Source organism: Perna viridis, chromosome 15 (genome assembly GCF_037379345.1).
Source record: "Perna viridis isolate PV_CMFRI_1.1 ecotype Kerala chromosome 15, ASM3737934v1, whole genome shotgun sequence".
Lineage (NCBI taxonomy): Eukaryota > Metazoa > Mollusca > Bivalvia > Mytilida > Mytilidae > Perna > Perna viridis.
The window spans coordinates 3,291,395-3,402,247 of NC_142459.1; the positions used below are offsets into that span (position 1 = coordinate 3,291,395).

Sequence of the window (110,853 nt, forward strand, 5' to 3'; positions counted from 1 at the left end):
GAGCGGCCCATAATTGAAAAAAAATGCTTTCTTTTTACTGTATAAAAAAAACTTGAAAATGCGAAAAAAATGAAGACGTCATACATCATTGCATTTTTTAAAAACAATTGAACAAATGAAATATATTTTTTGCTGCTTGTGAGATATACTAATGTTAACCTAAATAGAAATTTTCTGTTGCCTGAAATTGATATGAAAATTTTATTTAAGCAATTCTTTCACAGGAAATAATTATTGTGTAGTCCGGATTTTTTACCTACTCCGATTTTTATTTAGAAAGGACTGTTTACTTCCTTTGTTGCTTCCCTTTGTCAGAGTCGGAGAGAAAAGCGTCGACAAGATTTTAAAATGCAAAATGCATCTAAAATACCATTAACAATGTGATCTGGTATGTGTATTCCAAATATTCATGATATATAGACTTGTCCTGCACCAATGACATTCAATTATCGAACTTTTACAGATGCATATGGGCGGGACTAAGTCCTAGAGTCGGTTTCAGGAGCATTTTGATACAAACATTAACAATTACCATCAAAATAACTTGTTCTGAAGCATTTGTCTTAATGATTTAAACGAAAAATATTGAAATCTCTCAATATTAGTCTTTATTGAGTCAATATTTTGAACAGATAAACATTTAGTTATTTCCTTAACCCACTTTAACATGAATAGAAAGTGCACTTTAATTTTATCTCACGATGATGATATTGTTGCCTATCAACAAGTATTTTTTGTTTATCTCTACTGCAACTGTTTTTGTATATGTGTATTTATTAGAAATCATGCACCCAAAGCATCCATAGTCAATGTATTAAATTGAACAAGAAAATTCACCTGCCATGAAAACAAAATTTTTTATATCCTTATTATAACAAAATATGTTTCTTTTCATTGCATGTAAGGTTATTGCATTGATATGATGATACGTTATTGAAATTCTCATGATCAAATATGATTTTACAGCATCTTGTGTGTGATCAAACATTTAATTTGATCTTACATGTGATGCATTCTGATTTCTGCTTCCCTATTATAATAGACACAATACATTGTACATATGTACCTTGCTGTCATAATGTTTTGAGGAATATAGCTTATCAGTTATAAGCAAACAACAAACCATTCTCCACCTTCCATGCTTGCTAACACAAGTTTGACTCTCCATTATTTCTCATATTAATGCACCCCACAGTTTTCACAGTACAAATGAGTTTATACAAGAAAAAACCTGGTAGCTTATATAGGAAAAACCTGATACTAAGATCTGTCTTTCTTTCAGGAAATGATAAAAATGTTTCTTCAAGTGAAAAAATTTTAGTTGTATTCAGAATTGTTAAAAGAAATTAAATACAACAAATGTATTCTTCCAGTCGCTAGTCTTTAAAATGTATTGATGATATAGACAGCCGTTTCAATCTGTTTCAATTCTAAAACAATCTGAAGTGGAATCCTTAATAAAAATATATATACCCTGCCTGCCTGGTCGATTCCAAAATTAAGGGCAAGGGGGGGGAGGGGAAACAAAAATTTTTTTAATGGTAGCCCAATTAAAAAAAAAAAAAACTTTCTTAAACATTTTTTCCATTTAGTGACACTGTTTAATGTTACATTACAGAAAGAGACACACTGTGACTCATCACTGACCGATTTTATTTCTTGTTGGGCATAACCTACCATTAAAAATACAAAATAAGGTTGGGAATATCTCTTAACGTCTTTTGATAAAAAAAAAGGGTGTTACCACTCACTGAGTGGTGTACCACTACATTGTACATGTCCATGTACAATATTTTTCTGTGATCAGTTATGGTATTCTCTTTCTGTACTGTAAATTCTGACGTCGTGATATGAATCAAAAGCTACATGTAAATTTCAAATCTGACATTAGAAAATTTTGAAATTTAAAATCCCCTACATGTGTATTTAATTTCATACCGGTAACCCCTGGTGATACATAATGAAAGGTCCAACTTACACACCCACTGGCACCATAATTTATAAAAATTGCTGATACTTTTCTGTGCCATTAGAATTTGCTTCCAACTTGAATTCAGGTCTGTACAGGGTAACTTTGTTTCAAAATTTTAATAGTATTTTCCAATAAACTAAGCTTCCTCATACATTAAGTTTGAGACATGAAAGTTTTAAATGTGTTCTGCATTGTAATTTTAGTGGGGAAAAAAAATCGTGTGTCACTTCAAGTAATGTCCAGACTAGATACATGTATCAAAATTAAAATTAGCCATTATTCTGTTTATAGCAGCATTTTTGGTCATTTTTATGTACAGTTAGTAGTAGTACACTGTAGGCACTGTTGGTTGGTACATTATGTACAGTTAGTAGTAGGGCCAGTAGGCACTGTTGGTTGGTACATTATGTCTTTATTACTTGACAGAAGATTGGATGACAGGGAGAGGTTTTTGTAATAGATTACATAGACATAAAATATCAATACTGTTATTATTCAAGCAAAATTCACGAAAACTTCTCCTTGTCATCAATGTCTAGATTAGGCCCTGATGACATCATAACCTTTGATAGATAATTTCAAATATCTTCTCTGGTATCAGAGACTGAAAAAAATATCAGTCCACAAGATCAAAGGAAAAAAAGTAAAGATTACAGATTAAAATGGATGGGTACCCCTTTCAATGATATTGTCCCATTTGAACTGTGCTGTGTCCATAATACAATGTATCAAGCAACATTTCTTTCTACTTTCTGACCTTTTACCTTTGGGTTTTTACCTATGATTAATGCTATCAAAGTCATGACAGATTAATTCTGATTGGCTGATCAGGAAGGTCGTCTGAACAGAAAGATGAATGGAATGTTGTTATATCCTACTTGCTGTGACTGAATGGAACAATTGATAGGTCTAATTTTAATTAGATTGAATTGATTTGCAGTTATTTTGAAATACATACCAATATTGTTATTTTAGCTGTAATTGATATATTTTTGTTTTATGTTACAGAAAGATTTCAATAGCATCACAGTATGAGTGTAAACTAAAGACTATCGACTGTGTTCAGTAAGTTTTGGATTAAAAAGGGAACAACGTTTGCAGGGGACCAGTAGCCATTGGTACCATAAATTTTATTGGGTCCCTAACTTTTTTACAGAAAAGTCCTGTATTAAATGCAAAAAAATCAATTTTTGGAAGTTGGGCCTCTGAACTGAGAATAAAAAATGTTCCCTGTAATTTCTGAATAGCAGGTGATACAAAACAAATTCCTACAGTGTAGTGCACATGATGAGCAGAAATAGAGAAAAGTATTTATCAAGTCACTGTAGTTGTTGTTTGTACTTAAATACCAATTTTTTTTGAGTCATATAATGGTATTTTGCTGCTGTTGTCTTCAGACAGTTTGGTTTCTGGAAAATAACTTCAGTATAAGTGTATGAATCTTAATAAAATTCTGTCTGATGAAAATCAGCTGTTATGATACACTACACTGCCTTACGTTACGTTGCATATCATAACAGCTGATTTTAATCAGATTGAACGAAATTATACCACAAGGTGCCATACCACAAAGGATGGCTTGGATTAATTTTAGGGGTTTTCACTGGAACTATGTAGGAATAATGGGCCGAAAAGAGGTCAGAAACTGGGATATTCATGCTGTGTGAATAATACATGTACTTGACTATCTATAAGAGAATGGATCTCTGTACCACAGAGTGCCATATCTCCAAAGGATTTTAGGTGTTGTAACTGTAACCATTTATGAATAAGGGACCAGAAAGGGGCCACTTTGATTCTGGTCAAATTCTTGTCCTCTATCAAAATTCAGAGCTGTATCAAGCTTCAATGGTGTGTCCAGACTTGCCCCATTTGTTCAGGGTTTGACCTCTAGGGTAGTATCAAGCTGCACTAATGAATGTATGCCTGCTAAATACATTTTAATATATTCTTTTTTATTTTCAGAATTTCATGGTAGATGGATGCAGTCCAACAGTCAATTATGACTCAGTAAAATGGATTAAATGTTTACAATGGATATGTAACTTATAAACAAATATTTATCACCATGACAACCACTATAGATTCTCTACAGTGTCAGATCTGTAGTAACTTTTTCCAGGATATTCAGCAGCTGAATGATCACATTGAAACACACACGAAAAAGGAACTCTATCAGTTTGGCGTGTCGCTGAAGAACTATCTGGAGATATTGATTCGTGAAAATACTGTTTTAAAGGCACAGTTCAACCACTTAAAACAGTCTCAGATTCAAACATCTGAGGAACAAGCCTATCTTTATGCTAACACATTCAATGTTCCATCTTCTTCAAAGGATGAACAAGGAGATGTTCCAATTGAAAACAGTGATAAAGTTCCAGTTTACAATAACCCCGACGAGCAAGTCAGTCAGGAAGATAACCAGTACAGGCAACCAGATTATGTACAGGAAGTAACTGTTCAGTCAGCGGAGCCAGCAGCAGAGAATGTTTCCATGATAGATCTTAGTCAGGAGGATATTAATAAAAATGGTCCAACCTCGCCAAAAGTGGCAGAGTCGGAGGATGAGGTTATAAGCTGCTGTATTTGTAAGATGACTTTTCCTACGTACAATCTTCTGAACAACCATATACAGTCACACATAGATAGCAACAGTTTTGCTTGTCCTGTCTGTCAGAAAGTTCTGAATTCTCGAAACAATCTCCTTGTCCATATCAGAATTCATACTGGTGAAAAACCTTACAAATGTCAGATCTGCCAGAAACCATTCACCCAGTATGGCACATTGTATCGTCATAGAAAGAAACATGAAGCAAATGGAGAATATGAGAAAGCAGGCCTGTCCCCGAGAGGGGGAGACATGAGTGATGCTAAATCAAATCATTCAACAAAGAGCACAGAGACAGCAGATTCTCCAGTTGTTGATGATGATCCATCACGGAGACAGGCAACAATACAGCAGCAACAACAGTTATCATACCCACCTAATGTCATGCTGTCTCCAAACACATCACTGGAAAGCATTTTACCCCAACAGCTTCTGGCTCAGGAAGGTATTACTCCAGAACTTTTGGAGCGCTACAATCAGCTTCTGTTCCAAAAAGTACCAGGACAAACATATGGACAGGGAACCAGCAAAGAAGGATCATGGCCAAAGACCAGTGAAACTGAGGAACCTAAAACTTCTGCAATACCAGTACCCCAGCCCCGTCCTGAACATATATCTGTCAATTCGCTGGAAACACTGCCTTGGGCAATAAAAAAAGAGCATGAGAAAGCTGAAAAAGAAATAGATCTGAGCTCGATGACAGAACGGGAGACAATAGACCAGCACCAGCAACAGGGTCACTATCCTTATATGTATAGTGGTGAAAATCACACAGAAACTACCACATCTGAAACATCAAAGACAGAAACCAATACCGAAAAAACAGAAACGACAATACATAGTCCTTTAAACATACCTCAGATTCCGCCTCGGGTACCACCAAGTCTTGATGTTACTCACCCGGAATATTCTTTGAACCTTCTGACATCACAGGCTGTCTTAGCTAACCCTAACTATATTTACCCTGGACATGATGGAGGAACTGTACAAAATAATGAAGCTGCCCTGGAAGAGCAGCTTAAAAAGGAAAAGCAATTGGTTGAAGAATGGAATGCAGCCATGCAAGCTCATGCCCAGGCCAATGCTTTAGCAGCTCAACAGTTCCAGCAAAGTCTACCTCAAACTACAGAAAATCAAAAGGAAGCTAAACCTAACCTGTGCAATAATCAGTTAGAGTCCTTCACTAGCTTGACAAAAAATCTGCTGCAGAAACTAAACACCAAGAAGGAAGAACCAGATGCAGAAGCAATAGATAAAGGGGATTTGAAATGTTCTGTCTGTCACACAGTTGTCTCAACATATGAAGAAATGAAAGCACACATAAAAACCCACAACAAACACACCTGTGATGTCTGTCAGAAAAGTTTCTCTACACCATTCGTACTCCGTCGGCATAAAATGATACACACTGGTGAAAGACCTCATGTCTGCACAGTCTGTGGGAAAAGTTTCATTGAAAAGCAACATCTTACTTGTCATATGAGAACCCATACAGGAGATAAACCGTACAAATGTAAATATTGCCCGAAGAAGTTTGCCCAGAGAAGTAGTGTCCAAATACATCAAAAGGTACACCAGAGGGGAGATGGTAAACGGTCATCTACTGAAGAGGGAGAACTCAATGATCTGAATACATCAAATGAAATGGAATCATCACCTGATGCTAAATTGAACATGACTGAAGCCAACATGCTAGAACTTAGAAGAAGACTTAGTTTTAATGAAGCTGATTTAATCAGATTTAACCAGAACCTAGCAGCACAAAGTTTGGAAATGCTTCGACCAAGGACTAAAAGTGTAGAATATCCTTCAGCAGAACAGAAAGCATATTGGGATCCAAGCGTCCACAATGTTTATCCCACTGCTAGTTCTGGTAATGATGAGAATAAAGATGCTTTAGACCTGACATTTCACAGAAGAGAACGATCAGTCTCCATGAATTCTGAACCACAATCAGCACAAACCATAGATTTGACCAAAACTACAGAACATAGTCAACCTCTTGTAGTTCCAAACCCTGCAAGCGTTAAATCACCAATTCTGGAAACTGCAAAATCAGCTGATGCAGAATATGAAGCCAGGATAAGACAGCACCTTTTGGAAGCACAACAAGCACAGGCCCTTCAACAAGCACAGTTAGCACATGCTCAACAGCAAGCACAGGCACATGCCCAACAACAAGCACATGCTCAGCATCTAGCACAGCAAGCACATTCTCAACAAGCACATCAGCAGAATGTACCAAATGGGCAAGATGAACATACACAGGGTCAAAATTCAGAACAAGCCTCATCAACATCTACAAGTGAGGCTAGCCAGATGTTCTTACAAATGGCAAAAGCTGGTGAATCACCCTACACATGTCATGTTTGTGGGAAGACTCTTAGTACGCTTTATACACTCCGCAATCATATACAAAATCACTATGGCCATAAGCCATTCAGCTGTGATGAATGTGGGAAAACCTTTAGCATCAAAACTCATCTGATTACACATCTCCGTGTTCATACTGGCGAAAAACCATACATCTGCCAATGCTGCGGCAAACATTTTCAACGCTACAGCGCTGTGCAGCGCCATCTCATGTTCGTTCACAAGGTAGAAAAGGGGGTAAAAGGAAGAGACTATGTTATTGTCCATTCAGACTCAGCTAAAGATGATATTCTTCAGGAAATCAAGGATCATGAAGACGGCAATGGAAGTGATCATGAACCCCATGAATCTGAGAATGAAGCAGATGTACCAATGCCTACACCTTCAAGTCAAGTGTCGATCAAAAATGACCCCCAACTGGCAATACCAAAAAATGGTCTAAACTCATCCTTAGATGAAAGTGGGACAGAATCATCTAGTAGTAAGGAGGAACAGATAGAATGTCAGTGTACACTGTGTAATATCTTGTTCCAGGTAAGATTGATGTTTAGGCAAGAAGACAAAATAGGCAACCATAACATATGTGTAATAGTAACAAGATGTTGCCTGTGGATAATAGTTACATGTACAAGATACAACTTTAAGAACATTGCATTAAGGTAGATCATACATATTACTTGGAGCATTCTTTTCTGTCAGCTTTCAAAATCATACAGACATGTATATTTTAAATTATCTGATGGCATTTGTAGTAATGTAAAAATAATTACTTTAAATTTTTCAAAAAGAATTTTGGACATAAAAATTGAATTGGTAAAATAAAATGTACTTACATTAATTATTCAAAAAAGCCTTGTTCAAGGGCAGATAATTAACAAAAAAAATGTTCCAGAGAAATGTTATGGGAATATTTGGTTTTTTTTATGACATTTCCGGGAAAAAAGGAAGGTCACATCAAATTTTCTATTTAAAGTATGAAAATGTGCCAGATAAGTGTTCTGTATATAAATGTCAAAAGATTTTAAATATTTTACAAGGTAGTGAAGTACCCCTCCAGAATTCATATAAAAGCTTACATTATTAATGCTCCATAATTCAAAATCAGATTTGATTACCTTTGTTTTTTACTTTATAATACTTCAGTATGTTCATTCAGTCTTCTTCCGGAGAAAGTGGGAAAATATATTTACAAAAAAATATTGCTTTTTATCTACCTTAAGTGCAATTAACATTTAAGGAAAGTTTAGTAAAAAATCTATACTGGTTATGAAACAAGGAAACATGTATTTAATTAGGCTGGAAGCACTTCTGTGTGATCATTTCAAGTATTGAAGTATGGGAGGTTGAGTGTTCAATCCATGTCTGGGTCACATCAAGGACTTTAAAATTGGTAGTCACAGCTTTTCCAACTCTATATGTAGGGGATAAACAGCTTCTCCAACACTATATGTAGGGGATACTCAGCTTCCCCAACACTATATGTAGGGGATACTCAGCTTCCCCAACAATATATGTAGGGGATACTCAGCTTCTCCAACTAGCACACTGTATGTAGGGGTTAAGAGTACTAACTGGTTGGCTTGGTGTCAGAATAATGTATATGCTGTTTCTGAAAATAGAACAAAGGAGTCGGTCAAAAGTTTTTCTCATACACCTTAAAAACCATTAGGTTTAGCCAAATTCTTTCCATTAGCAAAATGATCCTCATCATAAAAAAGTCTGAATTGGGTCAAAGTTGTTAGAGTTATTTCTCTTGAAATGTGATAAATGACGTTTTTTTTTTGTACAGTTTGAAAACTGATAGAAAGAAACTTTCAGTTGCTGTAATTAATCTTTATGATAAGGACTATGAAAGTCTGCATTTGATACAAGTTGTCAGACGACTCTAACTCATTGTTAGAGTTATTGCCCTTGATAGGCAAAAAAAGATGTTTTGAGCTGTTTTCAGCCAATATTTTGAAAACTTTAATAGATAGAAGGAATCTTTCAATGGATGATATGATCCTTATAATTCCTACCAAAATCTTCTTTTGAGTCAAAATTGTTGAAAACACTGTCTTAGAAATAATGCCCTTAAGCGAAAAATTTAACCAGTTGAGCAATTCAGTCTCTTTGGAGGCTCTTATTTGTAATGAAGCCTCATGAAGAGAAAAAAATGTTCATGTGGAGCCAAAATAGGGTATGTAAGTCTTGTCACCTGTTTACTTAGCTTTGAGTTCAGCATTAAGTACCAGTCCATGTATAATTCAGACATTGCCTACAGTAGAGGTGATTCATGGTGTAGAAACACCCACAAAACAAATATTTTTTTTTCAGTCGACATATATTCTATATTTTTGTACTCAGATCAGCACTTTTGAGAAAATCATACATTTATCTCCCACTAAAATCAACCAAATCAAACAAAATCAAGAACAATAACTCTTGCAAAGTGACAATTTTATGTGCAATCTGTAGAATTTTTATCTCAAAAGTGCAACAACCAAATAAAAAACTAAGACTGGTTATGTAATCAGTAACTGTTTCAGAACAAGAAATAAAAGTTAATTTGGTGGGTTTTTGACATGAATCACCTCCTGTTTGATTTTTATAAAGAATGTTAAATGTAAAGCATCTTTTTGTGATACAAAACAGGCAAAGTCAATATTTTGTTTTTTAAGATAAAAATGTTCATAAAAAGCATAAAACAAGGTTTTTCATTGTAATGCAGCATTTCGAGATGCAGGAAGTAAACAATAAGATACAGATGCAGTCTTCTGATTTCAATATGTTCTAGATTTGAAATTCCAGATAGGAAAATAAAACTGGAACAAACCTTAAAAACCCTATATAAAAATAAATGGCAGAAAGGAGCCTGGGTAATACTGTTATATTTTTTTTTTCTCATTTTGATAAAATGGGTAGGTTCCTTAATTCTGTAGTTTATTTGGCACTAAAGAACCAAGTTGGTAGTGTTTGTTCACAAAACAATACAAATAGGGTGATGTTCATATGGTTTTGGCAAATTAAATAAAGTGGATTCTGTGGGGAAAAAAATTACATCGGAAGCTTTGGAACATTAAATATGTAGTTTCTAAGTTTTATTCAACACATGACATCACTCAAAGGAAATGTAGAACATTTAAGATATTTGCAAAGGAAATACATACAGGGAAATATCCTCATAAATAATAACTAGCTACTTGTACATGTAATTGGACAAATTTCTATTGAGAAGATAAGCTATTTAATTCAAATTGAAATACACCAAGTCTTTGAAGGCACCTTCAGCCTTAAGAATAGGACTTGAATTTGGAATTGATCAAAGCATTTCAGCGATTTCAGAAAGGCAATTAAATTAAAAGAAGTTTTAGTTTTTAATAGCTGTGATGGCTTGAGTTATTATACAAACATGTCATATAACAATTCAACATTGTCATAGTTTCCAATGCAGTGACATTGTCCTAGTTTCTAATGTCAATCATATTGTCATAGTTTCCAATGCCAATCACATTATCCTAGTTTCCAATGCCAATCACATTGTCCTAGTTACCAATGCCAATAACATTGCCCTAGTTACCAAAGCCAATGACGTCCTAGTTTCCTATGCCAATAACATTGTCCTAGTTTCCAGTGCCAATCACATTATCCTAGTTTCCAATGCCAATCACATTGTCCTAGTTACCAATGCCAATAACATTGCCCTAGTTACCAAAGCCAATGACGTCCTAGTTTCCAATGCCAATAACATTGTCCTAGTTTCCAGTGCCAATCACATTATCCTAGTTTCCAATGCCAATCACATTGTCCTAGTTACCAATGCCAATAACATTGCCCTAGTTACCAAAGCCAATGACGTCCTAGTTTCCAATGCCAATAACATTGTCCTAGTTTCCAATGCCAATCACATTGTCCTAGTTACCAATGCCAATAACATTGCCCTAGTTACCAAAGCCAATGATGTCCTAGTTTCCAATGCCAATAACATTGTCCTAGTTTCCAATGCCAATCACATTGTCCTAGTTACCAATGCCAATAACATTGCCCTAGTTACCAAAGCCAATGACGTCCTAGTTTCCAATGCCAATAACATTGTCCTAGTTTCCAATGCCAATCACATTGTCCTAGTTACCAATGCCAATAACATTGCCCTAGTTACCAAAGCCAATGACGTCCTAGTTTCCAGTGCCAATAACATTGTCCTAGTTGCCATCATTAGTCAGTCATTAGTCAGTTGGTTTCCTTATGAAAACTTTGTTCTGATATGTTATCTAAGGGACTGTATTAAGTTTTAATGTAAGTTTTCTACCACGATCAAATGTCTCTGTGGTTGTGTGCTCTCCTCCTATGTGATAGATTGTGGGTTTGATCCTTGGCCATTTTATAATTGTTAGTCATTGTTCCCCCCCCCCCACCACAAGCATGCAGTAACTAAGAGGAAAGAGTGATGACTGGTTGTCTCTAAGTCATTAAAATGAGTCTTAGTGGGGAAACATACATAGGCTGTTGCTTCAGTTAGCTAACACAGTAATCATCAGGCTCAGCATGTCAGTCTGTATGTTGGTCGATCATTCTCATCTAGACATGCATCTAAGGCATTGACCTATATTGTATTATCAATCAGTCAATCCTTACAATGATTGATTTTTTGTGGTTGTAAATTTGATTGTGATTTTCCCAATGCTTATATAGAGTATGTCCTACTTTTCTCAATGTCAAATTTGTTTTATTTTAGGACCATGAAGCACTTACAAAGCACCTGGGTATAGTACATACTGGTGGGAACAATAGAACATGTGAGATCTGTGGCAAGAGTTTTACCGTGCCTTTTTCTCTCAAGAGACATCTCATGATCCACATGGGTATCAAACCACACAAGTGTGCAGAGTGTGGAAAACGTTTCACAGAGAAACAACATTTAGAATCACATCAACGTGTGCACACTGGAGAACGTCCATTCAAATGTCATGTCTGTCGTAAAGTTTTTTCTCAATCAGGAACTTTACAGAATCATCTTAAAAAGCACTTTGAAGATGCCCAGGTTACACCAGACGCTAGACAGGCAGCCAGTCATGAACAATTTATTAATAACATTCAATATCAAATGATGCTGGCAAGAGCCCAAATGGCTCAAGGTGGTCTTGAAAGTTCTTTAGTCCTACCACAAGTGCTGCCACCTGGTGGTGATGTATCAGCTGGAGCAATACAGATGAGATCTTTAAGTGTAGATAGCTCTTTAGGGGTACCTCAACCAGCAAAGTCACCTGGACTTGATACTAATGTAGCCGCTGCTCTTGCTTCACGGTCAGTCAGTGTAGATAGTGCAATAGCATTACAACAGCTACAGGAACAGATGCAGGTTGCTGCACAAATGGAGCGTCAAATGCAGGAACAGTTAGCGGCAGTGGCTAATGCTGAACGTGCAATGCAGGAACAAATTCAGGCAACAGCAAGTGCAGAACAGGCAATGAGGGAACAACTTCAACAGGCAGTTCAGGAGCAAATTCAGCGTGCACAACAGGCACAGCTTGCAGCAGCTGCTCACGAGCAGTTACATCGGGCACAGAATGCAGAGGCAACTGGTCATGAACAGGTACAACAAGCACATAATATAGAGTCCTCAGGCCAGGATCAAGTCCAACAGGTTGAGAGTGCTGAGCAGGCTGCTCAAGAACAGGATCATACAGCACCTGGTGTTGAGCAAACTGTTCAGGAAGATGTACTCAAGGTACCAAGTATGGGGCCCAACACAGGAGCTCAGTCACAGATGTTGGAGGAGGGTACTCCTAATTCAGGGCAGAAGTTTGAGCACAACTCAGCAAGTACATGTAATGATAGCGAGATGAAGGACCAAAGTGATGGGCAGGGTGGACAAGAATCTCATGTGACAATGGAACAGGACAGTAAAATAGAAAAAGACAATGATGTGGAAATGACAGAAGTTTCACAAAGCTAAATATCATAGTTATATCTTGTACACACCTGACCATGTACTGTACATTAAGAAATTATTTTATGCTTAATTGCCAAAATAAGTTCTCCTGGGTTAAAATTGCAAAAATGAAAACTAGCATTATAAGTTACTGACCCTTTTTTTTTTATCTGCAAATATAAAAAAATTTTAGGTTTTATTCTAAAATGATGAATTCACAACAAGTAAAAGCACATTATAATTTCTGAATTGACTGTACAAAAGCAAAATAAGTCCAAATTTAATTCTGTAAATTATGTTTTAAGCATAAATAAAATGTTGGAGATATAATGTTGTAGGTAACACATCTCAATATTATCTGGAGAAATTTTATGGTGTCAATTTTTTTATTCAATCCAGGAGATTTTCTGGTTCTTTTTATTATTTTTTTGTTTCGTTTCTTCGTTATTTTAGATCTAACAAAATATAAGTGTTAATAAAATCAAAAGCTTAAATTAATGACTGTTTAACTTCGGGTGGTAAAATGAAGTAGAAATTCTGTTATATTTTCAGATATATAGTACTTATTTGTGTGTAAGTAAATGGTTGTAAATTAGATCGAATCGTGTGCCATGATATATTTTGAAGGAAAATAGTAATTTCCATTTCCAGTACCCTTTTAATTGGAAATATTTGTCACATTTGTGCTAAAATGAATAAATGATAGACTTGACCACCCATTTTTCAGAGTTACCAATTTTCTAAATTTCTGTATCTGCCCAAATTTCTTTGAAATACAAGAATGTAAATGATATTGCATGTAAAAAAATCAAATGAAAAGATGTCTATTTTTTGTTGCAAAATTTCACTGATTTGATTGATGGTTACATTACTGGTAGAGCTTTGTAAACCTTAAGTGAATTTAAGGCAATAAAAAATTGCAAAATTGTTGACTAATAACAACAGATTATATAGAAAATACGTGGAAAGTATTGGAGCTTTTCCCCTCCCAATGGCCAGTCTTTTTGTTTGGAGTTCTGGATCTATCATCAAATTTACCGGTAGTTAAGATTTTCATTACTGAAAGTTCTTTCAAAAAGAACAGGACACAAAAATAACTAAAAATATCTTTTAAAATGAAAGGGTCCTTTAGTTGTCTACGTATTAAATGAAGATATTATTTTTTTTTAATGTTTGGGTTTGTTAGATGACTGAAGTAAGTGGTTGTGTGGTAGTGCCAGTTTGATGGCAGTAAATAAAACCCTGATGTACTGTTCTGTTGTAAAATATTTTTAAAGATAAGGTCAGTTAAAGTCAATTGGTAGATACTCATCTACAACTGCTAAAGAGTCAGGTACCAAGCCAGTGATGGGATTGAGGGTTATGACAATACCACTTTTATGGAAGTTAAAAGAATGTTCAAAACTGTTCAAAAAACTTGAAAATTGGTTAGAACTTTAAGGTTAACATGGTTAAGAGATTTTGTCAAAATAAACATCTGTTTACAGTCCAAGACTAACTATTCTTTTTTACATGAGATATTAAAGCAATAGGATGTTAATGATGGGTTTTAGAATGTTCATGATTTCTTTTATTCAGGATTGAAGTTATAAGTTATATTTCAAGTTAAACTTCCCTCAGTATCAAGGGGAGATAATTGGCAGGGTAAACTCCAGCTTGCAGTCAGTGATGATTATTTTCTAATTTAATTTAATTGGCCTTGATTATAATATTCATCTGCTTTTACTTATCATGCAATGTTGTATTTTACAAATGTATAAAATAGTTTTTCAGCATTTATTTTTTGAAAATGTACAATGTATATTGTAAAGTGTTGATTCAATTTTTCATCTGTTATTTTGTGCACATTATAATGAAGATTTCATCATGTCATATATATGCTGATTATACTGAATAATCACACAAAACCAACAAAAAATGTCATCAGTTCATTTTACATCATGATATTTTTGTGTATATTAAATATTATACAAAATCTGAGTAATAATTTGATGTATTTTTTGTGTGTATTCACTAAACATGCTAGAGGTCTATGATAAAATTGTACATATATTTTACTGATGTAATTACGATATATATTTTGCTTGTTAGTTGAGTAGATGAATAAATGTTATAAGCAGATACAGCTTTGGTTCCTATTTGTTGTGTATATAGCTTATTGTATGTAAATCAACAGAGCAGAGCTCCATGGACTCCTTTGTTGCAGATGAAAATTATTAAACTCCCATTTTGAGAATTTTGAGAAAACAATCGACTCCGCTCAGTTGTGTTATTTCAAGTCTTTATTCCAGTCTTTTTTTTTGCATTTTGTGTTTTTTAACATTGATTGTTATAAAAAGTGCAGGTAGTATAAACAAAACATTAAATTTAGCTATGTATGTGTTTTAGAAAAGTTTGCAACATGTATTTAAATACTTTAGAAAAAAAAACGAGTTCTTCTCTCATTTGTTTAAACTTTTTTACATGTACTAGTATGTACTTTTGAAGAAACCTATAAAATTATATTTCTTTTATGAGCTAGTTTGTAATGTAGACAATAACCAGTTGATTCTAACAAATAGAATATTGTTTTTTCTGTCATAGTTCTATGAAATGTCAGCACTATTTTTGAAGAAATATTGATTTATCAAATTTTGATCATCAAAATTTTAGGTTAGATAATTTTTTTACATGGAACTTAACCAAATAGTCAATACTTGTAATGTTCCATCTCCAAAGTTTTAAACTTGATTAGTCAACATGTTCACAAGTAACTTTCTCAAACTTAAAAAAAAAAAAAAACACTGTAAAAAAGCACTGCTTCATGATATTTTATTTTGTTAAATTATTGTATTAACAAGTAAAGAATAGTTTGTCATTATTTCCCGAGGACTCTGATTATGACTTATTTGGCAGTATTTATCTTGTCGGTGAATTTGTATGCTATAGGGAGATACTGTTGCTATGATACTAAAACTCAGATTATTGTGCATGATCCCTCGGTATGAGGTTCATGTACAGCTGTATATTTTTATGAAACTAATATTAGTATATAAAATAAAATTCAATTAGCTTGCTTTATTTTAATTCTTGTTTACAGCTTTGAATATTTTTGTCTACAATGAACTTAAAGTAAGGTTAGGAGAAAATTTGTCATTTTGTGTAGGTAAATTATTTTATATGATTCTAAATTTTAAATTAAGTAAATGCATTTCTTATTTACATTTTTGTAGATTTTTTAGGATGGAACAATGTGATAGCTTTGATATAGTGCTGTTTGACTTTCTCTGTGTTTCTAAGTAGTAAAAATAGTGGCAGCTTCTCAACCATATATCTGCTGTCATATTATGCTGCACCTTTTACTGTTTTCTGTATCACATTAATTTCAGTTCATTATTTGTACATAATCTCCTCTTTCGTTCTCATTTCCGTATTTTTTTGTTATACATACCACCTGTTACTACGGATACTGTTTTATTTAGATGTTTCCATAGAGATTGTACATTTCCATGGAGACAGATTTGTTTATTTTTGATCAGTATTGTTGTTATGACATTACCCTAACTTTCAGTTTTATGTTTTGGGTAGAATCATTTATGTATTATATAACCAGGTGACTCATTACACATTTCTACAATAATATTGTACCACTTATATTAACCTATCAGTTAAGGTCAAAGGTCAAACACAGGTTCATTATGTAAGACCTTTGTCAAGCAACCTTCATATTTTAGTTAAGATTAAGCACAGGTTTATTTTGCATTAAGGTAATTCAATATGTAGGGGCTTGTGACCATAATAGTAATAAATATATTTCACTGTGGCTCAGTGCCTCTGGGTCTATAAACAGAAAGAATGTCAGACACTTTTCTCCTATCCCCCCTTCCATTTTGATAAATCTGAGTGAAATGCTATTTAATTATTACAAAGGAGCCATTTTCCTTATTGAATTCAGCACATACCTTTAATATTCAAAGATATACATTCAATACAGTTTGTAAAGTACGAATTTATATATTTTGCAGAAATGAAAATAATATATTTTGGATCCTGGATTCTTTAGTTTAAAGTTTAAGAAAAATGGTTTTGATACTTACATAGTTCAACACTTTTAAATGAAGTATACCATTTAATGTTAAGTCTGACATGAAATGATCAGTCTTCGTATGAATCAAGCAAAATTTATGAAATCGTAAACAGAAAAACCCTTAATAGTACATTTAATGTGACCTTTCATTTGTAAAAGGTCACAGAGTGCAAAATAGGTTCTTTCTTTTACTCTCCCTTTTTTAGTGATAATGGTAGGATTTGATTATCATATGTCAATATATGATGTAAATTATCATACAATTATCTATTGAATCAAGCACTGCACATTTGGCTGTGTAGTTCTGATTGTACAAAACATGAAATTACAGGGGTGTTATCTTATACAGATTTTCTGTTTTTTTCTACAAATTTTTACTGCAAATTACACTCAACTGTTTGTGAATATCTCCATAGTACCTTTGTTAAAATTTCAGAAAATTCAGGATTTTGCAGATCATTTTCATAGAATACTGTCAAAAATACAGATTGTCATCGAGTAGTTTGAACAGGTCTGCTCTCAAAGTATTCTTTTTTTCATCCTCTACCTAATTTTTACATAACTTGGTACTTAAAAAATGTATCCCTTTACCTGTAGGAATGTCACAATCTTTTGAAGGCTTGTACTTACATAATGAATTACAATTTTCTTCCTTCTCATTTCTGATGTCCATTTTTCTTTTTTTTACTGAATGAACTCTCAACACTAAAAGTTTTTTAGATGTGACTTTAAATTGTTAATTAGTGTCTGATTTTACATTTTCTGATCCACCTAAACTTATAGTAGTAAGTTGCATGTCTGATGCAGGGATGTGATTTTTCCACAGATTTGCAGATTTCTGCTTTTACAAATCTTGATTTTACTGTAAAAACTTCTTATTTTAATGTATATTCACGTCAGATTTTACCAATTTATGTGTCCCTGTTACTCATTGTATCTCATTTCTGATAACGGAAGCATATCCCTGGGTCATGAAATGAAATTTTTTTTCATAATATCAGCTCATATTTTTTTTGAACATTTGTCAAAACTTTTTGGTAAAACTTAAGTCATCAATATCTTAGACACTTAATATCAAGGGAAGAAATTGTAATCTTGTGGAAAAAAATTAAGATATAAACTTGAAGTTATCTTTCTTGCAAAAGATATTGTACTGCTGATTGTTTCACTTTACGTTAGAAGATGAGTTACCTCCCTTTGTAGTGTACACTTTGTACACTTTTTTTCACTTCCTGTAAAGGGAGATAATTATTTTTGCTTTTTTTTCTGCAGCATTGTAAAAATGTGTTATATTAATCACTGTCTATGTTGTTTGTTATATCTTTGTTAGAATTGTGTAGTGCCAAAATAGTCACCTAGGCAACAATATATAACATTAGGACAATATTTGTGTTTGTTTCTATGTATAGCCCTTCAAGGATTCTGTCAACAAAACAATAACCATGTGGTTACCTTCTACAATGACTGTGTCTTTATTATGTCTTCTCAAACTTTTAAGGAGTCATTTCTCTTTTGCCCTGTCTGTCTGTCTATATATCCATCATTCTTTTGTAAGCGCAACTCCACTGAAATTATGGCACCAAATTTCATGAAACTTTGTAGGTAGTTAGGACATGATATGTAGTTGCATGTATTACCAGGAATTTATGATCCATTGAATTTTGTGGGAGTTATTCATGTACCTCATTGAACTTTGAACAGGTGAGACATGTTTTGATGGAAAAACAGACTTTAATGTATAAGATACCCTTTTGATAGGTATTTTGCTCTAAAAATTTTCACAAGAACATTCATCACAACCATCTCCAGAAAAAAAAAAAAACAAACAAACAAACTTTAAAGTTCCTGGGCCACTATTTTCCTGCATTTCTCCCCTGAAGTTAGAGATTTAATATGACTGAAATAGTTTCCATAGGCAGATCTAAAGGACCTACCTTCATGCAAAACAAATTTGGTTGATTATGAAGAAATAATGAATCAGTGTAGCGCCCTGCACCCTTTCTGATGCCGAAACCAAGTTAAACCATAATAACCAAGGTTAGAGCTTACAATTGAGCAACCCCGACTTCACAAAAGAACAGGTACACTACATGTACTAAGAAAATTGGCTATACGGAATGAAAAGTCGTCGATCGCCTTTGTCAGATATTTTGGTCATGAGTTTTCCATCGATCTCTATGAGAAAGTTACAATATGAGACTGACTTAATTGTGTCTGTTGTGTCTTTTATCTCTAGTTCTTTGGGGCAGATGCAATGTTAATGATTTTTCCCAAAACAAGGATTGTGTAAAAGCATTTTAAGATTTAAAAACATGGCTATAAACATTGTTCCTTGTTTTGGATAAGATCATCTATGAAAGCCTCATAAGAAGTCAAGGAATAGGTTAGAAAGTAGCGGAGAACAAATGGTTCTTATTGGAATGCTGATCATCTGTCCAAAAACACACTCACCCCACTGGGCAGATATGTTGTCGTTAAAACAAATTCCTGCATTTTGACGTTTTCGGGATATTTAGAAGCTGATTTTTTTTTCAAAGTATGGAGAATCTCTACCAAGTACTGAAGTACTGCATATTTGTATGGCAGTGTTTCATCTTTATTTTTTGAGTAAAAAAAGGATGTATAATGCTTTTGAATTTAGGATTAAAAACAGAGTGTGGGGAATAGTAGTACAAATCATTAAAAATCAATAAATTAAGAAAATACATCATTAGCAATGTATATATCGGCAAAAAAAAACAAAAACATCAACAACAAAAAACCGAAGCAACAACAAAGGATAATTCAATGATATTTACAGAAACCAAAGATATGCATGGCCAAAATATGAAAAACCAGCCGAGTTGAAATATTGAAGTAAGGGACATGGACACATTGACATGTATAACATTACAATGGTAATATATGGTCATTGACACAACCAAAGATAGGGGCCTAGAACTGTGCATCATTTACTGTGCAAAGGGGCATATCAAGACACTTTCTATTGAAAAGGGAGGTGGTGCCAACCCCCTGCACCCTTTCTTGATCTGCCACTGGTGACCAATATTTTTCTCTGCAGCAAAAGTCCCTGTGTCTTTTTGTTGTGATCAGCGAGTTTGCTTAATGAATATTAATGACAACCAGTGGCAGGTCCAGAAAGTTGGGAAAAAATATTTGTGACAACCTGGACAAAAATGTCAAATGTGCCTGGAACCCCCTTTTTACACATTTGTTGTATTGTATATACATATAAAAATTTTTAGAGTATGGAGTTAAACTATGATAAAAAGTAACTCTTAATTGGTGCGTGTGTGTGTGTGTGTGCGCTTCCTTTTGATATGACTATATAATTCTCAATCAACAATTCAAATTTAGTTTTTAATCAGTTTTGAATTACATGTGAAACCTGGTACCAACAAATTCATTAAATTTTAATTTGCTAAGTGGGTTCCCTTCAATTTTGGCTGGACGAAATTTTTTGGTAAGTACATCATGTATTTGTACTCACTGGCAGATCCAGGGCTCTCCCTTAGAAAATGGCAATTTTTAAAAAAATTGTTGAAGATACCCTCAGAATGCAGGGTTTGTGCTTTAATATTTCAAAATTTTCTTTGGGGAATGCTCCCAAACGCCCTAACTTTGTGATCCTAACCAGTGATCCTGTAAAGAAATTTTTTGTTGCCCCCCCCCCCCACCCCTTTTACCTAAAACACTGGATCCGCAACTGGTACTCCTCAATTTTTGTACATGTATGTCAAAAGACATTTTTGTTTATTGCATATTTTTTTATGTTCTAAAATTTACTTATATCTAAAACTAAGTATGTTATAGGCTCGTGCAACTTGAAATATGAATATAGAAATTTCAGTGTTGTATATACTAGTCTTATATGTAGTCAAAGAGTTAAATACATATATAAATCCTTGATGTGGTATATATTTGAAATTTGTGGAGGGGGTCAAAATTGCAAAAAAAATGCCAAATTCTCGTCAGAACTTGTTAAAATGGTTAAAAAAAAACGATGGATTTTCGATTAATTTTTGTAAAGAAATATGAAATTTAAAAAAAATATCCTGAACCCAAGTGACTGTGAGCTAGGTAGCTAGTCTGTTCGGGGCTGTGTGATGAAGTTAGCACTAGCAGAACAAAGTTCCGGTGTATACTGAGATGCATTGTGGGAATTGTTTGTGTATGGCGGCTGTTTTGAAAAATGAAAATATATCTAGTTAGTTCAAGTCAAATGTCTCCCTTAAACAATGTAAAAACTGCTTTAAATACTTAAGTCATATACGCCATTTAATCTTCACAACTTTCAAAACCTTTAATCTCCATTAAAGCATTTGAAATTTTAGTTAAGTTCGATAAAGCACGTCTTCTTCCATATCAACAAGTCACAACATGAACACGACCAAATGGAGACTGGTAGTTTAATTCTAGTCACACGTTGAATCATGAAGTTGACGTAGCACGTTGTTGTCCTAGCTTGATCAATACTTTTAAAAAACTTGTTTTGTTGGATGTGTAAATTTGTAGCAAAGAATATTTGTATTTTAATCTTGATTTGACAGCATGGATCTTCTTCTTAATATTTCTACATGTATATTATTGTTATTTAGGGATTAAATTTATAGTGACTGGTTTATACCCTAAGTTTTTATTTGAGGTAAGAAGATATTTTTAATCGACAAGTCATTGCACACATTTATAATTTATAATTTTTTTTTATTTTTTATATTTTTTTCAACCATGAAGTCAGTGCAGATTTGAACAATAACAAAACACATTTTATTTTCCTGCACTCACAAAAAAATAAAAACAACTAAATAAAACAAATGTTTTAGTCTAAAACTGCTGTACCATGCATGTATACAAAAAATATACATGTATGTGCATATATTGTTTTCATGGTAAAGTACAGAGAGACACACTGAACTGTGACTGAGCACAGACATAGTGGTTTACCACTTTTAGTGTTGTTCTCAATAAAAAATTTTTCTATAGGAGAATTTTTGCTACTTTTTGTTATTTTGAGAGTGGTAAGCTCTACCACTTTAAATGCAAAAAAACATTCAGCTATAAACACACATCTTCAAAGATGAAAAACAAATTTACTGCCACTCAAAATGTGGTACACCACCGTGTCAGTTATTAGTCATTTTACCATACTGTATATGTACTTTACTTATATATAGTTTATTTCTTCAGTGGTTGGGATTACATGTACAATGGTAGAGGGTGTGCTACACACGAGAAGGTCCATTTACTGACATGAAATGTACATGGAAGAATTTTTTTGTACAGAGTTTTCATAATCCTTTTTTTTCTGTCTGACAATAGGTCTTGAAGGTTTGAACAAATGATTTAAGTTTTGCTTGACCCACTGTGTTATATTCTTGGTACAGTAACTTTCAGTTAGTCACATTCAATCAACAAACAATTACTCATTTTTTCATCTTTTTTTTTTATTAAATATTTTCTCCTTTTGTATAATTTTCTTATCTCAGGCAATGAGTGCAGCAACTGTTCTTTATTTTTAAGATAGTGGTTGTACACTTTAACTGTCTAGAAATTCATATTGAAAAAAGATATTCATTTCAGTTGCAGGACTTAAGTTTTATTTGTTCATTTGGTGGGAATGGTATGTTTGAAATGTTGCCAGAACAATATTGAATTGTGGTTGTCATGATCATGATTGGAAACCGTAGGAATTTCTTTAGAATACATATACATTGAACATGTACAACATATACATGTACATAAAAGTTGTGTGAGTTATCACTACATGTTTTTGATCTGCACATTTGGGCCTATATTTGTTAGTTTTCATGTGCACTTACATGTACATTTTGTACATGTACAATAAATGTATGTTTTATGTAAATTACTTGTTCAAACTTAAAAATATAATATTAGACCTGGTTTCATTTTTTGTCAAGCAGTTCATGTGGTCTAATAGTTTTCACCAGCTCTGATAAGTGGTTTAAATTTACCATTTTTGCATCCTAAATGAAAGGTTCTTAATGTTGATGAGAGTAAATGTCAAGTATTGTGTGTGTACACAGTGTAGATCCAGGACCTACAATGTAGGTAATTGAAATTTTGCTAGTCCTGCATGAGGTTGATGATCCAAGACCTTGGACCAGTGATAATTTGAACCCTTGTGTATATGTACAGCCCATTGAAATTATGAACCTAATTAAAATGGTTCATTATCAAAATCCTATACTTAAGATTTTTTACAGTGTATTTATGTAGTTAAATGTTGTGTTAGTGTACTTCAAATACAAATTTTAATAAATCTTAAGCATAACTTGAAATGTTTGACACATGAAGCATTCATGGAACAACAACAAACAAGCAAACCTTTACTGTACATTTCACCCGCATCGTACATGTACATGTATATAATGTTAGCTGAATATTTTTGGTAGGGTTTTTTGAAAAAAAATGAAGTTTGAGACTCAGTTCCCACTACCTGTCTGTTCCAGCTAGGCCATTTTCACATGGCAGTCCATCCGCCTTCTTCCAAGTGATGCCCTGTGCCCTTTTCATGACATCCTGCCCTTTTTCAAGGTCAAATGGTTTTCTCAGAAAAATGATATGTTCGATTTGCCATTTTGTAAACAACACATGCACATCATAATGAATATTATTCCTGTTTACCTTGTTAATAACACCTGATTGTTCTCACTAATTGGAATATGTATAATGTATTCAGCATTTCAAATTGTAGTTTTTATTTCATTTTTTTTTGTCAGTTAAACATGAAAACCAAGGCCACTAAATATTATTTTAATTCAAATTTGATCGTTTTCAGGTGAATTAAAAGAATGAAAGATGAGTAACATGAGTGGAACCAGTATAAACTTTGATGGACAGGCACTGCAGAACTTACAGGAAGCTGAATACAGGAAGGAAGAGGAGGAGCAAGAGCATGAGGTAGGTCATAGGTCACAACGTCAAATGTTAGATATTACAGAATATACTGGAGGCTGAATATAGGAAGGAAAGGGGGAGGAAGAACATGAGGTACACATAGATCTCAGGTCACAATGTCAAATGTCAGATATTACAGAAAATATAGGAAGGAGGGGGAGCAAGAACATGAAGTACATGTAATTAACAGGTCACCATGTCAAATGTCAGCTATTACAGAACTTACAGGAGGCTAAATATAGGAAGCCTTCATGTAGGTCGCAATGTCAAAGATCAGATATTACATGAGGCTAAATATGGGAAGCAAGGGGAGGAGCAAAACCATGAGGATAGTCATACATGTAGGTCACAATGTCAAAGGTCAGATATTACAGAACTTTCAGGAGGCTAAATATAGGAAAGAAGAAGTTGAGCAGGAACATGAGGAAGGTCATAGGTCACAAAGTCTGAGGTCAGGCATTTCCAGTATTTACTGGAAGTTGTATACAGAAGTACTCATTTACCAAATTTAATTAGTGTAAAGTTCACAATCCCTGACATTTTTTCTATTGTGTGAACTTTACAACAGATCAATTGTAATATTAAACTTCTGCCAAATTCCAGAATCAAAGGTTAAATATGTTTTTGAACAGACTGGAATTTGACATGGTTTTAATTAAGGGTGTATTAAAGTGCTACATTGTATTTTAATTACATGTATTTAAATGCAAATATTACATTATTAGTCTGTTTGCACATTCCATGCATTCAGAAAAAAGTGTACATTTTTACATTGTTTTAGTTGTTTTTTGTTTCTGTTTCTTATCAAATCAACAAATACATATACTGAACAATGGACGTTTGGTATAGCAACAAATTATACTGTTCCTTCATATAGCTTCCATGCAGGTTTCGAAAAGGGCAGGGGGATCCTGGTAAAAATTGTACTTAAGCAAAGTAGAGGCAAATTTGAAGGCACATGGAAGCATTTACGTTTACAAGTACATGTATTTCGGGAAAAAAAATACAGAAAACTTAAAAAAGGCAGGACACCCACACCCTCCAAAAACTGTCTTCCACATACATTTGTTTGAAATGGTTATCACCTCCACAATAGTGTTAAAAAGAAAGTGTTTTTATTATTACAATAACACATCAATCACAATATTTCATACTAATTATGAAATAAAATGTACTGGTATATTAAATTAAATTCAGTGTATAAAATGTAGCACATTCTTAAAACACTAAAATTTTTACCATCAAATTTATATTTTTTATGTTGGATTCACTGATCCCAAGGTTAAAGAAACAAATTTTAAGCAGAGGTATTTAACTTGTCAAGACCAGACTATGGATTATATACTAACATAATCCATATACAGAAGTATTTACTATGGCTATTTAACTTTAGTCTTATACTGAAAATTACCACAAGCTAATATTAAGTTTACACACTGTTATTATGAAACAGGCTTTCTGGATTTCAGCCTGGGATCAGTGTACAGTGATTATTGATATGATCTACATTGTTAACACACAGGGTTGACCAGATATGATACATATAGTGCCTTTGGCTACAAGCTCCAGGCCAGAGTCTTGTGAAAATAGATTTAATTTAGTAAAATTTCAGTTCAATTTCTTTTCTTATGGAGGAAAAATATTTTTGGTACATGTAGCCGTTAGTTTTGTTGCCCCTGGGTTGTTATTAACAGCCATGCTTTATATTTCAGGAATTTTCTACTTCTTTTTTTGATAAGATAGGCATAAAAAAATAACTTTAGAACTGCAAAAATGAATTAGGCAAAATATAACTTTCCTAGACCCTTGGCTAAATATTATTTGCCAGGGTTTACAGGTAATGGATTTTTTAGCCTTGTATGGAGTGCATCTGATAAGTTATAAATTTTGATTTCCAATACTTATAGTGATCAGGAAACGTAAATGGCTCATGACTGTCAACATGTACAAGGTTTATTTATACAGTTTGAATTTTTATAAAATTCAGAAATCTGTGCAAGATGTTATTATTAGTGTTAGTTTTTGTAGGAATCAGGCAAAATGGAAAAAATCAGAAACATGTATGTCAAAACTCCACTAATCTGACATTATAATTTCGCTCAAGAATGATTTCCTTTTTTGAAAAGACCATTACTGATTTCTGCATCATTGGATTTGCTGATATTTTTTTCAACAGAATCTTAGAAAAATGAGGTTTTTGACACAGTTATCTGCCCTTGAAATGTTCATTTTCAGTGCATTGTAATGAAATTGTAACTCCAGCATGATATGGAAAATCTGTTTTCCTTGATTCTGATGGTGCAAATAGTCAAATTACACCATCAAAATGATGGTTTTTTATACTATGTTTCACCTACTGCCTGACTCTTACAGGGACTGAAACTTTAAAAAACTCTTTTTGTGTAAATCCCACTAATATATTTTTTCTATCTTAAAACTTAGATGAGTTTAGTGACATGATGCTTATGGTTGTAAAGGATGGTGTTATTACTTGTGTATTGTTATTGAATGTATTGTGAAATATCTAAGTTGCAGTCAAATTTAGAATCATGCAAATTATGTAATACATGTATGTGATACAACCCCAAGAAGGCTACACATTTTGGTATTTGTAATTAAGTTGTCTTATAGTCATTCAAATCTGTCAGTTCTTAAAAGATAACTTACATTATGAAAAGGCACATCTTAATTTCTGTTTGCTGTAAAAATTTTAAGAAAATATCAAAAATGAAAATGTTTAGGCTTTCCCAACCATGTATCATATTTTGCATAATTCTTACTTGGAGTGCTACTTAAGTCCTCATAACAAGCATGTATACACATTGTTTGGAGTTTTATAAAGTGACTGTCAACTCATGGAAGTGTTGTTACAGTGCCCATAACTATCTTAGTCTAATGCTTTGGGTAGGTAGGTAGAGGAAATATTGTTTTTCCAAAGTTCAAATGATTCTGTGAGAACCATGATCAGAGAAGTGAAAAAAATTCTTTACCAGTGGAATTATGAGTTGGCAAAAAAAACCATTATGTTACCTTAATGTAATTTAAATAGGGAATAAGCTTTAAACTTTTAACCTGCAAAAATTAAATGAACCATAATTGTAAAAAGTTATGAGCCCTAACAAATTAGTAGTAGTAGAAGTCCAAGTTTACAAATCTATATACAAATGTACATCAGGTGTTAATATTGTTGAATGCATTATACATTGATCCAGTGAAAATAAGAATTGTACATGTTAAACATTCCAGAACTTTGTAACATAGATTTACTAGTACAATAATCATTGACAAAAGATAAGAAACAAAAACAAGTTTAAATTGACCAATTTATTGCCGATCCATCTCACTATTACCCAACCCTTGTTGTAGTAGGCCTTCTGTTAAACAAATACTGTTAACTGTTTAGGTAAACAATAGATATGTCAGAGAACCCTTTAACATGTAAATTTATCAAAGAAATGACATATATATCTTATTACTGGTAAATAACTACTCCTCTTGTGTATCTCGGTACCAAACTGTTGTGGGAGTTGGTATAGAGTAAGAATCAGGCAGTGGTATGAAAAAAAGTTCCCCCATTGACAGTGTAATTTTACTATTTGTATCATCTGAATTGAAAAAAGACAAGATGTCATTGTAATGCACTGCAAATGAAAACTTCAAGGACATATGAATATGTCCAAAAACCTTAATTTTTTAACCTACAATAATCATTGACAAAAGATAAGAAACAAAAACAAGTTTAAATTGACCAATTTATTGCCGATCCATCTCACTATTACCCAACCCTTGTTGTAGTAGGCCTTCTGTTAAACAAATACTGTTAACTGTTTAGGTAAACAATAGATATGTCAGAGAACCCTTTAACATGTAAATTTATCAAAGAAATGACATATATATCTTATTACTGGTAAATAACTACTCCTCTTGTGTATCTCGGTACCAAACTGTTGTGGGAGTTGGTATAGAGTAAGAATCAGGCAGTGGTATGAAAAAAAGTTCCCCCATTGACAGTGTAATTTTACTATTTGTATCATCTGAATTGAAAAAAGACAAGATGTCATTGTAATGCACTGCAAATGAAAACTTCAAGGACATATGAATATGTCCAAAAACCTTAATTTTTTAACCTACAATAATCATTGACAAAAGATAAGAAACAAAAACAAGTTTAAATTGACCAATTTATTGCCGATCCATCTCACTATTACCCAACCCTTGTTGTAGTAGGCCTTCTGTTAAACAAATACTGTTAACTGTTTAGGTAAACAATAGATATGTCAGAGAACCCTTTAACATGTAAATTTATCAAAGAAATGACATATATATCTTATTACTGGTAAATAACTACTCCTCTTGTGTATCTCGGTACCAAACTGTTGTGGGAGTTGGTATAGAGTAAGAATCAGGCAGTGGTATGAAAAAAAGTTCCCCATTGACAGTGTAATTTTATTATTTGTATCATCTGAATTGAAAAAAGACAAGATGTCATTGTAATGCACTGCAAATGAAAACTTCAAGGACATATGAATATGTCCAAAAACCTTAATTTTTTAACCTACAATAATCATTGACAAAAGATAAGAAACAAAAACAAGTTTAAATTGACCAATTTATTGCCGATCCATCTCACTATTACCCAACCCTTGTTGTAGTAGGCCTTCTGTTAAACAAATACTGTTAACTGTTTAGGTAAACAATAGATATGTCAGAGAACCCTTTAACATGTAAATTTATCAAAGAAATGACATATATATCTTATTACTGGTAAATAACTACTCCTCTTGTGTATCTCGGTACCAAACTGTTGTGGGAGTTGGTATAGAGTAAGAATCAGGCAGTGGTATGAAAAAAAGTTCCCCATTGACAGTGTAATTTTATTATTTGTATCATCTGAATTGAAAAAAGACAAGATGTCATTGTAATGCACTGCAAATGAAAACTTCAAGGACATATGAATATGTCCAAAAACCTTAATTTTTTAACCTTCTGAAAATTTTTTTCTAAACATATCCAGTAATGCAGATGTCGAATATTGGAAATTTCAAATTGAGAAGACTTCTTTTAGTGATTTTATAGTCTCAGATCGGTGATTATTTTAAGTGCATGTTTCAGATTTTTCCTGTTCTGCCTGATCCTCACAAAGACTTGTACAAATGTATCTTTGGATTGTAAACATTATCCTGATGTATTTGTGTTTGATTATTAACTATAAATTACAAAATTCATGACATTCCTAATTGTTTGTAAGTACCAGTAAGCACAATTTCTTTTACAAATGTACATGTATAAGGAGATAAAAAATGACTAGCCATCAAGTTTAGATTCTTAGGCTTAATTTGTTGGACCATGTTTTATATGAGAAGTATAGTTTCCAAATTTGTTATAGAATTGCATTAAAACTGACCACTGCAAGGGTTCAAAACCATGTTCTTTAATATAATACCTAACTACCAAGTAACTTTGACTAGTATAATGCAATTACTACCATTTAACTAGTATTTTACTGTTACTACCCAAGTCCACTCTCCTAGTATAATGCAATTATTACCCCAGTCAATTTGACTAGTATTATACTGTTTCTACCCCAGTCAAATTAACTAGTAAAATGCAATTATTACCCCATTCCACATATAATTACTACCCAGTCCATTTGACTAGCCTAGAAAGTCAGGAAAGTAGCTAGAAGCCTGAACTGCCCCACTGAGAAATTAATGTAAATTATTCTGATTTAAATATCTTCTGACCTGACATTATTTATTTTGCATACACATGTTACATAGTACTAATCATACACATGTTACATATTTCTGACCATACACACATTACATATTTCTGACCATACACATGTTACATATTTCTGACCATACACACATTACATATTTCTAACCATACACATGTTACATATTTCTAACCATACACATGTTACATATTTCTTACTATACACATGTTACATATTACTAACCATACACATGTTGCATATATCTAACCATACACTTGTTACATAGTACTAACCACTGGTTTTCTGTTTCAGTTACGTCAGTTACTGACCAATGCCTTTGACGATTTGATGGAAGATGATGACTTTTCTGTTACATCAGATGAAGGAATGGACTCCAGAAATTCCAGTATACACATCAAAAATACCAAACAGGAAGAGTATGTTGTCAAACTTGAACTATATTTTATGGTCCACTGATTATGATATCAAACTTTGCTTATATTTTATGGACCACTGATTATGATATCAAATGTGTTTAATACTTTCATAAAATGGTAATGACCATTAGGTTCATATAATAATCATTGTCAATTTTGAAAACGTACCATCATCAACAAGAACTGGCATGTTCTTTGTTATCTAAAAACTTACTTAGGTCAAAATCTAAAAAAAATTGAGTCTCCCATGTTTGATTCAACTTATCTTGTATCATAATTATATACTATTAACATAATACAATGTAATACAAACTACTTTGCATTGGCTTAATTATGGAGACCTCGGGCAGGGGACACAACTCTTACAAATCATTGGAATGTTTGTTTTTGGCATTTTACATCAATCTCCTGTAAGCATCAAAGTAAATTGGACTAATTTCATTCAGTTTCTAATGAAGGCTTGACAGTTTTAGTGAAATTGATTATGATACAAACAAATCACTGATTTCCAGTGTTGTGTCCCTTACCTTAGGTCTACCTCCTTAAGTCAGAATAAATTAACTTTGGAAATTCCGTGCCATGTTTTCCTCAATGTATGGAACATAATATTACAAAACTATGGCAACGTGATACAAGTAATTGTGCATATACATGATATATGTAATGTGTAATTATTTTTCCAACAGAATTTATTTATTATTATTTTTTTTCAGAGAAAAAGACACAGAGCAATCTGCTGGATTTGTTGGTGCTAATGGTTGGGGAAGGCGTTACTTCCCTGGCTCTACTTCCACACCCCTCCCCACACATCATGAGGTAGAATCTCCCACCCCCTATGATACCTCCATACCATCAGTACGCCAGTCAAAAGAATTACCTTCAATGTCCGTCAGAAGTTCTCAAGATTTATTAAGACAGTCACAAGACATGGTGGCTTCTACGTTAAGGAGATCACAAGAATCTGTTAGGCAGTCGCAGGAAATGTTACGTCGGTCACAAGAGGGTTTACTGGATGGTAATGATGGAGGACAAAGTGATGGTTATCATAGCAACAGTGAACAAGGGAGCACAATGGGCCATGCAGTACAACACGACAAAGGATCTGATTGGTTAAACAATGATAAATTTATGCATCACCATGGTAACCAAGTGAACTTTATACCAACTAGTCAACAGAATGTTTATTCAGAAGTCAACCAAGGTTATGGACAATTTTATGGACAACATTATGGTGCTATACCTGAAAGACAGGAAGCAGAGGGTGGGAACACAGACACAGGCCATGCCCACACAGATCATTATGCCACACCCCTTTATGCACATCAACAACATCAGTTTCACCCTGGGTTCTATAGAGACACATTTCAGGAAGAAGACCAACCAAGAATTGGTTAGTTTCAGGTGATTGCTAGCAAAACATTCATTATTGCAATATATGAACTGATAGGTCACTCCCAAAAAATTATCTTGGCTAATCTTTTTTTGGCAATTAAGCAGTCCATATATTCAAATTTGGACTGAAGTATAATGAACTATTTGTTGTGATATACTTTCAAAATGAAGTTTTTTCTAGATTCATTTGGACGAGAAAAAAAATCTACATCACTTTTTAAATGATGGTGTCATGTTTTTTTTTTAATTTTAAAGTCTGTGGTCCATACTCTGTTTTATGGACTGGTAAAGTCTGTGGTCCATACTCTGTTTATGGACTGGTAAAGTCTGTGGTCCATAGTCAGTTTTATGGACTGGTTAATCTATCTAAGAAAGTAAACAAATGAAAATCTCAAGTGTAGTATTGGTTTAACTATGGAAATGTTTTTCATTATCAAATTTCTATACATTGTACTTGAATTATCTCAAAATATTTATGGAAAAAGTAGTGATTTGCAGTGATTGAGATTAAAATTTTGCCAATGGGACTGTGGCCCCTTTCAAGTCAATGGAACATTTTCAATTTTAATGGGCCATCCTAAAAAAAAAACATGGGACAAATTTTGGAATAGCAGCTAAGGCCGGCAAGACAAAGATATTGAAGACCAATATACATTTGTAGCATAAACAAACTTTAATTTACTCTGCAGATCAGATGTTTATTAAGAGTTAACAATTAACGTGTCAATTAATTGTCACATCAAATTACTTTTCTTTTCTGTTGTTTGAGTTTTTATACTAATGTATTGTCTAGTCCTTTATCATAGTTCCTAGTTCACCAATCAGTTAGACCATAACTTGGCTATTTTTAGTTTATCACAAATGTTAGGAAAGAGTTTTTTTTTTTTTTGGCTGCTATCATATTTTGGATTTTTTTGGGGTGTTTCAGGACCATATAATATGTCTCTACCATTATCAATACTTTCAATAGGGGTTCATAACCAGCAGCCAAGTTTCTACAACAGTTGCAGTTCAATTCTGGTTATTACCATCATTAATATTTTTTTAGGCTTTGAAAAAGGATAATTTCTTCTGTTTTGGGTCAAGCTTAAAAAATATCTTTGGTGGCATTTTCAGTTTCAAATGGGACCGCCAGTCCACGCTTTTCTTATATTTTCAAATTATTTTTATTCTTTAAAACAATGTTTATTGTTCTTTCAAACATGACGCGATCAAGAATATGTAATCTAAACAATTGACAAAGTACCGTATCATTTCCTGGTCTTCAAATCCCCTTGAAGACATGGTGATCAATACATCGGCCTGCAGCTCATAAAACATTGTTAAAAGACACGTTCATGTCTTTTTTACTGTCACGAGTAGTGAACAACACTCCACCATCAATGATGGAAACTTAATGCGCGCACATGACGCAACACATTAGTCACTCAATGTGCCATTCTAAGAGGAAATGTGACTATGGCGCATGGCGCACGGTAATTCCAATCACTGGATTTGCAACTTGGTTTCTAAAACAATCAGTTTTTATATAGTACAGTAACTATTAATTGATACAATTAATTTAACACTCTGTTGTAGGGGTGTAACAATTCCACTCTGCCATAATCCAACTCATATCACAAATTAACGATTCTTGGCTTACTATTTGATTCGTATCATGATTTTTATAGACATGTCTTATGTTATTTCATTAACAAATTACAAAAAAAAAATACATGTCTGTAAGTAATGTTTACTTTAATCACTTTTTACTTATAGCAAATTTTAAAGTACTCAAAACAGCAGATAAATCGGTTTGTGATTGAGAAACAGTCTTTAGCCATCATTACTCCTTTTCTTTTACTTCTGGATTATGAATTTGATTGGAACTGTAAAACTAGTCCCAGTATCAATTCCTAGATCATGGCTTAAAAGATCATGATGCACTGGTGGATTGCTACCTCCTACAATCAGGGGTTTCATTATTTTTTTGCAATACAGGTACCTTTGGATTTGTTGGAGGTTCTTTTCATTATTTTGTGCAATAAAAATGTATGAAATTTAAGGTACCTTTCAATAGTTTAGAAGGGTACTGCCTCTTAATGAAAGACCTGTTACAGTGTTGGCAGTCAATTTTCATAATTTTATTGTAATTTTTTGGATGTTATTGTTGAGGATTTTCTTGCAGGTGTTACCCCATTTCATGGTACACCTTACTCCCAGGGTTATCAAACAATGCCTTCTACAGATCAAGGTTACCATACAGCAACATCCATGGCAACAGGGGTCACACAACAAGGTCATAAAAATGAACTTTACAATACTGATCAGGGGCAAGGTCGTGATGAATATCCCAGCAAACCCCTATCACCACGGAAACAAGAATTTAATGAGGAATACAAAGTTCACTATAAATGGGGGAAGGATCGAGAGAATGAGGAAAAGAAAACAGAGAACATATTGAGGAAATCTGTTGATAATTTTGGTGCTGACAGAAATGATTATTCAGGTAGGGAAAAAGGAGTAGAAATTTTGGGTCATCCTGTCTTTAAAAAAGTAACTGGATTACTTGATTTTCTTCTATTAGCACCTTTCAAATTTGTTGTACTGGTTGGAATTCTAAATGAGTTTTTTTTTTTTTAAAGAAAGAGATTGCATTACATTTTTTTTTCTAAAATCTGTTTTCATTGATATTTTATTTTATAAAGCTTTATTAATGTACCTACCATTCAGCTGTCTATTGTCATACATCTTTTTTACGGTAAAAGCAGAAAGTTTTATTGGTTATTTAATTTTGTTTATTTTGTGGGTAGAACAAATCAACGAAAATGAATTGTGCAGATTATACAGACAATTATGTTGAATCAGGGAGCTTGAATCAAAAGTGTGCTAAAAAGATTGAATCGAGAATCCACAATGAAAATATAAAATAATTACACAGCAGAATTTTAATGCCAGATTTGTTGATTATTGAATGTTTCTAATTTTTTAACAGGTCAAACAAGATAACCTAATTTGTTGCAATTTGCAATTTTTAACCATGAAGCATTATTTATAATTGAATTTCTAAGGCAATCATATAAAGATATTGGGATATTTTTCATTATGAAAACATTATGATCATGATGATGTTTGGAATTACTGTAAGCCAGTCATTAAAAAATATCACAGTTCCAAATCAGGTTATACAAAAATAACCTGGTTTGCTTTTGAAGAAGAAACCAATCAGATTGCTTGTTACAAATCAGATTCTGTTGTGTTAACAGATACAGAGAGTACAGAAAGTAAACAGTACCAACAGTTACAGGCCTTGTATAAAGCCAGGGGAAGAAAACTGGAAGAAATGACCAATGATTTTGATACCTTTAAAGAAGAGAAAGAAAGAGAATTGAGGATACTGAAACATCAGCTGTCTATTGCTCAAGGTAAGCATAGTAAGACATCTTGGCTTTTCAAGCTTTACAGAACTTCAAAGTAGTACCAAAGGATTTCATTGTGAGGGTATATACTGCAAAGGTATTCATATTTGTAGTGTATTAATTTTGGCTATTTTTGCAGTGGACAAAAAAGCATGAAAAATAGTACAAATGAAATTGGTTTAAACACTGTATAAACCTAATCATATTTAATCATGTTATAAAACTTTATGATATCTGATTTGATATTTGGACACATGAAATAATTGACACAAAATGCAAAAAAAAATGATATTTACAATAACATTTCTTAAATTACTTATAACTGTATGTACGCATATAGGCAAGTGGTTGAATTGACAAAAGTTGTAAGAATAAAATTAATTGTAAATTACGACTTCATAAGGCTTTTTTCTATTTATGATGTCATAACTTACACTAATTTTTACACTTAGGACTTTGTGAATTCAATAACTTAGGTTTTGTGGGATATTTGAGCCCTTTTATGTACAAACCTGAAACTTCAGACTTTTTAAAATGTAAATTGATGTTTTACAGGAGAGAAGGCTGGAGCCTCTACCAATTTAGAACAGCTGCAGGGTTTACTGGTAGATTCTAAAGCAGAAATATCTCAGCTGACAGGCAAACTGAGGGCTTCAGAAAACCAAGTAGATACTCTACAAAAAGCAAAGGACGAGGTAAGGCCAACTCGATTACTTGGTTCTTACACCCTGCCTCATCACCATATCATTAAAATAAAAAAAAATAGTCTTTATTTTCCCTGGCTATGGATGTAAAAACATCCTTATTACTTTCTTAATCAATTAAAAGATGGAAAGGAATGCTTCCCCTATATTTGTGTTGATGAAAAATGGTCTGAATACCAAGAAAACTTTGATTGGCTGAAGGACCCCTTTTGAATGCCAATCATATGTTTCTTTTTCATTAACCCATTTTTGAGCTTCAAATATTTTTTTTACTCCAACTGTTGTTGATTTGTTGTACATTTTATGTCAAAAGTGCAACCCCTAAATGAAGAACTAAGACTGGTTATGTGATCTATAACAGATTCCGAACAAGAAATAAAACTGAATTCGGTGGGTTTTTGACATGCATGAATCCTGTCTGATTTTAATATAGACTGCTACTTAATTGTTGCATAGATTTATTATGTATTATGAAGCCAAACCTTGATAGTATAATGAATATTTCAGTTAATGAGAAAGTTACAGACAACTGAGTCCACCATTGAATCAATGTCCCAGCAGTTGACAGAGATGGGTAATTCAGATAGTCTAGCTCGGGCCAGACATGAACATGAGAGAGTTGTCGCCTGTCTACAACAGAAGTATGACAAAGAAATTAAAGTCCTCAATGAAAAGATAGATGATCTCAATGGGAAAATTAATGATTTGGTGTGTTAACATTACTTTTTCTAGTCAGTTGAGTTTGACTACTGTTCAGTAAAGTTAGTTAAGTACCTGTCAATATTAAATTCAGGTACATGTAAAAATGTATGTCACTTTCAATTCGCTTACACATCCACAGTTTTATAATGATTTTATTTGTTCATGAGCAAATTGATAATTTTGAAATAATAAATATGTATTTCTTCAAATGTGATGCTTTGAATTCTTGCTTATTCCAGCAGTGATGACAGACAATATGAATGTTTTATAATTATCTTTGTAGAATTGTGAGAATGAGACATTACGTATGAAGTTGGACCAGAGTTATAAGTCAGCAGAAAATGCCCAGATATCTCGAGCGGAGACGATTAACAGGCTAACAAGGACCCTGGAGGACTCTCAGAAACAGTGTCAAGCTCTCCTGGAATCTAGTCAGTACATTGCTACTTGGCAAATCCTCTGTGTTCTAGGAATTTACATAAACAAAATATACTTTGGAATGTTACTAACTTGTATTTTCATATGCTCATTTATTATTGGACGTCATATTATATAGTTTGTGTGTTTGTCCAGACAAAAAAATGCTTTGATGGCTTTAAACCTTTCCGTGGTACAATGTTTTTCATATTTAATTTTCTGGTTTTTTAAAAAAATAATTTTGAATTATGAGCTTACATTGCTTATAATGGGGGCAGACACATCATGTGCTGAAGCCCTACTATTTAATTTTGCTAGCCTCTAAAAATCCTGTTTGATTCTTGATATTCCAGCATCGTCCCATGAGTTGAGTCAGTTACGAATTCAGCTGCAACAAGCACTGGCTTCTGGTAAGATCAGTGACGAGATATGTCAGACATATCAGAATGAAATCAAAGATTTGAAGGAACAACTGAATATGTTTGACGCCGCGTCAGCCCTAGGTGTACTCAGCTCCAACACACTACAGACTGAGAGCTGTAATGATTCACTGTCAGATCTTGGAATCAGGAAGACATTAGACTTTCAGACTCCTGAGACTACAGCCAAGTTAGTGTTGTCAAACTTTTTGTTCCTTTAAGTAAAGCTTCAAATGCATTCATCAAGTGACAATTCCAAAAATATTTATCATGATTTGATTTTGAAAAATGTTAGATAAATAGAAAAATATTTTATTCCTATGTAAAAGATATCATTGGTTTATAAACCTTCTTTTTATACCAAAGAAGGGGTATACTGTTGTGCCGTTCTTGTCCACCTGTTTGTTCCATCACACTTCTTTTTCATAACAATTTTCTCTGCAACTACTTGTCAAAGACACTTGATATTACACAAGCTTTATACAGATATAATAGATGTGCTATATCTTAGGATTAAATATGGGCATGTTAATGACTCATTAAAGTTAAAGATAAGAATGTCTGCATCTTAATTCCCAAGCTGTTGGAATGTGTATAAACATCTACTTCTTGCATTTTTACCAGCTAAAACTAAAACTTACTGGAAAAATGTGAAATTTAATATAAAGCCTCATCACCAGGCAATATCTTGCCTCTGTCTAACATTACCAATTCTTCCTTGGAATTCAAGTATTACATACTTCTACTTACATAATTTTATTTCTTCCCTTGAAGATCTGGACCAAGAAGCCACCACAGTACAGCCACAGCATGTGATGACACGACTGTCCACAGTCTGAGGTGTGAGTTGGAGAGATGTCTACTGAGTAACAAAGAGAAGAGGATTCAAGTCTCCAATCTTCAGGAGGAGTTACGGAAGGTCAAAAGAGAGGTTGGCGAGTTTAGGATCAGATGTGAGAGAGCTGAGAAAACTGCTGAGGAATACAAGGTATTTAGATTTAAAATTTTATATACATGTCTGCTAATTTGCAGAGCTTATTTTAATTGTTTTATAATTTAGGCAAAGGTTTAGCTTACAATAAAATTAAGTTCTACTCTTTATCCATGTTATTGGAGATATTTTATTTACTCATTGTTTCATGTACAGGGTAAAGTACAGGAGTGGGAGGATCTACTGAGGACAGGAGACAGATCTAATGTAATAGAAACCAGACTAAAGAAAGAAGTGGAGAACCTCAGGAGGGAGAAGGAGATACTCAATGAAGATATTGATGTAAGTGTCCTCATTGTTGTAAGTTTTTCTATATGTGTAGTGTTCCAGACAGATGGTTTTGGAGAATGCATGGGCCATGCCCTTTTAGAGGGATTTGATAAGTGCCCTGACATTTTTTTTGTTACCTTTATAGTTGCTGTTGTTAGCATGCCTTTCAATTTGCCTTTAATAAGCTACAGTGCCTTTTTCACCTGGATTGCTTTTTCAAAGCTACAGGTGACATGTAAATGTAAGTCTCATTACTGAAGTAAGTTTTTCCATTGGTGAAAGTTTTCCCATTAATTCAAGTCTCCCAATTATTTCTTGTCTCATTCATTATCCAGTGGGTTTCTCAGTGGTACAATTTCGTATAAAAAAAGTGATGGTTTGACTACTACACATGTAGGTTATACAATTGCCAGAGTCTAAAATTCTGAATCAAGTAGCAAGAAATATACATGATGGAATTTTTGTTTTATGCAGGAGTTAAAGAATAGGCTGAATGAAGCCGTAATGAATGAAGAGAAGTTAACAGAGATCAACAACCATCTGAATCAACAAATCTCTCAAATGGTGAAGGATTATGACCAGGACAAAAGAGAGGCCCTTGACAGGTCTGTGTCCATATTATATTAAAAAGAGTAATCAAGGGAACCAAGGTCACAGCGGCAATCAAAAGAATGTAATCCAGGGACAAAGACCATAACGATGAAATGCTGAAAAAAAATGTCTTTGAAGGTGTACTGTTTTTATAGTGTCTGGAAAATTTAAATGCTTTATTTAAAATCAACGAATTTAAGAATCCATGTACAAATAAAACTGACAAGCATTCTTATTTTTAGCTCACTTGGCCAAAGGCCATGTGAGCTTTTGCCATCACTTGGCGTCCGTCGTCCGTCCGTCCGTCCGTCGTCCGTCCGTAAACTTTTACATTTCAATCTTCTTCTCTGAAACCACAGGGCCAAATAAAACCAAACTTGACACAAATGTTCACTGGTATGAGGGGATGAAAGTTTGTGATTTTGGTGCCGATCGGAAATTCAAGATGGCCGCCACCGAGGATCTTAGTTTAACATTGGACCCTATGGGAGAAACATGTAAAAATCTTCTTCTCGGAAACCACTTGACTAAATTAAACAAAACTTGACACAAATGTTCACTGATATGAGCGAATGAAAGTTTGTGATTTTGGTGCCAATCGGAAATTCAAAATGGCCGCCACCGAGGATCTTAGTTTAACATTGGACCCTATGGGAAAAACATGTAAACATCTTCTCGGAAACCACTTGACCAAATTAAACAAAACTTGACACTATTAAATGTTCACTGATATGAGGGGATGAAAGTTTGTGATTTTGGTGCCAATCGGAAATTCAAAATGGCCGCCACCGAGGATCTTAGTTTAACATTGGGCCCTATGGGAAAAACATGTAAACATCTTCTTCTCGGAAACCACTTGACCAAATTAAACAAAACTTGACACTATTAAATGTTCACTGATATGAGGGGATGAAAGTTTGTGATTTTGGTGGCGATCAGAAATTCAAGATGGCCGCCACCGAGGATCTTAGTTTAACATTGGACCCTATGGGAAAAACATGTAAAAATCTTCTTCTCGGAAACCGCTTGACCAAATTAAACAAAACTTGACACAAATGTTCACTTTTATGAAGGGATGTAAGTTTGTGATTTTGGTGCCAATCGGAAATTCAAAATGGCCGCCACCGAGGATCTTACTTTAACATTGGACCCTATGAGAAAAACATGTAAAAATCTTTTTCTCGGAAACCGCTTGACCAAATGAAACAAAACTGGAAACAAATGATCGTTGGCATGAGGAGATGAAAGCTTGTGATTCTTTTGCCATTTCAAAATGGCTGCCACTGTGGATCTTAACTTAACCAAAGTTTCCGCTCGAGAAAATATACATCTAAAGGTCGCCACATGATCTTCAACAAGTGGGAAATTTCCTCCATGTAGCAAGCTCTAAATTGCCCCAATAAAAACAAAGTGGATAAATCAGTGAACACAATACTGAGGGGGGGCTGGAGGGGGTCTGATCCCGGAATCCCGACTTTATTTTTACTAAATCCTGAAATCCCGAACAACAAAGGAACTTAAAAACTGCTAAAATCCCGATTCCCGGTGGATTTATTTCCCGAAATCCCGGGCTTAATTCTCAGAAATCCCGAAATCCTGAGCTTAAAAACCTCTGATCCCAGCATCTCGAAAAAGGTCCGGCCCTTCCTCAATACTATATCAGTTTATCATTTATGGTAAGAAACTAAAATGTTTTAAAAAAAGACAACTACATGCCAGTGACTATATTTCCTGCCTTGGGACAGGCGCAAACAATATGCAGCGGGGTTAAACTAGTTTTGTTGGATCCAAACCCTCCCCCTCTATATGGTCAAAGGCTAAAATAAATACAAAGTTAGACACACAGTAAAAATCAACCTGAAATACATCCAATTCATTAGAAAAGTACCTCAACAATTATTAACAATAACATAGAAGACAAACAAATGAGGTATAAACAATGAATGCTCGCAGTTACTGAAAGCAAGCTCAGGACACAAATAAGGATGACAAATCTTCAAGCCTCCCAACACAAAAAATATCAGTTACAAAACTTCCAAAGGATTTAGAACTGCAACATCATAGACTATGTTGGTCTAGCAAGAAGTTGTGCAATGACTAAAATGCTAAAATATGAATGATTAAGTTATAATGTAATGATCTAATAAGAGTATCAATATTTTTTCCTACAAAGACAAGATTTAATGATCTGACAACAATGTCGAATTTATATCCTTTATGAATCAGTCTATTTAAATAATTCTTAAGATTTGATGGACATTGTTTGCATTTATGTGCCTTGTAAACTATATTTCCATACAAAACTGGATGTGAAATGCCTAGTTTAATAAGATTAGTTTTTTAGCAAAGTAATCATGTTGGAGGCTAAGAAACGCTGTGTTTTGCAGAAATTTCATGGATTCCGCAAAACAATGGCAATTTCTGCATTTTTAAAGGCCTGGTTCCGGATTTTAGTATGTTGGGGTTGCAAACTATGCATTATGTCCCCTTTCCAACCTGTCCCATGCAATAATTCCTGTTTACCAATGCTTTAAATTGCAAGAAAATCTTCATCTAAGGAAAATTCCTTGTAAATTTACGCAAAATTATATGAAATATTTAGCAAGTAATTAAACCAGGTGAGCGATACAGGCTCACGTGAGCCTCTGGTTATAAATAGTTCTCAGAAGGTTGTATTTTAACATAGTGGCATGATTGTTAATGAGATCTATAGAGATATAGTGATTGTGTTGGTTCACATAGATACAGCTTTCACATTTTCTTTTTTAACTGACAAGTATGAAATTAAAATGTATCCTCAGTATCAGTGCATTTACCAAAGTTAGGTGTAAAAACACTTCATATACTACATCATTATTCCTGGACTTTTAATTCTAGAAGATAGTACATATTCATGATTTTGAAATATAAGAAGGTAGACCTTGGTTAAGGGACATAACTCTTACAAATCATTTGTAGGTTTGTGTTAAGTTTTTGATATCAATCTCGTGTTAGCATCTAAGTAACTTAGATATATTTTGAATGCTTGACAGAGATAAATGGAATTGAATATGTTACAAACATGTCACTGATTAGTTATGTCCCTTCTTAACTTAACTACTGTAGATGTCAGAAAGCATGTGAAACAGTACACGAGACTGCCAGAGATAACTTAAGGAAAGAGTTAGCTGAGGAATTCTCCACAGAGAAGGCTAACCTCATCAAAAAGTATGAAAATGAGGCTACTAAACTCAGGTATGTGTTGTACAGTGAATCTTAACCAAACACAGCATCTCCAGTGGAGTCTGTATAAACCATAACAAAACCAAGCTATGTACAGGTATATACATAGTCTTTGTACAGGTATATACAGGCAATCTTTGTACAGGTATATACATGCAGTCTTTGTACAGGTATATACATGCAGTCAGTACAGGTATAAACATGCGGACATTAGAACCACTCAGGTGGTGTGATATACTGGTCCAGTCTATCTTATGTTGATGTTTTCCTGTTATGTTCTTGTTGACTGACTGAGGTTTTTTTTTAATGTCCTTAACTACCCTGCTTGGTCCTCTGCGGGCGGTTATGGTTTTGTCTGCAATTTAATACATGATTTGGTTGTTAAATGTTTGCTCTTTTCATTGTTAATGTGTTTTTATGTCATGTGTTGTATGATTTGATAAATATTTTTGTTTCTGTGGTCAAATACATGCAGTTTATGTTAAGGACAATATTCTTTTTTTTTAGCTCACTTGGCCAAAGGCCATGTGAGCTTTTGCCATCACTTGGCGTCCGTCGTCCGTCCGTCGTCCATCCGTAAACTTTTACATTTCAATCTTCTTCTCTGAAACCACAGGGCCAAATAAAACCAAACTTGACACAAATGTTCACTGGTATGAGGGGATGAAAGTTTGTGATTTTGGTGCCGATTGGAAATTCAAGATGGCCGCCACCGAGGATCTTAGTTTAACATTGGACCCTATGGGAGAAACATGTAAAAATCTTCTTCTCGGAAACCACTTGACCAAATTAAACAAAACTTGACACAAATGTTCACTGATATGAGCGAATGAAAGTTTGTGATTTTGGTGCCAATCGGAAATTCAAAATGGCCGCCACCGAGGATCTTAGTTTAACATTGGACCCTATGGGAAAAACATGTAAACATCTTCTTCTCGGAAACCACTTGACCAAATTAAACAAAACTTGACACTATTAAATGTTCACTGATATGAGGGGATGAAAGTTTGTGATTTTGGTGGCGATCAGAAATTCAAGATGGCTGCCACCGAGGATCTTAGTTTAACATTGGACCCTATGGGAAAAACATGTAAAAATCTTCTTCTCGGAAACCGCTTGACCAAATTAAACAAAACTTGACACAAATGTTCACTTTTATGAAGGGATGTAAGTTTGTGATTTTGGTGCCAATCGGAAATTCAAAATGGCCGCCACCGAGGATCTTACTTTAACATTGGACCCTATGAGAAAAACATGTAAAAATCTTTTTCTCGGAAACCGCTTGACCAAATGAAACAAAACTGGAAACAAATGATCTTTGGCATGAGGAGATGAAAGCTTGTGATTCTTTTGCCATTTCAAAATGGCTGCCACTGTGGATCTTAACTTAACCAAAGTTTCCGCTCGAGAAAATATACATCTAGAGGTCGCCACATGATCTTCAACAAGTGGGAAATTTCCTCCATGTAGCAAGCTCTAAATTGCCCCAATAAAAACAAAGTGGATAAATCAGTGAACACAATACTGAGGTGGGGGCTGGAGGGGGTCTGATCCCGGAATCCCGACTTTATTTTTACTAAATCCCGAAATCCCGAACAACAAAGGAACTTAAAAACTGCTAAAATCCCGATTCCCGGTGGATTTATTTCCCGAAATCCCGGGCTTAATTCTCAGAAATCCCGAAATCCTGAGCTTAAAAACCTCTGATCCCAGCATCTCGAAAAAGGTCCGGCCCTTCCTCAATACTATATCAGTTTATCATTTATGGTAAGAAACTAAAATGTTTTAAAAAAAGACAACTACATGCCAGTGACTATATTTCCTGCCTTGGGACAGGCGCAAACAATATGCAGCGGGGTTAAACTAGTTTTGTTGGATCCAAACCCTCCCCCTCTATACGGTCAAAGGCTAAAATAAATACAAAGTTAGACACACAGTAAAAATCAACCTGAAATACATCCAATTCATTAGAAAAGTACCTCAACAATTATTAACAATAACATAGAAGACAAACAAATGAGGTATAAACAATGAATGCTCGCAGTTACTGAAAGCAAGCTCAGGACACAAATAAGGATGACAAATCTTCAAGCCTCCCAACACAAAAAATATCAGTTACAAAACTTCCAAAGGATTTAGAACTGCAACATCATAGACTATGTTGGTCTAGCAAGAAGTTGTGCAATGACTAAAATGCTAAAATATGAATGATTAAGTTATAATGTAATGATCTAATAAGAGTATCAATATTTTTTCCTACAAAGACAAGATTTAATGATCTGACAACAATGTCGAATTTATATCCTTTATGAATCAGTCTATTTAAATAATTCTTAAGATTTGATGGACATTGTTTGCATTTATGTGCCTTGTAAACTATATTTCCATACAAAACTGGATGTGAAATGCCTAGTTTAATAAGATTAGTTTTTTAGCAAAGTAATCATGTTGGAGGCTAAGAAACGCTGTGTTTTGCAGAAATTTCATGGATTCCGCAAAACAATGGCAATTTCTGCATTTTTAAAGGCCTGGTTCCGGATTTTAGTATGTTGGGGTTGCAAACTATGCATTATGTCCCCTTTCCAACCTGTCCCATGCAATAATTCCTGTTTACCAATGCTTTAAATTGCAAGAAAATTTTCATCTAAGGAAAATTCCTTGTAAATTTACGCAAAATTATATGAAATATTTAGCAAGTAATTAAACCAGGTGAGCGATACAGGCTCACGTGAGCCTCTGGTTTAAATTAAGACTTTTTCTTTCATTGACATAGCAATGAAAATGTTAGAGTGCATGAATACTGTTGTTTGGTTGTTCCCAGTATCTTATACCTAAATTATACATAAGTCTCATATATGGAATTTTGTCCATAAATTTTGAATTGAATTCCATTGGATTAGAATTGTAAACAAAAAGCTCTCTTTGCAAAATCAACAATCACTCCAGTTTTCTGTCCCAGTTGAGATCTATAGTAATTATAGCTGATGTTTTGTCAGGAATGATCTGAACAATGCCCTACAGGAGATAGATGACTGTAAAGTCCTATATGTTAAAGTTTGTGAAGAGAAAGATAAACTTGGAGAGAAACTGAAAGTAGATATGGATCAATCCCTGACTAATAAACTCAAAGCTGTAAGTTTTAATTAATTACAAATAGATAATACCAGTGTATTGACTTGACATAAAACTGATAGAACCATGAGAAAATGCTGTGAATCAAACTGAAATTGTATATCAAAGTTTTTGTTAAGCCATTGAGCTGTTATTGTCTATATATTGTAATAAATATGTAAAGAAACAAAATGTTTTAATTCCAAACGGGCGACATCCTGGCAACTTCAAAACAATGTAACATTTGTGACATCACAGCAGAAACAGGAGAAAGTTGTATCCAGTTGATAACTGTATATTACTTGTAAATGTACTGTCAATGCATTTTGACTGCTCAAATAGAATGGTTGCAGTATAGATAATTTAATCTATCTAGAATTTTAGTGAAATCCCTCTGTTGTCAATAGTAAGGTATCATCAACATGATCAGATATAAATATGTCTATGTTATCTCTTTCTTTGTGTTTTCTAGATGAAAGAAGACATAGAGAGAGAGAAGGAGAAAGAAATAGAGGAGATGAAGGAGAGAGTGAAGGATGAATGTACCAAGGCTAACGACATACTGAATGGTAAAATAAAGGAACAACTACAGAATCAGTGGCAGGAGGATGCCAAGAAAACCATGGAAACAGAGGTAATGTTATTCAGGAAATACTGGGGGACAATACAGTGTTACCTCTCTTAACCAAACTCTGAATAATCTAAAAACCTGTATATACCAGACTTATATATCTGTAGTTAAATGTATTTTGAATCTTGATTAACCAAACATTTGTCTAAACCAAACCAGTTTTAAAGTCTGAAAGGGCTTTAGTTTAGACAGTTTTCACTGTATTTGGACCAGTTAGTCACCCAAGAAATTATCTGGACCATAGCTGGTTTATTGGATTTTTTGGGTAACTGTAGTCTTCATTCAGTTTGTAGTGGCTAAACTCTGTCCCACACTTGGGTTTTTCCATAGTAGCATCTATGATTTATGTTACTAATGCACCAGTCACCCAAATGTATGAAATATAAGAACTATATGCAACACTGTGTTCATCCTTATTTGAAAAAAAAACTCTAAGGTAATACTGAGGATTTTCTTATAGATTCTGTTAATATTGCTGTATAATGAAATGGATTAGGACTGGTTGACATTATTGAGAAGGTTATTTAAATTTTTTATGTCATTGTAATGTACAAAGGTAAATATAAGAGGTAATATGATACTGTTTATAAACCATTTTATCTGATACATTGTATATACCTTTTAACTTTGTGTATTGCTTTTCAAATGACTTCTTGATAGGAGAAAATAAAAATACTTTTATATACTTTTCATAGTTTTTATTTCATTAATTTTCTTTTTTAATGTTGTAGCTTTAAGGGTGTAAATACCTTTTAGGAATTTTGCTGGCAAAGTCATCTACCATTTATAGTTTCAAAAAAGAATTAACAATTTCATATCTTAGACACCTCTAACAAAAATGTTTAATTAATGATTTGTCAGAGAAAGCTGCAGTATTGAAACAATACATGGACCAAGGCATTTCATGGCTTTTGTTTTACATGGACCAAGGCATTTCATCCCATTTGTTTTACATGGACCTAGGCATTTCATGGCTTTTGTTTTACATGGACCAAGGCATTTCATGCCTTTTGTTTTAAAATAAAATGGTTAATAGGAACCATAATTACGGACAGTTTGATCTGGGTTGCAATGATAATAGATCTCATCTTTTCCCTCTGTAGTAATGTTTAACTATAAAACATGCTTTCTAAAACTGCTATATTGAAAATCTTTATTTTATCATCTTTAATGGAAAAATGATTATAATCACTTATTACTGAAGGATAATCTATATTGTAACATTCTAGGTTAGTCAGACAGGTCTATTAAATTTAAATATTCAGCACATTTAAAATTGTTAATATTGCATGTTTTTAAATCTTTAATAATATAATTGTATTTACAGGTCCTTCCCTTCTACACTTTAATTATAATAGACTAGGTATATATTTAAACCTTTACACGCTTGAGTGACCATATAGTATTCAATTGGTAATTAACAATCTATTGTTTTATGGATATTAGACAAATACTGTGATATCGTCACTACGGTGAAGTTGTGATGTAATTAATTTGGATTAGTTTTCTGTATAAGTTATAAATTCTAACTGACAATATGATATGGATGAAAACAAATTCACTGGGCATAGCACAAGGTAAAGTTGATATAAATTCATTGGGAAAACTGTTGCCATATTTAGACTCAGAATGTATAAGATTACTTTCTTTCTTGGAGATATTTGAACAATGATTTTAGAAATGTTGCTGATGTAAAGGTGCCTTCACAATAATCCTGGTTATAAATGTACTTCTTTGCAATATTGATCTAAGGGCAGGAGAAAGACTACGAAAATATAGTTTTTTTTTTTTTTTTTTCTTCAATGAAGGGGAAGATGAATTGAATCCTTTGGTGTCTGTCACTTGTTGTAGTTTATTTTGGCTTGATAGATTTGAATGAATCTTGCAACTGAAGTATTATGAAAAAAAGAGACACCAATTTATTTTACAGATCACGAGGTTGAAGGTCAAAATCAGTGTTACTAAAAATAGGTTTCTGTTTATTTTTCTATCAGATTGCTATGGCCAAAGTAAAATGGTTTGAGGAACAGAAGGTGTCTAAACAGACAGCTATAGATAACGCAGTAAAGTTAGCAGAATCTGAATGGCAGGCCAAGTTAGAGAAAGCTTTGGAGGAAGAAGTGGATAAACGGGTAGAAGAAGGTATGTTAGCCATACAAAAATTACTGAATAAAAGATTGAAAGAAATACCCGAAAGAACTAATGGTTAAGGAAAAGGGAAATTGAAGGTGATTTTTGACTAGTGACATTGTATGTACTTGATTAATGTATGTGAAAAATGTCCAGCAGTACATGAATAGGCATGCTGATCATCCCTGTGGTAATTACTAATACCTTTAGATATTATCAGCGAAGGACAACACTAGCAATATATTATTATAGAAATGAAAATAAACTTGAATTACATTGAATTATCACTATTCTTGTGTTGATTCATTTTTCCAGCCAAAGATCAGTGGACAACTGAAAGGCAGACAGCTTTTGACAAAGAATTACAGACTAAACTGAACAAGGAGAAAGATAATATTAGAACAGTAATGGAGACAGAGTATAAGAGTAAGTTGGACTCTGTTAAGGAGGAGATGGAGACCGAGAAGGATTCTGAAGTACGGAAAGCTGTGGAGAAGGAGAGAGTTAAGGCAACTAACCGGGCTGAGGTAGACAGGGAGATAGCTGTAAAGGAAGAAGAGGAGAAATGGAAAATAAAAATGGAGAGGGATCTTGAGACAAGGTTAGAGAAGGAGAAGAGAGATTGGGAGGAGAACAATGAAATTGATGTTTTACAGGTAACTATAATCCTAACTAAACTATATCCAACTCAACTATTGCTATATTGGAGTCACTTTGTCCATTTATCTGCCCTTTGTTTCCACTGTCGTTGCAGTTATCTTAGATTTCAATGGATGGATTGATTTCAAATGGAATATATGGCTTTATATAGATGGGGCATATGTTGTAAGCATTTTGGTTACTGCCAGGTATTAGTGTTTGAGTCTTCATTTTACTTGGAATGTTTATTTTGTTGTTTCTTAAATATGACCTGGAATATAATTTTAATTATAGCTTTTAAAACTAATAAATTATGCCTTTTTTTTTCAGAAAATTCATGAAGAAAAGTTAAAGTGGAACAGAAAGAAGGAGACAGAGATTAAAGAGGCCATAGAAGAGGAGAGGTCAAAGTTCAAGATTAACCAGGAAAAGGAGACAAGGGAGAGAGAAGAAAAAGAGAAGTTAGCCTTAGAGCAAAGGGAAGTAGAACAGAAAAAGGAACTTAAGCAGGCCTTAGAGCATGCTCGCAGGGAATGGGAAGACTCACATGAGTTCAGTGTTGAGCAGATTAAAAACTCAATGGAGGAACAGATACAAGAGAGGATTTCTGCTGAGGTTTGTTGGAAGTAGAGGTAGTGAGTATGAATGTACAGAGGTTTGTTTGAATTTGAGGTAGTGAGTATGAATGTACAGAGGTTTGTTTGAATTTGAGGTAGTGAGTACAAGTATACAGTGGTTTGTTTGAATTTGAGGTAGTGAGTACAACTGTACAGAGGTTTGTTTGAATTTGAGGTAGTGAGTATGAATGTACAGAGGTTTGTTTGAATTTGAGGTAGTGAGTATGAATGTACTGTGGTTTGTTTGAATTTGAAGTAGTGGGTACAAATTAACAGTGATTTGTTTGAAGTTGAGGTAGTGAGTATGAATGTACTGTGGTTTGTTTGAATTTGAGGTAGTGAGTACTACTGTACAAAGGTTTGTTTGAATTTGAGGTAGTGAGTATGAATGTACAGATGTTTGTTTGAATTGGAGGTATTGAGTATGAATGTACAGTGGTTTGTTTGAATTTGAGGTAGTGAATACAAATTAACAGTGGTTTGTTTGAATTTGAGGTAGTGAGTACAAATACAGAGGTTTGTTTGAATTTGAGGTAGTGAGTACAAATGTACAGAGGTTTGTTTTAATAGGGTTGTTACTTATTTATTGAATTCCTGTTAAAATATTAAACATTACATCATAAAAAAGTATGTACATGTTTATAGTATTTTTTACCAAATCATCATTTCAAATTTTGCAATTATTTACTTGACTGATTAAAAACATTCCATATTTTATTTAAACATTTTTTTGTCTTTTTTCTGTCACAGGTATCCTTGGCAATTGATGAAGCTAGGAAGGAGTGGTTGCTGGAGAAACAGAGAGAAAGATCAGCTACAGAGGAACTCAGTCTGTCAGTCATTAAAGAGGTATGGTAGTTATTACAATATAATGGTCACAGGATGTTAAAATATTATACTTGTACCAACCATCCTGTATATTGAGTAATATTTTCCTATTTAATGATATTTTATAAAACTATTTCTGACAATTATCTTTTCCACTGTGGATTTGTTCTACTCTTTACATTAGATGCTGGTAGACATTATGATACACACATTATAGTTTGGTTAATTAAAAATAATTACCTTGAATTCTTTTTTTTTTCAAATAATTTACATAAATATGAATTCATAAAAATTTCTTAATAAGAAAAAGAAAGTACTGATTGTTGTAATTGTTCAAATCTACTGATAATTCATGACAAAAAGTAGCTACCCACTTTTTATCGTTGTTTGTAACAAGTTCTAATTATTTTTAGAATAATCGTATACATGAGGTAAAGGTCACCACAATACTTAACATTTTAACCTTATTTTGTACCTTTTTTTTGGTTCCTATTGTAGAGTAGATGTTATGTTTATGTTAACAAATCTCTTCATACATGTATGTTCTATACATACATGTATTTAAAAAATCTTGATTAGTTTTAACATATTTTATGTTTTCCACATTTTGTCAAAATCTTGACTGATTTAGATTAAAAGACAAGTAGTGAGATTGCGAATAATTTACTCAAGATTTTAAGTAAAATTTGTTTGAGAACAGTAGCATAACTTGACAGGAAAATTAAAACAGATAACTTATTTACATAACATGATATATGATAAAAAGAATATCAAAATACTGCGTGCAAAAACTTGGACATGAAACGGGTCATCAGTTGCACAAGGAAAGAACAAAACAAAGGTCTTTATTAGCAAATGGCAAAAGAATGCATACACATAATATGCCAACTTTAATATATGGTTTTTCAAGTAAAAGTAATTGGCTTCAATAGTCAACAATTGCATGTCAACAATATAATATAACAATATAATGTTTCTTGAGAGGATGAGGTATCTGGGATGTAATTTGGCCTTTTCCTGAGCTGAAAGTATAAAAGTTTTTGAACCATGAGAATTTACAACATAGATCTATTAAATTCTAAAATAAGAAATTAAAATGTTATGATATCCCTTGTATTTATTTGAATGCTTTTGTGACAAATATAAAATAGTTTTGATTTTGATGACCTCTTGTAAAAATCCTTCCAATCGTAAAAATGTGGTCTTTGTGATAATGGAAAACTGATATTATTTTAAGGAGAGAATCAAATTAAAACAGAGTGTAAGTTGAGCATAAAGCTACCATTCTGTGACATTAAACAGCTTTTAGTGCCATCTTGTTCAATCATTCTGTTTTTTTTTTTTTTTTGAAAAGATCCAAGCACTCCCTCTAATGCATGCTGAAATGACAAGAACTTTTTTTAACTGTCCTTTGATTTTGGTGCATGGGAATTTTTATAGATTTGTCATAACCTAGGTCAACAAAATTGATTTAAAATTCTCAGTCATATCTAATACCTCTATTTTGCTTTTCTAGTCCGAAAATTTTTACTGTTTATGACGACTTTATAAACTCCCTATCTCTAGCTTTAAACATCATCTTGTCAAAGAAATGGTAGCTTTTACAGATCAGTTCATCTAATCACAATACAATCATTGTTCTTATCAAATACTTGCTGTGTACACAAAATAACAACTGAGTTTTTTGTTGAAAATCTCCTGCATTTTAATCTTACATTGAGCCATTTTTGTAAGGAGAATTCATTATCCACCACACAGTTAATGAATTACACTTTCTTAAAAAAAGTTGTGTGTTTTCAATTTACTGTGAAAGAACTATTGTTCGTGGGGTACCAATTTTCATGCTGTTGGTGGTTAGGCCAAACCATGAAATTTGGTTACCAGTGAAAAGGAGATTTCCATTGATGTGTATACTGTAAACCTAAAAAACCATGAATTTAACTATCCACAAACTTGTGTTTCTTCCCGAATCCATGAATATTGGTATCCACGAATAAAAGTATTTCATAGTAAGTCTAAACATACATTGAGCCAATTTTTGCGAGAGAGTTCATAATCCACCACACACCAAACAGAAGCATTTTTTTGATAAGACACTTTTAAATAAAAAAAAAAAAATGTGCTCATTTTTGTAATACTACATGTAGTAAACTCCAACACAGATTATCACAGACCTCTGCTAATTTAATTGATATTGACAAGGTGTAAAATTCCTAAACTGTCACTGTAACTATTTCATTTAATCTGGCTAACTAAAAATCACAATAAAGCGGTAAAAATCCTCAGTAAATTTGTGCGTCTGGTTGCTGTTATGGCATTCTGGCATATTTTCATTTTTGGAATTAGACTTATTATTTTGGATTTTTTTTTAATATGGATTCAACATGAACAAGAGAAAAACCATTGGCATTATTTATATATGACAGTCTACTTTACCATAATACATGTAGCATGTTTATAGAGGTTTCTCATATTTATATAAGTATTTAGATGACAAACGAGTAAGTAGAGTCTGTCATGCCAAATCTGCTTCAATATCAATATTGCTTTTTAGTTGTGATATTAAACTTTGTAGTCTTTTTTGTTTTTATTTCAGTTAATTTTGATAATCAGTTACTATTATTTTTTATGTTTTCTTTAGAAATTCAAAGCATGGACAAATCACTTTAAATTTTTCAAAAAAAGTTTCATGGGAAAAAAACATATTTTTGCATGTTCTGAGTGTGGCTAGTAGACTAGTTAATGTGTGTTAAGTGTGATGCCATAGCTCTATGAGAAATAAGGGGAGGGGGAAATTCCTTAATTATAGATTGATTGAATATTTAGTTGCTCAGATGACATGAACAAAAGGTAAAATGTTTTATTGTGTGTAGTTGTCATACTAAAATGTCCATAATGAATTTCCTTATGGAACTAAAAAAATTGTTACCAGCTGTCCAGTTGAATAAAAGGACTCAGAACAAATGTTACTGGAATCAGTTAATTCACAGATAGATCAGATCTAACCTCTCAGAGGAACTGTCAGAAGAGCCAGCTGTTCTGACAGTTCTGGCAGTGCTGGCTCTACTGCTAGAACTGTCAGATGAGCTGGCTATAGAACTGTTCTTCTGACAGTTCTAGGACAATTTTGTGAGAGGTTAGAATTGATGTCATCTGTAGTTGGGATTGAAAGTAAGTTGCTGACCAATTTACCTACAGTTTAGTCACTTGATAGAAAACATGGCCAGTGTTTTTAGAAAAGCAAGCAGCAATATTTTCATAAATACAAATGTAGTAATTCTGTGATAAAAATCATTCAGTAATCTGGGGCATTTCATATGAATATTTCATCCTTTAAATAATTGTGAACAAATAAATCAGTGACAAGAATTGCTTTATTAAGGACTTGGTTTCTTTACCTTTTTGTAGGAGATTGAAACATTAAAAGAGGAAAACAGTGAATTGTTGGAGAGAATGAAGAAAAAAGATGAACAGTGGAAGATGGAGAGAGAGAATTTCTCCAAACAGAAAGAGTCAGAGTTGAAACGGAAGCTGGACCAGGAATTGGCCGAGTTACAAGATCAACACAATAAAGTTCTACAGGAAAATCAGGAAACATTGACAGAGGCACTAAAACAGGCTCGGGAAAAATTCTCTAAAGAAGTGGTAGGTCTTAAACATCTTTACATACACTATGTTTTTACTATAATCATTTCTGCTTACTTATCTGTAATTTTGGAGAAAACCATCCTATCAACAACTCATGTGTCTTTTGCATGTACAGTCTCAAAACTACAACAACTAGAATTTTTTTTGTCCATAACTATTTCAGAAATATGGATAAACATAAAAATGCATGAATCACCTCTTGTCTGATATTTATATCTATTTGAATGACAGACGTTAAAAAAATCTGAACATAATAACATTATTTACAGAATGAGCTGAAGAAAGGACATGAGGAAGAGATAAACAAATATAGGGAAAAACTGCAGAAAGAAGATGAAAATGTGAGTTAATTCTGATAATCATTGGAATTCATAGTTTAAATATATTATCTAATTGATTGGTTTTAAATGTAAAAAAATGCCTATGTTAAAGTTCAGTGACCTTTCTTTTGAGATTTTTGATTTAAAATGTAAGGTATGTTCATCCAAGGTCATATTGGAGAAAAATTAGGGATGTCTATACACAAAAATATATCAAGTTAAAATTACCTTAATTTGCCAAAATAAAGAAAAATCTGCTTCCTGCATCTTTAGGTATGAATCCATGAGTTTTTGAATACTCTTCTCTCATGTAATCATTTGATTTATTGTAATCTACATATATATTCTCTTTTTTTCTCAGTCCAGTGATTCGTTTAGAAGAAATATGGAAACACAACAACAAAAATGGGATGAGGAAAAGTTACAATTAGAAAGAGAAGTTCAGGAGAGGGATGCTTTACTGGAGAAAGCTGACAGTCATCTTTCAAAGGAGATAGAGAAAATGACAACGGAAATGGAGAAGGCGTATCAAACTAAATTGGAGACAGAGATAAACACAGCAAGGCAGAAATGGGAGTCAGGGAGACTTCATCTCCAAGATCCTAATGTGGAGAAAATGAAAAAGAAGCTGAAAGATCTTGAGGAGGAGAACAAAATGGTTCTGTCGAAGTATGAAATGTTAAAATCTGACACTGAAAAATTCAGGGCAGAGGTTGAAAAGGTTGTGAGAGAAAATCAAAAAGTCAAGTTTGAAAATCAAAAAGTTCAGTTAGATAATCAAAAGGCAAAAGCAGACTGTCAGAGATTGAAAGAAGAATACCAGAGAATTCTTCAGGAGAATAAAAATATGAAAAATGAAATGGAAACTTTGAAAGAAGAGAACACTGTAATGAAAAATTCATTACAAGAAGCGTCGGATAATTTCACTCAGTCGTCAGAGAATTATAAAAAGTCAATTAGTGAACTTCACGAGAAGTTGATGAATCAGTCTGAACAGGTAAAGGAGGTTGAGTCTCTGAAACAGGAGGTAACAACTCTACGTAAAACCTCAGAGAAAATCCGTAGTGAGCAGGATGCTGTAGAAATAAAGCGGAGAGACCAGGAAGCTAAATACGAAAAATGTCAGTCAGAGCTATTCTGTATCATCAAGGAGAAAGAAAAACTAATTGATAACATTCGTAGTCTGGAGACTGCTTATAAGAAAGATTTAGCCACGCAGAAACAAAAACAAGACGAAATAAATGACAAATTGAGAAAAACTGAAAAGGCATACCATGAAACAAAACGTTACTATAGAAATGAAATGGAAAAAATCAAAAAGTCTTTAGAAACTGAGAATTCTGTTGCCATGGATACAATGAAATCTAAGATGGTTGAAATGCAGCAGAGCCATAAGAAGACTCTTGATAGCATGAAGAGACAGTATCAAATAGAATATCAGAGAATGGATTGTGAAATGAAGGATCTTCGAGACCGAAGTCTTAATTCTACTGAAGTTCAGGTATAAGTCACAAGTTTTTTTTATCAAACTTCTGATATTTTAATGTCTAGTTTTGGACAACCACAATTATGTCATTTACTGGATCAAATTGTAGTTAAAAGGTTACAGTGTGAAGTTAATTACTTCATGTTGTTTATATTGAAGGTGTACTGCTGGTAAAAATGCTGGTAGGCTTGCAGAATTTGCCAATGATTATAAGTTCATTGAAATTTTAGCTCGGAATTGTAGTCAGAAATTTATTTGGCAAAGACTGGAACATGTAAGAGGATGAAGTTATAAGAAAGATAGGCTTTATTGAGAGAGATGTCATTTGTCTAGAGTTGTGTGATGTCCTAAGTCCCTGTAAACTTGGAACGACTTGTCTGTAGACCAAGCCATCTCATATGTCTGTTAAACTTTCTTATTTGCTCCTCATGTTTAGCAGATCACCTCCTGTAATTAGGTGGTCATTGGTATTAATGTCATATATTTAATTCATAATAATTTGGATTATGAAGACTTCATCCTGTACAAATTGGTTGAATATAATTTCTAATTATAGTTATATTACTTGTAGACTGACTCAGAAGATATAGATGAAGGAGGGGTGATGCAAATCAGAGGACAATATCTGGATACTGTAACTAAAATTAAAGGTAGAAAATACAGCTAAATACTTAAAAGTTTTTGTATCAAGTGAAGGTGAATGAAGTTCTCTAAGGAATCAGGGTTAAAGTGAATTTGTGTGTCCTCTTTTATTTCTAGTCAATATACTGGTATTGTCTTTATATTGCAATTCTTATCTTTTTTTTTAAATCAAGTTGAATATTTATAGGACATGTTATTACATTGTGATAATAAACAGATAGTAATGGTAGGGAAGTAGGTAGAGCCAAAGTGTTATATACAGTCACTGACCATATATCATAAATATATATACTGTCAATGCTTTTTGGTGACTTAAATATAACGGCTGCAGTATAAAATAAAGATACTAATTTGAAATTTTACACAAAACAAGAAAAAAGTTTTTGATTGATTTTTTTTTTTTCGTGAATTTCTGGTAATTACCTCACACATTAGCTCACTGGGTATATTTCTTGAGTTACAAGATCATGGGTAACAGCTATAACCTTTTTCACAGTTCTAGGTACTGTTGTTCATAGCTTAAGCTAGAATCAATGGGTCATTTGATAGGACATTGGCTACTATATTTTCATTGATCACAGTGTATATATTTCAACATTTTGGTTGCAAAGTTCACCAATAAAAAAATGTCTGTAATTTCTTATGTATGCTTGATTGAATTTGGAAATTTGATGAAGTTCATATATTTATAGAGGATGTATTGAAGCATATTACTGAGACAAATATGAGAGCTGCAGAGACTGTCAGATGTGAAATGACAAAGGAGAGAAATGTCACACTTCGTCAACTGAAGAAAATCTACATGGATAATGTCAGGAAAGTCCTACAGAATGAAATCATTGGGTGTGTATTTAAATTAGTTGGGGTGATATGGTACTGACATTATGGGATTATGAAAACTTTAAAGAAGAGAAGGGGTGTCAATGGAAGACCCAGACTGAGGGTGGCTAAATTATGTTACAGAAATATTTCATTCATTAGAGATGTGTTAAAATATCAATGTTTGCTTGTAATTAATTGAAATTATAAGAATAAAACAAAGTACACTCACTTAAGGTACAATAATGTAGATCATACACAGAACATTCTTTTCTGTCAATTTGCAAAATCATACAGACATATATATTATCTATTAATTAATTAATCATGTTTGAAATAGTGTAATGATAATTTATTCAAATTATTTCAAATGATTTTTTTACATAAAAAAAGAATGGTAAAATTAAAAACATTATTTTTGAAAAGCCTCCTTCAAGGGGAGATAATTGAAATGTATAGGAAGTTATAGTTTTTAGCTCACCTGGCTATAGGCCATGTGAGCTATTGCCATCACTTGGCGTCCGTCGTCGTCGTCATTAACAATTTCTTCAAACATCTTCTCTGAAACAACTGAATAGATTTGCATGAATTTTATAATGACTATTCCTTAGAGAATCCTGCACAAAATGAGTGTTTGGATTTTTGATCAGTTAAAAAACATGGCCGCCATTACTAAAAATAGAACATAGGGGTCAGACAGCAGATTTTTGGGTATATCTCCAAAACCATTAGGTTTAGCTAAATTCTGACATGGGTTAAAGTATTCAGCATGATGAGATCAATCTGTGGTCAAATTTGGGTGAAAATCTGTTGACCCATGTTGGAGTTATTGCCCTTTTTGTACATTTTTTCTGTTTTTGATGTTATTTCTTCCAAAAATCTTCTTCTCAGAAACTTCTATACAGAATTAAATGAAAGTTGGTATTTTTGTTTTTTAGGGTATCCTTAACAAAATGACCATTTGGATTTTTGATCAGTTAAAAATAGTGCCGCCTATACTAAAAAAAGAACATAGGGGTCGCACAGTAGTTTTTGGCATATATCTCCAAAGCCATTAGGTTTGGCCAATATCTTTCAATTGCTGAAATATCCTTATTATAAAGCCTACAAAAGTTCCCAGGGATCAAAGTTGTCAGATGACTCCATGTAAGGGTTATTGCCCATGAGAGGTGAAAAATGACTTCTTTTTTATACAGTTTTCAGCCTATATCTTGAAATCTATGATAGATAGAATATGAAACTTTGAATTGCTGAAATGAATCTTATTATAAGGCCTACAAAAGTCTCCAGGGATCAAAATTGTCAGACAACTCCATATAAGAGTTATTGCCCTTGAAAGGCAAAAAGTTACGTTTTTTTTGCAGTTTCCAGTCAATATCTTGAAAACTATAATAGATAAAAAGAAACTTTCAGTTGATGAAGTGATCTTCCTGATAAGTCCTTCCAAAGTCAACATGGAGTCAAAATTGTTGGACAATTTCTTGTTAGAGTTATTGCCCTTGAAAGGCAAAAATTTAACCAGTTGAGCGATTCAGGCTCCTGGGAGCCTCTTGTTTTAATATGGCAAAAAAAAATTAGTTCATCTTAGTTCATTAGTTCCCCCCTTAGTGATCTACTTTTGATAAATAAAAACTTCTGTTCTTTCAGACATTAATTTAAGTTTAACATAAAAATTAGTGCTGCCCATGTCATTTGCTTGACATCTCTCTGCTTCTGTTGATGTTGATGTTGAAACTTTCTAAAGTTTAAATAAAAATTTGCAAATCAGCTCATGACACATGCTGCTCACTCTGAAGTTGAAGGGAAATCAGACATTATTTGTTTTGTTTCATGCAATGAGCATAATGTATCCAGTGTTGTTGAAATGCAAGCACTGTACATAAACCCCAAATAATACACTCAAAATCTCTGCACAAGTTCTACATCAAGCTTCAATCGATGTATTTGATATTGTATAAAATATGATAATCATGTGATGCCATTTATTAGAGAGGACTATCATGGTGTATTGATGTCAACGTTACAGAAGGGTAATAAACCCATTCTCAATATACTGATAGTCACTTTTGTTCTTGGGATCCATTTGGCTCATCAAAAATGCTGTTGTTTGTGGCTTATTGAATTTGTGGATATCATTGGAAATTCCAAGTTTTAAATTGAAATTTCACATTTTGTTTGGAATTTAAATTTGTGGTTTAAACCACAATAATTTGAACCCAAAGGACGAAAGTTCTACCATAGTCATGTTTCCCAGTTTAAAATATGCTTTAATGATATGACATTAGGGCTATTCCATTAAAACATATCTTGTACTGGCAGAAGGCACATTTTGTTAGGGGGCTCACCTATATAGTAATTTTAAGCTAAGTCTGTATATTTTATTTTGTTTGTCAGGAGTTTTGAGAACCACCTATGTATAAATAAAAAAAGTGCTTCCTCCATACTTCATATGTTATAATAGAACAGTCTAATACTGATAACCCAATCCAACATTTGTTATGATAATCGTAATCATGATCAATAACTCCTATTGTGTTACCCCTGATAAAGATAATTAAACAATAACATGATTTAATGTCTTCCTGTTAAATCCTGTCTTGTAAAGATTTTGTGTTGACTGATACTTTTTCCCCCACCCATAAAACTTTCAAACTAGATTTTTATGTCTTTGATGAACAGAAATCAGACTTTCCATTTAAGTATGTCTTTTGTTTCATTTTTAAATAAAATCTAAATTGTTCAAAGTTTGACTAAATTCCTTAATGAACTAGCCCAAGTCTACATTTTAAGTATCACAGCCAAAAGTGTCATACATGAGAATCATATGGTTTGCAACATATGATTATCATATGAATTGAGTTTAGGTTTACATATGATTATGGCTTGATATGATTATCATGTTTTTCATTAACATATGATTATCATGTGTCCAAGCCAAAATGTACATATGAAAATCATATAACTGTCATATGTCAATAACCATGTGATTATCATATGTGGCACATTTGGCTGTCTGAATTATTGTTTTTACTATATATTGGCTCAAAGCTACTGGCTAAGAGTTAGTACTGGCCTTAAGGTTCTTTGTTCACAATTTGATCCTATGTCATTTTACAGTAGAAAGTTTGGTAATACAGAAGATGGTAAAACATACTATATAACAGTTGATCAATACTGGTATATGTCACTTCCTGTGTGTTCACTGCCACCATACATGTCAACATGGAGGACTCCCTCTTTAGGCCTCTTTACTTTTCAACTTAACATGGAGGTCTCACTCCTTAGGCCTTTTGAAGTTTAAACTGCCTCCATACATCTCAACTTTTCTAAAGAGGGAGATCTCCTCCTCCTCCATAGGCCTCTAAGAGGTTGACATGTACAAATTGCCACCCTTCCTGTAACCTTGTACTTGGCTTTCATCATGTTTTTTCTCTCTATTTAGCTGCTTCCTGATAATTTGAGTTCTTGTACTACCCATATTTCTTTTTTGCATTAATATTGAAGTTTTTTTCTTTACCTGCAGAACTTATTTTATGACATTTGTGAAGATAAATCATAATTCTCCTATAAAATTACTTTTAATTTTGTAATTTATCTTTTAAAATTGGAGAAATGTGATAATCAACAAGTCATAATGTAAGTGGCTGTTTCTCTTATTTTTGAAATTCTTTTAATTCTCATGTCTTTTTATCAAATTCATAAAATTAACCGTAGTTTGAAGACTTTATAATGCTGAATAGATTTTTATTTTCTCAAATTCTATAATACCACTCAATTCAAGTTATTATACCCCTCAAAAGAAAGGGGGTGTACTGTTTTGTTTATTTTTTTGTTCAAGTACAAGGTTTTGTGTGTTTTATTGAGATTTGATCATCTGTCACAGCTTTTGTTGAGTTTTAATTTTTGCAAAGTTCTTAGTTTGATTGGACTTGAACACTGTAGTAGGATGCAATGTCACATTCTTTTGTAAATTAAGTTTTGTTTTGTTGTGAGCAACTTAAGACGTTTTATCTTTAATTTTTTTCACAGTAATTGCATCTGTAAAATTAAAACTCTGGAAAAATATTTTGGTTGAATATTTCATTTAACAGTGTAGCTACATTCCATTGTTCTTAAAACAAACACTAAGAGAGGAGAAAAACTCTGTATAAATGTAACCGAAAATTAGTGTTAAACTTTTGAATCATAATGATTAATAATTCTGTATGTTTGTAATATAAAAATTAAGGGGTTTGATCTTTCTAGAATTTTTTGGGTCCTTTGTTTGTTCTTTTGAATGTAATGGACTGATACTATAAAATTTATTATCCACGTAAAAGTTATGTTTTATTTCATTTAGATGCTTTTTCTTGTGTCCTTTCAGGGCAAACATTGAATCAAAGCTTGCAGATATAGAGCAGGCCTTGGAGATGATTTCAGTGAATAGTTCCCGATCCCACACCCCTGCTGATGACCTCTCAAGGACAAATACCCCTACCCCAAGGTCATCCTCTGTAGCTGGGTCAAGTGAACGTTTTCCTGTTGGAACAAATTACAAAGTCTCTGATATAAACATTGAAGAAGAGAAGGAGGATATGTTTAGATTTAAACCCAATATTTTAACAAGTGCTTATTCTCATCATACTCCTGCTGATGTAAATATTACCGTCAGAGATCGTCATTCAAGGGAGACTTATGTTGCTAGAAAGTCACCAAGGGAAGTAAGTGAGCAGTCTCCGAGAGATATATTGTATAGAGTTCAGGATAAATTATCAAGAAGTGCAGCGGAAAGTGACACTGATAAAGAAAGTTATGAGGTAAGACCTTCCAGTTCCTCAAGTTACGAGATCAGACCATCAAGTTCTTCCAGCTCTAGAAAATATGGTGAAAATAACGATATTTGTGAAAGAAAGGTTGCAAGTTCTTCCAGGAAAATAAGTGACTCTGACAGAGAGAGACAAAGTAGAAGATCGAAACATGATGATCAAAACAGGGGAGAAAAAGACAGGAAAGCTTTAAAACAGGAATCAAACACACGAAAGTCGGCTAAAAATGTTCATTTTACTCCGACAAAGGATTTATCAAAAAATGCATCAAGTCATGATCGTAGACAAAGAGAACAAAGCCTGCCTCACTTTGATTCTATCAATTCAGGTGAGCCTCTCCCAAGGAAATATTTCTCTCCAATGGAATCAGAAACAGAAAAAAATTTTGCTGCTTTAGACCCTAGACCTAGCCATAGTAAAAAGACAATTAAGGAGAGTCAGCCTGCCCCAACTCGTACTCCGCGGGATTATCTGTCACCAAGAGATACCACTCCATCCATTGGCCACCAACAGAGTTCACTTTATAAAGCTAGATCCCAGCCTGAGTTGGGGTTCGGATTTGATCAGCCATTTTCATTGAAGGAATCAGGTTTAGGGAGTTACAAATACACATCCCTCAGAGATGCCCTCAGTAAACCTCCAAACACTACCTCTTCTGTTAAAAACAGTAGTATATCACAAGATGACCTGAGGATGTACCCTCTTGAGAATGCCTCTTTTGCAAGAAATCAGAAAGCTTTGAGTGTGGACATTGGACTTCATAACCTTGGTCTCGAAAGGTCGCCAAGAAAATTTAACCCCTCTCCTGAGAAACTAAACCATGATGCTGGGGAATCCCCTATGGGTACTCCAAGACTGAGGAGAAAGATAGCACCCTGGGATAGGGAGAGGGAAGAGCATGTTGCAAGCCAGGAACGTGTGTCTCGAGACTTTAACCGTTACCAAGGTAACACCAAGCCTGTACGTAACTTGGTGGAGCAGTTCTCAGGGCAGGTATGATGTCTCTCGTGTCTGTGATAAATTATTATTTACTCAGATGACATACCTGGTTACATTTCTAATTTTAGAACAATCAACTTTAATAAAATTTCAATTTCAACATTTTTGTATGAAAACCTTAGAAAAAAATTTTTTTGTTTTGATGCAATTTTGAATCTAAACATGATTCCTGACAGAGTATTGTTGTTGTTGCCTGTTCATATCTAAGGTTCAGCTGAATGTCAAAAACTGCCAGATGACCCTGTGTCATACTTTTAATATAAGAAATCTCACATGTGAAAAAAGCTGTTTTTCAACCAAGTTTGCATTTATAACACATAATGCGCTATTATGTATGAACTGATTATTAATGTAGTTTTTTATCCGTCCAATGTTTTTATCTGACTTATTTATTGTATTTTAACTGAGGGCATTTCCTTGTTGTAATAAGACTTGTAAGTCTCATTTTATCCTAAATTTCAATTGTTCAAAGCAAACTGAAGACCAATGTGCTAGTTTTTGGTGTGATACATGCAGTTATCGGAATTTTCTATTATTACCAAGCATAATGCAGCAACCATTAAATATTATTTTTTATATTTGTATTACTACTTAAGAGGTTTTCACTAATATGATCGTAGTCTTTACATTTTAAACAACCATGCTTTTGAATGGTCGTTAAGAACCCATTCTCATGAAATCACAAGGTCTTGTGATGAGACTTACAAGCCATATTACATTTTACTTCTTTTATCTTTATGATTAAATGTCATCCACTCTTTAAACATGATAATGAATTGTAGTGTTCAACTATTCTGAATTCTTTGGTATCAGTCAGATCTGAATTTGAAGTCTTGCTTTATATTTTTTTTTAAAGCAGTTAACTTTCCTTTGTGAATTTTGACTTTCATTTAGGCCTAATAAAAATGTGTTGTTCTGGTCAACTCATAGAAAAAACAGGGTCAGTAGGTAGGTTTTTTTTTACCTTTAGGTACAAAAATATAGTTTCATTTTCATTAAGTATTGCCCACTATAATTTCAATAGAAACTTAAATACTGTGTTTTAAAACCTTATTTTTTCCACCTGTTACCATGTTGATTGAACCCAAGTAATAGTATTGATAGCTCTGAGCTTAAAAAAAGCAGAAGTGAGTGGAAGATACTTGTCTGTCTTGGTTTTTATTTTATTATTTTTATTAAAGTAAGTCTGGTGACCAGAACCACACATTTATTTTTTTTCATTTGGCCTTAGCAAGTATTTGTTCACAGAGTTTCCCCCTTTAATGTGATCACTGATTTCCCCTTCACTTGTTAAAATTCCCAATGCACTGATTGGTGAACCTTGTTTCAATCTGACAAGTACTTTGTCTTTGTTATTAGTAGATCATGTATTGATTTGTCTACCTAAACAAATTTAGTTCTGCCATTTTCAATCATTAACAGGTAAGAGACAGTCAGAAGTACAATGAAAACTTTAAAGTGATTCCCTTTTGGATCCCTGAACCAGTTTTGTTTAGGCAGGTGTTCAGTTTATCAAGTTGAAAATACATTTAATTTGATATAAAAGGACTTTACAATGGTGTCTGTTTTATACAGGTTTTCAGATTATTCCGGTTTCACAAGAAATGCTAATAAAAAGGTAATGAATGGGGATTTACAACAAACTAGTATTTTTTATGATTTGCCTTAATAGATAAAAATCATTCAGGGGTTCAAATTAGTGGTAAACCGAGGTTCCGGATCCTCAGTATTTGACTTAGGACCTTTATAATTTTATAACTGGGTACTGGACCTTCAAATCTATTAGTTAACACTTTGGAAAACAGCTGTACCTTCCACTGTTAAAAGCAAATTTGAATACCTATCATTTTTATATATATATCAGCATCTCATTTAATCATATCATGATTACTGTTGTGACCTCAGATTATCCAGATTTCTTTACTATTCAAAAACAAAAAAGTTCTTATGGCTGGGGTTGTTAGACCCCAAAAAAGGTAGAAGTTTTGTATATTGCTATAAAAACTTCCAAGTATTGGATCAGAAGCTGTAGAATATTATATTGATACACATGGTTTGTTTTATCCAATTGTAACTTGTGTATTTGAATAATTATTTTAAACTCTCTTTTTTTAATGAAATACTAGTAAAGGTAAAGATTTTAAATTTTTCTACTAGATGTTATTGATCTGAGGTTGCTCTATTTTCGCTTTCGCTTAAGTGTCATGTGGACCATAGTGAGAATGTTGTTCATACATCTCCTTTAAAGAGGAACTTACATATCAGTCCATAAGAATTGGGAAGTGGATAAAACATGTACTGTCTAAAGGTTTTGAGGGGAGTTTCATGCTATTATTTGTAATTTATTTGCTTTAGCAGTGTGCAAAATCAACAAATACTTTAAACAAAGGAGAGGGTGGTTCTAGTTGATCATTTAATGGTCTTGGAAAACCACCCCAGTTTCCATTCCAGAACTTTTTACCCAGTGCATCATAGTATACATGTGTTTAAGTACATGTACTTATTTTGAGAAGATATTGTGCCTCTTGAAAGATTACCTTGCAATATTTTCAGGACCCTGTTCTTAAAATTGAGACTTCTCAAGTATGTTTTTCTTCAAATCTTGAGGATGAATTGAAGAGAATTATCATTGAGAGTCATTTCTTTATGAAATAAGTCTCAGCGAATCATGTATTTTGTGTATCTGTTTCACTTGGGAGTGACATATGGATAGATTTCAGTTAACTTGTACCTTTCTACTCCTATACCCAACATGTATTTTTCTGTCAAATCAGATTTAAATAGGTTTTGGTAGGTTGACTTGTAAAGTTCTGTATAAAAATCAGACAAACACGGTAGTTGTCAAATGATAGGTTTTCAAATTGTAATTTTGTTTGCTTGTTCAGATGTTTACATAAAAATATTTGAAATAAACATCGCCTTGATATATCACTAGTTAAGCATTAACAATTTGTTACATTTGTAGATTATGCCAGGCATATTTATATGGAATACTATTTTAAATCTTTATGATGGACTTCTGATATCAAATATTTGTTTTATTTTTATGCTTCATTGAAATTTAGTTTGTGTTTTAATTGTTTATTTATTATATTTATTTGTACATATTTATACTTTACTATTTATGGATAATAAAATTATTATGAATAACTTAATTTTTTTATTGTTTGTTCTCCATATAATAAGCTAGGATTAAATTTGATTTGATAGCATTTGGTAAAAAAAATCCAGGATGACCATTCGGGAAAAAAACAGGATGCATCTGATGAAGAGTCAGGATATATATCATGAAAAAAAACCAGGATTGACTGGAATCAAAAATAAGGTCTTAACAAAAAATATCCAGGACGTAAAATTTTATCCTAGCCCCCATAAATATCAAATGGTTGCTCCTTTTTAGCTCACTTGGCCAAAGGCCATGTGAGCTTTTGCCATCACTTGGCGTCAGTCGTCCGTCCGTAAACTTTTACATTTCAATCTTCTTCTCTGAAACCACAGGGCCAAATAAAACCAGACTTGACACAAATGTTCACTGGTATGAGGGGATGAAAGTTTGTGATTTTGGTGCCGATCGGAAATTCAAGATGGCCGCCACCGAGGATCTTAGTTTAACATTGGACCCTATGGGAGAAACATGTAAAAATCTTCTTCTCGGAAACCACTTGACCAAATTAAACAAAACTTGACACAAATGTTCACTGATATGAGCGAATGAAAGTTTGTGATTTTGGTGCCAATCGGAAATTCAAAATGGCCGCCACCGAGGATCTTAGTTTAACATTGGACCCTATGGGAAAAACATGTAAACATCTTCTTCTCGGAAACCGCTTGACCAAATTAAACAAAACTTGACACTATTAAATGTTCACTGATATGAGGGGATGAAAGTTTGTGATTTTGGTGGCGATCAGAAATTCAAGATGGCCGCCACCGAGGATCTTAGTTTAACATTGGACCCTATGGGAAAAACATGTAAAAATCTTCTCGGAAACCGCTTGACCAAATTAAACAAAACTTGACACAAATGTTCACTTTTATGAAGGGATGTAAGTTTGTGATTTTGGTGCCAATCGGAAATTCAAAATGGCCGCCACCGAGGATCTTACTTTAACATTGGACCCTATGAGAAAAACATGTAAAAATCTTTTTCTCGGAAACCGCTTGACCAAATGAAACAAAACTGGAAACAAATGATCTTTGGCATGAGGAGATGAAAGCTTGTGATTCTTTTGCCATTTCAAAATGGCTGCCACTGTGGATCTTAACTTAACCAAAGTTTCCGCTCGAGAAAATATACATCTAGAGGTCGCCACATGATCTTCAACAAGTGGGAAATTTCCTCCATGTAGCAAGCTCTAAATTGCCCCAATAAAAACAAAGTGGATAAATCAGTGAACACAATACTGAGGGGGGGCTGGAGGGGGTCTGATCCCGGAATCCCGACTTTATTTTTACTAAATCCCGAAATCCCGAACAACAAAGGAACTTAAAAACTGCTAAAATCCCGATTCCCGGTGGATTTATTTCCCGAAATCCCGGGCTTAATTCTCAGAAATCCCGAAATCCTGAGCTTAAAAACCTCTGATCCCAGCATCCCGAAAAAGGTCCGGCCCTTCCTCAATACTATATCAGTTTATCATTTATGGTAAGAAACTAAAATGTTTTAAAAAAAAGACAACTACATGCCAGTGACTATATTTCCTGCCTTGGGACAGGCGCAAACAATATGCAGCGGGGTTAAACTAGTTTTGTTGGATCCAAACCCTCCCCCTCTATACGGTCAAAGGCTAAAATAAATACAAAGTTAGACACACAGTAAAAATCAACCTGAAATACATCCAATTCATTAGAAAAGTACCTCAACAATTATTAACAATAACATAGAAGACAAACAAATGAGGTATAAACAATGAATGCTCGCAGTTACTGAAAGCAAGCTCAGGACACAAATAAGGATGACAAATCTTCAAGCCTCCCAACACAAAAAATATCAGTTACAAAACTTCCAAAGGATTTAGAACTGCAACATCATAGACTATGTTGGTCTAGCAAGAAGTTGTGCAATGACTAAAATGCTAAAATATGAATGATTAAGTTATAATGTAATGATCTAATAAGAGTATCAATATTTTTTCCTACAAAGACAAGATTTAATGATCTGACAACAATGTCGAATTTATATCCTTTATGAATCAGTCTATTTAAATAATTCTTAAGATTTGATGGACATTGTTTGCATTTATGTGCCTTGTAAACTATATTTCCATACAAAACTGGATGTGAAATGCCTAGTTTAATAAGATTAGTTTTTTAGCAAAGTAATCATGTTGGAGGCTAAGAAACGCTGTGTTTTGCAGAAATTTCATGGATTCCGCAAAACAATGGCAATTTCTGCATTTTTAAAGGCCTGGTTCCGGATTTTAGTATGTTGGGGTTGCAAACTATGCATTATGTCCCCTTTCCAACCTGTCCCATGCAATAATTCCTGTTTACCAATGCTTTCAATTGCAAGAAAATCTTCATCTAAGGAAAATTCCTTGTAAATTTACGCAAAATTATATGAAATATTTAGCAAGTAATTAAACCAGGTGAGCGATACAGGCTCACGTGAGCCTCTGGTTATTTATACCATTTATTTTTTAGTCTGTGTTTTGAATATTTCAAATGATGCATCGTAACCGAATTAGTACTGCAATTTTATTTTGCAAAGCGTAATTGATGAAATGATATTTATCAACCAAATATGAGAACGTGGTTACAACGATCCTGTGACCTGATATACAGTCGGTTGCTAAGGCCTTTAAAATAGACCAAGTCTTCTTAGCGAATGACCCCATCTCTGACGGTGGACGGGAAAGTGTTGTAAGCTGTATGCGAGTCTACACGATGATTAACTGTGTGTTTATGTGGATGATACAATGTATGAATATCACAAGAATGGACATGGCTGACAATTCTCTTGGTTGCGTTCATGTCGTTGTGGGATTTGCTTTTATCTACACTTGCAACCACGACGTTTCTCCCATGAACTCTGAATTTGATGTGACCACCACACTCATGTACCCAGTGTTTATCATCCCCATAGATATCGTTGTATGTTATCGCCATCAAATCATACCAGTCGTATTTATCTACCAGGTAGTTGTACATCATAGTTTTGAGGTCATTGTTGGCTGGTCGGATACCTTGTTAACAAATGATCGATATCTCTTTCAGATTGATCATGGTACTGGTTAGTAACTTGATGGTCTACGGGACCCGTGCAGATCCAGGTGTCAAAAGAATAGAGCTGCAGCAGTGCTAAGCTTGTCGTAAAAGGCGACTAAATAGTGCTCAGAACCCTACCCTGGGGCTAGGGCGCTCTGCCTACAGAGCAAGTGGGATGTGTGCCCCTGGTGGTGGAATGGGGTACCCCTGGCGTGTTACATGCTGGGGTTGTCAGGCTATAATACGGAAAACCTGACCGCAAACCATAGTGATGCACCGTATTGGGAAAGATGCCACGTTCCTCGCACGTTAAAGAACCCTACTGTGGTATTCTCCCGGAGTAGGAACCATAGGGCTCCACCAAAGGAGGCTAAATTGCCCGACCCTACCCACCTCTCCCTACTTCAAGTGGCAATCAAAATTTGTCGACCCCACTGTCCTTGTGTCCCATCCCCTTTTTCATTTCATCATCATTTCATGTTCATTTTATCATCAATTTCATGTTCATCGTCTGAATATAGCTGAAATATTGCTGCTCGGACGTTAACCGCAACAAACAAACAAAAAAGATGGTCCACGGAGTACATCTTACTGCGTACTCTATTAATTCTATCATGCCACTGATGATGATAATCAGAGAGGGCAGAGGTATGACCCTTCAGATGATGGCAGGCAAGCTCTAATTTAGCTGCTACCATCACCAGCTTAAGGAGTCAGAGCATGAAATCCCTGCATTTGCGCCGATGATACTCGGTCTTTTTAGTAATAGTGGTTAATAGTCCATCTCCAAACAATCTCCCTTCGTTCATGATACCGTCGTATAGCATAGTACCACTGTTCTGGTAGTCACTTTTGTAGTTTGTAATAAAGGCCCTTGTTGTCTTAACAGCTGATGACGAGAAGGTAAAGATGTTGCTCGTCTTTGGCGAGTTCTCGAATAGCTTGAGTTCCGCTGACTCTTGATGTCCAAAGAACCCTAGCACAAACTAAACAAGATGCCCAGCTACACCAAGGAATGAAGTGACAGCTTTGGCTAGGTCTCCAAGAGCATTTGTAAATTCTTGTTCAACGATAGCGTCTCCGACGGTTTCAGCTAAGGTTAAACCATTTTTGATACTGGACGCTGTACTTTGTCGTTCTTGTGTAAAATGACCAGATGCCAACACCAGAACGACACCAACAACAATTCATGTCTGAAAAAAAAACTTAACACTTATTGATGATAAAGCTCTGGCCAAAGGTTATCATTTAAGTTTTTAAAATTTTTAAAATAGGAAATGTTTTGTACGACAACAGTCGCTATGAGGTTTTTCCTACGCCGCTTTACTTAATGCAAAATATTACTCGTGCGTGCTAAACGACAAACGTGATGAATTTTTGTTTAAAAAATAAATTTTCCATTTGTTTGTGGGAAAATATGCCTAGAACAAATTCACGAATACTATTTTTTGAACTTTTCTGCCCACCGTGAAAATTAGTACACTGCAAATGTTAATACATTCGTTTAGATCCAAAATGAAGAAATTGGTGACCTTTGAAATTAATACTTATACATTAACTGTGGATAGTCATTTGTATCTGCATTGTTAAAACATTGTTCATTGTTATATAATTATGGTAACCTTTCTTTCACTGAGGTATCAAATAAAAAAAAATCTTGATTAGATGTGATACATCTGAACATACCGTATAGCGAGTAATCTTTGCAGTGTGTTTCTAATCAGTTAGGCATATTGTAGCGATCTGTCTAGAAAATGAATTATTCTAAGCTTAAGAATTTAGTGCACCATTTAGCATCAGCTAAAAAATATCATGACTACTCGCTTTCTTGACAAAATGAATTTGTTTCATTGTTTTCTAAAGGTGGCTTTAGATATATAAATATATTATTGTACTGGGTTTCTATCAAAGTAAAGTACCACGTGATGAGATAGAGATAGCAAGCGTCAGAGACCGTTATTTGGTTTGAATACACCTCGACAACAAACTTTAAGTACAGCGTTTTATTTGTAATTGTTCATTTAAATATAAATATATATATATATTTATGTTCATTTTTCTGAGATAAGGCTTGTCCAAAAACAAACGAACCAAGTCGTTCATTCTCGAATCCTTTGATTAGCAATGTTCTTCCATGGAACTGTAGCAGCCTTTTGCTGAACAATTTGTAGTCTAGCTTTACTATTGTGTGATCAGTGATGTTTTAAAGCTAAAGGTGCTATATAACATTTAAACATCATGTAAAGAAATTAATTATTGCCATTTTGTACTTTTTTATCATTTGGAACGTCAATTTTATACTTTTAGGTTACTGATACCAAACATGATTGACATATTCTCGTCGGTCAAATTTTCTACGAAACAAAAGCCGACCAGCAAACGGAAAAAGAAACAACAAACAACGATCTGAATAAAATTTAAAAAAACACAAACGACATATGAAGCCAAATCAAAAGAACGGCCAAGTCTCAACAAAACGAATATAGAGAAAGATTTGCGAAGAACGAGAAATGAAAAATAAAAAAAAGAAACAAATGAAATCGTTTACCTGTTTCAACTCATTAAAGTACAGATTGTAGATTTCCTAAAATGACTTTATAGTCTTCTAAAAAATTAAACGAAGAATGTGGCCTCGATTTCACATTTGAACTATAGATAACATTTTTATTTTTTAGTCTGTGTTTTGAACATTTCAAATGATGCATCTTAACCAAATTAGTACTGCAAAGTGTAATTGATAAAATGATATTTATCAACCAAATATGAAAACGTGGTTACAACGATCCTGTGACCTGATATACAGTCGGTTGCTAAGGCCTTTAAAATAGACCGAGTCTTCGTAGCGAATGACCCCATTGGCTGCGTAGGGACTGCAGTGATCTTTGACAGATGACGGGAAAGTGTTGTAAGCTGTATGTGAGTCTATACGATGATGGACTGTGTGTTTGTGTGGACGGTACATTGTACGAACATCACAAGAATGGACATGGCTGACAATACTCTTGGCTGCGTTCATATCGATGTGTGATTTGCTTTTATCTACACTTGCAACCACGATGTTTCTACCATGGGTTCTGAATTTGATGTGACCGCTACACTCATGAACCCAGTGAACATCACCTCCCGTAATATCATTGTATGTTATCGTCATCCAATCACGCCAGTCGTATTTGTCCACAAGGTAGTTGTACATTATAGTATTAAAGTCATTGTTGTTTCGTTGGCTGGTTGGGTACTTTGTCAACAAATTATCGATATCTTTCCCGGATTGGTCATGGTACTGGTTAGTAACTTGACGATCTACGGAGTACATCTTACTGCGTACTCTCATAATTCTATCATGCCACTGACGTTGATAGTCCGGTAAGGCTGAAGAATGCCCCTTCAATTGATGATAGGCAAGCTCTAATTTAGCTGCTTCCATCATAAGTTTGAGGAGTCCGAGCATAAAGTTTCTAACCTTGCGTCGATGATACTCGGTCTTTTTAGTAATAGCAGTCAATAGTCCATCACCAAACAATCTTCCTTCGTTCATGATGCCGTCGTATAACTTGTTGCCACTGTTCTGGTAGTCACTTTCGTAGTTTGTAATAAAAGCACTTGTTGTTGTCTTAACAGCTGCTGACGAGAAGGTAAATATGTTGCTGTATACTTTGGAAACAGAAGTGATTTTTTGTTCAATATCATGGAACTGAACTTGTGTTTTACTCCAGTCGATTAAAGATTTGATTTCAGCGAATTGAAGATCTACTTTATCAAAGCGGGCGTTGACGTCCTTGGCGAGCTGTTTGATGGCCTTCAGTTCTGCTGACTCTTGATGCCCAAAGAATCCTAAAACAAATTGAACTAGAGGCCCAGCAATACCCAAAAAGGGAGTAACAGCTTTGGCTAGGTCTCCAAGAGCATTTGTAAAGTTCTTAGCAACTATGGCGTCTCCGACGGCTTTTGCTAGAGATAACCCGTTGTTGATGTTAGATGCAGTATCGCGTTTTTCCTGGGTGTTATGGGCAGAAGCCAGCACCAGAACGACACCAATAACCAAAGGAATAGAGAGCCTCATATTTCTGAAAAATCAGGAATGAAATTATTTTAAAATGGTAAGCACGTTTGCCTTTACGTTTAGCGTCCACATTAAAATTTAGGAATTCGAAAAAAGCTTTAAATACGGATAATCTGCCCTTGATCCTTCTGTATTTCTATTTATCACAGGCTCTGCCCGGAAATACGTCTTTCAGAAAGAAGAGATTGAATAAGAATGAATGAGTAAACAGTGACAATTTATCTAAACCTGATCATGTATTATCTATCTGTTGTTGTAGAGTTTTGTGTTCAGTAGGACAGGGTACCTATTTATTTTCATAGTGTATTGTTGTTTTGAGAGAGTAATCAAGGGAACCAAGGTTATAGCTGTAATCAAAAGAATGTAATCCAGGGACAAAGACCAGACATGGAAAACAGACATACACAACAATGAACATGAAGTAACTAAAATCATACATACAAAGTAACAAAAGCAAATGAGCAACTCGGACTCCACTAAAACCTGGGAGCATGGATGAGGTGCACCGGTAGGGTAAGCGTCCTCTGCTTTTCTAGAAACACCCGCCGAGTTCCTCATAAAAATTCAAGTGCGGGGTAAACAAACGAGGAAAGGAAAACTATGACTCATTGAATAAATAAGTTTTCATGGTGCACATGGATACACCATAACGATCCACGAGTTCATGATGACGACCATAAAACTTCTGTAGTGATAACTTCAATCTTGTAGCAACATAACCCTGTTCCAGAAGACTATTTGCTAGAGTTCTAGCGCGATACAAAAAGTCTGCGTAGTTTCTCTGGCATAACGTATGAGTTGTGATATGAACACTCCATACGCAGGAGCCGAAGGGATGTTGCCACAGATGAAAGGAAAGTTGACAATTCTGAATGAAAAGTCATCACGTTTGTCGTAAAGTTTGGTCAATAGTTTTTCTTTACCATCGATTTCTAAGTGTAGGTCAAGATATGAGGCTGAATTCACAGTGTCTGTAGTATCCTTTATCTGAAGTTCCTTTGGGTAGATTCGATGTCTCAAATCCCCGAAATTAGGACTGTTTAAAGATAATATGTCATCTATATAGCGGCAACTGAGGTTGACGGATCTAGCCAAACGATATTCTTTCTTTCTGATCAGATCAGCTATAAAGTCAGCCTCATAAGAGTGAAGGAATAGGTCAGCAAGTAAAGGAGCACTATTTGTTCCCATTGGGATGCCGACCGTTTGTTGAAAAACACGTCCACCACACTGGACAAATATGTTGTCGATTAAAATTTCCAGCATTTTATAAACATCTTCCTCTGTATACTTGGAAGATGATTTGGAATTATTTCTTACAAAGTATGAGGAATCTCTACCAAGAACTATATATTTGTATCTAGGTGTATAACGAAATGTATAATGTTTTTAAGTCGGGATTTTAACTGAGTATGGGGAATAGAAGTATACAGTGTTGAAAAATCATAGGTTTTAATGCTATTATATTCAGATAATAGTCTTGAACTGATTGTCTCCAAAAGATCTTTCGAATTTTTCAGGATCCACATTGAATTTATACCACTACGGGAGTAACAAGTGTTGTGGTAGGACTGTAGACCCTCTTTGACAGTTGTGAGTATAGAAGTTTAAAGTTTTGAAAGAGGTTTGGTGGTACATTTTGCAGATCCAGCTATGAAACGTTGTTTGTATGGATTCTTGTGAAGTTTAGGAATCCAGTACATAGACGGTAAATCACAATCATCGTCCTTGGTAGAGAGACCAAAAGAGGATAGTACAGATTTATGGTTTTCCACAATCTCTTCTTTGGAAAGAGTGGTAGCAGTGTAGGTCTTATCACTGCTATTATTTTCTACGTCTACCTCTGATAATAAACATTGGATATAAAACGTTTTGCAGACAAAAACAATGTTGTTTTGGGCTTTGTCTGCTGGTACGACAACATACTTGTCATGTATAGTGGACAATGTTTTTGCTACATCGGGGTCTTTGAAAATTTATGTAGCCTTGGCACTCATTGACCTACTTAAAATTTTCATTCGGTTTTTGTATGATAGGAAGGAGACCATTTATGGAGACATCATATAACTTAGGTGACGTATAGTGGCGATGGCCATGACTCCTTTCCTATCTTGGATTTTTGTCAAATAAATTCACCACATTTATGCTATTGTTATATTGGCTTGAAAGGTTTCCTATACTTTTGATGTTGACATTGCATCCGTAAGGTATTGCAGTACTTAGTCTGCGCATCCAGTACTCCTCTTTTTCCCTACGATAATTTTTACTTAGAACGGGACTGTTCGTAGGATGGTAAATTTTTTTTCTAAAATACGAATTTTCATGGAGAGGATTGAATGATCTTGTTGATTAAAGTGTTGGTAAACTGTCGGGAATTTGGTGGTGTTAATTCCCGAACGATGGCCGCACTTTCTTTTATTTAATCGTTCTCGTGTTTCTCCGACATATATATTAAAGCACACAAGTTGCATTCTAATCCATATATTAAGTTTGTTGATTTGCAACTTAAGTCATCGTGACTTCTTGTATGGAAGGTTTTGTTTGTAAGGGAACTGGAGAAGTAAGGGTTGGTTATAAAGGACTTGTTGGTCACGTGCTCAGATACCAATGTTTCAACTAAGTATGCTGTTATACGAACATAATTAACGTTTTTTCATGTAAGACATTTTGCCAATCCAACTATTAATTGCCGTAACACTGTCGTCGTTCGTGTCGAACATGTAAAATGCCTTTGAATCGACTACAAATGAAATATGCTGGTAATTAAATTTGTGATCGACAAATTACTTGGTGTTATTTAAAGCCGTTAACGATAATTTTTACACTTCAAACGTCGGCAATAAAAATACATATCAATTACAAAAACACAAATGTTGTTCATTCGAATATAAGAGTTATATTGAACTTACTGAGGACAAAATGTAGACAGATAGCACGACACTTTAAAAAAAATCCCCTAGTGTTACAATAATATCGTATGCGTTCAGAACTAATTGGAAATTTAGGTATTTGGTTTTTTTTTGTATAAGTGTACTAACTAATAGTTTTCCTTATTAGCTTTTGTAAGTCAAATAGACGGAAACAGTCAGGTAATGAAAGAGAAATTCGAGCAGAAATCAAAATAAACAACAAAAACTACACCTAAAAATGGGAGTATGGACCAGGTACACCGGTAATACATCAAACAAGAAAAATAAGCATCGAGCATCATTGAATTTGTTTTTTACTTGTGTCGGAAAAATAATTGGAAACATTTGCATTTCGCAATTGTTTGTTGAATGGTAGTTACATGTACGTAACACTGTAAAGTACAAGAAAAGTAAAATATTTTTTATTCAGACTTTGATGGAATTCAGTTTTTGCACTGCTGCCACTGTACTGTAATTTTCATATTCTAATCTGCTTTGGTTGGTGGAATAAAAAAAATACAGATATACAAAAGAGCGTAAAAAGAATGAATGGTCTCGGAAAGCGAAAAACATTTGTGAAAAATCAAGATTTCCAGAAAAAAAATTTTCTCGTGCCGTTTCGTGAAAAAAGTGCTTAGGCTTAGTACTAGAATCCAAATATACAAGGAGATAATGCCTACCTTCTAAGAGAATTCCCACTCCCAGAATAAAAACAAAAGTTTTCAACGCATGCGTTTAAATACAGTAATACATGTCCGTGTCAGATCAGTGTAATTCTGTTAAGATAAGGTTTGTCTCACGAAGCAAACCTTGGTCCAACCGATGTGCACTTTAAGAACCTTTAGTGTTACGATACTGTCGTGTGTGTTCAGTACTAGATGGAACATTAGGTACTTGTTTTTTTTTTATGATTACAAAATGTATTTTGTTTTCCTTATTAGTTTATCATGTTTATCATTAGTTAAATCGACATAGCGCATGCCACTGCACTTTTGCATTTTCTAAACCATATACGTTTTCACATATCGGCGACACAAACGCACTGGCGACCTCAGATACGTTGACGCGACGGATACCTGTGAACAACCGATTTAGTTGTGATAGCAGACCACGCTTTAAGTTTCTTATTTTTTTAACAAATAAAAACATTTTTCATTGAATATTGTAGTTATTTATGATATAACTTGCAGAAAAGTTAATAATTGTGTTAAAGGTGTCTCCTTTTTCTGCTGAACAAAACATGTTTCCCTCTTTTCTGTGTGGTATCGTAGGAAATATTCCATATCCAACAATTTCGTGGCAATATTTCCTTACATTAGAAATTTGTTACGATTTGTCAATCTCCGAAATCTACATAAATGAATACAGAAGGTTTTTTTAAAATGACTTAGTAGTATGTACCGGCTTCCAGGGGTTGTGTTAAGGCGGTTTGACCTACCTCGTTTTTTTATGAAGGTTGTACTTTTTTGAATTTTTGTTTATTTCTTGTGTGGTTTGGGCAATAATTACCTAGATGCCCCTTTTTCAAATTGGCTTCACTGGATCACAATGAGTTTATGAAGGAACATCAAAAACAGTTTCATATTTTAACTGTAGTGAAACTGCACATTCATCATTGAACATGTAAGCTGGGACAGGGACATACTCTCTGTGTATAAATATATTTAACACATTGCATGAATGTATATGTACAATTTAAACTCTCTAAAGTATTTGTTTTGTAAGGAACATGAGGTACCATCATAGATACTTAAAGTTGATGAACAATTTGCCAAATAAGAAGAGACATCATTGTGGTGCTTCACTATAGTAGCCAATGAAGTATTATCATTCAAGGAATACATGTATATAACAGTTACTTTAAAGGTGTACATAATTAGGTTTATTCAGCTTTATATATGTCTGTACATCACTACATGTATATTTGTTTAAATATGCTAGGGCTAAGTGTTGATACATGTACATGTATATTCATGCAATAATTCAATGATTTTCTCTTATATAATATGGCTTTGAACATACATAAAGTTATGTTTTATAGTTCATAGTTAACACTTACATGTATGATTAACAGGAAGGGTCATGCTTCTTAAAATTTTCTGATTTTTCAACTTTTGTTCAGATGAAGATTGTAAAAGAAAAGGTATGAGGCTATCTGTCTTAATGAATGAACACATGCTGAACATGTACTGCAAACAAAATTCCCTGCAAAACATTTTTGATATGAATTATGTTTTTTTTAACATTTAATTTTCCAAATAATTATGTATACATACGCAACAATATTAAGTGTTAGCACAATTATAGAAAGTTATGTTAATCATATTGATCACTGTACCTGTCCTATAGGATATGATTCCATTAACACCTCCATCCAGTCATTGGAATGCAGTTAAAACACAATGTGGCACAAAACTTTTTTTCAAATGCACTTTCTATTTAACACATAAATACTTGTACTTCACGAGTGCATAATGTACACATGAATGATGGCAAGTAAATGTTTCCTTCTGTTAACTTTGCAAACAGTTCTTGAAATCAAAATTGAATCCTGCATCAAAGATCCTGGGAATATTTATCAGCACCATGAAAACTGATTTATTCAACGGGTCATAGTTTGCCTTTCCTCGTTTGTCTACCTCGGACTTGACTTTTTATGAGCAACTCGGCGGGTGTTTCTAGAAAAGCAAAGGACGCTTACCCTACCGGTGCACCTGGTCCATGCTCCCAGTTTTTAGTGGAGTCCGAGTTGCTCATTTACTTTTGTTACTTTGTATGTATGATTTTAGTTACTTTATGTTCTTTGTTTTGTGTGTCTGTTTTCCATGTCTGGTCTTTGTCCCTGGATTACATTTTTTTGATTACCGCTATAACCTTGGTTCCCTTGATTACTCTTTGATTACCGCTATAACCTTGGTTCCCTTGATTACTCATTCACAATTAATAAGTCAAGTTTCCTGTCAGTCTCAGTTGAAAACTGTTGAAGTTCGGTAATATTCTATACTCGATATTCCATCACCAAAGGTATAGAACTATCAACCATAAGTAAAGTTAATCCTCCTGTCCATGGTTTTGAAACAGCTTGGAGTTGAGAAATATCTCTGTGAACAAAGACAGTAAAATTCAAATTAGCATTTCTTTCATGCAATTAAATTACTGGTCAGTCATTTAAAAAGCCACGCATACGGCCACACCGGTAGAAATGAATTAAATAATTCTTCACACGTAATACAACAATTTGATTAGTCATTGAACATATTATTGAAAGGAAAACAATAATTTACACTCCTGTTTAGATCGTGTTTGTTTAAAAGAAATGCTTTACAATTTGATTAAAACTGTTAAAAGAGGATAATATAAACAGACAGATATTAGTATCAATTTACAAATTTGCGATACGGTTAAATATATCATTTCAATACACATTTCGGCAGATGAAGATTTTTCGTGTTTGAAACTCTGATGACAGTTGATCGATATATGTTAGTAGGTCAGTGATGAATCAACCCCGGCCAGGCGGTCCCGCACATAGTTACAACCGCCTTATACCCAAACAAAGAGATTGCAAGATACCACTTACCCCAAAATTGGAGAATTGTTGTACTGGTAACATTTTTGACATCAGAATTCGCCGATGATCGAAGTGTAATGTCTCGGTAAATGCAAACATGACGTCTTATTTGTTTACTACAGATGCTCTGACGTTTCCAGCTTCTCTGTGATGTCTAAATCGATACAAAAAATGCTGTCAGTTTTGTTATGTTGTGTTTCGTCATAAAGATGAGGGTTTATTCAATCGTTAATTTTTTAGACTAAAAGAACTAAGGACTACATTTAATACTAAAAATATTTTTATGTGTTATTTACAAAGATTTTGGTTACTTCCGGAAAGAATTTTCCCAACTTAAAACGTCACATTTTGTGAGCGTGATCAGACGTCAACCAGACGTTCAAAAAAGTCCTTAACATACAAAACTTTACTGAATTTCTCAATCCATCTTAATTGCCTATTACTAATAAGTCCCCATATTTATTTATGTTAATCGTCGTTCTCATTCTTCTCATTTTTGTCTGGAATTGAACCTAACCTCAGACCTTTAAATGACACCATATCCAGTGTAAGCTCGGTAAATTCTGATGATGTCTCTAATTCTAACGAATAATTTCGGTCATCTCTCTCCTTCGTACATCTTAACGTGCAAAGTATTTATCAAAAACTTGATATTATTGAGGCAGAATATAGTGATTTCGATATTTTAGCGTTCACTGAGTCCTGATTAAATAGTAACCAATCAGATGATTCTGTTAAAATTAATAATGATCACAGCCCATTCCGGCTCGATCGAGGACCTGCTAAGGCAGGTGGAGGTGTTATTGTACATGTTAAAAATAATATCAACGCGCGCCGTAGAAGTGATCTAAAAATTGCCGGATTAGAAGGATTATTGATTGAACTTCATTTGAATGGTAAAAAGATTCTATTTGGAACATTTTACATACCCCCAAATAGTTCACAAGAGACTTTGTCAATACTCGAACATATCATTGATTCGGCCTTAAATACGAATAATAATTATATCGTCATCACTGGTGATTTCAATGAAAACCAGTTAAACTGTAATCATAACTCAAACATTAAGCAACTTTTGACTCAGTTCTCTTTAAATCAACTAATTGATGAACCAATACATTTTACCGAAAACTCTTCCTCTATTCTAGACTTAATACTGACAAACAACACGAACGCAATTGCGTATATAGCGGAGTCGGTCCTTCTCTATAGGAACAAATTCGTTTTCATTGTCCTATTATGGCATTTCTAAATCTACCAAAAAAATAATTGTAGAACATTTAAACGTAAAATATGGCTATACGATCGTGCAGATTACGATTCTTATAGAAATGATCTCCGGGATGTCAACTAGGACTTGATTGCAAATAATGAAAATATCGATCAAATCACTGAAAATCTTACACTAGATGCTGCAGACAAAAATATACCCATTAAAGTTGTAATAATACGTAATTCTCAACCACCCTGGTTGTCAAATGAAATTAAGAGATCGGTCAGGAAAAAAAATCGTATTCATAGACATGCAAAAAAATATAATAATGCTTCAGATTGGGAAAAATTTAGGAAAATTAGAAACAAAGTTACTCAACTGGTTAAAACGTCCAAAGAAGAATATAAAAAGTCTCTTATTAACAAAATTTCTAACAGTAACTCGTGTAGTAGTAACTGGTGGAAAATTATTAAAAGTTTTAATGGTTTGGAAAAACAAGATAACAGTATTCCTCCTTTATTAAAAGGAGATCACCTTGTTTTTAACGACACTGATAAGGCTACAGAATTCAATTTGTTTTTCTCAGCACAGTCTAACTTAGATGAAACCAACGCGAATTTGCCCAATACTCAGGTCCATGTACAAGATACACTTTCACAACTATTCTAAATGAAACTGAAATAGAAGACGTACTTAGCATTTTAAACTGTACAAAAGCATCTGGTCCCGATTCAATTAATCCTAGATTATTGAAGGAAGCCTCACACATACTTAGCAAACCTCTCTGCAAACCGTTTCATAAATCTTTACAAAAATCCATCTTTCCATCTCAGTGGAAGAAAGCGCATGTCACTCCTTTTTTAAAAACTGGTAAACCCAATGACGTAAAAAACTACAGACCAATTTCCCTTTTGTGTATTATGTCGAAATGTATGGAGCGCTGTGTATACAAACACGTTTATAATCATTTAAGACAAAACCAACTCCTATACGAACATCAGTCTGGATTTACTAAAGGGAATTCTGCTGTGAACCAATTAACGCTGGGAAAGAAATAAGAGTTGTCTTTTGTGATATAAGTAAAGCCTTCGACAGAATTTAGCACAAGTGTCTATTATTCAAGCTTACAAAATCAGGGATATCGGGTAGTCTATTAGAATAGTTTCGTAACTATTTATCGGGTAGGGCTCAAAGGGTTGTTTTAAATGGGTCACATTCGGATTGGGTGTTTATAAATGCAGGAGTACCACAAGGGTCTATTCTTGGACCCTTGTTGTTCCTACTATTTACAAACTACATTGTTGACGAAATTCAAGCAACAATCAAACTATTTGCTGATGACACAAGCCTATATGTTATTGTTTATAATCCTATCAGCGCGGCTGAAACTTTAAATAGTGATATCACAAAAAATTATAAATGGTCTCAAGATTGGCTAGTGAAATTCAATCCACAAAAAAACTGAAACAATGATTGTATCTCGTAAAATAAATAAACCTATTCACTCTTCACTAGAAATGAAAGGTCACGAAATAGCATCTGTTGAAAATCACAAGCACCTAGGTGTTTATTTATCGAGTGATGGTAAATGGATTGAACATTGCAATTACATAATTGACAAATCGTACAAAAATATCAACATTCTCAGAAAATTAAAATCAGTTTTAGATAGATTTAGTATTGAAGAATTATACTTGTCTTTTATACGTCCGATTTTGGAATATGCAGGTGTAACCTGGGACAATCAAAACCAAACTATTATTGATAAAATTGAAAATATACAATTAGACGCTGCTCGTATAGTAACAGGTGGAACAAAATTAAGCAGCATTCTAAAACTCTATGACGAAACTAGATGAAAAATACTGACAGACAGACGTAAGAGACACAAATTATATTTTCATAAAATGTCAACAATACACCGCACAATATCTTGTTAATTTAACTAGTCTACATGCAGGCTATTTCCTACCTTCATCTGTCAAACTCTGGAATTCGCTTCAACCTGAGATTAGGACATGTAATTCAATTTCGCTTTTTAAAAGGAAACTTCAAGATCTCAACAACAAAGTCCTAGTCTATTTCTACATCGGGTGTCGTCTCGGTCAAATGTTACACGCACGCATGCGCATGAACTCAAGTTCTCTAAATTCCCATTTATTTGTAAGGAATTAGACTGGTTCACCCAACTGTCGCTGCGGTTCGCTTGAAACTAATAGTCATTTCTTACTAACTTGTCCCTTATACAGAAATCAACGAAGAGATTTGCTGGATCCTTTAACGCAATTATCTGTTACTGTTGACGAAGAGCTCCTATAACCGACAAACAAAATAGCGATATATTTCTGTTGGTACAAAATGTCATAATTAAGACAAAACGTTTCACATCCTAATAATCTGCAAGTATATCCTGCATTTCATCATTTAACTTTAAATATCTTATATTATTTACACTTTACTACTTTTATTTTTTCTACGAACAATCTGAGCATGCTGTCATACTTGCGTTTAATTTTTGTATGTTTATCTTATTAGGAAACAGCTTTATAAAAGCTTTGAGTTTGTTTCTGAATCCCAATTGTTAATATATATAAATTAATAGTATATTTTGTATGTTTTCATGAATAAATATTGTTTACACTAACATACCCGCATAAGGTATGGTTGGCACATGGGAAATTTTTTCTCACTATATTTTATGTTCAGTGTTATGTTTATATCGTATATATGTCAAATGGTGAAAAGTTTTTACCATTTGACAATGGATGGCTCAGAAAACGATGTCAAAGTTTCCTACCAAATTTGAACCAAAAGAAAAAGCTATCTACATTTTTCAATTTAACCGTTGCAATTAATCAAATACCAACATTCAATTTGAGGAAGTTGCATTTTATGATTTGAAATGGATGAAAAACTTTTGAAAACAAAATTTGTCATGTGTAACCCACTTGCTTAGGTTTTGCAAAGACACCTTATTATAAATGAAAATCGTACTATATTTTGAACTTTTGATAAGAAATCATAAATATGTTTACGGATGAATTATGTTCTATAAATATTTATATAACTAAGTCGAGTAGACCAGTTGTATAAAAAGCGATGTGCTTACATTTATTTTCATCAATCAAAAGGGTCGGAGGGAGTACATTTAACATAGGAATACTTATTCAATGATAATGATTTGTACGGTTTCGTTTAGAAAATTAGACAGGAAATTTTATTTCTAATTGTTTGTTTGTGGATTGTGTGTTGTGAAGAGGCTGTTTCTTAAAAAAAACATACAGAATCGTCCACAATGAAAAACTGCAAAACATTTTTTCCATAAAATCCAAGATGGCCGCCATTTTGTTTTGTGAGAATTTACTAGAAAAATGACAATTTTCAGGTAAAGAAACATGCAAAATTAAGACATCATTTATTTAAAAAGTTTTAAATATATGATGAATGAACTTAATTTATCAAATAAAGTATAATTAGCCTTTTCTAAAGCAACAGACAGATTGTTATAATCAGTGACCAAAAATCTTTAAATAGGTTTCAAAATTTGGATTTTTGACAAATTTTAAAAATTCCTTATTTTAGCCACACTAATTGCCGAAGTAACGCTTTTAACTTTATTTTTTTTATGGAAACATGATGATGCATCCTAGTAGTATAAAAAAACACGGGCTGTTGCTGGGAATTTAACAAATGAAAATTTCATGGTGGTGCGAAAATTGCTAGGAATCAAAATTATTCTGGTGTTCATCATTGACCCTATACCTCATTTAAAGTGTCCTTGTAAGTAAGAAAAATCTAGAAAAAGTTTTGCAAATTCATACTTTATGCTGATAACATAAGTAACTCCTATGTGTATAGTGTATTGGCATTATAAACAAACCATTAAAGTCGTATGTACAGTTCAAAGAAAGACATTAACTTGATTAATTAATCTGCAGGATGATGTTAACCTACCGTGAAAACTGACCGTTAATTTTAGATTGTAAAGTAATAAAAGTTCTTCAGATATCTCTAGACATGCAAAAAAGATTAAATATCTATCTTCCTTACTTCAGCATGCAATGTCACTTTGTTCTGATAGTTTTAGTAAATGTAGTCTTAGTGAACAGACGTACTATTTAACCCTGCAGAGCTTACGAACCTAAAATGCGTTAAATAAAAAGCTAAATACACAACAGTACTGACATATAATAGCAAAACATAAGCTGGGGAGGGGTGGGGTCAAACACCGAATACCCAATTGAGGTATTCTGCCTGCATGTTTTAACAGAAAAGAAATAATCGTGCATAAATGTATAATCAAAAAATCAAAAGCTTTCATCATCATTAAGAATATTTTCCACATAAAGGCACTAATATATGGTACATCCATAAAACTGACAACGAATCGTTAACAATATCATGTGTATCATTTAAGGGGAGATAATTTTGGAAGAATGGATTATAGAAATATAGCAGATTTTGATTTACATGAACAAGCTGCACAATGTGTTTCTCCCACTGACAACTTACTAAACTTCTTTATGATTAAAATATCTTGCCAATATCTCTCTGAGGAGAGATTCACTTTTAATTTCTATAACATGACATGCATATACATGTGCATTTATGGAATACAGTTTGACAGTCTTACTTGCAGACATACATGTATATATATATATAGCAACGTCTCAGAATGTGACGACTCTATTCTCTACACTGCTCCATCGGATCAAATTGATACAGGGAAGATAACGTAAACTTATAGAAGGGTCTGAAAAATTCCCAACGATGTTAGAACTGTCAAATTTGCGAAGCAAATTTTTGTCGTTCCCTCCGCGGGACTCGAACTCGTACCGCTGTGACATCTATGGCAACACCGCCTGCACTAAGTCCAGCGCCCTAGACCACTCGGCCAGCTAGGCTATTTTAAAATATAGCTTTCGCTGGCCGGGTGATTCCTCCTCGTAGGATTAATCTAGGGCTGTAACTTAGTACACGATGTATGGTAGTACGGGACAGTTCATCTAGGTGTTATTATGTAGACTTAGTGCAGGATGTGATGACTCTATTTGCTACACTGCTCCATCGGATCAAATTGATACAGGAAAGATAACGTAAACTTATAGAAGGGTCTGAAAAATTCCCAAAGATGTTAGAACTGTCAAATTTGCGATGCAAATTTTTGGTCGTTCCCTCCGCGGGACTCGAACTCGTACCGCTGTGACATCTATGGCAACACCGCCTGCACTAAGTCCACTCGGCCAGATAGGCTATATTAAAATACATGTATAGCTTTCGCTGGGCGGGTGATTCCTCCTTGTAGGATTAATCTAGGGCTGTAACTTAGTACACGATGTATGGTAGTACGGGACAGTTCATCTAGGTGTTATTATGTAGGATAAAGGATCAAATTAATGATGAATGTCACAACAAATCAATATTATGCAACGTCTCAGAATGTGACGACTCTATTCTCTACACTGTTCCATCGGATCAAATTGACACAGGGAAGATAACGTTGTCCGAGCAGCAATATTTCAGCTATATTCAGGCGATGAACATGAAACCGATGATAAAATGAACATGAAATGATGAAATGAAAAAGGGATGGGACACAAGGACAATGGGGTCGAAAAGTTTTGATTGCCACTGAAAATAGGGAGAGGTGGGTAGGGTCGGGCAATTTAGCCTCCTGTGGCGGAGCCCTATGGTTCCTACTCCAGGAGAATACCACAGTAGGGTTCTTTAACGTGCGAGGAACGTGGCATCTTTCCCAACACGGTGCACCACTATGGTTTGCGGTCAGGTTTTCCGTATTATAGCCTGACAACCCCAGAATGTAACACGCCAGGGGTACCCCATTCCACCACCTGGGGCACACATCCCAGTTGCTCTGTGGGCAGAGCGCCCTAGCCCCCGGCCAGGGTTCTGAGCACTATTTAGTCGCCTTTTACGACAAGCTTAACGCTGCTGCAGGCCTATTCTTTTAACACCCGGACCTGCACGGGGCTTGAAAATGTAAAAATTCCAGCTCGACATTTTACAAATAGGTAATTTTAAGCAACACTAATCTTTTAAAAGTAACTACAATTAATTTTATGTGTTACTTCGGCTATGACATACTTCAAGTTACCCATATCAAAACAGAAGAAAAAAAAACCTACAATATTCATTAACTTGGCCGCGTGCCAATTTTTAAAATAAACTGTAAAACTGACTTTCTTTAACTTAAAAGAACCTTGTTTTAACACCTTTTCAAAATTAGTTTGTATTTAACATTCTAACACTTTCATTTTTTAACAATGAAAATAGTCGAAATTTAATGATGAAAAATGGTGGAAAATAAAAAAAAATATGTAAATACTTAAGAATGACTATTACTATAAATAGAACAATGTTTGACAAGAATAATTAGCATTTTTTTGGAATTTTAACTTAATAACTTCTAACCCCAACACAAATTTTCAATCAATGCAAAAATATGACCTTTGGACAAAAATGAGATTTTGCATGGTTTTCTTAAAGACAGTCTGTAAGACTCATGCAAATTTTGTAAAATATGATACACCTAAAAAGGATACATATTTTTATTTTTGTTATTAATTTGCTTTATAGGTTTATATGATGAAATGTGTAATCATTCATTCCAAATAATAATTCTTAATAATCCACATGGAAAATCCAGTAATTTCTATCGTACTTGAGTGTCATTTACAGAGTTATCGTCCTTAATTTTGAATTCTATAGTATATTCTATGTAATTTTTATCTCCTATGAACAAGGGTTATATGAAAAAATCACGTTACTTTCTTTTTACTATGACATTTTAAACAAAATATCACAAATAAAAATATTTAGGCTTTCCAACTATGAATCACATTTTGCATGTTTCTTACGTGTAGTGCTACTTAATCCATGTAGAATTTGAATAATTGACATTTGGTGCTGAGATATTATTTATGTGTAATTATAAATAAGGGTAACAACAAAATTACTGAGCACTAATCCGATCCATAATCCAGTCAAGTTCAAAGTAAGTCTTGCAAAAAATATTACATTACCGGAGCAGCTGGTCTCGTGTTCCGTTTTGAATTTTCGGTTTAGACATAGGCACCTGGTTATAACTAGATGTGGTGAATATGTCAAAGGGATAACAATCCCAGCGAGATGAGATCCATGGGTCTACAAAGAGGAAACCCTCACACCACAGGGCTGTAGTTGGCACAAAAACAAAATTATACGCATGAACAGCGAAAACCATTGCCCTTACAGCCTCCAGGAAAACTGGAAGTGATACGAAACAAGACAGACAAAGGCCAGAAATACCTGACTTTGGACAGGCACAAAAATGCATCGGGATAAAAGAACTAAAGCGTGATCAAACCCCTTTTTTAATCTGACCACTTTGTAAAGAATACTTTAATACACAGTTAAACACAACAAAACAATCAGGACACAACACATGTCATGCATTACACTGCTTTTTAATAAAGTTTGTTAAGTTTCTAAAAACACTATAAGCAAATCAATGTTAATACCAAAACATGCTATCTTTAACGATTTGACTATTTAACAATATCATAACTATAACACTGAAGAATGAGTCTATTAAACGGTTTGGTCAATTTATTTCCGTGTTTTGTACAGAAACTACCATTAAATAGGGTGGAAGAGACCCGTGGATATTAATCGTTTACAAGTACATCTGTATTAGAGAATAAGTTCCTTGTATCGGTTGAACATTTTAGTGAATGTTTTAACACTTACAAATACGAGCAAATCGAACCAATTGCCTAGTTATTTGGAAGACCTCATAACATTATCAATCTGAAAATTAGAATATAATAAAAACCGTATAGAACCTGGAAACCATGATAAATTATTGCGTCTATAGTGAAGTGAAAATTTCAATTTACGTTGTCATCATCTTTTCCCGTGATACAAATGTGAAGTGTTTTGACTTTGTAGTCAAATCCTTCTTTCTGTCTCTGCAATTTCGTGTTTTTTTTGGTTTTTAAATAATCAGTAGAATTTTTAGCATGTTCATATTTATAGTTTTGAAGATATGTAATGCTAATCATTGATTTGTGTGGGTTGTTTGAAATGATAGGCAAAGCCATCGATGACTAGTGCCATGCTAGAAAACCCATTGTCATGATGCGGGGTATGCTGTTCTGTTGATCCCTACTTGTGATTTTCAACGTCCGAGACTGCTCTTACGATTCTTACGGGTAAAACGAGTAATTAATTTACCTGCCCTTTTATAGACGACGAGTCAATAATCAAATACTTCTAGAACGATAAATAATCTTTTCATGACAGAAAAATCGATAACATTTAACTAAATTATAGATGTTAACATTGTCGACTCCTTCCACCGATTTAGTTGTTTTTTTCTCTTTCGATGAATTGTTTGCAGTCAACTTTGTCTTCCGTTCAGTTACATTGTAAATTATAATAATTTGTATTAAAATTTTCAACAAATGATGAATATAGGCAGCTTTCCAATGAGAAGTGTAATTAACAAAGTTTATTTATCAACCAAATATAAACACGTGATTGCAATGATCCTGTGACCTGACATACAATCTGTTACTCGGTCCTTTGAAATAGACGGAGTCTTCATAACGTATTACACCATTGGCTGCGTAGGGCCTGCAGTGATCTTTTACAGAAGATGGAAATGAGTTATAAGCCACATTGGCATCTACACGATGATGGACGGTGTGAGGATGTGGTCGAGACAAAACCTGACGAAATTCACACGAATAAACATGGCTGACAATACTCTTGACTGCGTTCATGTCGATGTGGGACTTCTTATCTACACTGGCAACGACGACGTTTCTCCCATGAGCTCTGAATTTGATATGTCTGCCACACTCATGAACCCAGTGAACATCACCTCCTGTGATATCACTGTATGTGATCGTCATCGAATCACGCCAGTCGTATTTATCCACAAGGTAGTTGTACATAGTATTAAAGTCATTGCTGTTACGTTAGCTGGTTGGATACTTTGTCAACAAATTATCGCTATCTTTCCGGGATTGGTCATGGTACTGATTAGTAACTTGACGATCAACGGAGTACATATTACTGCGAACTCTCATGATTCTATCATGGCACTGACGTTGGTAGTCTGGTAATCCTGCAGAATGTCTCTTCAATTGATGATAGGCAAGCTCTAGTTTAGCTGCTTCCATCATCAGCTTAAGGAGTCCAAGCATAAAGTCTCTAACCTTGCGTCGATGTTACTCGGTCTTTTTAGTAATAGCGGTCAGTAGTCCATCTTCGAATAATCTCCCTTCGTTCATGATGCCGTCGTATAACTTGTTGCCACTGTTCTGGTAGTCACCTTCGTAGTATGTAATAAAAGCACTTGTTGTTGTCTTAACAGCTGATGTCGAAAATGTGAAAATGTTGCTATAAACTTTCGAAACAGAGGTAATTTTCTGTTCAATGTCATGGAACTGAACCTGTGTTTTACTCCAATCAATTAAAGATTTTACTTTAGCGAATTCAAGATCTACTTTATCAAAGCGGGCATTGACGTCTTTGGCAAGCTGTTTAATAGCTTTGAGTTCTGCTGACTCTTGTTGCCCAAAAAACCTAGAATAAATTGAACAAGAGGTCCAGCTATACCAAGCAAAGGAGTTACAGCCTTTGCCAAGTCTCCAAGAGCATTTGTAAAGTTCTTAGCAACTATTGCGTCTCCGACAGTTTTAGCCAGAGATAACCTGTTGTTAATATTAGAAGCTGTATCTCGTCTTTCTTGGGCAGATGCCAGCACCAGAACAGCACCGACAACCAATGATATGGAGAGCGTCATATCTCTGAAAAAATAAGGAAAAAATAAATAAAGATAATTGGTACCAATTTGAGATTTATTATTTAATATGGTTTTAGGCAGTTGCTGAAATGGGTACTACATTGTAAAACATGAGAGCATTTAAGTAATAGTCCGGTTTGTAGGTTATGATACCTCATTACCAGAAAGAACTCCTAATTGAATAACTTTGCACATACTGCTAATTATAAATGTACATTTTGAAATATGTAAGTTTAATTTAATTTGATATGAAATTGTTAATTTTGTAATTAAAATGGTTTATCGTTATGTACTGAAAAACAAATTTAATTGAAGAAACATTTTAGTGCTACTTAGTGTTTGTAATATTTGACACGGTGAAGTCCGTTTTTACGCTGTCCAGTATATCGTTCAACTTAATTTCAAAACGTGTTTGTAAAACCAGTAAAAATTGTTAATCAAATCCATTGCCATCATAAAATAGACATTGACATGTGATCTCGCAAGGCACTAAATAGGTATTTGCCGGCCATAGGATTGTCCAAAAAAAAACTGAAAATACATCTTTACGAGTCGAAAACCACCCCTGTTTTTCAATGCTAAGTGTAATGTCATTGAATTACTTATAAACGACGAGTAAAGTCGTCATAACATTTCTGTCAATCGAGAACGAAGTTGAAATGCACGTTATAATTTCTAGTTCATAGACCGATCACTTTCGGTTTTTTTTAAATAGGCTGGCTTGGCCATCTGTCCTATTCTACAGTCAGAACATTTTCTTAGAATGTAAGAAATGTTTCTATTATTTTTTTCTACATTTAGATAAATCAGCCCTGACCAAGTATCAGTTAAGATCTATTTTACAAATGAGTTTGAACTTTTTTGTAATTTTCTTCAACACGTTCGTACGCATTCATTCCGTATAGATCAAACTGCAGATATGGCTGAAGAAGGGATGTCCAGTGAAATGATTAAATGGAAGGGGCGCTGGTTGTCTGGACATACAATTTATCATTATTGATTTATTTTATACTTGGTCCATTTGCACGAAACGGGGGTCAAAACCTTTGTATTTATTACAGAAGGGTTGAAATAAAATGACTAGGAAAGAGAAGCATGTCATGGTTTGTCTTGAAGGCCAGAGTCGAGAAGGATATCGGATTTCTACCCCTTCCTCCATATTTAATTGTTCAACTTGGATCAAATGATTTGGTGAATGTCATATGACCTAATAACTGATATGAATAGATATATTCTAAGGTTAAGCTTTCTAATGCCAAAGCACCCGCTTAATTTTTAGTAAGATAACGAGGTTTTACTGGTATATAGCACAAAGAAAAAAAGACGGGGAAGGTCAAAGAAAACATCAAGAAAATAATTAGTTGTGCCTTCGCAAATTTCAAGCACAATGAAAGGCATTGTATTGTTAAACAGCCAAATATAAGAGGAAGATAAACCGTTCCGATGACACTCACTTATCAGACACAGTGAGTGATATTTACTTAAACAGTATTCAATGTGCCTTAAAAACATTTAATTTATCATTGGCAACTAATTGTTTTCCAGCTGATATACAATAAACTGAAATGAACAATTTGCTAAATATATGTTAGACCTGGGTTTGGAGGATGTTAAGCGATTAGGTATAGACCTCTTCGTATGACGGGAACTGACAAGATAAAGGGTTCTGATGCTATCCAGTATTCTAAATTGGATCATATCATTATCTACCAGAGAAACCTTTGGAAGCTCGGTCAAGACCAGTTCATGTCATAGTGAGGGACCGGCTCTTTACTGATAAAAAAAGAGCTTATCAGGTATTATTTGAATTATATAAATTGCTTAATTGTGCTGATTTCCCCAGAATAGATTTGATGCAGGTGGGCTGGGATATGAGTCGCCGTATTGGGAAAGAGTGAATCTGTCCTCTTGTGATAGTATTAACAATTAAAAGCAGACTTGCCCTAATTTACACTGTCCTGTAATCTGTTATCTTGCCAGATCTTGTTATCCTTCTGCGACTGTGGTACTTTAGTTAATTTTACTTACGCTTATATATAGGAAATCTATTTATAAATTGAATGTTATTGAATGTAATGAACCACGTAGACAACAACTGACTGAATATGACTATAACATAAAACATAATTACCTTTCATAGAATTACACTTGAAATTTTGGATCAGAAAGTGTGTGCGTGTTTTAAAAAGATAAAACTCCATGAACAAAGTATATGTTATTATCTGACAAACCAACATAGTATATTTTCTACAACTACACAACTTTGAATGGATATTATTTTCGTATCACCTCTAGTTATATAGGGTATGTAAGTCTCGCTCTATTTTCATTTTCTTTACCGGAATTTGCAACGTAGAACGTATTGAAAACCGAAGACCGTACTCGAAACGCTGTATAACTATGCAAAATCTCATATTTTATGTTTTTTTTCTTAATAACATTATCATGTAGAAATATATATTTGTTATTTTTCATCGGTATTTTTTAACACAAAAAGATGTTTTGCCCTCAACACTGAACTCAACGTTCTCTAAATGACAAGTCTTCATGCTTTTGAACGGTAGACAAGGACCCAATCTCGTGAAATCCATCTAACCCATCTAAAAAGCAGATGCGGCTCAGTAATGAATTTTTATGACATGCTTTATAAGGTCATAGTGATCTTTTAAATATAATGTAAGTTGGCTTATACATAACGATGACTTCTTTTTCATCCGGAGAACTAGATATTTACCCAATAAAGCAATTTATTGGAACACATTTTATTACCTATAAATGGAAGTTTTCGTAATAAATTCGTTTTAATGCTCAGCTAATTTTAAAAAAAGAAGACTTTTTTCCTCAACTACAAAAAAATCTAACATTTTATTTCTTATCTGAAAATAAATTTCCGACTATAAATAGAAGACATGACACATAAATGACACAAATGTATTATGTTATTAATGGTTTGATAAATGATACCATTGGTATGTTGCCACTATTGGCGGAACAAATGTCCCCGAGGGCATTTACCAACCCAGCAGCCAGAACGTACTATATATATCATACTATATTTTTAACCGATTTCACAGTTATACTAAATTTGAAACCCCTAAAACACAGAGCATACATTCTTTGTATGAAACATGAGTTTTACTAATGTAGTTCCTTTAACATATTCTGGTAGAACCTATTAGTCCAGAATTGCCTCCTTATTTAGATATGTTATGTTTTGATTTCTTCTATTGCCTCAATTGATCTTTTGCCAGCATTTTATCAGTATATTCAGAGTTGGCATCGATATTTTTGTGTGACCAGTAAAAGGACGCAGGACGTCTTACTTGAAACGCACATCTTTTTTTTATTATTCCATTGACAGTGGAAGGGAGAAAAAGTAAAGGAATGGCCCTTTGGCTCTTCAGGTTTGCTGAAGGAGACTTTGATAATCTAAGGTAAACTTTAGAAAACTGATAGGATAACTTTTTTTAAATGCATGATACACTGTTGACAAACATTTTGAATGGTAGGAGAAACATTTAGCATATGTATAGGTAAATGCACATTTACTTTACCGAAAGAGGTGACTCTGCTTTGGTTAAGAGTGAATATTAGTTTCACAATTTACAGTGCGCAAAGTAAATATATAAAATGATATCAACCAAATGAGACCTAATCAAGAACGATAACTCTGGCAAAAAAAACCTATTTCACATACAATCTATATAATTTTTATCTCAAAGGTGCAAAAAGTACCTAATGAAAAACAAAGACGGGTTATGTGATCAGTAACTGTATTATTACCAGAAGTAAAACTGAATCTGTTGGGTTTTGACATTCATGAATCAACGTCTGTCGGACTTTGATAAAGATTACTTAAATTATAATTTGATTTGATTTTAGAACAATCATCACATATATATTTCATTAATACACTTGCTTATACAGTCAAACCTCGGTAGTTCGAACTCCAAGGGACCATTGAAATGTGTTCGAGTTATCGGGAGTTCGAGAAATTGAAGTTCGAATATTTCCGGATGTTTTTTCGTTGCCGGTCCGAGTTCGACTTTATCGTTAGAAATTGCTTACTTCTTGCGAAGTTGTGTTAGTTCGTTGATCCTTTTCATTCGCTTTCGAAAGATTATGTTGATTTGTGGACATTAAAAATGCTGTGTTCGCTTTTAAAAACGTTCAGATCTCGAGTTCCTTGGTCAATAATATGTTTTTTATCTGATTTTCTTTCATGCTTTCATCATACCGACTTCGGAAAATTCTCGAACTTTAATCAGTACTATGTTAAGATCAAATCTACCTAATTAGTGATGACTTAAGTATTACCTGTAATTAACTAAAATGACATTTACTAATGATAGGGTTTCAGTTTTTCACACCTTTTGTTATCCAAGCTGACAAAATGGCTGACGAGTTCGAGTTAGTGATGGTTATTCTCTAAGATTTACTACCGAACGGACCGACTAGTCAGTTCGAGTGTTCGAGAAATCCATGGTTATTTATATTCCTTATATAGGAGAAAATTTTGGTACTTTGAAGTGTGTTCGAGAAACCCCGGTGTTCGAGCCATCCGAGTTCGAGCGAGTGAAGTTCGACTGTATTATTAAATTATAAATAATATTACTCGAATGATATTTCTATTAAAAAAACAAGGTCAACAGTAATTATTTATCAACGGACGTCTTAAATTTTATGTATAAGTCCATACAGTATTCAGGAAGGAACTGCCTATGGTAGAAGTGATTTATAGTGTAGATAAACCTACCAAACAAGCCTATGTTTTTATTTTATTTTTTTTGTTTTTTGTTCTACATATGTAATATTTTCACGAATAGTAGCATTGTTAACTATATTTTGATTTAAGGTTACTGTTTGATTGGAAGTGTTACTTATTATGAATTTATGTCGAACACTTTGTTTCTCAAGGTTAAAACATGTCTTATCAATACATAGTGACATTACGGCATGCTTCCAAAGACCTACAAAAGGTTTTCCAAGGATAAAGCAAAGCTTTGGGTCAGTCACCCAGATTTAATGACTTTACATTTTTCTGTGATTTCTTTTCGAAACTGAATAATATTTTTGTCATTTTCTATGTATTCATCAACAAAGTTTTAATATTCATGGCAACATATGGTATACATTATATAAGTAATACAGGTCGTATTTTATTGGATATGGCGTGTGTATGTACAAAGGAAAATGGCCCATGGAATATAATCCCATTTATAATGACGTCATTACATTTTCCTATCGGTTAAACGGTCAAAATTAGTTACCTGGTCAACGCAATTGTAAAAGATTCAGTTATTTCCGTATCACTGCCATCATTTTCCATTTCATATTAACATTTTAGTAACATATTTTCTTATGTTTCCCGTATTAATGAGATTTACATGAAAAAAAAGAATAGAGGACAACATTTTTTTTAATCAGACAAACCGAACATAATTTCTGTTAGTTTTTTTCTTTTTGTTAATTCTTCGGGTATTTTTTTTATTGAAAGAATTATGAACCCCGTGGTAGTACATGTATATTCAAATTGATGAACCATCTGAACACAATTGTTCCAAAAGTTTTTACATAATATATTTTGTTAAAAAAAGTTATGCGTGATGGATGTATGACATGACTAGGTATTTCAATTTTTAACGACATATGAATTACAAAAATTCCAATCATATTTTCTGCAAATTTCTATATGCTGTACACGTATTTCAAAGAGTAACCTCACATCAACAGTATTAAAATCAAATATATAGGAAGAATTTAATTCCAAAACTATCGAAAGTAGGAAGACGAGAAGGTACAACAATTCAAGGGCCTAATATCAAGGATTAATGAATGAGAACCGAAATTCTAGCGGAACCGAAAGATATACGTTTCAAACGATTAGCTGGAGATAAGACTTAAATAAAAAAAATACAACAAAAACCGGTACAAATCTGAACAATCATAAATTGGAATACTGTCAGCCTGAAGTCGCGGCTTCAATGCATTTTGAATATCTGTAAACAGTGATCTGCCCTATCTATTTTTCATTTCTAAAGAGGGTGTCACTACATTTACATTATCAATTCTAGTTTGTAGAATCATATCTTATACTCGTTTAAATAATAATAATTGAACAGTTTTAAAACGTGCGATTTAAAGTTGAATAATTGTAATATGCTATTATATAATGAGCGTGTGAAACGATATCATTCACATCGAAAGCTCATTTGATTTTCTTTCTATATATTCTCATTAATGCAGGTCCTTAATCCGATATAGTTACATTTTATACTTCCATAGTACAGAACCAGATCATATAATGCTCACGAAACGAGTTAATATATTTTGTTGTAAATCGGATAAAAACCGAATACGACGGTTTGTATAAATAACATATTATTTCCGATTTATAAACCAAACTTGGAGCAGGAATAGACATGACTGGATATGTAGTGTTCGCTCTCCTCTGTTCTGTTATAGCACTTGGTACAGTAAGTAGCTGATTATGCAATGCCAAAAAGAAGAAAATATTGTTATAATACAATTAGAAAGTTAAACAATTACAATTTATGTTGAATATTGCAAAGGGATGTATGCCAATAGTAAGGTTTTAAAAAAAGTTAGAAATAAAGATACAAAAAATACAAGCTTAATTTTGCCCGAACATAACTATACGTAATGTATATAGTAGGTGACGTAAGCATTCATATGACCTGTCAAATGGTAAAAATAATGTACTGACCCAATGTAAGATGATTTATGTCAATGTTCAGTCCTAATTTTTACTGTCAAGAAACTGTATAAACATAAATAAGATATAAAAATGATCTTTGAGACTTTGGTTTTGTCATATATTAAACTCTGTTTGTATACTCTGTGGTATTACTATTTATCGAATGGTCCTGATGTGAAAAAGATGATTCACACAGTAAAATAAATTTGGTATTTTTTAAAATCGAGTGATTAACGTTAATTAAACACAACCTACATTTAAATTGAAATGTAAGACATAGGCACTTTCCAAAGACAAATAATATCTCGTCAATAGTTCAATGGTCGCCTACATCTCAACAAAAACGTATTTGGCAACTTAGTAGAAAATGCATTCATAATGCAAGAGGAACTTGTTTGAAATTTCTAACTTTTTCACAGCCAAATGTGCCACACATGACAGTCATACATTGCTCGATTCAGATGATAATCATATGATAGTGATATGATTCCCATGTGTAAATATTGGTCTAGTTACATATAGTTATCATAAATTTGCAAAAAAATAACATATACAAAGGTGAATTAAAATATTTTTATAATCATATCAAGCTCGATTCATATGATAATCAAATATTGTACTATAATGATTCTCCTTAGTCAGTGCTCCAAGAATTTCCGGAACTTGCGAAGATGCTCATCTATAGCGTTCCCCTATAGTTTACATTGAATAAGTACTAAACAGCATTTATCTCTGCGGAATAAGTCACATGATTCTTTCTTTTCATTACCGCGAAAACCTTAGTTCCCTTTTATTACTCTTTCAAAGAGTTCACGGCCATAAATGTCATTCGAACCAAACACAATGAAGACCTAAATCCAACAACAAATTGTATGACATCAGTAAGAGGTTACTCTTTGAAACAGCCCCGTGCAGGTCCGGGTGTCAAAAGAATAGGCCTGCAGCAGCCCTAAGCTTGTTTTAAAAGGCGACTAAATAGTGCTCAGAAACCTAGCCGGGGCCTAGGCGCTCTGCCCACAGAACAACTGGGATGTGTGCCACAGGTGGTGGAATGGGGTACCCCTGGCATGTTACATGCTGGGGTTGTCAGGCTATAATACGGAAAACCTGACCGCAAACCATAGTGGTGCACCGTGTTGGGAAAGATGCCACGTTCCTCGCACGTTAAAGAACCCTGTTGTGGTATTCGATAGGAGTAGGAACCTTTGCGCTCCGCCACAGGAGGCTAAATTGCCCGACCTTACCCATCCCTCCCTTTTGCTAGTGGCAATCAAAATTTGTCCTTGTGTCCCATCCCGTTTTTCATTTCATCATCATTTCATGTTCATTTGATCATCCGTTTCAAGTTCATCGTCTGAATATAGCTGAAATATTGCTGCTCGGACGTTAAACCCCAACAATCAATCAATCAATCAATCTTTGAAACAGGTTTACATCATACCAGAATTAACAATATTAGTTGAAGCGGCATTTACGTATTTATGCAGTAAATAAGACTTCTTTATATGCATTGCCGCACAGAACATTTTTTGTAAATTGTGTGCATTAAATATTTATATCTGAACTTTGTTCGCTTCTTTCATATTCATTAAATAATTTACCCAGCCTTTATAAAAAAAAAAGCTTTCTTGCCAATTTGTGTCGACTTGGTAACAAGTTCATTTTTAATCGTTTATCACATTGTTTGTAACGTGTAATCGAGCTCTTTCAAATGCATCACCGGAAATGCTCAGAACAATAAATGACAGAAAACGATGCTACAATGATATACCACTATATTAGGGGTGAAACAAAATAGGATAAAAGGAAACTTTTTGATGAATTGAATACGTATGTCCTTGAATGTTTTTAGTATCCAATATATAATTTATGCTAACTTATCGCATTAGATAAACCTTTTCATGTCGTAATCAAATGCTGTAAAAGGTATATTACTAGGCGGTTACCACTATTTGACGTACGGTGACATTACCGTTGACTTACAAATGCAACAGCTGACGTGGAATGACCAAACAACTTAAATAATCACCAAGTTTCTAATCTTGATTTTAGTTACTAGCGTTTATTTTTATTTTTTTTTCGACCAAAGCTCAAATAAAGTTTCTTGATCTTGATCGTCAAAAACTAACTTTTTATATTTGTTGTCGACCAAAGCTCAAATAAATCACACATTAAATAAGAATAACTGAACGCGACATAAAACATTATATTTATAAAATATTTCACGGAAACACCACAGCATAATTACATATATATAACTACTTAACTTTATAATATCTTATGATCTAAACAAAATGTTACCTTTTTAAGCTAAATAAAGCAAACAGCAGAATAAACCAGAGAAATCATGTTTCATGGATCATTACTATTCTAATGAATGTCTAAAGATTGCATTGAACAAATTATCCCCTCACGTATTTTTTTTATAAATTTCTATGTCTGCCCTAATTGTTATATTTTTGTAAATCTAATGTAATTGTGTCTTCTAATGTTTCCTAACTGGCCATATATGCATTTTGATACATGTGTTAGTATTTTAATTTTGAATAATATTTTTTTCGTTTATTATGCTACATCAATATTTAGAATATACACAAAACTGCGTACCAGACCTTAAAACAGTAACTTCTTATCAGTGCTGGTTCTGGCTTCCTGTTTCAATAATTTTATTATGAGGTACTTCTTATAAATTTTCTTATTTTGTTTTTTGTTTTGTGTTTTGTGTTGTTTGTTTTCTTTTTGTTCTTATGCTGCAACTGAGAGGTCACTTCTTGAAACACATAGATGATTGGTATTTTGTAGTTATTCTGTCGGTTATATTAGGACTGTCTTTGTAAGTTGTTAATAATATACTGTGTTGTGATAGCTTGGGAATTGTGGAATTTTGTCCTTTGTGGTATGTCATACGAACATATGAGCCTATATACAATAATAATTGATCATATTTCGTTGAATACCTATATTAACCAATTTCAGGATCATCGGTGACGTCATGAATTGTGAGCAATACATGCACACACTGACGTGTAGTCAAATCAAACACTGTCATTTAAAAGTTACATATTTTGTTATTTCAGGCGACTTACCAGTGTCCACAGGTCAGCCCATATAAATGCGTAGGTTTTATCAACAAATGTGGTCACAAGAACAAATGTCCATCAGGTATGTTTAGAACTACAAGTTATAATATATCATTAACTTATGATATTATGACTTCTGTCATCAATGATTGAAATCATCTTTAGTCAAAATGCAAAGCAATGACATCATCTTTGGTTTTTTTTGCGAAGATAATTGATATCATCTTTAGTCTGGGACGTAAATAGATAACACCTTTGGTGATGGACGTAGATAATTAGCATCATCTTTGGTGTGGGCATCAATTATTGACATCTCATCTTTGGTTTGGAGCCTTTATAACAGACATCATTGTTTTTTTTGGCCTAGTTAACTGACATCATCTTTGGCATAGTGCGCCCATAATTGGCACCATATATGAATTAACATCATCCTTGGTTTGGATGGTGGAAGTTAGGTGTCGGACATGTAACAAATTTGCACTTAACGATTTCTATACTCTATTGATTTTAATCAGAATAACTCCATATGATACATTATATTTTCATAGGTCAGGCGTGTTGTAAATTCGTAACCTCAACATCCTGTGGTAAACATTGTGTAAATGTACACGTCCCGCCACCAAAACCTACCCCGGCACCACCAACAAGTAAGTACAATAAGAAAAAGTCGATGACGTAAAACATAAACAGATAATCCAGAACGTACAAGTCAAACACAGCTAAACATCAAGATAGCAGAAATTCCGTCAACCACAGCTTTACGTCATTGTAGCGAAAACTCCTGACAAGACTGCTTTACGTCAGGATAGCGGAAACAACAACACAACAATCTCATGGAGAAATTAGCTGTTCGTCAAAACTTACTTTCAATCCGTTTGGTAAAAATATCCAAGGTCCGAAAAGCGTCTGACGTTCGAAATTCACTTCAGAAGTTTCAATAATTTTGCAACGTCAAGAAAAAGTGAATGATTTTACGCGACGTTATCTAATTGTCAAATGACGTTTGAATTGAATAATGTACGAGAATTTCGAAAGACTTGCCTGCAGCGATTAGTAAGAGAGGAATCGAACGTCTGCCACGGTATGGAGCTTGGAAAATATCCTCTCATGTTATCAACTGTAACATTCTCTATGATTTACACGATTGATCTACCTCTTGGACGGTTGAATATTACATAATGGACGATGTGATATGAGGACGTTGCCGTTGCTATTAGTTATATGATTGTGTTTCATTTTTTATAAAACCTAACTGATTGAAAGCAACGTTATGACGTTTCTAACGTTGTTTTACAGACACAATTGGTAACGTCATAGAGGTACAATCGATAGAATTTCTGACAGATGCTGAATGTCAAACGGCTACAATATTCCAAAAAAATCGCAGAGAAAATGAATTTATAACTCGTGCAAGAAAATCATAAGATTTCAACATCATAACAAACTCGCGGAGGCTCGTTGTTATGATTGTAAAATTTGATAACATGAGTTGATATTTGCGATTATTCAAACTTTCACTTATTATAAGACATAACTATCAAACTTATCACAAAGACCACGAAAGAATGTTGTGTCACGGGGATTTAAATATAACATTTGAAGCTTGATTTTAGGAAATAAACAAAATATCAACGAATGACGATCTTCCGTAGAATATTCATAATTTCAATAATCCCTTTAGGGTGAATTTCTTGCATAGTGTAAGATATTCAATCTCGGTCACGTAAAACAGTAAAACGACATACTCTCCAAAAGGAGAAAGAAATCGCAGTGAAAAATTTCTTGGATTAAAATAAACGCGGTCTTTATTTCCAAAACTTTTCATTTTTTCGTCATGTTATGTCAATGACAAGTCGGCTCAGACGTCAATGTCTTTGTGCCGTGACATGTTTGCCAATGACCATATTTGGTAATATCTTTTTGTAGATGTGTGCCTTCTACCAAAGGTTACAGGTCCATGTCATGCATATATACATAGATTTTATTATGATGTACACAGGAAAAAATGTCGTAGATTTGGTTATGGTGGATGTAAAGGAAATGGCAATAATTTTGGCACAAAAGCAGAATGCTTAAAAACGTGTACTACAAGTAAGTCAAATTACGGTGTAACTCTTGCATGTAAGTTTCTCTGGCAAACACTGACATGTAAGTAAATCTAGTACAGTACTGATATGTCAGGCACTCTAGTATAGCACTGACATGTAAATAACTCTTGTATGGCATTGACATGTAAGTAACTCAAGTATAGCATTGACATGTCAGTCACTCTGACATTCGATGTCATTTAAGTCACTCTGGTATAACACTGACATTGAAGTCACTCCGGGTATAAGACTGAAATTGAAGTCAATTCTGTATTTCATCGACACAAAAGTCACTTTGGCATTACACTGACATGCAAGTCACTCTAATATAGCATTGATATATCAGTCACTCTAGCATAGCACTGACAAACAAGTCACTCTGGTATTACACTGGCATGAAGTCATTTTGGTATTACACTGATATGTAAGTCACTTTGGTATTACACTGACATGTAACTCATTCTGGTATTACACTGACAGGTAAGTCAATCTAATATTACACTTACATGGAAGTCACTATGGTAAAAGACTGGAATTGAAGTCAATTTGGTATTACTCTGGCATGTAAGTCGAACTAGTATTACAATGACATGTAAGTCACTCTGATATTGCACTGGCTTGCAGTCAATTTGGTATTACACTGACATGGAAATCACTCTGGTATTACTTTGGCCTAAAGTCAGTTTGGTATTACACTGACATGTAAGTAGCTAGTATTGCACTGACATTGAAATCACTCTGGTATTACACTGATATGGAAGTCACTCTGGTATTACACTAACATGCAAGTCACTGTGGTATTTCACTGATATGGGGAACCCCCGCTGTCTGACTGTTTCTGAACCTCGTCAAATAAATTATATATTTTTCGGCAATATACATGTATTGTATATGTATTTTTACATCTCCATACAGACAAGGCTTCTACAATTTATATTTCTCACACACACAAACATATTATTTCAGAATACGACTGCAATGCACCTATTTCAATCGGAAGTTGCACTCATGGAAATTTTCATGTGCATCGATGGGGCTACGACAAGAAAACAAATACCTGTAAGAAATTCTGGTATGCTGGATGCGGTGGTAATGGAAACAGTTTTCCAACAAGAAAACATTGCCGTAAATCGTGTGGTCAGTATGAAAGGGCAACATAACATTAATAATAGAATTAAGTCACTCCAGAAAACTGTAAACCAACCTATACCGAACACTTTGAGATTGATTGTAGAATGTGTCTAGTTTAGGCAGGTGTTCGGTCTATCCAGGTTTGAAATAAGATGAATGGATATAAAAGAACTAAAAGCAGGTGTTTGATATATCTAGAATCCGGTTAAGACAGGTTTCACTCAACTAGGGAGTGCCTAGAAAATACAGAGTAATTTATTTATTCATTCATAGTTACCTACTCCTGCTAAATTCAAGAAAGATGAAACCTTAACCATTTATTCACTAATCGTAGTAATTAACAGTTTGATTATCTGTTAAGTACACATTAAGCGCCAGTCCATGTAAAATGCAGGCACTGCATATATCAGAGTTGGTTCCTGGTGTAGAAAAAAACCCAAAGAACAAATGATGCTTTTTTTTGTCTACACATGCTATATCTTTAAGTGACGATGGTCCTTTCTGTATATTAAGAAAACTATACATTCTTCTATAACTAAACTTAAACAAATCAAAGCAGATTAAGAAATTAAGATAAATCCTGTAAAGTGCCAATTTCATACACAATCTATTGAAATTTTATTTCCAAAGTACAATAACCAAATGACAAACTAAGTCTGTAAGTGTTTCGAAATAAAAGTGACTTGGTTTGGTTTTGACCTCCATGAATCATTTCCTGTCTGGTATATGTATAAAGTATTTCAAGGTAAGATATTAGAGCTGTATCAACCCTTGTATAAGTATTTTCATTTGTACAATCAAGTGTATGAGTGTAGTAACGAATTATTGTTTCATTCAGCTGAATTCTAAAATCTGATTCTAATATTGTATTAGCTGTAATTTATTATTTCCATTTTCTTTATACTTACAGTCCACCGATGTAAAAGGGTAGCTTGTCATATGAGATGTCCCTATGGCTTTGTCCATGATACTTCTGGCTGCAAACTATGTAAATGTAAAGAGCCTGTTTGTCCTGTTATAAAGTGCCCACACTACTGTCCCAACGGATATAACAAGGGCAAAGATAACAAAGGATGTCATTATTGTAAATGTAAAACTTGCCCAGATGAAGTTTGTCCAAAATATTGCCCAAATGGATACGTCAAGGGTAAAGATAGCAACGGATGTTCTTATTGTAAATGCAAAACTTGCCCAGAAGTGAAGTGTCCAAAGTACTGTCCTAATGGATTCGAAAAGGAGAAAAATAGCAACGGATGTTACATTTGTGGTTGTAAACCTTGCCCGCCAGTTGCTTGTCCAAAATTTTGTGCAAATGGTTATGAAAAAGAAAAAGACGCTAATGGTTGCTATAACTGTGGATGCAAGCTTTGCCCACCAGTTGCTTGTCCTAAATATTGCCCATATGGTTTCGAAAAAGAAAAAGACGCTAACGGTTGTTACAACTGTGGGTGCAAGCCATGTGGTCCGTCTTCATGCCCAACTTATTGTCCAGGTGGTTATATTAAAGGGAAAGATAGTAAGGGATGTAAATACTGCAAATGTAAGACATGCCCATCAGCAACATGTCCTATATATTGCCCTAATGGTGTCATAAGAGGAAAAGACAACAAAGGATGTGATTTCTGCAAGTGTAAACCATGCCCGCCAGCCTCATGTCCTAAATATTGCCCTCATGGTGTAATCGAAGGAAAAGATAATAATGGATGCGATATTTGCACATGTAAAGATTGTCCCTCTACAACATGTCCTATATACTGCCCTAATGGTGTTATAAGAGGAAAAGACAGTAAAGGATGTGATTTCTGCAAGTGTAAACCATGCCCGCCAGCCTCGTGCCCATTAGACTGTCCAAATGGCCTTATCAGAGGGAAAGACAACAATGGTTGTGATACCTGTGGTTGTAAACCATGTCCAAAAGTTTCATGTCCAGCTGACTGTCCAAATGGTGTCATTAAAGAACAGGAAAGATTCCAATGTGAAATTTGTAAATGTAAACCATGCCCACTAGTGGTATGTCCAGCTGACTGCCCTAATGGTGTCATTAAAGAACATAAACCATACCATTGTGAAACGTGTAAGTGTAAACCATGCCCACTAGTGGCATGTCCCCACTACTGTCCAAACGGTGTCATTAAAGGAAAGGACAGCTATGGATGTCCGTACTGTAAATGCAGAACATGCGCTCTTCTTAAATGTGTATCTTGTCCAAATGGGTACATAAAGGATTCGAATGGTTGTGATACATGTAAATGTAAGCCATACCTTTGCCGAGGAGTATCATGTACCATACATTGCCCATACGGGTACAAGAAAGATTCTCATGGATGCAAGACATGCAAGTGTCTTCCACCAGTCTGTCCAGCAAGTGCATGTCCTACATATTGTCCATATGGAAAAACTGAAGGCAAAGATGCGAAGGGTTGTGATTATTGTGTCTGTAAGGTCTGTCCACAAGTTTCATGTCCTTCAACATGTCAATACGGATATGACAAGGGAAAGGATAATAAAGGATGTAAATATTGTAAATGTCGGCCAAAACCACCTTGCCCACAGGTGAAATGTTTAGTTCCCTGTCCATATGGGTATGTGAAAGACTCGAATGGATGCCAAACATGTAAATGCGAGAGTTACCAATGTCCACTGGTAAAATGTGCACGTCACTGTCCATACGGTTTCAAAAAAAATTCTCACGGATGTCAGACTTGTGACTGTATTACACCAACTGTACCAGGGAAATGTCCACCAAACCCTAATCCATATCCAGTTTGTCTGCAGGGATTTAAGTCATCCTGTGGGAAAACAAAGTCATGCCCATCATCAATGAAGTGCTGTAGATATAGCTGTGAATCCAAATGTGTTAAACCAGTTTGTAAGTAAAACCTATCATCATGATGAAGAAAAGTGAAATCAAGGTAACCAGGATTAGAACGGTAATCAAAACAAACATAATTCTGGGATAACCAAACGACTCATAAAAATGGTACAAACAATAAAAAACTTGTTATAACGAAATAACGTAAATAGAAACAAAAGTGAATGAGCAACCCGAACTTCACTGAAAACTGATTAGGGGCACCGGTAGGGTAAGTGTTACCTTTTTTTTTTTTGTTTTTATTTTGTTTATTTTTTTTTTTGTTTTTGTTTGTGTTTGTGTTTTTTGTTTTTGTTTTTGTATTTTGTTTTTATAGAGACATCCCCTGAGTTGCTTAAGTGCAACATCAAAAAATTGATTGAAAGGAAATTGTCCACACAATAACGACAAAAGTAATTTAATTTTAGTGCTATTCTTTGTAAGAATTGGGCTGTGGGTGAATCATGGTGTGAAAAAACACACATACACAAGTCTTTCCATTATTATATCTGAAATGCAAAAATGCGACAACAACAAAAATAAGTGTCAATAATTCGAGGTATTAAGTATATGAAATGTCGCAATTTTTATCAAAGGTAGATAATTCAGTTTCCCCCTATTATTTTGCAGTTATTTTAAACTCACTTTTCTGCATCCTTTGACACTTCTGCGACAAACGAATTGTCCATTCGTCATAAATATACCATAAAGTATCTGCCAACAAGTTCGTGTTAATTTTTTTATTAGCATGGCTAGTTACTTTTCATTTTTTCTAATTCTTACGAATTCTAGCACTTATTACATGTATCTCATGATAGGTCATTATCCTTCAATCCTCATAATTAGATAAGCTTACTGAGAGAACAAAATGCAAATAATTCAATAAGGCAAAAGACTTAACGCACACAAAAAAAAAACAGAACAAAACAAACATTTGTATACAGCAGTCAAAAAAGTTTAATTTGGCAGTTGTTTGAGGTATGTTAAACCATTGTTGTGACGTCAACCTATTGTTAAACCGTGGATTCATTTTTACAAATCAATGGAAGCCAAACAATAGACAAAAGTCAGTAAGTAGTTTTTAGAAAGTAAAAGCCGTTGTTTGATTCATCAATACGCCACTAATTACCAACAGGACTAACGGAAATATTCGGTCATTTTGATTAACGTTGACTTCTGAGTCTATGTTGGGTTTTCGCTAGACCTATCGACTTTTTTCAAGCGCTGTCGCTTGATTGTACTCTTCGCTTACTTCGAAAAGACGACCTGTGACGTCAAAGATCAATTGTCCATTATTAATAAGACCGTACATGCATGTCCGTTGCAGCTATAGGTCGGACGAAATCGTTTAGAGTGGATTTTTTTGGATTTAGGCGTCTATTGCATGTTTCTAACGACCGGAGTCATTTTAGGTGACATATTCTTTGATTCTAGACAGAAATTCAAGAAAATACAATCATTACATAGTAAATTTGATTGTGAGAAAATGTTATATTAAATTGATTACTTTTTCGAGATAAAATATGACACGCATAGTACATCGAAAAGTAGACAGCTACGAAATCGTGTCAAGGGTACCCGCTTTCGATGTATGAAGTCCAAATACTGAATAGAAAAAAAATGAAAGTCAAGAATGTTACTTTTCCCTTTAGGATACGCGTTTACAAAACCTCTGGAATCCTTGTTGATAGATGAAAACTGTCCAGCTAAACTTACATGCCATTATACTTTCATACGAAAAGGATACAACACTCTCGTGGGCAAATCATTACGTAACGGGAATGATAATTATATGTATATAATGAAATATAACTCGTTGTGGAAAAGAAAACAGAATGAATTTATATCTTCTTTCAATTTGAATTGACCAAATTAATCTTCATCGAGACAGACCTTTTAACTTTTTTATTGGACAAAGATATAATGATTAAAATGCCGATCGGAAACTCTTAAATAGTCAGATCATCTATGATCTGGCTGCAGTACTCTGTGCCATCAACTGTTTGCACATCGAAGCGGTCATTATTCCACTCGTCTTTTAGTTTGTATTCAGTTCAGTTTCCTATGCATTTTGACGGACCACAGACCTAAATTTTCGCTTGCAAACAAATGATAATCAGGTGGTAGTGAGAAACATAAAAAATGTATGTAAATCATGTGATAAACATCTTTAATATGCAGCATATGAGAATCATAGCATTCTACACGCTAATCAAATAATTCTAATGCCAGACACGCATGGCTGAGTTTTAGGTATTTTCCAACAAATGTACAAAGATATGTTTTTGCAATACATTATTTTTCATAATTTCAGATTAACGGTCGTGGTTTATTGTGGAGAGAAGAGAACAATTTATTTTCCCCAAAAAAGAGATGAAAGGAGAATATAAACTTTTTAAAACATCCATGATATTTATTATTTGATTTCCGCTATATTTTCAAATTAAATAGATGAAAGTAATTCCATCAAACCGAGTTAACTGAACATTTTTCCATTATGATGGTTAGTTACTACAAGAAACACAAATTAAAATTGATATTTCAATAGGTTGTTTCACAGCTTTTTACATTTGATATTATGTTTCCCTTAGAATGCCAGTATAATATGTGTGCGTGCAAGCGTGTGTGAATCACCCCCGGTCGCCGCTACAAGCTACACTATAGAAACACTTTGTGGACGCAATTCCTCAGATACCGCTCATTGGCTTTTGTTCAAACTCGGTAGGACTATTAGTCGAGATATATATACTTGATTATAATTCGCCCCTATTTCTTTCGACAAATTTTACAGAAGTTATGGGACTTTTTTTTTAATTTGTACATGCTACACTATAGGAACACTTTGTGGCCTCCTCGGATACCGCTCAACGGATTTTGTTCGAATTTAGTGGGTAGTCACCATATGTAGTTTGTCATAATGCGCTGTCATCTTGATTCAACAAATTTAAAGTAGTTATGTGACTTTTGCAGTTTTAACTTTTGTTGCGGCGGCGGAGGACATATGGCTACGAGTTGCTTGTTCGGATAACAAATAACTTTACATATCAATATATTGTACGAAGACATGGGATTCTTTAATCATGCATTCCTTAGTGGCGAAGATCTGAATGCTTAGACTGAATGACAATTGGTTTCTTTTTTACATTCTTAAAAACGGGAGCCTGCCTTTATATCCTCTATGGATCCAAACATGTGTTGGTACGATAACTGTGAAATACATGATAACAAATTAAAAAAAAAAACAAAACAAAACATATAAAAAAAACAGCCTAAACGTGAAACAATTCCTGTTTACTTGCACAATGTAGCGAATCGATTAAAATAGATTTCGTATAAAAACTGAGCATAAATAAAACCAGCCGGTACACAAAAACCAAAGCACTGCCAATATGAACTCTCTAAAAAAAAACGAGAGTGTCATTGAAGGGTTAGCATGTCTTGATCCATCTGTCATATTGATAGTTTCTATTCCATGTCAACTGTTTGTTGAAAATGACTTGTTTATTGTTTGGGTTTTACAGCGTCTTTCAGTAAATGAAGACCTGGACAATTGACAAACTTTATATCAAACTTAGATTTATATATAACCAGCATACATTTGTCAAAGAGACAACAACCCCATGAAACTGTCAGCCCAAGGCCATGCAGCTATTGGTCTTCAATGAACGACAAGGATACCCTAACACCACAGGGCAGGCTGCAGCTGGCCCCAAAAATCATTATACACAGGTACAGCGAAAGAGTGGCCCCTATACACTCAAGTAACATAAAAATAAACTTAAAGTGAAACAAAGCAAGACAAGACATACAGAAATTCCTGGGACAGACGCGAAAAATGCGGCGGGGTACAGTACTTTGGTGTGATCACAACGATTCCCCTTTAAAATCTGACGTCTGTGGAAAAAAATATTACACAATATTAAACACACCTAAAAATCAATTTAAAAAGGTTTGAGTCCTTAGTTACAACGGTAATAAAGAAACTGACTATACATTTCACGGATGTACAAACTAGACTACTAGCAGTTAACTGACATGCCAGACCAGGCCAAACTTACAAAAAGTTATGTCCCAATCGTATGTAAAATCAATCCCAATTCTTCCCATACGGGATTGAGAACCACGGTACATAATAAGGCAAACAATAAGGACACAACCCATGTCATGCCAAGAAACTGCTAAATTTTGTTTTAATTTCTTTGTTAAAACCCTACGAGCGTATCAATGCGAATACCAAAAATCATTAACGATTTAACAACAATACCATACCTATATCCCTTACGAATGAGTTTTTCGTGCTTTGTATCGGTTGAAAAAAATGAGAATGTTTTTACGAGCTTTTGATATCGAAAACTTTGATGTAGTAATTTGTAGGTTGTATGAAGATTCTTTTTATTAATATCCGAAACATTGTTACAAATACGAGC

General features: G+C 33.9%; 5 protein-coding genes, 1 long non-coding RNA gene and 1 pseudogene across 10 annotated transcripts; 3 read left to right on the forward strand and 4 right to left on the reverse strand.

Moving 5' to 3' along the window:
- Positions 1-284: 284 nt before the first annotated feature.
- LOC148596540 (uncharacterized) lies at positions 285-18,314 on the forward strand. The gene is made up of 4 exons (XM_088563161.1): positions 285-388; positions 2,981-3,037; positions 3,938-7,487; positions 11,668-18,314. The coding sequence occupies exons 3-4, from the start codon at positions 4,041-4,043 to the stop codon at positions 12,886-12,888; spliced, it is 4,668 nt and encodes a 1,555-aa protein (XP_088419287.1). The 5' UTR covers positions 285-388; positions 2,981-3,037; positions 3,938-4,040; the 3' UTR covers positions 12,889-18,314.
- A 2,779-nt stretch (positions 18,315-21,093) lies between these two features.
- LOC148596541 (uncharacterized) lies at positions 21,094-65,935 on the forward strand. Of its 5 annotated transcripts, XM_088562760.1 has the most exons (28): positions 21,098-21,137; positions 21,529-21,575; positions 23,730-23,851; positions 29,880-30,004; positions 30,718-31,394; positions 33,564-33,884; positions 34,642-34,800; positions 35,350-35,489; positions 36,006-36,206; positions 36,484-36,631; positions 36,971-37,226; positions 37,811-38,024; positions 38,184-38,309; positions 38,772-38,902; positions 41,994-42,122; positions 45,107-45,242; positions 45,694-45,855; positions 47,847-47,994; positions 48,298-48,638; positions 48,952-49,236; positions 49,989-50,087; positions 53,475-53,711; positions 53,984-54,055; positions 54,396-55,535; positions 56,092-56,170; positions 56,855-57,005; positions 60,099-60,158; positions 61,345-65,935. In XM_088562760.1, exons 3-28 carry the CDS (start codon positions 23,750-23,752, stop codon positions 62,783-62,785), a joined length of 7,080 nt encoding a protein of 2,359 aa, XP_088418886.1. In that variant the 5' UTR covers positions 21,098-21,137; positions 21,529-21,575; positions 23,730-23,749; the 3' UTR covers positions 62,786-65,935. The 5 variants fall into 5 exon arrangements, with proteins under 5 accessions (XP_088418887.1, XP_088418886.1, XP_088418885.1 ...); XM_088562761.1 differs by lacking the exon at positions 21,529-21,575 and having other exon boundaries at positions 21,094-21,137; XM_088562759.1 differs by lacking the exon at positions 21,098-21,137 and having other exon boundaries at positions 21,305-21,575.
- Positions 65,936-67,613: 1,678 nt separating this feature from the next.
- On the reverse strand, positions 67,614-70,179 carry LOC148596542 (uncharacterized; the record flags this gene model as incomplete). The annotated part of the gene is made up of 3 exons (XM_088564290.1): positions 67,614-68,970; positions 69,585-69,696; positions 69,985-70,179. Coding segments are annotated over 3 exons (672 nt in total), but the record flags the coding sequence as incomplete, so codon positions are not given.
- Positions 70,180-71,396: 1,217 nt separating this feature from the next.
- Positions 71,397-76,754, reverse strand: LOC148596543 (uncharacterized). Its single transcript, XM_088563403.1, has 2 exons — positions 76,642-76,754; positions 71,397-73,056 (listed from the first exon to the last, which is right to left on the reverse strand). The coding sequence occupies exon 2, from the start codon at positions 73,050-73,052 to the stop codon at positions 71,745-71,747; it is 1,308 nt and encodes a 435-aa protein (XP_088419529.1). The 5' UTR covers positions 73,053-73,056; positions 76,642-76,754; the 3' UTR covers positions 71,397-71,744.
- Positions 76,755-78,244: 1,490 nt separating this feature from the next.
- LOC148596544 (uncharacterized) lies at positions 78,245-81,570 on the reverse strand. Its single transcript, XR_015919178.1, has 3 exons — positions 81,439-81,570; positions 79,542-79,686; positions 78,245-79,062 (listed from the first exon to the last, which is right to left on the reverse strand). It is a non-coding gene; the product is annotated as an uncharacterized LOC148596544 (long non-coding RNA).
- Positions 81,571-89,729: 8,159 nt separating this feature from the next.
- On the reverse strand, positions 89,730-90,566 carry LOC148596545 (uncharacterized; annotated as a pseudogene).
- Positions 90,567-96,882: 6,316 nt separating this feature from the next.
- Positions 96,883-108,831, forward strand: LOC148596546 (uncharacterized). The gene is made up of 7 exons (XM_088563587.1): positions 96,883-97,035; positions 100,355-100,439; positions 100,906-101,004; positions 102,284-102,448; positions 103,411-103,581; positions 104,486-106,444; positions 108,741-108,831. Exons 1-7 carry the CDS (start codon positions 96,982-96,984, stop codon positions 108,743-108,745), a joined length of 2,538 nt encoding a protein of 845 aa, XP_088419713.1. The 5' UTR covers positions 96,883-96,981; the 3' UTR covers positions 108,746-108,831.
- The last annotated feature ends 2,022 nt before the right edge of the window (positions 108,832-110,853 follow it).

Excerpts from the sequence above, each read along its gene's own strand:
- LOC148596541 (XM_088562761.1), top strand. The coding sequence starts at position 23,750 with ATGAGTAACATGAGTGGAACCAGTATAAACTTTGATGGACAGGCACTG. Across the intron at positions 36,207-36,483 it reads ATGGGAAAATTAATGATTTG|AATTGTGAGAATGAGACATT; the intron begins GTGTGTTAACAT and ends TTATCTTTGTAG. Across the intron at positions 49,237-49,988 it reads AAGAGAGGATTTCTGCTGAG|GTATCCTTGGCAATTGATGA; the intron begins GTTTGTTGGAAG and ends TTTCTGTCACAG.
- LOC148596546 (XM_088563587.1), top strand. The coding sequence starts at position 96,982 with ATGACTGGATATGTAGTGTTCGCTCTCCTCTGTTCTGTTATAGCACTT. Across the intron at positions 101,005-102,283 it reads TACCCCGGCACCACCAACAA|ATGTGTGCCTTCTACCAAAG; the intron begins GTAAGTACAATA and ends ATCTTTTTGTAG. Across the intron at positions 102,449-103,410 it reads CTTAAAAACGTGTACTACAA|AATACGACTGCAATGCACCT; the intron begins GTAAGTCAAATT and ends ATATTATTTCAG.
- LOC148596543 (XM_088563403.1), bottom strand. The coding sequence starts at position 73,052 with ATGAGGCTCTCTATTCCTTTGGTTATTGGTGTCGTTCTGGTGCTGGCT.
- LOC148596540 (XM_088563161.1), top strand. The coding sequence starts at position 4,041 with ATGACAACCACTATAGATTCTCTACAGTGTCAGATCTGTAGTAACTTT. Across the intron at positions 7,488-11,667 it reads TGTGTAATATCTTGTTCCAG|GACCATGAAGCACTTACAAA; the intron begins GTAAGATTGATG and ends GTTTTATTTTAG.